The 126440-nt window shown below is 45.9% G+C and overlaps 9 protein-coding genes and 4 pseudogenes across 9 annotated transcripts in view; 11 read left to right on the top strand and 2 right to left on the bottom strand.

Moving 5' to 3' along the window:
- The first annotated feature begins 12381 nt into the window (after positions 1-12381).
- LOC111256732 lies at positions 12382-14076 on the top strand (annotated as a pseudogene).
- Positions 14077-18039: 3963 nt separating this feature from the next.
- Positions 18040-19217, top strand: LOC101764024. Its single transcript, XM_004961387.3, has 2 exons — positions 18040-18529; positions 18646-19217. The coding sequence occupies exons 1-2, from the start codon at positions 18285-18287 to the stop codon at positions 18887-18889; spliced, it is 489 nt and encodes a 162-aa protein (XP_004961444.1). The 5' UTR covers positions 18040-18284; the 3' UTR covers positions 18890-19217.
- A 197-nt stretch (positions 19218-19414) lies between these two features.
- Positions 19415-23238, bottom strand: LOC101763625 (putative dual specificity protein phosphatase DSP8). Its single transcript, XM_004961386.3, has 6 exons — positions 22775-23238; positions 21882-22004; positions 21370-21463; positions 20440-20522; positions 20268-20357; positions 19415-20159 (listed from the first exon to the last, which is right to left on the bottom strand). Exons 1-6 carry the CDS (start codon positions 22991-22993, stop codon positions 19659-19661), a joined length of 1110 nt encoding a protein of 369 aa, XP_004961443.1. The 5' UTR covers positions 22994-23238; the 3' UTR covers positions 19415-19658.
- A 3986-nt stretch (positions 23239-27224) lies between these two features.
- On the top strand, positions 27225-73024 carry LOC101756747 (annotated as a pseudogene).
- Positions 73025-74371: 1347 nt separating this feature from the next.
- On the top strand, positions 74372-79549 carry LOC101756337 (putative leucine-rich repeat receptor-like protein kinase At2g19210). The gene is made up of 13 exons (XM_004963587.2): positions 74372-74513; positions 74671-75223; positions 75330-75829; positions 75911-76049; positions 76778-76849; positions 76946-77017; positions 77101-77181; positions 77296-77456; positions 77547-77833; positions 77908-78034; positions 78184-78252; positions 78600-78792; positions 78885-79549. The coding sequence occupies exons 1-13, from the start codon at positions 74411-74413 to the stop codon at positions 79387-79389; spliced, it is 2862 nt and encodes a 953-aa protein (XP_004963644.2). The 5' UTR covers positions 74372-74410; the 3' UTR covers positions 79390-79549.
- Positions 79550-82785: 3236 nt separating this feature from the next.
- On the top strand, positions 82786-86632 carry LOC101755933 (annotated as a pseudogene).
- Positions 86633-87089: 457 nt separating this feature from the next.
- Positions 87090-88544, top strand: LOC111255681 (annotated as a pseudogene).
- A 4643-nt stretch (positions 88545-93187) lies between these two features.
- Positions 93188-99143, top strand: LOC101763217 (putative leucine-rich repeat receptor-like protein kinase At2g19210). Its single transcript, XM_004961385.4, has 13 exons — positions 93188-93318; positions 93479-94025; positions 94143-94642; positions 94745-94883; positions 95331-95402; positions 95510-95581; positions 95674-95754; positions 95837-95997; positions 96077-96324; positions 96399-96525; positions 97872-97940; positions 98030-98222; positions 98314-99143. The coding sequence occupies exons 1-13, from the start codon at positions 93198-93200 to the stop codon at positions 98819-98821; spliced, it is 2838 nt and encodes a 945-aa protein (XP_004961442.2). The 5' UTR covers positions 93188-93197; the 3' UTR covers positions 98822-99143.
- A 937-nt stretch (positions 99144-100080) lies between these two features.
- Positions 100081-103810, top strand: LOC101762810 (mitochondrial-processing peptidase subunit alpha). Its single transcript, XM_004961384.3, has 13 exons — positions 100081-100278; positions 100718-100939; positions 101037-101333; positions 101409-101576; positions 101662-101829; positions 101918-101998; positions 102183-102249; positions 102340-102437; positions 102546-102618; positions 102719-102789; positions 102881-102930; positions 103262-103374; positions 103450-103810. The coding sequence occupies exons 1-13, from the start codon at positions 100240-100242 to the stop codon at positions 103500-103502; spliced, it is 1500 nt and encodes a 499-aa protein (XP_004961441.1). The 5' UTR covers positions 100081-100239; the 3' UTR covers positions 103503-103810.
- A 1271-nt stretch (positions 103811-105081) lies between these two features.
- On the top strand, positions 105082-109991 carry LOC101762411 (ATP-dependent 6-phosphofructokinase 6). The gene is made up of 14 exons (XM_004961383.2): positions 105082-105622; positions 106040-106086; positions 106202-106241; positions 106329-106391; positions 106476-106613; positions 107242-107400; positions 107483-107536; positions 107798-107866; positions 107955-108084; positions 108377-108417; positions 108569-108793; positions 108935-108980; positions 109069-109220; positions 109447-109991. The coding sequence occupies exons 1-14, from the start codon at positions 105290-105292 to the stop codon at positions 109666-109668; spliced, it is 1719 nt and encodes a 572-aa protein (XP_004961440.1). The 5' UTR covers positions 105082-105289; the 3' UTR covers positions 109669-109991.
- A 913-nt stretch (positions 109992-110904) lies between these two features.
- On the top strand, positions 110905-114961 carry LOC101761993 (putative leucine-rich repeat receptor-like protein kinase At2g19210). The gene is made up of 12 exons (XM_004961382.2): positions 110905-111032; positions 111212-112261; positions 112367-112505; positions 112614-112685; positions 112773-112844; positions 112964-113044; positions 113160-113320; positions 113406-113674; positions 113756-113882; positions 114005-114073; positions 114159-114351; positions 114443-114961. Exons 1-12 carry the CDS (start codon positions 110918-110920, stop codon positions 114939-114941), a joined length of 2847 nt encoding a protein of 948 aa, XP_004961439.1. The 5' UTR covers positions 110905-110917; the 3' UTR covers positions 114942-114961.
- Positions 114962-117124: 2163 nt separating this feature from the next.
- On the bottom strand, positions 117125-121956 carry LOC101761583 (putative leucine-rich repeat receptor-like protein kinase At2g19210). The gene is made up of 13 exons (XM_012844726.2): positions 121832-121956; positions 121164-121716; positions 120549-121048; positions 120307-120445; positions 119619-119690; positions 119459-119530; positions 119299-119379; positions 119025-119185; positions 118664-118935; positions 118433-118559; positions 118270-118338; positions 117985-118174; positions 117125-117887 (listed from the first exon to the last, which is right to left on the bottom strand). The coding sequence occupies exons 1-13, from the start codon at positions 121953-121955 to the stop codon at positions 117374-117376; spliced, it is 2874 nt and encodes a 957-aa protein (XP_012700180.2). The 5' UTR covers position 121956; the 3' UTR covers positions 117125-117373.
- Positions 121957-126031: 4075 nt separating this feature from the next.
- Positions 126032-126440, top strand: part of LOC101761196 (receptor-like protein kinase At3g21340) — a 3850-nt gene continuing 3441 nt past the window's right edge. The window contains exons 1-2 of the mRNA XM_022825219.1: positions 126032-126125; positions 126230-126440. The exon at positions 126230-126440 is cut by the window's right edge and continues 549 nt beyond it. Of these exons, the coding sequence (XP_022680954.1) occupies positions 126032-126125; positions 126230-126440 (305 nt within the window). The remainder of the gene's footprint in view (positions 126126-126229) is intronic.

Below are 126440 nucleotides of genomic sequence, written 5' to 3'. Positions count from 1 at the left end.
GCAAGGCGTGCGCAGGGCGTGGCGCAGTATGGTCTGTGTACAGCCGGCTGACCTGGCGCTTCCTCGTATCTGTCCCACTGCTCCCTAGGCCCACACCGAGCGGGCGTCCCCGGTCGGTTTTCCCAGTCGGCCCCGACTGAGTCGGTCAGGGGGAGCGGTATGGGCACTACGATGCATCCCTAGTCGGGAGGACCCGGTTGGGAGAATTTTGTCGGGGTCGGACTGTGGCCCTACTCCCAACTGGCTCCTTTCGGTCAGGTGCTGACTAGGCTTCCTGGTCGGAGGAATTGGCTGGTGGCCGGATCGGGGCCTCGGCCTGGTTACGCGTAGCTAGGCCGGCCTAGGTGTATGTTGTTGTTGTGCCCTTCATTGGGCCAAGTGTTGTGGGAAGGTAGTCCCGTTGGGGACCTTGGGTCTATCGACCTGTCAGGAGCCCCCGAGCCCCTTTGGGGCTTTGTTGAAGCCGTGAAGAGGCTTTCAATCGGAATGTTCCATTAGGGGAAACACATGGGGGTGTTGTTTGTTTTTGTCTTGTTGGTGAAGTGGGCAGGTCGAGTAGGTTTAGGCGTTCTAGACCCCGAGTAGGTACAGGCCCCCAGCTCTCAATGGGACGACTGACAGAGGCCGCAGGGGTGCATCAGATAGATACTGATGCCCAGCTCCCAAGGAGATGACTGTCGTGGGCTGCAGGGGCGCGCTAAGTTGCAGAGGGTGTCCAGCTCCCAAGGAGGGGACTTGCTTGTTGTCCGCCTTCCGCCGGGTTCGCGCGAGCGGACCAGTGGGTCTAGCCCCGAGCCTGCGGCCGACTGAGGAGTTGGTCGGAAGCTGAGCACTTGGGTACCCCTTTGACTAGAAGTGAGTCAAGTGGACACTGGCGCCCTTCTCTCAAGGAGGGGATCCGTTGCCAGTCTGGCTTCCGCCAAGTGTGCGCGAGCGCACCCGATGGGTGTAGCCCCCGAGCCTACAGCCAACTGGAGAGTCAGTCGGAGGTTGAGCACTTTGGTACTCTTTTCTGAGGTCGTGGACTTTGGTGTGCTCATCAGTCAGGATGAGGTGGTCCTTAGTGTGAGTTGGGATGTCTGCTCGTGTGCGTTTCGACCGCGACCTGTGTCGTCGGTCATGTTCCCGAGTCAGGAACTGACGGCCCGAGCCCCCGAGCCCCATCAGGTTCAGTTGGCATCGGTCAAGTTTTCATGCATCACCCCGTTCGCGCTCTCCGCGACCGGAGGGGCTGAGCTAACACCGCTTGCCTCGATGGCTTGAGTGACGCGCTCGGTGAGCTCGCTAACGGGCATGTCCGAGTGGAATCTGGGTCCATCGTTCATAACGGGGTCGGCATAACCCTCATGTGGCATTCCACTGCTCCTTAACCCGCCTCCCGGCAGATGCCCGAGCCGTTGTAGCGACTAAGTCAGGTGGCCCACTGGCCTCCCCTCGATGGAGATTCTGTGGGCATGGCTCGAGGTCAGGATCGAACAAGAAGGTCGAGATGATCCCGTTCGCTTCTTAGCGGGTCGGGCAAAGGCCGCTGGGGCTTCATCTATGTTTTTCCCCTGCCTCTGTTTGATGTGAGGTGGCCTCGAGCCCTTTGCGGGCCGACCTTCAAACCCCGGTCAGTCACAGCTCATATCGAATGAACCGCTATTGCTTTGTGACGTGACGCAAAGCAATTGGAATGCAATGATTGCATGTATGAGATGAATGTATGATGCATGAATAAATGCATGCACGCATGAGATGGATGAATGAATGAGTACTTGCATGTAGAGCTAGTAAACCGGGGGGGGGTCGGTTATGTTACCTTGGTCGGACTTTCAGGCGTCACCCCATCCGTGGTTTCCACAATTGGAGGGGCTAAGCTAGCGTTGCTTATCTCGACGGTTCAAGTGACAGGCTCGAGGCACCCTTAGCGGGTACACCCAAGTGGAATCCGTATCCGTCATTCGTGACGGGGTCGGCATGTCCTGCATGTTAGTTTTCCACTATTTTTACCTATCTCCTGTCGGATGCCCGAACCGTCCGACCGACTCAGGTGGCCTGCTGGCCTCGGTTCGATGGAGGCTCTGACGGTGGGTCCCTTCACTCCGTCCAACCAACCTGAGTGCCTATTGGCCTTGGTTCGATGGAGGCTCTGATGGTGGGTCCCTCCGCTCCCCTGCCTTGAAAGGCGAAGGGGCGCTTGCGTGTGGTTGTGCCCTGTTTTTACGGTTTTGCTATAGAAGTATGTGGGTTCTGTGGCGGAACTGTTCAAATTAACATGGCTAAAGAACACTTAAGTCTCTTAACACACGATCATGTACTTTAAACAAGTCAACTTGGTCGTCCGTCCGATTCCTTCCGATAAAACCACTTGATGCAGGATCAAGAAAGCAAGACTTGCACGAAGGCGAGTGGTTACAGAGTTTACAACAATCCATCTCAATTAAACAAGTGCATCGAAAAATTATAACATCAAGTTCAAAATTCAAACAAGGTTTGCAGAGTTTTCAAATAAAAGCAACAAATAAGCGGAAGCTAGACGTCGTTGCATGATATCATGAAGAAGCCGATCATGATATCAATGATCCTTGTCCTCGCCGTCCGAGGAGGGATCCCACTCAACCGTCCAACCTGGAGGAAGTTGGGTAGGCCAAGTGCCACTTGCAGCGAGCTCAGGGGTAACAACAACACTTGAAAAGATGTGCCACAAGCAAAACTGAGCAACTATGCTCAACAAGACTTAACCGACCGGTGGTACTAATCCACCAACACCTATACATGCAAGCTTTGTGGCTCTGGGGTTCATTTTTGCCAAAGTGACTAGTGTAGGTCCTTGTTTTCAACATTTTAGCTACAAGTTCTATCGTTGTTTTACCATTCTAAGTTAGCAACTATACTAAACCAAGCATAATTTCCAAGCAATTAATACAAGTAACAATATTAGATCATCATCATCTTTCATTCTTACTCAGTGTATCACAGCGATCAAGTAACCCCAAACTGTGAGACACAGACGAATCGATTCGAATTTCTTAACCATGCATGGCGATCTAATCCCACGACATCCGCACACCATGAGTGGTCGCTTCATTTGTCAACCGTCCCCATCAATTCCCAGACCCATGTCGGGCCCACTTCCCTCGGTACAAGGCTCCATAGACTCGGCCTCTGCCATTCTATGACCGCACTTGTCATCACATGCGGCCGTAAGGGAACTCCGTTCCAGAGACAGTGGAACGATCCGCTCACATTCCGGTTCAATCAAGTACTAGGCTTCCCCATCCCATACTAGGTATGAGATTAGTACTTTAAAACACTTGATTACGAACACTATCACATCTCGACCTTAGTTCAATTTCATGTAGACAGATGGGGCAATCCACCGACCACCAAAAATAGTTCACAGAGCCCTGCCCCGCCCGTCGTCCTTAAAGTTGCAGCAAAAGAAAGGCATTCAACTCCTATAACTCGCGAGTGACAGACAATTACTCGACTTTTACCGAGTCCTATTAAGCATTGCAACTACTCGACTAACTATACTAGTGTTCATATCAAAGGTACTAAGTTCATGCATCTACGGTTTCAATCAACTCCTGAAATGTAAATGCACAATCAAGCAATCAATTGTATTGCAAATATTTAAAGATAGGAAATCATGCTCCGGGGTTTGTCTTCACACTAGGAGTTAGCGAACTGGTCCTCGGCTTGCTTCGGTACGGGCTCGGCTCCGGCATGGCGCAGATCCGCTACGGCTTCTTCTCCTGGCGCCGGGTGCAGCTCATACGTTCCGTAAGCAAGGTTCAACTCTACACAAAATGCAAATGCATCAAGTTCAAACTTCCATGCTTTCTCGTACAGGATGCAAAACAGGAATTAGTACTGAAGTGTAAATTACATTACGACCACATTCACCTAAACAAGGTTCTAAACTTTCTTTATCTTCATGAGGTAAGGTGTGTTGTGGTATAAAACCCGGGGTTGATTTGATGGTGATTGTGTACATATATACAACTTAACTTTATTAAACTTTAGAGCGGAAAGTTATCCTATTTCTGAATATTTTTTTACCTCTTCCGAAAAAGACCATTACTCTTACTTAATGTTTTTTTCTTCCATTTAATTAGGTCCATCTTCCAAATTTTATTTCAGTCTTCAAACAGTGAGGTATGATATTGCTAATTTAGCAGTAGGTTAGACATAACATTATGAGGTTACTGTAAAAAATTGGGGTGCATTGGATTAGTACAAAAATAATTAAAATTATTTCATCATCCCAAGGTGACAAGTACTTAATCATTTTTAACTCGAGTTACTCAGAGAGTCTTGCTGAAAATTTAAAAGAGTGTTACAAATAAGCAACATAGACCTTGGTGAATTTTTCAGAATTTTTAACGAAGGGCATCTGTATTCCATACATTCCTCTTATTTATCTTTCTCTAAAAAGGTAGGTGGGTTCCATTAACCTTCAGACAGGGTTTCACATTTTTCTTGTGAACTATGCGTCACCACTCATTTACTCAATGTGGTTTCACATTTTTCTCACCTCTGGATGAATGATTATGCAAAAAGACAAAAGACCCCTAGATTTCAATTATAAAACTAAAATAGTGACTTAAACATCTGTGCTAGGGTCCAAATTATTTTTATAAGCTTCCGTTCTCTAAAACAAACACTTGAGAGTTGGATTCATCATTTTAGCATTTTTCTTTAATTTGTTATGATTTAAAAGGCCTAGGCATGAAATAAATTCTAAATACAACATTTCCACCGTGACATGTGCAAAAATTTATTTTTAACAGAAACTAGACAGTACACTGAGTTCACCAAAATTAATTTGTCATTTTTCTGAATTTTCTACGAGTTTTGGTGATTTTTCAAAGTTAAACACATTTTCTGCCGATTTAAACATTAAACCGAAAGAGTTTTGCATCCGGGCCCTACTAAACTTTTTTAAAAAAATCACAACCATGCCCTCGCAAACTTACAACCAAGTCCTCGCGCTGCCTTTCTCGGTTAAACTTACAGTCGGGCACTCAGGTTTTCTAGTATTCACGCAAAGGTCCTACAAACTTGCACAGAGACCCCTAATTCACATTTTTCAACTGCATTTGGGTCCCCGAGCACACGTGCGGCGGCGGCCGACCGAAATTCCAGCGAAGTGCCAGCGGGCATAGTGCGGAAAGAGGCCGGGAAGGTGCGGGGGCTCAGCTGCGACCGATTTGAGGTGGTTGCGGGCGGCGGGGAGGTCCGGCGGGGGCGGAACACAGCGAGCAACAGTGATGGCGTTGGGCGTCGGTGGTTCAGCACGGCTAGGATCGGGCGGAGACGAGGGGCGGGCACCTAGGCTTCAAGGGACGGTGACAAGGCTGGTGGTGGCATCGGCGAGGGGCGGCACGCAGCGGAGGCGGCTCTCCGCGGAGAGCTTGGGCGGGCGTTCTGGCGGCATGAGTGGTACGGTTGCGGGGAGCGACGAAGGGGAGCACGGCTGTGCGGGCGGGGTTCTTATAGGTGGCGGACCACGCGGCTGGCCAATGGGCCTCAAGGGGGAGTGGAGCGCGCTGCCAGCGTGGATTGGCCATGGCGGCGGCCATTGGCGCCGACGGGTGGTGCGGCAGGCATGCAGGGCGAGGCTCGCGTGCACGGATGAAACGGGTCTGTCGGGGCGCTGTAGGCGAGGTTGGGCATTGCTGCGTCTTGTCCCGGGGTTCCTGTTGGCGACGGCAGTGATGGTGAAGGGTGTTCGCGGGGCGCGCGTGGAGCAGAGCAACGGCAGGGCGCGACTAGCAACCGGACGGGGCAGAGCGCCTGCAGGCGGGCAGAGGTGCAGGCTGGCCGCGGGACGCGTGCGGAGCTGCGTCCTGTCGCGGCCGGGGACGGGATGGTGGAGCGGCGATGAGGAGCGTGCTCCACGGGGCAGCCGACGAGGGTTGCGCGGCACACACGCGCTTTGCTCCACTCTGGGCGCGGGATACACGGATTTGGTGCAGGGCCGGGTTTTAGGGGACCAGTTTCTCCAAAATTTTGAACAGCACTACACCTACACCCTTTACAAAAGTTGCAGACCTATGATCCAAGTTCAAATCTTAGAAAAGGTCATTGTTCAATTTCTAAACGGATTTGGAGATAAAACGCTTCAAAGTTTGGCAAAAAACTAAATGTTTCAGACTTTGCGAAATTTCAGAATTGTGCCGGGTTGACCAAACTAGCTGTGTTTGACCTCAATTTTGAAAACCTTTTGTGCAGATTTTAGCCTAGCTCCAATAATCAGAGTTGTCAATGACCTGTAGCTCTAAAATTTTTGTATAGAGTTTAGCTTGAGTTTACTTAGGAAAATTGGAGATAAACTACTGCGAAGTTGGGACTTTATCTGTTTTTCTTAAATTGGCACAGATTTGAATTTCACGTTTTTCAAGGTTTTCTGCTTAGATTAAAAAAACACCAAAAATAAAAGTTGTTAGGAAAGATGATTTCTACAACTCTTAGTTGGACAGATTTTTAAGTTCTTAAGCAAAAATTTGAGTTATGGCATAAACAGGTGTTTAGCTTGTGAGGGCAAATGTGTCTTTTTACTTGTATTCAGAGCTACCAAATGTTCTCCTATTCTCTAATGACCTTACTTAAGATTAAACATGATTTAATTAGGCTAGGTTGTTACAGGTCCCTCGCGGGCCATGCCCCGTTGCGTAGGGTCGTGTCCCGTCGGTTGCGTCCTGTCCGCCAGGGCTCCGCGCCACCTTCCCTGTTAAATAAGGGGAGGGGCGGAGGTTTTCTAGCTCGTCCTTTCATCTCCCCTTGATCACTGCCGCTTCCTCTTCCGCCCTTCCGCCAAAACTTCCTTGCGCGCTGTGGTGAGTTCCGGGAGAGAGGAGGGTCAAGGGTGAGAGTGAAAGAAGCCTTATAGATCCGTTCGTCGCCTCCTGTTGCGCGGTGTCAAATAGGAGGCCAACCATCATGACTGCGACGTGGGTCATGGAAGCTCGCTGCTCGTGGATGGCCGCACGCGCAAGTCGGGAGGGCATCGCCAATCCAGATACAGTGGTGCAAGCTAGGACGGAGCCGGGTGTTGTCCTGACCGCGACTGACCCAAGCGTCAACCCGATGCTCAATGTTCCACGTGTTGGTGAGGATGTTGCCATCATTGTCCTTCAGTTAGTAGGCGCCTGGTCGGATCACGCCAGCTACTGTGTACGATCCTTCTTGTTCTTCTTGCCCTGCCGTGCGGAGGGGCCCTCGTCCTGATGCTCACGCTTGGCCATGCTCTTGTCCCGACCGTCGTCGAAGACCGCCCTAACCGCCTCCTCATCAGAGGTGTGGTTTGGGGCGATGTCGAGCAAGTCGCAAGTGGTCCAGAGCTTCACGCAGCGAGCTTGTGGATCAGGGACTTACAGGTCATCCCGGAGAGGAACGTGTTGATGACGTCTGCGTCGACAATGTCAAGGAGGGAGTTGCCTTGCCTTGAGAACCTACGGATGTAATACTGCAGGGAGTCGTTGGGCTCCTATTTGCAACTCTTGAGGTCTCATGAGTTCCCAGGGCGGACGTAGGTCCCCTGGAAGTTCCTGAGGAAGACCTTCTTGAGGCCTGCCTAGTCATGGATGTTGTTGGGCGGTAGAAATTCGAGCATGTCCGAACAAACTCCCCTACGCAGATGGGGAGGGACTGGATGATGAAGTAGTCATCATCCGCTCCACCAGCTTGGCAGGCAAGCCGGAAGTCTTCGAGCCATACATCAGGATTTGTCTCCCCAGTGTACTTGACAATGTTGGTAGGCGGTCAGAAGCGCTGTGGGAAAGGCGCTTTTTGGATACGGCGACCAAAGGCCTGTGGTCCCGGTCCGTCTGGGCTAGGGCTCCGGTCCCCGTTCCGATCGCTTGGTCGACTGCCTCGCCTAGGGTGCACTTCTTCGCGCTCCTCGTCGGACTGGTAGCGGGCCACATCGGCCACCCTCGCCACCATCTGTTCGATGTTGGCATCGTGCTATGCTAGGCATCACAGGCGGATGACACGTCGTGCGTCACGGTTTGGACCGATCCGCTCGCGCACGGGCTGACGCCGCGGCACTGGTGCCGGGTTGAGCTGCGGAGCTGCCGTAGCACTCGGCCCTACCCGACGTGCCTGTGGGGGCGAGTGGATGGAGCGGTTTGGCTGGTACAGCCCCAGCGCTTTGGTTGGGCAGGAGGCTGCGTGCCGCTGTCGCGACGCGGAGCTCTCCGCCTGCTGTCGGACAGCAGGCGGTTTCCACCAGCGCTCGAAGGTTCCGATGGATTGCCTGTCCCTAGGGTTTAGTTGACTCGTGGAGGCTGTACAGAAGCATTGCTGCGGTAGCGAGGTTCTGTCTGGCCTGCGTGAACTGCGGGAGGTCATCTCCTCTTGCCAGGATGTTGCGCTGGACCTAGCGGGCGCAGCCTCGAGCGCCGCTTGCCGGGTCGCGCGTGTGCGGCACAGAGTGATGCGCTGGGTGCGGTGGCAGAGGCGGCTGCTGGTCCTGCTACCGCTATCGTCGCTCCTCGCCGTGCGCCTGCGCTTGTGCTAGGGCCTCCGGGCGGTGGTTCAGTGGGCTGTGAGTCTCAATGGACTCTACCACCTCCGGGAGCTATTCCCAGGCGTCCGCCATGGCGCAATCCTGGGACAAAGGATGGTCAAGTGCCATCATGTCGCAATGCTGGAGCCGTCGCTCTCAAGTTCCTCGTCACAGAGGTCGTGGAAGGAGGTGGGAGCGTAGTCCACCATTCCCATGAACTCGCACAGGTGGAGAGATGATGTCACGACCCTCCAAAGCCCCCGTGTGTATGCGTCCACCGGGGATGCAAGGCCGAAGGGGAGCCAGGCACGCAGCGAATGCGGCGTGGACAGCAGAGCTCCTTAGGAGAGCTAACGGAAAGTGTTAGCTAGTGAATATATGATAGTATCCACGTCATTAACCATGGGGCTCATGCCCAACACAGACTCTATGTGGAGCGCAAACGCCTCCACATCGAGATCGTCGAGCGGCTTGCGGATGACGATGCGAACCACCTTTCCCGAGGATGCCGGGGAATCGTCTCCTCATGGAGGCGGAGTACGCCGAGCTGATCGGCGACGAAGTCCAGACTTCCGAAGTGGAAGGCCTGGAATTGGGTGAAGACGGGTGGAACCCACGTCCCATCGAAGGTGGGAGCGGGAAACTCCAATGAACCGAAGTGAATCGTATCGCTGGCACCCATCATGTTGAAGGTAGTGGTGAGGTAGGCCATCCGATGACCTGCAAAATGTGAATGCAACGGTGTCTTCCCTATGGATGGCGCCAACTGTCGGTGCAAAATCTGGCTGATAAGTAAATATTTATAGTTTTGCCTTGCATTAGATCGGATATGGCCTAGCACACAATGACACAGGATGTATACTGGTTCAGGCAACGCGCCCTACATCCAGTCGGGGTCAGTCGGTCGACTTTATTCTTAAGCCTGGTGCTCAAAGTTTGCAGTGAGGGTAGAAATGAAAGGAGGATGAGAGGGGGTGCCTGAGTCCTGGCCTTATTCTCATCTCAGTGGAAGAGAGTGGAAGGAGCTCAGATGTGCGCTAAGTGTCTAAGAGTGTCAAAGCGTAAGAGTGCGTAAGAGGGTGTGTGTGAACGTATGTTAACATAGAAGTGGAGGGTCCATCCCCTTTTATAGTACAAGGGAATGGCCTTACAAGTTGGAGAGGATAAGAGAATGAGTGTATGGGTGCTGCCTAGTCTTGTCGAGACCCATGTCATCGGGTACGGTATGGCCTCCATCCTGAGTCCCTATTCTCCTCGTCAGACCACTCCGTCGTAGCGAGTAGGTTTATGGTAGCATTGTGCAAGGCGTGCGCAGGGCGTGGCGCGATACGGTTCTGCGTACGGCCGGCTGACCCATGCGCTTCCTCGTTATCCGTCCCACCTGCTTCCTGGACCCACACTGAGCGGGCGTCCCCGATCAGTTGTCCAAGTCGGCCCCGACCGAGTCGGTCGGGGGGAGCGGCATGAGCGGTACGGTGCATCCCCAATTGGGAGGACTTGGTCGGGAGGACCCGGTCGGGAGAACTCAGTTGGGGTCGGACTGTGGCCCCACCCCCCGACTAGCTCCTTCCAGTCGGGGTGCCGACTAGGCTTCCTGGTCGAAGGAATCGGCCGGTGGCCGGATCGAGGCCTCGGCCTGGCTATGCATAGCTGGGCTGGCCCAGGTGTATGTTGTTGTTGTGCCCTTCATTGGGCCAAGTGTTGTGGGAAGGCAGTCCCGTTGGGGGACACCGGGTCTATGGAACCGTCAAGGATAGTGGTTACTCTTTGGGCCATCTAGTATGCTCGTAGGAAGGCGACCCACGAGAGCTCTTTTCAGAATCCTTTATCTACTCACTACTTTGTGCATAATTTTATAGCTGACCTGGAGATGATCAAGATAGTGCAGGCGGCGTCGGTGAGACGTACCCAAGGTGTCCCTCCTCGGTGGATTCCTCCACCATCGGGCCTTGTTAAAATCAATCTCGATGTAGCCACTTCGAAAAATTCAAGCAAGGCAGTGGCGGCTGCCATTGCTAGGGATGCTGAAGGAAACTTTCTAGGAGCGTCTGTGCTGGTGATTCGTGGACACTCACATGCAGAGATCGTCGAGGCCATTGCCTGCAGGGAAGGCCTGGCGTTGGTGAATGAACTCATAGTTCAACACTTCAGGCTAGCCTCGGACAATATTAATGTTATCAAAGGAATCAAGGAGGGAGAAATGGCTACTCATGGCCATATCATCAGGAAGATAAAGGCTACAGCAGTGCAGTTTTGCACTGCTGATTTTGTTCATGAAAACAGATGCTCCAATGTGGATGCTCACACCATCGCAAGAAGTGCGATTTATGCTGAGTTTGGCAGGCAAGTTTGGCTCTTAAATCTGCCTCAAGACGTTTGTAACTCTTATAACTCTGTTGATGAATAAAGACCTATACCCCTAAAAAAGGAAGAAAAAAATTGTGCGGAATTGTCTGTGCAAACGGTTCTGGTCGCCTTGATCTTCTACGCCACGAGGAGCATTCAACAACTAAATCACCATCAAGCACTGACCTGCCCTGCACCTAGGCCTGGTAAAGGGTACATGCCTAGCCTTAAAAGGCCTTCCCCAAGAATGGGCAGGATCAGATTGGGCCATGTCCCTAAAAGGGTTGATCTATGAACGTGGCCCATAATCGATCCTTGGGTCAATTGCAAGGGCTGAGCTCACGGATCATAGGAAAGGTGTTGACGCCAGATTTTCACACATATGAAATCAGCGTCAAGAAGGGAAGGAATCAGGTGATGCGGCGAAGCGCGGAGGACATGATTGGGAATCGGCCGATTGGTGCTACAGTTGAGGATCGGCCGATTGGTGCTGCAGTATTTCGGCGGATGGAGTTGGTGGAAATTGGCTGATTGGGAGGCTGGAGTCATTGGGCCAATATGGGCCTAAAATGAACTATGAAGATAAAGAGGAGATCGGCCCATAGGAGCGCGATGATCAACTCCGATACGAATCATACTTGTAAATATTTATTTTCGTTTAAAATTAGAGATAGAGTCCTAGTCGGTTGAGAGGTTGGTTGTAACAGGCTATAAATAGCCGCCTTCATAGATCTGTAATCATCATCAAATCAATACAACAACATACTATTTCCTCGTACTTTACTTTCGAGCAGGTGACTTCGCCAATACTTTTCTTCTTTTCACGAGTTCGTACGGGTTGGCGGGGCTGCATCAACTTGATCTCCGGCCGATTCTGTAAGTTCCGCTTATCGAGTAATATCTAAGATTTAACTTCGGGCGTATCGCTGTCGTTTCGTTTAGATTTATTCACTAGTTATCGATATTCACTAGAGTTCTAGGTTTTGCCTATTGTTCTAGTTTTATCACCAGTTATCCAGCTTGGAATTAGAACTTTTGGCTTTCTTGTATTTTGTTACTTAATTTACCGCTTTCCACATAGCCGATTCAGATCTATTCCTAGTGTTGCTACTGTAGCGTTGTTTAGATTACTCTAGCAGTTTTCTTTATCAACGTTGCCTGGTAATCGGTTGTGTTATAGCCGATTTCTTTATTACAGCAAATCGGCCGATTCGCTGATAAGCTTTCTCGAGATCGGAACCCTAGCCGATCGCAACCTCTGGGATTTGACACGTTTCTTTCCTTGCCAATCAACAGGTTAGATTGGCTGGCACGCCGCACGAACCGCACCAGGGCGATCACCTGAACAGGAGTTAAGCAGATTCTCCCGGGTCGTGTGTCCAACGCTAGCGACTCGATCAGCCGATCTCTAGCGCCAACAAAAGGGCTCTCCTCCACTGGTTGCTTTTTCACGACCTCTCCATGCTCGTGTGGCGGTGGAGCAAGAACTCCAGATCACGCCGTCTGGACTCGCCTCTCCGCTGCCGGAGGATCACATGCCTCTCCAGGCTCCGGAGGCTCGGCTGGGGTGGGTGGAGCCCACGCAGGATCCAGGCGGGTGGCGGGACGGGCGACCGGGGAGCCGCCGCGAGGTGCTCGCTTGGGGGTGGCGGCGGGGCTGGCCCCCGGCGGGCTCCGGCAGGGCGTGCGGCAAGGTGTTTTTCCGTAAAGTTGATGATCCTCATTGGACAAACTTGATAAACTATTGTCAACCATCTTTTAGAGTTGTTGGTCGTCAAAGTGTACACACAGATTGTGTTTTGTTTTATGAAGAGGAGAAGTTGTAGCTGATGGACAAGTTCAAAAAGGTGAAGTCCCATGTTAGTCTTACAGCCGATCTATGGTCTTCGAACGAGAACATAGGCTATCTAGGTGTTACAACATATTTCATCAATGAGGAGTTTGAACTGCATAAGAAAATTTTAGCATTCAAGAAGATTTTTTTTCCCACATACATCATATGCAGTACAGGATGGAATTACCTCATGCCTGATGGAGTGGGAGTTGATTGAACAGTTGTTTACCTTGACATTAGATAATGCCAGTGTGAATACTAGAGCATTAAAGGACATTCGTGATGCTTTAGGTGTTGGGATGTTCTTCAAAGGTGAACACCTTCATGTCAAGTGTGCTGCCCATGTGCTCAACATTATGGTTCAGGCTGGTGTGAAGGTAATTTCAAATGCAATTGGGAGAGGGGGGACACTATAAAAGTTGTTACATCCACACCATCCCGCATGCAAATTTTCAACACAATTGTACAGAATTCAGGACTGATTCTGGATGTTCCGCACCATTGGAATGCTACGTATGATATGTTGCATGATGCTTTGAAATATAAGGTGGCTCTAAACAGATATGTGGTAGAGCAACATCACCAAGTTACAAGTGAAGATGAATGGGCAAAAGCTGAAGCCCTTCATGGTTTTTTGCATCAGTTTAGTGAGGCAACCAAAGCATTCTCCGTAGACAGGCATCCTACAGCCCACATTTTCTTGAAGATGTTGCTAGCAATCTGAGATGTTTTGCTCGATGAGGCGTGGAATTCAAATGAGTTCCTTAATAAAATAGCTAATGCCATGCATGCAAAGTTTGAAAAGCATTGGACAAAGCCTAATATTGCTCTTCTAATAGCTGTTGTTCTTGATCCAAGTATGAAAACTAACTTCATCAAGTTCTATTTCTATACCATTGGTGAAAATGTTGAGGTGAAAATGAGGGAGCTAAATCGGTATTTGAAGACATATTACCTAGAGTATGAAAAGATTGTCAGGAGCAACATTGTGCTTGTGTTCAATATATCAAATAATGAGCAGAGCACAAGTGAGTCCGGCGAGTCTGGTAGCACTTCTTTAGGACAAGTTTCTGGTAAAAGACGGGTAGAGCTTGCATTCGCTCAGTTTGCATCACAAAGCTCGGCGGCCTGTCAAGAACGGTCAGAGATGGATATTTACCTGAAGGACCCTATAGTCCTTGTGAGGTCAGATGAGCACTTCAATGTTCTTTCATGGTGGAAGAAGAATGCTGATGCTTATCCAATCTTGTCCTTGATGGCTAGAGACTTTCTTTCTATTCCTGTTAGCACAGTATCCTCAGAATCAGCCTTTAGTGCAGCTGGAAGGATTCTTGGGAAAAATAGGATATCTCTCTCACCTGAAACGCTTGAAGCATTGATCTGTGCAAAAGATTGACTAATTGGATTTGATGAAGAAAAAGAAGGTAAACCAATGACCGGTTATAGAATGTTTGATTCAGACGAGGAAGATGAAGATCATGAATAAAGGTAAATGGGTCTTACACTTGGCTGTTGTATTTGGCTAATTGTATTTCAGTTTAATCAATTTATATAACGTTAGCATGTATTTGGCTGATTGTATTTTAGTTTACGATGGTTTAAAGTTTTAGTGATTGTAGTTTTTCTTCTGGTCAAGAACAGGATCAACATCCAACATGTCAAATAGTATAGGCTGTTGTGGTGAAATTTATTGATGGTCCACTTGAACATTTAGTGCAACATCTTTCTTAGGCCTGCAATATTTATTGTACCAGTTGACATGATAGATTACTAGTTGACATGATAGATTACCATATGAAATCTGAACTGTGATATGTTTCACCAGCGTTCAAAATCTGAATTTTTGTCTTTGAAGGTGAAGAATCTGAAGGAGGTGAAATGTGTGTGCCAAAAGGAGAAGAGGAAGGCGGAGCGCGTCAGGACAGGAAGGAGGTGGTTCACGGTCGGATGCTGAGAAATTTGCCGCCTCCTATTAGGAAGACGCAGGGATGAATTGATCTTCACTGATCCATAGTAGAAGCTACACTATATATATTTGTTCTTATTTTTTGTCCCGTGTAATTTTGTTTCAGGCTTTGTGTTTACACTTGCGTTCTTGTTCCATCTGCATTAGTACACCGGTTTGTGTGGATTCAGCAGCCTGTGTAGTTCTGCCTTTGTGACAACTGATGATAGCCTACAGTGTCAAGCATTAATTTCCAAACAATGCGAGAAGACAAAGATACAGAGAAGCCCACGGATACTAATTAGAGTCTCTTTGCTTGCTTGCTCTTTTTGCTTGCTTGTTTACGAATCGTTATGCTTCAGTGCAAATCCTATTGGCCCGTGAGCAAATATAGGATCATGGTTGGATCAATGTGCTGTTTCTTAAAATTGGATAAAGCACTAGTAATAAATATAAATATAAGTAATAAATATAAGAGTTGGATAAGAATTGACCTAACTATTTTGATTAGAGGGCTGAAGCAAGGTTGGAGCGGATTTCGAACCATTACCAGCCGTACCCGCACCCCAACCTAACATACGGGCAGAAGGACTAGATACAGAGGCGCCCGTCCCTCGGCCATGGAATGGAAACACCGAACCTGCCTGCAGTTCCCATCGTTTCTCGTAGCTCCGACCCGCGATCGCAGCCTTCTCCCACGTCGCGTCGACACGGAATGGAAACCTGAGCGCTCCCTAGCACATCTGATGTCAACCGTGAAACCTCCTCTTACCTTTTCCCTCCTGACGTCTCCGTTTTCGCTCGTTCCCATCCTCTGCGCTTTATTCCCATTCCCCGAGAGGCCAAAAGATGTGGAGGCACGAGGCATTATCGTCGAGCTAGCTGAATCCCGCGATGGCTACGTGCGCCGCACAAAGGTGGGGAGGGAGGATGGGCCGGCCGAGGCTTTGGAACCATTTGATGGCAGCCGTGTACGCTCGGCGCACCGGAACGTGGCGCGCCTAAGCCCGGACCAGTCTCGTCGCTGATTGGATCGGATCGGATCAGATCAGATGGTCCAAACCACGTGCTGCTCACGGTCGATCCGGCGGCCGTCGTATCCGTGCTAACATGCTACAGCAGTCTGTAGGACGACTCGTTTGAGAATTGAGAGGCGTGGAGTGCGTCACGTAGCAACCTTACTGAATCCGTTTCGGGATAGCCTGATAACGGGATAAGGATAAGGCGACATCCGGATCCGCGCGCACGTACGAATGAGATCGCCACGAGCGCCGCGCCGACCGATCCACACATACGCGACATGCCACATGGTGACAGGACGCATTCTGCCGCCATCCCCGGCCGTTCCCACGCACCCAGTCCCTGGCTCTCGGCGCTCGGCCGCCGCGGCTCGGAAACCTAACCCCGAGGACGCCAGGAAGCCACGGCCAGAGCCAGGTTGCCAAACGCGGCGAGCGCGGCCGCGGTCTTCGTCCGCAGTACCGCGATTAGTTTCGTTCGTTGGTCGTTTTCCAGCGGCGGTATTATGGAAGAGCCCGAAGTCGTTGCGTCCAGTATGCCTGACTGGGTGCTTTCTCGCTTCGCTCGTTCAGTTCGGTGTGAACCACGCGCGCCAGTCAGCAGGTGGAACCGTGTGGTCTCCGGTCTTTAACTATGGCTCGATCGCTCACTCCTACGACCTCGGCTACGTACCAGTAGTTGCCAGCGAACCGGTCGCAAGCCCTCCGACCCGTGCGTCCCCACGAGCCCAGGCGATCGATCGATCACGCCCTCGGCCTCAGCTAGTCCACGTCTCCTGCACCGACGGCTAAACCGGTGAAAACAACGGGACCCAGTTAGGAACCGACCGGCCGGCCGGACGGGCACAGGTCCAAATCCTAACGCATCCATCGCCATCACTGGCAGGATTTGAATTCCGAGTCTGCTCGATCCGGACCCGGTCGGTCACGTCACGTCACGCCGGCAAAAAGGGACTGAAACGACGCTCCCGACAGTACCAAGTACTCCGTACATGGTTTTCGTGCTGATCCACAACGCTTGGCTCGGAACCGCCGTGACGACATGGACAATGGCCAGGAGGATTTGGCGTCCTGGTGCCCGCCATAACCTCGATCAGACACGCAAAGCGCGGCGATTAATGCTGAGGATTAGGACACTCGCTCAACCGGATCGAGGCGAGGGAACAAGAGGCGAAAAAGGCCGAGGGAGCGATGATAGTTGATGAGGGTAGTAGTAGTCGTCGACAGGCACGTTTGGGCAGCGCCAGCGTGACATCGTGCTCGGCAACGACCAACGACCGCCGTGCCTGCGAGCACGGGGAAGAAAGCCTGTCCGTGGACTCGCTGGCCGTGGCCGCGGGCCGGACCTCGTGGCCGTGTCCCCGGAAACGGCGCTGTCGCAAGGCTCACGCGGCCGGGCTTTGATTATTCATTTCCCCTTTCTGGCCTCTCCGGCTCCCTGGCCTACGTGCCCGGCCGCGGCGCGGCGTGGCAGGCTCGCCGGGCTTCGCACGGGACACGCACTTGGCGCGTAGCTGCGCCCGGCGACGCGTGTCCGGTTTTCCAGAAGTGGAACATGCATGCCTCGTCGTCGTGCTTTCCCCCCGTCTATAATCCCTTTACTTATACATTCCTTTGGAGTATATATAAGGGGGAGTGGTGTACAGTAGGCGAGAATACTGTTCTGGTAATTTTCAACGAGAATACTGTTCTCTTTTGAGTAGGAGTGTAGCACTGGTACTGTATTCGCAAGACAGCGAAAATGTAGGTGGCCACGTCCCGTCCGAGCTCGCAGGGAATGTTACTTTGCGGGTACCACGCCGTCACCGCGCCGGACCCACGCGCCAGGGCCCAGATGCCACCTCTCTTCCCCAGTCAGTTCGATTCGAACCAAACCGGGACCCATGCCATGCTCCCGACCCCGCAAAGTCGCAAACTGAGATGAGGATAAGATCAAGCAAGGGAGATCAGACCGGGGCGCGGAACAGATTCCGGGGCCCAAAGCCATGTGTGGCAGCGCCGGAGTGGACAGCCAGGCTTTATTAGCGCAAACACCCATGGACCGTGGGGTCCCGCCCGGCTCGTGTCAGCGTCGATGGCATCGCCTCGCGCGCTGGACGACCCGATTCGTGCCGTGTAGCCGCGCCGCGCCGGCGGCGGCAACGGCCGAACGGCGGCGATGCGAGGGGACGACGGACAGAACGGCTGCAAACCGCGCGCGTTATCGTGCTTTTTTCTTTCCTTTTGTTTGCTTGCGTTTCCCCGCAGCGAATTGCGCACGTTACTTGTGGCAGCGTTGGTCAAAGGACCCCGTACCGCGTCTGAATTGTTGAAAGCGAGCGGGGAGCGGAGCGGGGCAGGCAGGGCGCGTTATCCCGTCGGGCGCGGCTCGGGTCGGGTCGGTGTGGCCGTGCCGGGGCGGGGAGGGCCTGTATATATACTCGCCACAGCACCGGCGCAGCGGAGGGCCGAGGCCAGTGGGCAAACCCCCCGGGAGAGATCAGCAGAGAGGTAAAGGGAAACGAAACGCAAACGGCTGAATCAGAGCAGCGTTTCTTCCGGCCGGGCCGTTTCCTTTGGGTTTGGGTGGGCAAGGGCAGCTAATAACTAGCGAGGTGAGAGCGTGGTCAGGTCAGGTGAGGTTTGCCGACAGCGAGCGACATGAGCTTCAGGCTTGGGGGCGCGGTGGGGCGCGAGGAGGGGGACGAGGAGCTGTTCGAGACGGCGTCGTACGTCTCCGGCGGCGAGGAGTCCGACGCCGACGAGGGGGACCACTTCCCTGACAGCGGCGCTGCTGGGCAGGGCGACCAGGACCACCAGCGCTTGTTCGTGCCGCAGCCGCTCCGGAGGATGAACTCGGACAGCATCTACGACATGGCGTCCATGATGTCGCAGCTCCCAGCCAAGTAAGTGACGCTACTAGCTCTCCCCCGGGCGGTGATGAACTCGGACTCGATTCCTCCTCGGAAGGGTTAATTAAGGATTTCTTGGGCTGACCGCGCATGAACTTGCTATGGTGCAGGAAGGGCCTGTCGCGGTACTACGAGGGCAAGTCCCAGTCGTTCGCGTGCATGTCGGAGGTGCGCTGCCTGGAGGACCTGCGCAAGAAGGACAACCCCTACCAGCAGAAGATCAAGTCCTGCAAGAGCTACGTCGCGCTGGGAGGGATGGCAAAGAAGCCCTCCTCAGGCTCCTGCGCCAACCTCAGCCTCGCGGCCGCCAGCGGGTTCAGGACGACGCCGATTCAGAACGGATACCATCAGTAGGCGGGGGCGCTGCAGACCGCACCCGCAGGAATGTTTTTGTTCTTGATGAGGGTCTCTGGAAGTTTTTCTTTTTTGTTTGTTTTCCCTTTCTTTTCTCCCTTCTCTTCCCGCTTCATCTGCGGGGATTTTTATTCACGGGCGCATTAGTCCGTCAGAGTTTTACGAGGTGTTCAACTGTTTCTTGCTCCGCTATCACTAGAGGAACCTTGACCGTTTCGTACTTGCTGTTCGGAAGGGAAAAACACTCTTCTATGTGTACTGTAAATACGGAGCACAACAGTGCCAGGGAGGGAATCATCGACCATTTTACTTCTTTAGTTCATGTGTATCTTGTTTTTCGAAAAGTTATGTGTGGATGTTTCAATCTAAGCATCTTTTAGAGGCCCACTTGATGGTGATATACCGAGCTTTTCGGCTCTATATTGTCACAGCAGAAGCCCCTGCTGGTGGATCCATCGACAAAATGGCAAAACATCAAACAAACTAAATTCAATTTGTACCTTAGTGGCGAACATGCGCCAGGCATTCCATCAAAACATGCAAACCTTTTTATTCCAGGAAAACACTAGGTACATTACAACCTACAATAAGGCAAGCACTCAAATATCTCGTTCGCCGCATAACAAAAACAGTTCTCTCCCGAAGAACAAAGCTCCCTCAACATACAGTTCTCTCCCGCCGCAGGCTTTGCAAACTCATGCCGCTAATTACACTCTGCCGATGTACAACGTGCAAAAAGGGATCGCAGAAACCATTGTAGAAAATCTACCTAGCAGGCCCGAACCTCAGTCAAACGACTCGGTGGTGGTTCGCAGTTGCTTGTAAGCTTCAAGGATCCAAGGAAGCAGGAGAGCTTCCTCATGATCGGCTTCTGGCGGACCACTACTTCCACTTCAACATCACCCTTGCCGGCACCGGTGAAGGTCTCGTAGCCCTCGAGATCTGCTTCAGTTACGAAGACCAAGTCATTGCACCCGGTGGGGCTTGCTGGCCTGGGCAGCAAACTTCGACACCGAGGTAAAACAAAATGCTCGCTGTCAAACTCGGTGGTGGCGTAGCCATAAACTTCCGGGTCTGCGACAGATGCTTCACAGGATTCTTCATCAGATGTTACTGAGAAATCTTCATCTGTGCTCCGTATGGAAAGGCACCTGCTGGTCAGCATGCTAGACTGTTCGCTGGATTCCTCATAAGAAAGTGCTGAGCAGGTTGGGTTCGAGCTCTGAATCGCAAGGCATCTGGCATTGAGTGTGCTAAACGTTTTAACAGCCTGCATTAAAAAAAGTACGACAATTCAGCAACCATGGGTGGGAAATCTGGAGACTGAGTAACCACTAGCATAGATGCAGTAGAAAATAGCTGAGGTCAGATTGCATACCTCCCATTGAGCTGGCGCTAAAAGCACTCTGGGCCTCACAGATCGTGCATGATCCAAAGCTGTTTCAGGAGTCATATTCCTGTACTTTATCTGCATGTAATACATATAGTAAGTTTTATATTAATGCACAGAAACAAGGCATCTAAAGCCTAAGCGGATCAGTTTGTCCTACCAAAAAGCACAAAACTATAGTGGTGCTTCGTCCCCTTCCGGCCTTACAGTGGACATAGGTGCTACCACCTTGCATTTCATTCCCTGGAAAAAAGAGTACATATCATTAGCCCTGGCTGCCAGACTTCCGCACAGATCTTCATAGAAGATTTACTACTATATTGTTGCTAAAGCCGTGGAGCATTAGCATTGTGGTACAATGTTTCTAAGTATCTATTCATATTGGACCTAGCATGCTCAATGACGCAGAATCTCAGAGATCCATTACTATTTCCTACTGTGAATCAGTATGGTTTTTTTGACTTCTTGTTATTTGATCAAGTCAAATGGATTTGCTTTTGAGGATTATCACCAGACATCAGTACTCGGACAGCAAGGAAAGTCAAATAGGAGTGTATTAATAGAAATATTTAGAACCACTGCCAACGATAATGATGGTCAGCACAATTTAATAAGCTATCTTTCCTGCTCCTTAACTGATTAAAGAACCACCATTTTCTAACTGCACCATACGGATTAGCTCACAACATATCACATCTGACATACACCATGACAAGCGATATCAGATATCCATACTCCCTCCATTCTTGAATGCTTGATGTTGGTTAGTTCGATTTTGAACTAACCAACATCAAACACATAAGAACAGAGATAGTATAATCTCAACCTAACAGATGTAATGATTTACTTTGAAGTTGACATAATGTAAAATTACATATAAAAATAATATGAAAGCATGCTTCCCCTAAATTCTAGCAAACCACTACCACCTACTTCCTGATCTGAATTGAGCACCACAAAATTAGCATCCTAAAGCTGAGTTGGCATCTAGCAAGACATGGCATCACATAAAAGTACTTAAAACCCTCAAAGGCAAATAGAAATTGAAATCATGTTTGGCATCATGGTTCAGAAAAGACATAATACTTACGATGGATAAAATCCACTGCTCGACAAATATGCTCAAGCGAGGGGGCGAACAGGTAGTCCCTTGTGGGAATTTCAAGATGATTGATACCGTGAGACTGAAAAACAGAATTATATAATTATCTAGATCAGAAGAAATTATTATAAAACTTGCGATATATGGTGATGTACAGAACAATATCTTGCTATCTCCCTACTTCATGTCTACCAGTGCCAATTTGTCCAGGTGATTTTGCTGATTGCACAATGCATAACAAGGCAATGAAATGACATATATCATTAGATAGTCTGGCACCTTATATTTTGCAGACACATAGATGATAATGAAATATCTGCTATTTCTACAATGAGTTCAGCTTGAGCTACATATTTCCAACATAAGTGTGGTATTATCAAGGCATAGATACTTAGGTTGGAATATAGACTATAGTTCTCTCAGTCAAGTGACAACAATTATAAGTTCAGATAGAATTTATTTATTTCTTCAGCTAGAAGATGAGGTAAAGGAACATTTACCTGGTATAGGGATGTTCGAACCAGAGTTTCATAGGGTTCATTCAGTGTGACAACTCCTCTAACTCCAAGTTGCTTCAGGCGTGGAACATCGCTAGGGAACGGAACAGCACCTAGCAAAACATACTGAAGATAGAAACGGTAAGAACACCAGGTTACGATATCTATTGCAAATTAAAAATGAATGGCTACTGTTTTTCCATCACCAATTGAACTGATCAGCTCCAACGGCTGGACATATATGATACATTATTGCATTTAAAAATTGTTGCCCAATAAAAGCATGACATTGCAATTGCGATGCAAAACAGAGAAATATAACCGTACAGATAACAAGAAGTGCTCCTCAAATTTCTCGTGATGGAGAAACTTGATTTACTATTGGTGGAATACTCGAATTCAGCCTATCTGAATTAAGCTCATAATCCCTACATGCATTCTATGAAAACAGCAACACATACATAGTGCCCAGCAATACCAATAACACAAAGGCATACTGCACAGATCGAACACTGAACCAGAGCAAGCCAGAAAAGCCTGCCCAGTGGGAGAATAGTGGCACAATTCAGATATATGTTTGTATGATTCTAGTATCGATCCTTATTAGAATAAGTGTTTACAATACTAATCAGATTCCGCATATGTTTGATGAATCAAGGCCTGGAAGCCTGCCCTGGAGGAGCAGCAACTGAAAAAAACAACAACAACACAGCAATATAGCTGTCCCCAATTTTTATCAAGCTCCTAATCGCGTCCAAAACACAAACGCAATTTTCCAGAACACGAGAACACTGACGCAATTTCCAGAACACGAGAACACTGACGCAATTTCCAGAACACGAGAACACTAACGCAATTCCAGAAGATGGAGATGGAGACGGGCGGAAGATGCGCACCTGGTCGACGCTATCCCACCAGCGGAACTCGGGCTCGAACCGGTTGCGGACGACGTTGTAGAGCAGCGTGGGGTAGAACAGGAACCTCGCGCCGGCGCCGACGAGCGCGCGCTTGGCCTTCAACCGCACAACCGCGACCACCTCGCCGCCGCCCCTCGCCTCCTCCTCCCGCTCGTCGTCCTCCACCTCCAGCCCATCACGGAGCTCCCGAATCCTCATGCCCGCCCGCCCGCCCGCACGGATCGGAGCCCCAACCCGACCGGCAAACCCTAGGAGCCGACGCGCTTCGCGGTGTCCTCCCGCGCTCCTCGATTTCAGGGGAGCGGAATGGAGAGGGAGGGAGGGATTTGTGGATCGGGAGGGGTGATTAACCTACTGGCTTCGAGACGCCAAAATGGGACGGGAAGGAAGCGGGGCGGCTCAACAAAACCCAGGACGGACGATGACGGCGACGGGGAACAGGTGGCGTGTTTGGTTGCGACAAATCTGCTTTCCCCTAGGTTTAGCGCTGATCAGCGGATGAGTCAGTAATTGGCTGAGGTGTATTTTGCGGATTGGTCCTTGGATGGTTGGATAATCACCAGGGTTCATATTTAGGTCCTCCACTGTATTATACTACGCATTTGGGAAATTGGGTGCTACATGAAATCAAATGCTTAGACACCTGAAGTGCTAAGCAAACTATCATTTAGTCGTACTTTGTTATGTTGGTATTTTCTCATTTTCTAGCGTGCCATGCTAAATAACATTCGAAAATATTCACAACACAAGATAGCATGTTGGGTTTCCTGGAAATTTGTTGCTAGTAAGTTTTTGTTAGCTTATTGTAGACAAGAACCAAAGCTATGGTAACGTATGAAGATCATTGTGCCCAGGCCCCCAGTCTTTGTGTCCAAATTATTGACGGCTATAGCGTGCTTTCGCAACATGATGGCCGGAAAAATGCGCGCACATAGAACAACATTAACGTCATAGACAAGGCTGCGAATGCAAAATCGACTAATGACCGAGCCAACCAAGCACGGACCTCTAGTTTTCTTTTGCTTTTATTCAGGCGGACGTCACCTCGATGGCAACCAGCCTAATCACCGAATGAGCAAATGCAGGTCGCTTTCCGCGCGCAGCTTCCACAGATCAGTCATCACAGCGATCCAGAATTCCAGATGCCAAGCCGGCAAGCCCCGCCACATATTCCGGTTCGCGAAGAGCGGCGCTACGCTCCCGAGCCGTTAGCCGGCGTCCGATCCTGACTCGGGACCTCCTCAGCCTCCGCACGGACCGGACCCACGTCGAGACCGCTTGTGGCTTTCAGAAACCGCGTCGCCGTGACCGCGCCCGCGGCGGCGTGGCCTCGTGAGCAACTCCCGTATCCGTAGGATGAGGGATGCTAAACTCGAAGGTTACGTCGGATTAAATATGAGCTAATTATAAAATTAATTGCACAGATGAAGTTTAATTCGTGAGACGAACTTTTTCTAGAAATATGAACGAATGGAAGTTTAATTTATTAAAGCTAATTAATCCATCATTAGTAAATGGTTACTGTATCACCACATTGTCAAATCATAGACTAATTAGATTTAATAGATTCGTCTCGCGAATTAGACTCCATTTGTACAATTAGTTTTGTAATTAGACTATATTTAATACTCCTAATTAGTATCCAAACATTCGATATGACATGTACTAAAGTTTAGCAACACCCCTTGACTCTCCATTTGACTCTTTTTGAAAAAAAATTCCTCTTTTATATTAAGTTGCTCCCTCCAACAGACTATCCATTCCCCACTCTCCAAATCCTAATAGTTAGTTTCCTCTCTAAAAATTTACACTCTCCATCCACTCAGCAGCCTCTCCATTTCACACTACAACAGACTCTTCATTTCGCACTCTCCATTTTGCATATTTGACAAGTCCAACCCGCTTACTAAGTTTGAAGAGTGTGAGAGAGTATTTAGTAAGTTGGATAGGATGACCATCTAAATAACAACTCCGTTGGATCGTGATTTTTCAGCACACTTTCCAAATTTCGAAGAAGATGGCAAGGCTGTTGCCCAGCTCCCCGCCGAATTGAGGGAACCACGCATGTGTGTGTGTCTGGACTCTGCCACTCGCGGGTGGGCGCCGCGCCGCGAGTTCGTGTCAGGCGTGTCGGCCGTTTGAATTTTGCTGTGGGCTGGGCCAAAATTCGTTTTAAGCTGAGAGAGCACCCCGAACGAACGATCTCTGCAGCAGCAGAGAGAGAGAGAGAGAGAGGAGCCCAGCAGGAGCGACACAAAACGCGGCCCTCTGGCGCCGTGATACGCAATTGTGAAGCCAGCGCTGCGGCGCTGCCTCATGAAACTTGAAAGCGAGAACCTACTGTAAAGCAACAAACTTGATTGCAAAATTATCGGGCACAGTGAAAACATGTAAAACACCCAGAGCGGCTTTGTCAATAAAGTACTCTCTCCGTTCCAAATTATAAGTCATTCCAACTTTCTTGGAGAGTCAAACATTTTTATGTTTGACCAAAATTATAGAGAAAATTATAAAAGTTTATGGCACCGAATAGATATACTATGAAAATATATTTAATGAAGAAACCAATGGTACCTATTTGATATCATGAATGTTAGCACTTTATTGTATAAATTTGGTCAAACTTGAGATGATTTGACTCTCCAAGAAAGTTGGAATGACTTATAATTTGGAACGGAGGGAGTATGATGCAACTCGATCCTCGCAACATAAAAAAAATTATCTGCTTCGAAGAAAGAATTTGCATTTTGACTGCTATAACTATGTGTTGTGCTCAGGAAATGGTGTTGAGTCTGTGGAACACCTCTTCTATGTCCTCTCTCTCTCGGAAACGTGGGTAAGTTCTGAATCTCGATGTCCAAGCAGACTTGCAGCCTGTTCAATTACTGAAATTGCTCAGGCAACGGATTAATAAGCTTTCTTTCATGGAACTTTTCATTCTACTATCCTGGGAGCATCAGTGCCACTCGAAATAATGCAATTTTCAAGGAAAGACCAATATTAGTTGATATATGCAAAGGTACCTTCAAATTTGAGTTTGCCACTTTGCCATGTCATCCATCGAGCAAAGAGAAAATATTTTGCTCAGAGTGGGTAGAAGCTCTTTTGTAACTTCGACACCCCCCCCCCCTCCCCCTTTTTTTTCTTTTGCTGTACCTCTTTTGTTTCTAATATTAATACATAATCAGTAGCAGTCATGACCCCTCCTGTTCCATAAAAAATCTGATCTGATTCCCCTATGAAATGATTTCATTTCTGCTCCTATTTGTCTTACGACTACTTGAACCAAACACTATCTTAATCTAATGACGTGTGTACGAAAAGTCCCATACACATGATACATAGCAGTCTTAGTCAATGCACACTTAGATATGATGTTGGATTATTTCTCCCCCACAAAAAGGAATTTCTGGCCTGCAATTTCCAGAGCGAAGAAGAGTCTGAAGTCAACTATCTGTGGGCCCACTGCCATCCAAATCAGCACTAATCACACACAGCTACTGACCTTATGCTGGTCCCTTCAAGAGTTAGCCAACGATCGGATGGCTATCGAAGGGCCCACTTACGAGGAACTGGTTTGTGTATGTTTTCCCAGGGGGCATCGACGACCTACGCTATGTCAATTGTCAATGGGCTTGCAGAATTGTAGCGGATAGAATGTGCTGACGTGGTTGATTTTCTTTTTGGCAGTGCTGATGCAATCAATGTGCTTGGCAATTTTTTTTTCTTTGATAACAGAAACCTACGGATAGGAAATAGGGATTCAGTATATATGTATAGATGTTGGGTACTTTGCTTGTGCAATGAAGCATTCGATCATTTCAATGGCAGCAACGCTGTGTTTGTTGCTGCTTATTTTCCTCCTGCTCATCGTCACTGTCGGCTGTCGCCACCGGGGTACTCCAAGCTCACGCAGCCCAACAGCATCAGTATGCTGAACAGCTCCATGATTTACAACATTTTCAGATCCTACTGCTTGCAAATTCTCCTACATATGGTACGTAACAACTTCTTCAATATCCAGTTTGTTTAGAAATTAGAATGATTTTTTTTAAAAAAAACTGAGAATCTATAGCAGTTTCCACTGATGTCATGCAGGGTTTAGGTGCCGGTGTTTATCCTCACACTATCACTACCATACAACCATTCTAAAAAAGCTGGTTGTCCACTAGGACAAGCTTTGTACTGACTACTGCATAAAAATGTGCTGAATAGATTAAATTTTCTGTAGTCCTGATGCGATTAATAATGTGCTAAACAACTGGTATATTTTCGGTCCTTATGATAGAGGTATCTGGGAGAAATGTTACTTGTTCACCATCTAGACTAGGATTTGCTATCTATAAAGGGTACCTGTACCTAGTAGTACATAGATTTCAAAGCACAGACAGCGTGTTTGGCTCCTTGCTTGTGAAATTGAACAGTCACAATGCCGAAAAGAATGGTGGCACCGTCGTGGTTGCTGCTTATCGGCCTCGCTGCCGCTGCCACCGCCGGGGTACTTCAAGCTCGCGCACAGCCCGACAGCATTGGTATGCTCAACATCCCTCGATGATTTCACAGTTAACGTTTCATATGGCATGCACAGATTGCATAGGAATCAGAACATAGCTCTATGTGCGCCCATCCATGCAAGATTGAAGGAGAGGTGTTTTTGCGGTTGCAGGTTTCATCAGCATAGACTGTGGCCTGCCGGGGACGGCGAACTCCGTGGACGACGACACCAAGCTGTCATACGCCCCGGACGCCGCCTTCACCGAGGCCGGCACGAACCACAACATCTCTGTCGAGTACATCAAGCCGACGCTCTCCAAGCGCTACCTCAACGTGCGAAGCTTCCCCGACGGGACGCGCAACTGCTACATGCTCCAGTCCCTCGTGGCCGGGCTCAAGTACAATCTCCGCGCTGAGTTCATGTACGGCAACTACGACGGCCTCAACAGGCCGCCCATCTTCGACCTCTACGCCGGCGTCAACTTCTGGAGCAGGGTGAACGTCTCGACCCTGGACGTGGTGGGGAGGCTGGAGGTCGTCGTCGTCGTGCCGGACGATTACGTGCACGTACGTTTGCCTGGTGAACACCGGTTCGGGAACGCCGTTCATCTCCGCGCTGGAGCTGAGGCCGCTCAAGAGCTCGCTCTACCTGCAAGTGAACGCGACGCAGGGTCTGGTCCTGCTCTCCCGGCGCAACTTCGGGGCGACGGATGATTCGAACATTGTCAGGTGAGCAAAAGATCCCAGTCCATCACCTGTTTTTTTTTAATTCATGCACGCTAATCAATCCGATAAAAAGGCGCGAAATTCTTGAGCTCGAAAATAATTGGTTGGCTAGGTACCCTGACGATCCACACGACAGGATATGGCTCCCTTTTGTCAACACCGCCAAGTGGGAGGAGATATCGACGAACAACAAAGTGAGGAACCTAGACGAAGACAAATTTGAGGTGCCACTGCTAGAGAAAGCCCCTTTACCTAACCCCCTTTAGTACCGGTTGTGCAACCAGTATTGCTACTTCGGTACTAAAGGGGGTGATCAAATAATCGAGGTATTAAAAAAATAAAAAAATGAAATCTCGCCGCCCCCACCCTCCCCGCCCCCTGCCGGCCCCCGCCAGCCCCCAGCCTCCCAGGCCCTCGCCCTGCCACCGGCCCCCACCGCCCCCGCCCTGCCACCGGCCCCCGCCAACTCCCGTCGCCCGTCGCCGCCTCACCTCGCCCCGTCGCTGCTCCTCACTGCCGGTGAGGGCGAGTGGAGGGGGAGGGGAGGCAGAGGAGGAGAGGAAGGGGGTGCTGAGAGAGAGAGTAGAGAGAGAGAGAGAGAGATAGGAGGGGGGAGGCGGATGGATAAGAAGCAGCCGGGAGCGGGTAGCGGAGGGGGGATGGATAAGGCAGCGGATGGGAGCTCTTTATTACAGGGTGGGAGCTCCACCCAGTACTAAAAGTCACCCATTAGTACCGGGTGGTGCCTTAGGGTCTTTAGTACCGGGTGGAGAGCCCCCAACTAGTACTAAGGCCTGTTCGTTTTCACTGGATTGGTCTGGAATGAGACCCAATCCGGGTGGATTGAAATGGCCGGGAATGGAGTCAGGCATGGTTTGTATTCGCTGTTCGGTTAGATTTGGCCTGGCCCAGTTTGGTTTTCCCCCTCCACTCATAGCCCGGAATCATTCCCCACCTCCTCCCCTCCGGAACGGATCCTGGCCACTCGCTCGACTCGGTCTACTCTCGATCCTCCCTCTTGTTCAGCCTCCCGTCCCCGCCGGATCCGCGCCGCCGTCCCCGCCGTCTCCGACCGCCTCCGCGGGGCCCAGGAGGCCTTCGTGGTCGCCGAGGTGGCCGGCACCGCTGACATGGAGGCGTTCCTGGAGGAGCTCAAGGGCGTCGCGCTCGAGGCCAACCGCCTCCGTCGGGGCGTTCTTTCGAAGCTCGTTGCCACCGCCGGGGGTTACCAGGCAACGCTCTACCTCGAGGCGCTATCGCGCTTCGTGCTATCCATGCACGACCCCGAGGTGCTCCGCCGCTTTGACCAGTGCCACCCCTTGCCCGGTAGCTAGTCCCCCGACTTGCTCCCAAGGTCCGTGCCGTTTCTTTCTCTGTTGCTTCATTTCTTTCGTTCGTGCAAATTCTTGGTTTCTGTATTGGACACACATGGCGTTCCTATTGGTTCTGATATTCTTGTTGGTGGTCAGATTAATCTATGTTACAAGTAACTAGAGAAACAGTAGGATCAGTACATCTGGAGTGATGCGTGAGTCTGATTTCAGAGTCAGAGTGCTATTGGCTATTTACTTACTGCTTGTGCCTGTTGATCATGCAGGCATCTTTGAGAAGCACGAGATGGGGTAGCAAGTGCTGGGCAACGAGGACCAAACCAAGAAGACAAAGTATAAAATTGTATGATACTCTTGTCCCAGTTAGATACAATTGGGTACAGATACAATGGCTGCTTCCCAACATGCAATTTTTCATATCTGATGCTCATGAGAGCTCATGTTCTTCTTCACTTGTGTTTTGGCAGTGGCCAGTTGGGTGGTAGGTGGTGGTGAGCGACTCGAAAACGTTTGCAGCAGCGTCCTGTGGGCAGCTGCGCCTCGTGGATCCGACTTGGACTCCAATTTCCCCCCAAGGAACCATGTCGCCAGCAGTGACGCCTCAGTATTAACCCTCCTGAGAATTGACTTGATACCAAATCTTTCATGACCTGTTTGTTATGACCTGTTCGTTTTGAGTGGATTGGTAGGATTAAATCCGGCCAGATTGAGCGACACAAGTGGAATCACTCAAACCGGGTCTGGAAGTAATCCTGGCCGGAAGCCAATCCGGCTGAAATGAACGAGGCCTAAAGGGGATCACGGGGGACTCCTGAGATACTATCTGTTAGATCCAGTATTAATGTGAGTATTAGTATCGGGTAAAAAACCAACCGATACTAAGGGTTAGGACCAATGCCTAGTTTTTCGTAGAACTCTTTTACGGTGCACAATACTACGCTATACTATTGTTCGAAAAGGACTCGTATGTAAGGATCCGACGGTTGAGATTAATTGTATACTACTAAAACCTTAAGCTGTAGTATAGGTAGTATGCATGAGTAGTATGGGTAGTATAAGGGTATTATTGGAAATATGTAAAATGACATTGTTGTAATAGATCAAATCAAATCTTTGTTAATTATAATCTTATTTCTTTTTATTCCTCCTCATTTCCAATTGGTCGCAGGTTGCGACTGGGGCTCCTCATTTCCAATCGGTCACAGGCTCCTCTAGGGCTGCAATGGGGCGGCGGCGCCAACTCCCTAGCGGCGGTCAATGGAGACTCTGGCGGTCGGTGACGACTATGCGGCGGGCGGCGGCGACTCCGCAGTTCAGGAGATGTGCGCCGCGCTGCTGCTCCACGGTACCTAGGGTTGAAATGGGGCGGCGGCGGTGACTCTGCGGTGGATATTCCAACGGTCAGCGGCGACTCCGCGGTTTAGGAGATGCGCGCCGCGTTGCTGCTCCACGGCGGCGCGGGCTTCGACGCCCGGAGGTCGGTCGGCGCCGCGGCGAAGCGCGCAGCCCGGCTCGAGGAGGCTGCCGGCGCGCAGTGTGCGCCACCCGTGGCAATTCCTTCGTTGGGTTTGCCGTCGGCGACCGGCTGGTCAACCACGGATTCAAATTCGTGAGGTATGTAAAAATTGGCCAGATAGATTGGGATGTTGCCAGAGAGGTTATTGTAGGAGAGATCCGGTGTTTCCATGCTCGCTAACTTGCCATAAGAATTTGGAATCAAATCTTGAATCGAGTTGTGTGATAAATTGAGGTGGGTTAGCATCTGTAGTTGTCCGAATGAATCTGGAAGGTCACCGAGTAGCTGGTTGGTAGAGAGATATATCTTGTTTATTGTGTTCAAGCTTCCTATATCATCTTTGAGAGTACCGATCAAGTGATTGTTTGAGATATCAAGTTCGATAAGGTTGTGAAGATTAAATAAACTCTGTGGTATGGTTGAAGACAACTGGTTATGGGACATAGAAATGCGTTGTTATTTAGGGAAAACAAAAGTTAAACTACCTTGAGGAATATGATATTGCCAATGAGTTCCTATTAACATCTAAACTAGTGATCTCCACGTAGAAATGAAATGAACTTGATTGGTTTGGAATACTCGATCATCATAGATAATGAAGTAAACACGGAAAAAATGGAATGTAATCTATTTTTCATTGTCTTCCATCGTGTATGTCTCCTCGGCATCGGTAGCTTTGTATCCTGGACTTCCTTTCACTTTGTTCCACGCATAGTTAACCAATGTGACAGCTAGCTTGAGCCTGAAATTAGTCATATCCTTCTGCACATAACAAATACAAATGCCTGTTAGCTGTAGTGTAAGATGGGCATATATTGGGTTGCTAAATTTGTGTTGTTCAACTTACCTGTGTGAATAAGGAAGATAATTTTTTTTCCGGTCCAAAGCTCCATGAATTTCACCGTGAATAGTCCACACGATGTACCGCGAGATTATTTGGTATTTACACAAGTTAGGAAGTACTAATTATGGGAACCCGAATATATTGACAAGTGTTGATGTGCTTGTACTTGTCAATCTGGATTGTCCTTTTGATGCATTCAATGACTGGCCATTCTTTGACTTGGGTGTCCTTCCACCTATGTTCTTTGATCAATTGTAGGTCTGCAAGGCGTTTCATACGGTTCTGCAACCCTTGCAACTGAGTTCAATACAATCATCAGTGGTTGAGGTAATCATGTATAATTTGTTATTAAGTAGTCGGTACCAGATTATTAGTGTCTCACCAGTTGATGTAGTTGTGGCCGGCGAGTGGCAGTCCCCTTGGAGTCAAGTACCTGAATGACACCCTTACGACCATTGATGACCACCAAATACCAATGACAATCTTTAATGTTGATTGGAAAGAAGACCTGAAAAACTTGTTTTGTTAGATGTTTGCCTGCGCCAAATCAACCTTATATAGTTGTAATAGGATGCAAGCTGTACCATGTCATTGTTGAGATAAGTTAATGTCTGATATAAATGGAAGTTGCCTTCTTCTTTATTTCGTAATGAAGCGATGGTATCCCCACATATCATGTTGGCATTGTAAGTTGTCTCTAGATAGGCATATCCATCTTCCCTTTTGTTGATACTAGGTTGTGCTTTTAGTAATCGGATGTAAGCATTCATAACCTTTACTTGCAAGTTAAACATCTTTAGATTGTAATGTTGAAATAGAATATTTTTATGTAGAGATATACTAACCGAATCATTCAGGAACATTTCACTATTGAGAAGGCACTCTAGATCCTTCCTTGTTGCTGTGTAAATACCAATATCAACCAAAACTTTATCCTGTGATGTTGAATTGATGTACTGGACAGTGGACAACTCATCTGCATTGATCAAATACTCTGCGGATAATAGTTAGATGACTAATATTATCTATGTATTGTTAAAGAAATTCGCATGGAGTAGTACCATTTGACGTGCTATCAGTTGATAGTGGTTCATCAGGCATCACAACATCTGGGATCTCTTCTTTTTCCTTGTTCTTGTTGGGTCAATGATGTTTTGTGCCAATACTGTACTCATATTGGATGTTTGTTTGTTGGATGGGTTTTTTTTTGATGATTCGATGGATTCCTCGCTGTAGCTTTGTGCTTTGGTTGTGCCTTATCCTCCTTTATGTTGATTTCAGGCTTGCCTATATGTGTGCCCGTCGCCTCTAGCACGACATTTGTAGGTTGTCCCACTTCCCTTTTCAAGAAATGTGTAGGGCTTGTTGGGTTCTCTGAAATGCTAAACACGGCTCTGATACCAGCTGTGGCGGAACCATCTCGGATTAGCTTGATTAAGCAGGGTTAAGCCACCTAACATGCGACACTCCTGCCTAAACCGAGTTAATACGAAGTGCCGTCGGATTTCCTCCGATTTAACCATTTAAACAGGATCGAGTTTAGCAAACCCACACGAAGGTGAGTGGTTACAGAGAAAACAACAAGTCCACTGAGTTGAACAAGTTTTACCCAAATAATTTGGCCACAAAATCCAACATCAGAGTTTTACAAGATTCCGAGAAAACAGCCGAGAAAACTAGCGGAAGACTTCGTCGGGGTCGGATGTCCGGGTGAGGCCAGCCAGAACATCACTGAGTCCTCTCCTCGCCGTCCGAGGAGGTGTCCCACTCGACCGTCCAGCCTGGCGGGAGCTGGGGCGGCCAAGCACCAACCAGAGAGGGGTCGGAAGCAGCAACCTCACCTGAAAACAGAAGCTACAACAAGGCTGAGCTACTAAGCTCAACAAGACTTAACCGATAGGAGTGAGGGCTACTACTCCTTCTAGACATGCAAGCTGTTTGGCTGAGGGGTTTGTTTGCCAAAAGCACTAAGTAAAAACCCTATTTCCAGGTTTTAGCTCAGGTTCTAAGTTCCATTACCAGTCTAGGTTGTGCAACCTATTCTAAGCAATCATAGAACCAAACAAGATGTATAGATATATCAACAAACATGTCATCCTTAGGTTCCTCATTTACTCAGGGTGACATAGCGATCAAGCAATCTCAAGCTGTGAGAGGCAGACGAATCGATTCGAGTTCTTTAACCATGCATGGTGAACCTAGCCTCACGACATCCGCGCACCCGGAGGTCGCTTCCTGTGTCGGCCTTCCCCATCAATCCCCTAAACCGTGTCGGGCCCATTTCCTTTGGTGCAAGGCTCCACAGACCCAGCCTTTGCCATTCTGTGACCACGCTTGCCACCACGTGCGACAACCAGCAGGGGAAACTCCGTTTCAAGAACAATGGGGCGACCGCTCACGTCTAGGTTCAATCCGGTACTAGGCTTCCTCATCCCATACTAAGTATGAGACTAGTACTTGCAAACACTTGATCACGAACACCACCACTGTGGGGCCTTAGCAAGATTTCATAGACAGACGGGGCGACCATCCAACCACCAAAGAGTTACCCAAACCTGCCCCGTCCATCGTCCTTATAGTTATAACAGGAGAGTAAACATGTAACTCCTATAACTCGCGAGTGACAGGAAATCACTCGACTTTTACCGTCTCCTAATTTAAGCAGTGCAACTACTCGGTCCAACAGCTAGTGCTCAGATCATTGGGATAACTAAGTCATGCATCTAGGGTTTCACACAACTCCTATACGTAAATGCACAAGCATGTTACAGAAGGCATGTGCAAGTCTGGTAAAACACATAGGACTTTCATGCAACCGGGGCTTGCCTTCAAGCAAGGAGGACGGGAACTGCTCGACTTCGGGGGCGACTTTGGCTTCGGAGGACAGGAGCTCGGCTACAGCTTCTTCTTCTGGCGCCGGGTGAAGCTCGTAGAAACCGTCGGCGAGGTGCAGCTCTACACGAATGCAATGCAAGGGTTAGCTTAGACAGTTATTTCACAGCAACATTGGCTCGCCTGAGCCCAGAAACTTGCAACAAAGAGCAGGAGGTTATGGTGGTTCGAGAGCTGATGATGATCAAGAGGTAAGGGTAGGAAAGGAATTAGTGATCTGATCCTTGAACTAGAGGATGTGATAACTGGGGTCCTTGGACGCAAGCGCTGAAGGGTTCCCAAGTTTTATACATACACCCTCGAGTTGAAGAAAAAGATCACAGCCAAGCCCTCGGGCAAGGCGGATAAGGGTCGGCGGAACAGACAGGGTCGGACGAGGCGGAACTGGGGTCGGGCGGATAGGAGGGGTCGGGCGAGGCGGACTGGGGTCAGCAACTCACCTTCTTCCTGAAAGGAAAGCGTGGGGTCGGGAAGAAGCGAACTTGGGCGGAGGGACTAAGGCTTCGAGCAATGGCTAAGACTGGCAATGCTCCGGCGGCGGTGCTGCTTATTGCGGATCACAAGAGAGCTTGTATGCAGCACCGAGGAGCAAGCTGTTGGTGACTTGGAGCAAACTGAGGGAGAACTGAGAGAAGAACTCCTCAAGAACTGGGCGGGCGGCGCTAGGAGCTTGAGCAGGGAGCTAGAGGAGGCTGAAGGCAACAAGAGCGGAGGGAAACTCCGGCGACGAGGGCATTCCTTTTATAGCTGCTGGAGCAGAAGAAAGGAAACGGCGCGGAGAGAGAGAAGGTAAGCGGCGCGAAGGCCGGGGAGAGGCAATGGAGTGCTCTGCCGGGGCGGCGATTGAGCAAAGAGGGCGGTGGTGCAGAACTCCGGGGGTGACGCAAGCGATCATTGCGTTCTGCCATCAGGGCGGCGTAGAGGCGGGTAGACTGGTGGTTGAGATTTGGCGGAAAGCGGGCGTCGCCGTGCGGGAGGTTTGATAGAAGCGACCGGCTTAACGGCGCTGGAATCGAGGGCGCACAGGTGAGAAGACAGACGGACGCGGCGCGGGGGAGAGCGCGGAACAACAGATTGTCGGGCGGCTTCTGACGGAGCGGGGAAAGGAACTATCGCGGCCGCGGTCGGGATTGGCGGTGGAGGAATCGTCGTGTAGCGGCGACCGGGCGGCGCAACTGTGGCTGAAGGGACGGAAAAGACGGGCGACATCGGGCTCTGGGGCCGGGATCTGGTGGCGTGATGATGGGCGCGGGAGGCGAGGTTCTGCAGAAAGGGGTGCAGAGGGCTTCCGCTGCTATTGGGGAAAAGGGGCGGGTGAAACCACTCGGTTGCTTGCCAGAGACAAACTGAGCGGCAGGCGTCGGAGAAGACGAGCCACGCGGCAGGAAGACTCTGAGGTGGCCATGCAACTCGAGTGCGGCTGTCGCGGGGGATCTGGTAAAGATCTCGCGGGTCCATCGGTGGATAGATCGGACGGGTGAGGAAGATCAGCAGAATCCGACGGTGGGCTGAGCTCGCCGGGGTCGGGAGAGGAACGAAGCGGGAAGGGGTCGGATCTCAGGGGTCGGGACCAGGCGGAAAACTGAGCATTTAGGTGCGGGCAAGCGAGACAGCTGACTAAAGCTAAGGGCTGCGATCACGACTAACTGGAAGGCTTAGGGATCGGTCGTTACAGGTATGCCAAATAATATGGTAACAGACTTACACGTTGTTCTTGTATTACATCATCGAACCGCTTATTAAGTGCATTGAACTTGTCATCAATTTGATTTGATAGTAACCTGTTGCTGATGCCTGATTTTGACACGTGTTTGGAATCAGCGTCAAAGGAGGAGAAAGGGGGGCCGATGCAGCGAATAGAAGCTACAGTATTTCGGCCGACTGGCAAAAAGGAGTCGGTAGAGGTTGGCCGATTGGGGGCCAGAGCGGCTTGGCCAGTATGGGCCTAAGGTGGGTCAGGAAGAAGATCAGTTGAAGAAATAGATTGGCCTTTTGGAAGATAATAACCAACTCCGATACAAGTTGTGTTTGTAAATATTTGTTATCGTTTAAAATTAGAGATAGATCCTAATCGGTTAAGAAATTAGTTATAATAGGGTATAAATAGCTGCCTTGAGAGGCTTGTAAACAACAACATCAATCAATACAACAAATCTACTTTTTCCTTGTACTTTACTTTTCAAGTCGGCGACTTCGTCAAAACCTTTTTCTTTTCACGAGTTCGTACGGGTTGGTAGGGCTGCATCGACACGATCTCCGGTCGATTTGTAAGTTCCGCTTATCGAGTAATATCTAAGCTTTAACTTCGGGCGCATCGCTGTTGTTTCATTTAAATTTATTCACCAATTATTGATATTAACTAGAATTATAGGTTTTATCTATTGTTCTAGTTTTATCATCAGTTATCTAGCTTGAAATTCGAACTGTCGGCTTCATTATTATCATTCTTATTTATTATCATATAGCCGATTAGATCTGTTTCAAGTATTGTTTCGTAGCGTTGTTTAAGTTGCTCTAGTAGTTTCTTTACAATTGCTACACAATCATCGACTGCTCTATAGCCGGTCATTTACACACTAAATTGGCCGATTCGTTGATACGCTTTTCAAGACATATCGGAACCTTAGCCGATCGGAACCCCTGGAATTTAATACTTTTCTTTCCTTGTCAATCAACAGGTCAGATTGATTGGCACGCCGCACGAACTGCACCAGGGCAATAACCCGAACAGGAGTTAAGCAGATTCTCCCGGGTCGTGTGTCCGACGCTGAGGATCGTCGGGCGATTTTCAGTGCCAACACCTGTACTGATTGGTAATGGGCACTTGAAGTTCCTGCATAATTTTGTGATTGCTATAAGCTTGTCCCTTGTCCGATTGTTCTGATGTTGTGTGGCATTGGGGGATTGAGCATGAGTTGTTATGCTTACATCTTCTAATGTCATTGACAATCTGATATAAAATAGAAAGAAGGATTTTGTTAGTAGTTGCTGGGGTTTCTATAAAGTAATGAGATGGTTACTGATGTCCGATATACTTTTACCTTTCCTTCCCCAAAATGATGGTTGCGTGCTAGTTTGCATCGTGCTTTGGCTCTCTTTTTCGTCCCAATATTGCATAAGTGGTTTGTCCCCTCCAGGCTGTTCTAATGTAGAGTACATATGAGACATAGACACCTTCTCCCAGTACCAGACCTGTAGTTAAAAAAATTGTAGTTGTGTTTGCTGTGAATATAAACATAGTGTCATGAATCTTTGTTCAATATATGCAATGTACATGCCTGCAAAAGAACTAGATTCCCTTTAAGATTAGCTGGCTTTACCTCCCTGTATTCCCGTAGGCTTCTAATCAAGAAATTAAGAACCAAGCTACTCGAGTTCATGGCCTGTACCCCATTGTTTTCCTGGGATGAATGAATCTGATTAAAAAATTTGGACAAATATAAATTTTTCCATGTCACGTCGTATTGATAAACTGATCACAAACTGTATTGTTGCAGGCAAGATTGAACTTAATGGATAGGATGACGTAGGTGTAATTGGATCAAGTCGCGCAGGTGGGGCATGCTCCTTGTGTTGTGCGTCAGGTGTATGGTTCTGCTCCATGTTGAGGAGATGGAGGCGTGAGACAAATTCCCAGATAGGGGGTATTTATTCATATAGGAATTTGTACTGTATGGATATCTGGATATCCCCTACCAATTTGAATATGTTATCTTTACGTGTGAATTCTGTCTTGGAGATGATGGATAGAGTTAGTATTCAAATTGAATATTTTATTGCACGTATGAATTCTCTATCTGTTACCTGTACGTGTGAATTCTGCATGTTCGGCCGGGCCAAGCCCAACGTCGTCGTCCCGCTCGTCTTTGTCGTCGTCGTCGTCACTGGATCTTTCCTTCTAGTTTCCAATGTTTCAGTTGCACAAATAATCCAGACATATGTCATCAGAATTCAGGACACCAAAGCCATAAAAAGAAACAGAATGAATCTTCCTGGCAAACACAAATCTGAACTTCAAACCAAAACTGAACTGCACATATATTGGACGAATATTAACAAGAGCACACATGTTGATCTTTGTCACAACAGAATAATCTCAATGATACAGGTGCAAACACTGTGGAAGCGGCTACTCTCACGATTCTTGCTTGTTTCAGGAGTATGTCGTGCCGGAGGAGTACGTGCAGACGATGAGAGAATCGATGCTGAAGAAGTGCCTGGTCTCGTCATCCTCTTTGTGTTCGAGCAAGTGCTTCTCTTGCACAAGTCCATGCTGTACGAACCCACGATGGACAAAAAGTTGCTGTTAAGGTTGAGTTTAAAGAGGCATTGCAGTCTGTCCTGAATAAATTATACCAGTAGAAGTTGAACTAACCTTGTTTTCTTTCTCACAATGTATCTTTTTAAACTTGATCTCCAGGTTCAGCACGATCACCTGACAGATACCAGTGTTGTAGATATAGCTACTGTGGATTTGTTAGTGAATGCTCTGCACTATATTTTCCCTACAATGTATCTTTTGCTTTTTCTTGTTTGATTTTTAGCAATGACAGTGTGCTTCAATCAGTCGAAAGATACATTTGTTCAGACAGCCAACTTCGAATTCAGTCAAATTTTCATCCCTCCTGCTCTCTTCTTCCTGCAAAAGTGGTTTTCATACAACAAAATGGGGATTATAGTGCATGTCATACTTTCTTTTTGATGAAAAACTGCAGGGTAGTTCCCAAACATTTCTTCATTTGCAAAAGCAACAGTTTGTTCAAAACTGGTAAATGGGATACATGATCATCTAATCAGTAATAAATATATGTTTTCCCACTTCCAGTCTGAAAACAGTTGAAAAATTCAAGAGCTGGAAAGCATCCCATTGGCACCAAATAAATTACAAATGAATTTGATAAAGACCAGTCCATAGGCAAAAACGCAGCGGTTGTATCCAGCCATTCAGTTTTCAACCATAGGTAAACCAGCAACTCGGAAGAGCACTTCCTGCAAATGCAAACTCAGCAGTTAACCACAGTGCAACAACAATGCCTGGATCACAAGTCAAATTGGATTCAAGCTAACCTGGTCCACTGTTTCACAAGCAAACTGGTCCACTGGTGCATGTGTTTGAAACTGAAAGCTCTCACAGAAGCAAAAGAAAGGAAAACACAATAAATTTATCTGTAGCTGTGCGCGCAACCTGAATGAGACACAGTGATCAGAAGCAGATGCAGGAAAATCTATAACAAACATGGTTAGTTATACAATAATAAAGACATCCCTGTCATGACTCATGTGCTACTTATAACTATATTCGTGGCATAAATACAAAATTTAACTATCTAACCTGCACATTTTCAAACAGTTCCCCAGAATTCATGGCTTGCCTTCCACCTCTTGTTGGATCGCGGAGCACCTTTTGAAACAATCTTCACCGGATCGAGTACTTTGGTGCCACCAGGCTGGTTGGCTGCTGAGAAATGAGCCGGCAATGGCCCAAATGGCGTCTCCTCTTCCATCCCTTGCTCATGCGTGTCTTCTTTCAAAATATCATCAAGTAACTTCATTACCCTCTCCGTCTCACCTTGGCTCCTAGAAACTTTGAATAAAGCACGATTGCCCTTTGAGCGAAAGAAATGGTAACGATCCATTTGTTCTGTCCAAACATGCATGTTGGTACGCATCTCCGTTGGGAAAGCACTCTTCGCATTCATAGTCCACCTCAGGTAAACACAACAAGGAGGGATGCTCTCTATACGAGAATACTTCATGACGCAGAAAGTATGCGCACATGGAATTCCTTCCCGCTCTAGCTTCCGGCAATGGCATCTAGCATCAATCAACGATGACCCAAAGGTACAAGTCACGTGAAAACAACGCTTGTTGTTGCCTTGAAATGAAACCTCATACCTCAAACACCCATTCTGCAATGTCACCTCTGTCACCGACCAATTACTTGATTTTTTAATCTGGAAGCTCACTTTCTAGAAAATATTTGGTGTGAAGATCTGCGCAGCACTTTTCTCAAGAACATCAACAGAAATCTTAGTGAACGGGATAGAACATAGCGCCTTTGCATCAAGCTCAATCTCATTCTGACAAATGCGTGATAGGCAGAACTCGTAATGCTCCATTAAATCAACCAAGGACATCTTTTGGTCTAAATGGTTGTGAAGAGTTTAGACTCTTGCTCCTCTGATTGCTTTGCAGGCTCAAGAAATGTCTCCCTCTTGTGAATGTGGCAGCCCACTTCCTTCTAAGTTCATACATCCTATTTACCCATAGGTTATCTTCTTTGATATTATGGGTACCTCTAAACTCTCTCCAAAGCCTATCAAATTCACCCTCCATTGCATGGTATATGAACTTCTTGAAATCCTTGAGCTTCGAACCACGGAACTGTTTCATCATGTTCTGCTCTATGTGCCAACTACACAATCTGTGATCTGCATCAGGCATGACAATCTCAATAGCTCTCATCATCACTGCGTCCCCATCAGTGATTAAGGATTTTGGATGCTTCTGGTGCATCGCTTCCAGTAAAGCCTCGAGGAGCCACACATATGACAAGATAGTTTCATTCGATAAAATACCGCAGCCAAAGACAACTGTGCTTCAATGATGGTTAACTCCTATAAAAGGGACAAATGGAAGATTGTACCGGTTCACTCGGTAAGTGCTGTTGAATACAATGATGTCTCCAAAAACACCATAGTCTATCTGCGACTGTGCATCCGACCAAAATAGGTTCTTCAACCTGCCTTGTGTATCCACACTAAATGTGAAAAAGAACTCTGGATCTTTCTCTTGCATCTGACACATATGATTCAACACAAATTCTGCGTCGCTTCCTTCAACCTTTCCCTTCTTTTACCTTGAAAAAAAATTGTACAAGTCCTGCGAAAGAAATCCAGTCTCGCCTGGACCACTGTGGCTGGCCTCCATTACATCCCTGATCTAAAATGGACGCAGCCCACCTAGTCCCATCTCGATTGCCTCCGCTTTCTGAGGATCATTAAGCCCTCGATGAGACCGCAAAACAAAAACATGCTCTGGTTTTGCAAGGGCATGTTTATGGACATCCATAAAGTCCTTCACATACCAGATGGCAATACTTTCAATCCACTCCACATCAAGCCTAGCTGTGCATCCATAATGGGTGAGGGCACGCGGCTGTCTTTTTTGATCCATCCTTTCAAAGTACTTAACAGATCTATATCCTTCACAGGAGCACATGAGTCTTCTCCATATCACCTCTTTGGTGCCTGTCTTGTACCTAACTCTATCCTTTCTGATACTAAATCCTTTATGGTATGCATAATCATTGTAAAACTCATAGAAATCTTCCTCCCTCGTAAAAATCTGATCTACAATACACTTATATTCTTTAGTTTCCTCCAGGCTAACATACCCTTCTGCCTCCATTACGGTAACCTGCAACAAAAAATATTACACGTATCACAACCATTTCAAAGAAAACCTTCGTATCAACATAGGACGGAACTGAAGTTCTTCATCCCAACCTAACTAACAAAGCTTACCACATCTGCAATTGCAGGTTAATATTAAAATAATCAGCAGCAATTAGCTAAGCAATACACCGCGTGACCTAACCAATGCTGGAAATGATGGCCTTTGTGGTGGTAACCCTCAACTGAAATTGCCACCCTACTCTAACCACTCCAGGAATAAGCCATTGCAAAAACTTGCCATAATAGTTGCCATATGCAGTGGTTGTGTTTTTGTTGCATTAGAATTTGCACTGTCTTCATTATACAGAAAGAATAAAAAATAAAAGCAAACCAACAGAGCTCAGTCATTGGTGAACAACACATGAGGGTATCATGCTGAATTGGCCCACGCAACTAATGGTTTTTCATCTGATAACCTCATTGGGGCTGGGAGCTTTAGTCCAGTTGTGGTTCCATTTGCTACAGCTCTCTATTCTCTTCTAATAAAAGTTTACAGTGCTAGGTTTTATGTAAGTTAAAACTTTGTTACTATTTCTCTCGCTTAAATAAGTACAAGTTCAATGAAACTCAATTTTCTAGAGTAGGTCAGAAAATAGCTGAAACTTGTAAATTCCTAATAAGGGAAAAATAAATAAGCTATTTCACACTTATTTGTAAATAAATATAACAAAGAGTTTTATAGTTGCATAAATGAATACTGCAAGAAACATGTTATTACATACTCAAATTCTTGGAAAGGTCACTTTCTTACAAAATAAGGGGGTGTTTGGATACGAGGTGCTAAACTTTAACAGTGTCACATCGGATATTCGGATGATAATTAGAAGAACTAAACATAAGCTAATTATAAAATTAATTGCAGAACCCTGTGCTAATTCGCGAGACGATTCCATTAAGCCTAATTAATCCAACATTAGCAAATGGTTACTGTAGCACCACATTGTCAAATCATGGACTAATTAGGCTTAATAGATTCGTTTCGCGAATTACACTCCAACTGTGCAATTAGTTTTGTAATTAGTCTATATTTAATACTTCTAATTAGCATCCAAACATCCGATGTGACGGGTGTTAAACTTTAACACGTTGGAGCCAAACAGACCCTAAGACCTCCTGGAACTGTAGATGTGGGATTGGGCAAGGAGGTCTCCACCCAGGGTGATGTCTATAGCTACGGCATACTGTTACTGGAGATGTGGGAGGTGGGGGAGTGGCGGCGCGTGGGGAGAAGGGCGTGGCAGCGTGCGGGCGGTGCTGGCGAGGCGGCGGTGGCGGTGGCTGAGTGGTGGCGGCGCGGCGTGCGGGCGGGGGCGGGGCGGCGTGCCGGCGGTGGGAAACTGGCGGCGCGTGGGGAAAGGGTGCGGGTGGTGGCGGCGCGGCGTGCGGGCGGGGGCGGGGCGGTGTGCCAGTGGCGGGAGACTGGCAGCGCATAGGGAATGGGCTCGCGGGGGACTGGCGTGTGAGGAAAATGACTAGCAGAAAAAAAATTCTCCAAATAATATATGCCGCGCTAATTACAATTTTACCCATGCTAAAAAAGGACTTATACTCTATACTACCACCTGCTAGTATTGTGCATCGTAAAAAACCTCTTCCCGTAATGGCGCCGTCCGAGGTGATGCAGACGGCGATCACTCCGCGCAACGGATCCAACAGCATCGAGTTCTACTGGTTCTCCGAGCCGCAGCCCGGGGACCCGACGGTGGGGTACATCGCCATCTTCCACTTCTCCGAGCAGTGCGACAGCAACACATCACCCTCAACGAGGACATGTGGTTTTGGCACAATTACAGGCCACCGTACCTCCTCTCGGACTGCATCTACAACACCGAGCCCTTGGGCCGCTTCGCGCGGTACAACTTCTCCATCGACGCCACTGCCAACTCGACGCTACCGCCGATCATCAACGCCGGCGAGGTTTTTTTCGTCATCTCCACCAGCAATGTCGGCACGGACTCCTCGGACGGTACGTACATGTAGACAAACATATATGATGAGCATGCATATGAGCTTATGACTAAGCAAACAATGGGTATGTGTTAATGAAAACTGCGGTGCAATTAACAGTTTCTGCAATCGCGGCGATCAAGGCCAAGTATCAGGTGCAGAAGAAACTGGGCGGGTGACCCCTGCGTTCCCAAAAATCTTACGTGGGATGGGTTGACATGCAGCTACGCCAGTTCCAATAATCCTTCGAGAATCACCAGCATGTAAGTACCGAATCACAAATCACAAATAATTGACATCTTATATTAGACACCAATAGACGAAGCTACTTTTTCCATAATAAATTCATAATTTATTTTCTTTATGAAACTACTTTTAATTTCAAAATAAAATATGCTAGGATTAATTTTTATATAAGAAAAAGTCTACTTTGCTCTCTCAAATAATTTAGTTTGTGCATCTATCCCTCAAACAAAATTGAGGAAAACTGAATTGTTTATAAGAGAGTAAACGGACTTGTTGCAATGTTCATCCATACCACCAAGCTAGTCAATGATATGTAGGATCTGGACCTATATGTTATTACCATGAATTAATGGTATTGTTGAAAATGCCTCAGATGGCGTTTCTTTATACGATGAAAATATTCCAAAATAAAAGTTACCCTATTTGGTGTTTATCTTTAACAACTAATTCTTTTCTATCCATTTATTCTTTATAAATCTAATAAACTTACGATATTATGAAATTACCTTCTAGGATGTATCCACATATATAGTTATCATTTGTTCAAACTAAATATAAAGGTACTCTCTCCATTTGAAATTATAATGCATATTTCATTTTGTTAGGACACGACTTTAACTAGTAATTACTCTATTAATATTACACTTGATATGAAAGTGTAATCATAAGAGAGTAGTTTTGAATGTTAATCTAAATGATTAGCTGAGTGTCACAAAAAATATATATTAATAGAGAATAGTTGGTCAAAGGCTTGTGTTAACAAAACAAAATATGCCTTATAATTTTCAAATTGAGGGAGTACATATAGTAAAAAAGAAGTCTGAAAATATTATTTTGACTGGATCCTCTTTGAGACTTCATGTATTGGCGCCAGGAAGGAGTAGTTAGTATCTTAAAAAAAAAGGGATAAAGAAAAGTATAGTCAAACTGATTTTTCAGGACATTTTGCAGAAACACGTCCTTTAGTGGTCTTCATGGCGATATGTAGTCTTCTTTCGCAAAGCTCAAGGCCATCCAATATTTGTAAGTATAGAGTTCTTGATCATTTTCAACCTTGAAATAGCTTATGAAACAAAATCAGTAAAAAAAATATTTACATTGCCATATTTATATATGATGCAGGGACCTATCATACAACAATCTGTCCGGCTCCATTCCTGATGCCCTTTCACAATTGTCATCACTATTAGTTCTGTAAGTTGCTAAAAATATTTTTCGCCTGACCCACCCCCATGTCGACTGACACCAGTAGCATTTCGTTTCTTCCAGAGATTTAACAAGCAACCAGCTGAGTGGATCAATTCCCGCTGGACTTGTCAAAAGAATTCAAGATGGCTCCCTAACTCTACGGTGGATTATTATATGAATCTATTTTTGTTTTGCGAAGTATATTGACACTTTGATTCAAACAGTTTTAATATCAACACTTTATTGAAACAGTTTTCATTTTATTCATGTTTGTAGATATGGCAATAACCCAAACCTTTGCACCAACGCCGATTCATGTAAGCCGCAAAAGGGGAAGAGCAAACTTGCCATCTACATTGCTGTCCCTCTAGTTCTGGTTGTGGTGATGGTATCAGTGGTAGCACTGCTCTTTCTCTTCATGAGACGCAAAAAGCAAGGTGACATGCATCAAACTGTCTACGCCCTTGCAATTTCGCCACATCATGAACAAATACTAATGTTTGTTGTTGTTGCATATCCCATTCAGGATCAACGTCGATGAACAATACCGTGAGGCCTCAAAACAAGCCGCCGATGAGCTATGCACCAGCGCCACTGCCACCAGGTGCACGCAGAGCCCGTTGCACCTCGAGAACCGTAGATTCTCGTACAAGAGCTGGAGATTATCACAAATAACTTCCAGCGCGTGCTCGGCCGAGGAGGGTTCGGGAAAGTCTATGATGGTTCTTGGAGGATGGCACTCGGGTGGCTGTTAAGCTGCGGTCTCAGTCTTCCGAACAGGGTGTCAAAGAGTTTCTGTAGAATTCTTCAGAATTTGAATCAAGATTTTTTTTTTTGCAAAGATACTGCGGAATTTGATCACTCAGGCCGATGATTTGTTCAGGCTCAGATCTTAACACGGATTCATCACAAGAATCTTGTTTCCATGATCGGTTAAGGTAAGGATGGGCAATACATGGCACTTGTCTATGAGTACATGTCAGAAGGCACCCTACGAGAGCAGATTGCAGGTATGTCATATGCGAGCTGTTAAGAGTTCAGCTTGCACAGTACACCCTGATACTTCAAACTGACAAGTTTTTAGTGTTGTTCATCTATATGGTGATAGGGTCATTTATGAAGTGCCTATGTAGATATGAGTATCTCGTTTTATCTATTCGTTTGCAGGAAATGGCCGCAGCGGAAAGCGCTTAACCTGGAGGCAGAGGCTTCGAATTGCTTTGGACTCAGCTCAAGGTATTATGTCCCCCAACTATTAATTTTTAGTTTTATGTCTTTAACTCACTAAGCGGCTCACCTCAGGTCGTCGTCCAAATATTTTCCAAGTGGCATCCATGTCTTGATTTTGCCACTTTATTGTTCCTATCACTACCAGGCCTCACATTTGAAACTCATGTTCATGGTCTTTTCTCAATTGTTTTATTGCCCGTGTGAATGAACAAACAAAAAATTAGTAATACAATTTACAACTCTACTATGCCTCACATGCCATCCAATGAATGAAAAAAATAAAAAAATTAGGGGACACACATAGCATCTCCTAACATCATCTTTCATCATTCTCTCTCTAGCAGTGACGAGCCAGTAGGGGGCTGGCACGGCCATGGCCTCCTCATGGTTCTGTTTTTTACCTGAAAAACCTTGTAGATCAAGAAGAATTTAACCCTATGTTCTAGTGTTTGCTCCCTGATTTAAATTAGGTGCCCCCCCTCCCCCGATGCTTCTCTGTAGTCCATTAGCGTTCACATCAACAACCAAAACGATTTGATCTCAGTTTTTTGATATCGGGTGAACCACCTTAGCAAGTTCAGAGACATGGTAGTGTAAATCAATAGTTTGAAAATCTATATGACATATGGTTTACATTACTCTTCATTGATTTAATTTGTAGGGCAATTGATAGTGGAGTTTTAGTTTTTGCCTAAAATATGAACATTAATATACTTGTAGGGTTGGAGTATCTACACAAGGGGTGCAACCCACCTCTCATTCATAGGGATGTGAAGGCAACTAACATCCTTCTAAACGCGGAACTGGAGGCCAAGATTGATGACTTCAGCTTGTCCAAGGTTTTCAATCATGATGACGAAACTCAGTTATCCATGAATACTCTTGTTGGTGCACCCGGATGCGTCGATCCAGAGTACGTCAATCATGTGCCCATTGCCAAATTTTTCATTGCGCTCTACATCTGAGCTATACATGCATGCAACCTAAACTCAGTTACGCGCGAAGCCCTACTGACCTCACAAGTTTTAAACCGAGAAGCAAAACTTAGTTATCCTCGAACGTCGTTAGCAGGGCTCGAAATTAACCTCGCAAGTTTTAAACCGAGAAGCAAAACTCAGTTACCCTCGAACGTCGTTAGCAGGGCTCGAAATTAACCTCGCAAGTTACATGTTGGCAGTAAAGAAAACGGAACTCCTTTAACCTTGCACGTTCTATAGAGACACCTCTAATAGTAAAACTCATACTCTTGCATCACTTTTGCTACTAGAAGGACCCGAGGCTAGTGATTGACAACAGTAATGGCTAAACTCCAACTGAGCCAACCCTTGAGTGTTAGGAGTCGGTTCCGGGCACCAAGCTTTTACCTTTTTACTTTTTACTTAGGAACATGCTTGGAGAAGAACTATGCGAGGTTATGAACTCTCAACAAGGCTCAACGAAGCAGGTGCCTCGAGGCTGGACGTTCATCTCGGATGGCGGATGGAGCCTCGAAGCTAGATGATCAACTTAAAGTAAAGACGAAGTCCCGAGGTTAGAGGGCGGAAGGCGTGAGAAACGTGACCACGTGGAAGAGTTCAATTTGTATATGTTTCCTCCAATGACCTTTCTGTACGACATATCCTAGGAATGTAGTGGTTGAGAAAGGACATTTTCAGAATGCAAAGTAGCTCATGGGTCACTATAAAAGGGAAGCCCTACCCATTGTAAAGGGAGATTAGGTTTTTCCAATTTCAAGTATTATTCTCATTATAGCTTAAATCTGTTTGGTGTCAAATTCCTTTGAGACCAATATGAGCTATACATGCATGTAACCTAAACTTTCAGGTATCAAGCAACTATGCAACCAACAACCAAGAGTGATGTTTACATCTTTGGTGTCGTGCTGTTGGAGCTGGTCACGGGGAGGCAGGCCACCCAATCCGACCCGGAGCCCACCAGCATCATTCAATGGGTGCGGCGGCGCTTGGCTCAAGGCAACATTGAGGATGTTGTTGACACGCGAATGCGTGGAGAGTATGATGTCAACAGTGTGTGGAAGGTCGCGGATTTCGCACTTAAGTGTACCATGCAGGCGCCAATGCAACAACCTACAATGACCGATGTAGTGGCACAGTTGCAAGAATGCCTCGAGCTCGGGGAGGGGTACCACACTAGAGGTGGTAGAAGGGGAAGCTTCTACAGCATAGTAGCAGCGACCTCGACTTGAGCTATAATGTGTACGCTGCTGATAGCCAGTCAACTCACATGAGCCAGATCAGCACCGCATTTAAGATGGGTCATAATTTTGGAAAGATGTCAAGAATGGGCGGAGGTCCTATTGCGCGATAAGGCTCTTTTTGGATGTTACAGTGATGTTATTACACCCAAATTAAAGCAAGTTTGAGTGTATACAAAGGTCAACATTATAAGTGTGTGCAAATTTGCCTTTAGAAAGGATTGTATGCTGTTATTATTTATTTATTATGAGAATGTCTATTTATCTATTGACAGATTTTTACGCTAAAATCTGTTGAATTTCATAGTATTGCAGATGTTCTGGAATGTTGCCGGTGTTATTCTCCCATGTTTCATATGACTGGAATATTAACTATTGTGCAACATGAGAGACAATAATGTTTGAAACATCACAAAATAGTACATGTAACATCAAAAAACCTTTTTATATTTCTTTCCCTAAAATTATGAAACATCTTGAAACATCACATAATGATGTTTGCATTATCAGAGGACCATTTGCAATATAAAATATTTTGATATATTTTCTCATCGATAGATAAATAGCAAATGTCTTACTTTTGTTGCAAGACCTAGGAATCATGATCATTCAGCTGAGCTTCTTTCGAGAACCTTAAAGGGCATACAAAATTAAGGTAATGCTTTATAAGAGGCTCACGGGAACTGCGTCTAATTTCGACAACTCCAACTGCTTTTTTTAAGATCAAAAGACTCTAATTGTTGTAGGCATTGTTGAAAGCATAGAATGATTTGATCTAGCCTGCAATTTCCAGAGTGGAGAAATCAGAAGTCAACTATCCGTGGGCCCACTACCATCCAATCAGAGTATTGTCGTAAACAACCATTGGCCTCATGCTAGCTGGTCCCATCAACAGTTAGCCAACGATGCCTGCCACTTACCAGGAACTGGTTCGTGTATGTTTTGCCAGGGGCATCGACGACCTAGGCGCTATGTCAATGGGCAAAACTTTGTAGCCGACGCAGTGGCGGATGCAGCTCCTGAGCTTAGGAGGGCCTCCCTCTTCTTCCTCCTCCTTCGTCGCTAGATCCACCCCTGAGCGGACGTGTTTCTTTTTGACAGTGCTGATGCAATTCTCGAGCAATTATATTCTTTTTTTCGTTTCAAAAAAAATTATATTCTTTTTTTCCTTTGATAGCATAAACCTGTGGGAGCATTTGACAATTGTTCATCGTCTAATGGAGTCAATATATATGCATAGAGGTTGGCTACCTTGCTTGTGCAATGAAGCATTCGATCATTTAAATGCCGAGAACAATGGCAGCAACGCTGTGGTTGCTGCTGCTTTGTACTGTATAAAAATGTGCTGACCTGATTAATTTTTCTGTAATGCTGATGCGATTAGTGTGCTAAGCAACTGGTATTAGTTTTCCACCCCTTATGATAGAGGCTCCTGGGAGAATTGGTACGTACTTGTTCACCATCTAGATCGACTAGACTAGGATTTGCTAAGAATATAAGGGTACCTACTGGTAGTTAGAAGCACAAAACAAATAGCTTGTTTGGCTGCTATCTTGAGAAATTGAACAATCACAATGACGGAAAGAATGGTGGCAACGTCGTGGCTGCTACTTATCGGTCTCGCTGCCGCTGCCATCGCTGGGGTATTCAAGCTCGAGCACAGCCCGACAATATTGGCCTTAGGCTTGCAAACAGCTTCATGGTCTCCAACCTACAAAACAGTTTCACTAGTAAAGTTTAATGGGCAAAATGATCCTCGTCAGTTCCTCATGAGCTATGAAACTGCAGTAGCATCAACTGAAGGAGACAATGTTGTATTAGCCAAGTCCCTAATCATAGCCTGCGAGGGAGCAACACTGAACTGATACACACTACTCCCATCACAATCAATATACAGTAGAATGGATCTCAAAACAAAACTAATACAAAACTTCCAAAGCTTCCATCATGCAACAATAGACTCGGGTGACTTGTTCCACTGCATCCAAAGAGACAAAGAACCCCTGGCCAATTATGTTAGAAGATTTGTACACTTAAAGTCACAAACTCTAGATGTGGACAAAAGCGTAGTCATAGCAGCCTGCATCAAAGGGCTAACACCAGGCTCAACAGCTTCGCACCTAACAAGAGAAAAGTCCAAAATCATGGAAACCTTGTTCGCTGAGTTGGACAAATACTACAGGTCAGATGAGGACCACAGAAAAAGAGTAATGGAGAGAAATCGTCAAAGGCAAGCTAAAAAAGATCAGAATTGGCAAACCCCAAAATACAATTTCGCACAACATCAACAGCCATATCCAGCTCAGCATGTGCTACTAATCGAGGGTACTCAATCCTCACAGCAGCAAAGCCAAAATCACAGTAGACAACCCCGACAGCAACAACAAACAAGTTATAGCAATGGGCAAAGAGGCGGCCATTCTGGAAGAAGGGGAGGCCGAGGTAGAGGACCTCTGAGGCCGCACAATCAGAACAACCAACCTCGAATGTTCTATTACACATTTCATAGCAAGCAACTAGATCACGTGACCGACTTCTACCCAAAAATAAAAAAAACTTTTGAAAGAATAGCTGAAGAAAAAAGAGCAGCTGCAGCGTCAAAAACCATCCACCACACCTCTTTTTGGCTGCAACAGCCATACTATCGAGCTTATCCACAAACAAACCTCAATACCACCTATACACCTAGCCTCGCAAACTCATTTACCAATCCTTCCTTCAACTACCAACCCACCATGATGTGGCAACCATCGCCACAGTTTCAATCTTAAACTCAGCAAGCCTCGCAAACTGCAAGCTTCGCACCATCTCAGCCTCTACAAGAGATACCACTACCTCCACCAAATCTACCCAATCAAATACCCAAAGTCGAGCCTAACAATGCCCAAAACTGCAACCCCAAAGCCCTACCTACCTACAGCATGATAATACCAATATCAGGGGATCCTCGCAAGAACTCAAAAATCCTAAAACTAATTCAAACGCCTTGCCCACCTACGGCATGATTATGCCAATAGCAGGTGGATCCTCACTAGAGTTTGAGAACAAAAGATAAAGGCAAAATTACTTCAGACAAATCCATGGATCATCCCTGACAGAACACCAGCCAAGCTAGAATGGGCACACATGCCAATCTCCTTCACGGAAGAAGATTTTAAACTCAAAACAACCTCGCATAATGATGCGATGGTGATTGAGGCTCTCGTTGCAGGATGGAAAATCGAAAAAGTCCTAGTTGATAATGGAAGCTCAACAGATATTATTTTCGCAAGCACATTTAGAGAAATGAAAATTGATCCTCATCTGCTACAGCCAGCAGAAGTGCCACTACTTGGCTTCGGTGGAAAGCCAGTACGAGCCTTGGGGAAAATCACACTATTGGTATCATTTGGAAACTTAGACAACGCCAGAATAGAACACATAATGTTTGATGTTGTGGAGATGTACTATTCATACTTTGCTATCTTTGGTAGAGGATTCATTTACAAGTTCGACGCAGTGATAAGGTAGTTGTTCTTGTGTATGAAGATCCCAGCCATGAAAGGAGTCATCACAGTATACGACGATCAGCAAACAACCAGGAACATTGAAAAAGGTGCAACCCCGGGCTAGAAAAATGTGCACCACCTAGCAAGCCCCAACGAGGCTAAGCTGTCAGAAAAGAAAAAGCCATACATCGAGCCTAAAAGAGATAAAGAAAAGGTGAAAATTATGGCGGAATCACCCAAATTAACTTGGCTAAAGCACACTTAAATCGCCTAACACGCGATAATGTACCTTAAGCAAGTCAACTTGGTTGTCCGTCGATTTTATCCGATAAACCACTTAACTCAGGATCGAGAAAGCAAGAATCACACGATGGCGAGTGGTTACAGAGATTACAACAGTCCATCCAGATTAAACAAGGGCATCAATTTATTACAACATCAAGTTCGAAATTCAAACATAGTTTGCAGAGTTTCAAGCAGCGGAAATAAATAAGCGGAAGCTAGACGTCATTGCATGATATCATGAAGAAGCTGATCATGACATCAATGATCCCTGTCCTTGCCGTCCGAAGAGGGATCCCACTCGACCGTCCAATCTGGAGGAAGTTGGGTAGGCCAAGTACCACTTGCAGCGAACTCAGAGGTATCAACTTCACCTGAAAAGATGTGCCACAAGCAAGGCTAAGCAACTATGCTCAATAAGACTTAACCAACGGGTGGTAACTACTTCCACCAACACCTAGACATGCAAACTTTTTGGCTCTGGGGTTTGTTTTTCCCAAAAGCGACTAGAGTAGGTCCTTACTTTCAATATTTTAGCCCAAGTTTTACTGTTGTTTACCAGTCTAAGTTAGAAGCTATACTAAACAAGCATAGTTTTCCAAGAAATTAATAATAAGTAATAACATTAAATCATCATCATATTCCATTCTTACTCAGTGTAGCATAGCGATCAGGCAATCCCAAACTGTGAGAGGCAGACGATTCGAATCGAATTTCTTAACCATGCATGGCGAACCTAATCCCACGATATCTGCATGCCACGAAGGGCGGCTTCACTTGTCAGCCATCCCCATCGATTCCCAGATCCGTGTTGAGCCCACTTCCCTTGGTACAAGGCTCCAGAGACCCGGACTACGCCGTACTATGACCGCACTTGTCACCACATGATGCACCAAGGGAAAACTCAGTTTCCAGAGATAGTGGGGCGATCCGCTCACATCCTAGTTCAATCAGGTACTAGGCTTCCCTATCCCATACTAGGTATGAGATTAGTACTTTCAAACACTTGATCACGAACACTATCACATCTCGACCTTAGTCCAATTTCATGTAGACAGATGGGACAAACCATCAAGTACCAAACATAAGCCCGGCCTCGTCCATCGTCCTTATAGTTGCAACATAAGTAAAGCAATCAAATCCTATAACTCGCGAGTGACAGCCAATCACTCGACTTTTACCGAGTCCTATTAAGCATTTCAACTACTCAACTTAATATACTAGTGTTCATATCAAGGGTACTAAGTTCATGCATCTACGGTTTCAATCAACTCCTGGAACGTAAATGCGCAATCAAAGCAATTAAATATATTGCATGTAGTTAAAGATAGGAATCATGCTCCGGGGCTTGCCTTCACACTTGGAGTTAGCGAACTAGTCCTTGGCTTGCTCTGGCACGGGCTCAACTCCGGCGTGGTGCAGATCCGCTATGGCTTCTTCTTCCGATGCCGGGTGCAGCTCGTACGTGCCGTCAGCAAGGTTCACTTCTACACGAAATGCAAATGCAACAAGTTCAATCTTCCATGCTTTCTTATGCAGGATGCAAAACATGAATTATTGCTGGAGTGTAAATTACATTACGCCCATATTCACCTAAACATGATTCTACACTTTCATTATCATCATGAGGTAAGGTGTGTTGTGATATAAAACTCGGGGTTGACTTTGATGGTGATTGTGTACACATATAAGGTTTTACAACTTAGACTTCATGAAGAAAGGTGGGGTCATTCTAGGGTTGCTCAAGGTTCATCGGGAAAGTTATCCTATTTCTAAGTGTTTTTCTGTACCTCTTCCGAAAATTACCATTATTATTACTTAATGTTTCTTTCTTCCATTTAATTAGGTCCATCTTCCAAATTTTATTTCATTAACCAACAGCAAGCTATGAAGCTACACATTTAACAGCAACTTAACTTTGTCATTAATAAGCTACTGCATAACTTTGAGATCCATATGAGGTGTACAAAAATAATTAAAACGGTGTCACTACCCTAAGGTAGCATGTACTTAACTATTTTTAAATCACAAATCATAATGAATCTGGGTATGAAATTTTAACAGTGAGTTATATGGGTGATACAGAGCCTTTGGTGGATTTCTCATAATTTTTGGCGAAGGGTCTCTATTTCACATATATTACTCCTATTTATCTTTCTCTAAAAAGGAGAGAGTGGGGTTTATTTACTTTCAGATAAGGTTTCATACTTTCCTTGTGAACTACACTTCATCACTGATCCACTCCATTTGGTTTCAAATTTTTCTCCTCTTTGGATTAAATATTATGCAAAAGATAATTTAAACTTTAGATTGCAGTTATAAAACTAAAACAGAGACTTAAACATCTGAGCTAGGCTCCAAATAATTTTTCCAAGATTCTATTCTCTGAGACAAGTACTTGAGAGTTGGATTTACCTTTTTAGCATTTTTTTGTGATTTGCTATGATTTAAATACTTAAAAAAGGATTAAATCATATAATATTAATTCTAACAGAGACATGTGCAAACTTATTTTTATATGAAACTACACATAATACCGAGTCTAACAAAATTCATCTTGCATCTTTAGCATTTTTCTACACTTTTCTATGCCTTTTCAAAGCTTCAGCCTTTTCAGATCTAGGAAATAAAGAAAACCGAGGCAATCTTGCAATCTAGCCCTCAAGTCTACTAATTAATCGTGCAAAGGTCCTTGGTTTTTGCACCTACACCCCTGGACAGATTTCCACCTTAAACATAACTCCTGAACTTTATCCCATGACCCCCTAGACTTCTATTCTTCTCACAACTCACTCCTATCTTCTTCCTCGGAACAAATCGCAAAGGCACAGGATTGTCACGCATGGGGGCACACTGCCGGCCGGGGAGGGGGGAAGAAGGTGCGGTAGCGCTAAGGGAGAGGGTGGTGCCATGCCCAGGCCAAGGGGTCTCCATGGCGCGGCGAAGGTAGGGGAACAGGGGGCAGTGCACAGGGGCTCGGGGTGGCGGCGCCCGGCCGGTGACACGCTAGGGAACGAGCGAGGAAACTCGATGAAAATGGAAAACGGATGCGAGCATCACGGTCAGGACCTCACCTAGGTTCCATTTGAGGCGTTGGTTGGCGGCGAGGGAGGCCAGGAGTAGAGGCACCACGTTGGGGTTGAATCGGTGGTTGAAAAGTTCCTGGAACTTTGGGGGAACTTCGATTCCCGTCTATTCCGTGGATGGCGAGCAGCAAGGAGTTGTCGAGAGTGGAGCCAAGGGAGTGTAGAAGCGTAGGGCGTGAGCTATTAAAGCGAGATGGCTAGAGCTGGGTGGATTTTGCCGGGGAGTAGAGACTTGTTGTGGAGCTCAATGTTATGGGGCAATGGAGGTTTGGGAGCAAAGAGACTTAGCAGAGGGCTGTTTTGTGGCCGGGCGAGGAGATAAGGATGCCACGGCGTCGAGGATAAGGTAGACGTAGCACCGGGCATGGTCAGGCGCGACTAGGCAAAGCTGTAGGGCACGCCATTGGTGCCGGAGGCGGCAGCATCACAGAGGTGTGAGCTCGGAGCAGAGCAGCGGGCAGGGCGCGCCCTCGGGCGAGGCGAAGTGGCGCACGGCGAGCGGCGTGTGGAGCGCTGGCGCGCGCGTGCTCTGGTGCGGGGAGTTCACGAGGTGCAATGAACTGGTCAGGATTTTGGGGCTGGTTTGCTCAAAATTTTTGAATTGCACGCCCAAATCTTCCTTTACAAAACTTGTAGTCCTCATATCCAAGTTCAAAACTTTTAAATGAAATTTGTTCAAAAATGAAATAGATTTGGACTTATAGGGGTTCAAAGTTGGCCTAAACACACGTTTTTAAGACTTACAGCAATTTCAGTAGACTCGACAGAGTTGACCAATGTGGCTGAGTTTGACCTCATTTTTGAAAACCTTTTGTGAAGATTTTGGCCTAACTCCAATAATCAAAGTTGTTAAGGTCTTGTAGTACTAAAACTTTTATATAAGGTTTGTCTTGAGATTATATTAGAAATTTTGAGAAAAAGGCTCCAAAGTTAGGACTTTTCCTGTTTTGCTTACTTTACCACTGATTTGGATTTTGAGTTTTTGAAGGCCTTCTACTCAAATTCAAACAAAACACCAAAAACAAAAGTTGTTAGGGAAGATGAGTTCTACAACTATTAGTTGGATAAAGTTTTAAGTTCTTATATAAAAATTTGAATTACTACATAAACACTCTTTAAGCTCTTGAGGGGCAAAACCAACATTTTACTTGACCAAAAAGCTATTAATTGCTCTCTTACGCTCTAATGGCTTCACTTAGGGTTAAACACAGTTTAATTAGGCCAGGTTGTTACAAAAATGAGTGCTGACGGTGAAACCAAAAGAGTGTTGCTAGATGAATATATTCTAGATAGAGCCGTAATAATTGGGGCCAACCTTGAGCCCGATGAAGAAAAATAGCTAATTGAATTCTTGAACAAAAACAAAGATGTCTTCGCATGGTCCACAAGTGACCTACAAGGAATCGATTGGGATATAATAGAACACAAGATTGAAATAAATAAAGGCGTGAGACCTAAAAAGCAAAAGCTTCGAAAAATGTCAGAAGACAAGATACAAGCTATTAAAGTAGAGGTTCAAAGGCTAGCTAATGCCAATGTAATACGTGTGGTCATGTATCCTGAATGGCTGGCAAATACAGTTCCAGTCAAGAAGAAAAACGACAAAAGGAGAATGTCTATAGATTTTACTAACCTTAACAAGGCATTCCCAAAAGATGACTTACCGCTAGAAAGGGTTGCCAAGATAGTAGATAACGCTGCAAATAGTGAAATGTTGTCACTACTAAATATGTTCTCAGGCTATCACCAAGTACAAATGAAAAGAGAGGATGAGGAAAAGATGAGTTTCATCACTCCATTCGAGACATACTGCTTTGTGAGAATGCCCGAGGGTCTCAAGAATGCAGGGTCAACTTTCTCAAAAATGATAGCAATAGTCCTAAGCACACAACTTCGAAGAAACATCCTAGCTTACGTGGATGATATCGTAGTAAAAAGTGACAAATGTAAAGATCATATTCATGACCTCGCAAAAACCTTTGCCAATCTGAGAGCAGCAAACTTAAAGATGAATCCAGAAAATTGTGTATTTGAAATTCAACGAGGCAAGGTCCTGGGATGCCTAGTCTCAACCAAGGGCATCGAGGCTAATCCAGACAAAATCCAGGCCCTAATCGACATGAAAGAACCAGTTTCGATAAAAGATGTGCAAAAACTAACAGGAAGAATAGCAGCCCTCAACAGATTCATCCCAAGAGTTGCTGAAAGAAGCCTCCCCTTTTTCCAAGTATTGAGAAACTCCAAAAAATTCGAATGGGGAGAACAACAGAGCAAAGCCTTCATAGAACTAAAGGATTACCTAACAAACATGACGAAATTGTGCCCTCCCGAGCCAAAGTCCCCCTTGCTGGTGTATTTGTCAGCCTTGAGCTTTGCAGTCAGTGCTGCCTTAGTCCAAGAAAAAGAAATCGAGGACAAACCAAGACAAACGCCAGTGTATTTTGCATCAGAAGCACTATTAGGGTCAAAGCTGTTCTACTCAGAGTTAGAAAAAATTGTCTATGCCGTAATCATGGCAGCATACAAGCTAAGACATTACTTCGAGGCCCATAGAATAGTAGTAGTCACCAACCAGCCGTTTCACAACCTATTTACAAATAGAGAAGCCTCGAGAAGAATAACAAAATGGGTATCAGAATTGTCCGAGTACATGATGGATTTCGAAAAAAAGAAGCGCAATCAAATCACAGGTTCTAGCTGATTTCATAGTAAACTGGACATCTCCATGCAATAGCCAAACTGAGATCATGGTCCCATGGATCATACACTGTGATGGGGCTTGGTGTGATAAGGGGGTTGGAGTGTTGACTATCATCACTTCACCCTCGGGTGTGAAAATAAGATACGCTGCGAGGCTTGATTTCAAAGACAAAGCAAGGTCTACCAACAACACTATAGAATACGAGGCATTGCTTCTGGGGCTAAGGAAAGTGAAGGCTTTGGGCCAACAAGTATTCATTGTGAAAACATATTCAAAAGTAATACAAGAGCACATCGAGAAAGAGAGCAAGTCTAGAGAGCCAGAGCTCGTGAAGTACCTAGCCCCAGTGAGATCAATGGAAAAATATTTCAAGGGATTTACAATCCAACACATCCCAAGGGCAGAAAATGATGAAGCAGACAGATTAGCAAAAGCAGCAGCGCAACATCAAACCATGCCACCAGACGTGTTTTACGAAGTTATTTATTCACCATCGACAAAGGAGCAAGCCTCGAAGGTTGTAGATGCAATCACTAGATTTGACTGAAGGGCTCCAATTATGGCCTATCTCAAAGGACATTATGAGCCTTACGATGAGGCTGAACTAAGCAGGATGAAACAAAGGGTTAGGGGCTATGCCATAGTTGATGGAGAATTATACAAGTTTGGAATATCGGTTCCTTGGCTATGATGTATAACCTCGAAAAGTGGCAAAGAATTGCTAGCTGAAATCCACAGTGGATTTTGCGGTTCTCGCATCAGAACCAAAGCTCTAGTGGGCAAAGCTATAAGGCAAGGTTTTTTTTGGCCAACCGCGATCCTTGATGCTCGAAGCCTAGTAAAAACTTGCGAGGCCTGTCAAAAGACAGCTAATCAGCAAAAAGCATCTTCACTACCTATACAACTGATACTGCCAACTTGGTTGCTGCAGAGATGGGTTATGGGCTTGGTGGGACCCCTGCTAACTGTTCAAGGCAACTGCAAGTTCGCAGTAGTGGCGGTCGACTACTTCACCAAATGGATCGAGGCTAAGCCGTTGGCAAACATAACCTCGAGCTCTGTACAAAAGTTCTTTTGGTAGAATATCATCTGCAGATTCGGGGTCCCTAGAGAGCTAATAGTGGACAACGGAAAATAGTTTGATTGTAATGACTTTAAGGAATTCTGTGCAAGCATGGGAACCAAGGTAAAATTTGCCTCAGTATATCACCCCCAGTCCAATAGAGCTGTAGAAAGAGCAAACATCATAATCTTTTCGAGCATCAAAATATGGCAGTATGACCAAAAGAAAGGGAAATGGATAGATGAACTCCCAAGGGTCATATGGTCTCACAACACCACAACCTCAAGAGCAACGGGCTTCACACCTTTCCGGCTTTTGTATGGCTCTGAGGCAATGACACCTAAAGAAATTAAGAACGAAAGCTTAAGAGTGCTCAAAATCGAGGCTTCCACAGACAATGAGAAGATCGATAAAGACATGATAGAGGTTGACATACTCCAAGCAGCAGAAAACCTTGACAAGTATCAACAAGAAACAAGAAAATGGAGGGATAGGAAGGTAATGAAAAAAGAAACCAAGGTAGGAGATCTAGTTATCAGAAAGAGAAAAAACTGGGAGAACCTCGGGAAGTTATAAGAAACTTGGAAAGGGCCATATGTTGTTACTCGAAGCGGATCCTTTTACCTCGCAGATCAGCTTGGAGCAGAGTTGCCACAGTCTTGGAATATGGACAACTTGCACAAATATTACCCCTAGTCTCCACACTTACAGAAGCCTTCGACTTGTAAATCTATAAACAACGTCGAGGGCACAAAATTTACTTTGTCACATTTACTTTCCTACAAACGAACCATACTCTTTTCCTTGCTAGGGGGGCTCCACACTGGAGGCAAGATTTTTAACAAGGCGGATCCATGTAAACCTTTTACATTCTACTGAAGTACATTTCCCCCTTACCTCATGTTTGTCAAGCCTCGAAGAGGCTATTAACTTGCATTTCTGCGCAAAGCTCCAGCCAAAAGCAACAATAAGTTGCGGCGAAACATCGCATTTTCGTGCGACGAAAAACTTGCGTTTTTGCGCAAGCATTGGGGAAAAAGCAACAACAAGTTGCAGCACCAATTTTACTTTTTTGAATGCCTCAAAAACTTGTGTTCCTGCGCAAACAAGCTTCGCATTCATGTGTGAGAAAAATACTTGCATTTCTACGCAAGCTTTAGCTAAAAGCAACAGCAAGTTGCAGCATCATCTTTACATAATCAGCATTTATCCAAAATTTTATCTAACCTCACAGGTCTATAAGCTTTATGGTCGAAGCAACCAAGAGTTGCCATTTCGACCCAACTTTTCGTTGAATTTTTTAAGTCCGCAAAACAAGAAAACAAGTTTTTGTCAACTTATCATTAGAATACTTGAACACAAAAACTTTAGTTAAAATTACTTCAAAAGATAAAGGTTCCAAGGACGACACAATCTCTGATAAAAAAGGCATCGACCAACACAATTCACACAGAGGAATGAGGGAGGGGGTTGACGTTTTTTTTTAAAAAAAGCTTTTCATCCCTTTGTGTGAAAAATACGCTAAAGCAACAAATCAATAACCCCCTCGAGGCTAATCAGAATTTTGCACTCCAAAAACAATGCGAAGGATTGAAAGGATCGTCATCCTCACCTAACCCGGGCACATGGACAACCAGTAACTTTTCCTTAAGATCCGTCCCGTAAGCCTTGTTGTAGTCCAGCATAGACTGGGGCGGAGCAAAACCCTTGGGCACAGGATCAATCCATAGAAGCAATGAGGGTTTGCTATATGGCTCTCCAGCTGCGCCAACAGTATTTTGCAATTCCATCAAAAATTTAGTGGAAGCAACGCTTGTTGGGATACGAGGTAGGCTACACTAGCGCAATTCAAAAAATCTACCGCGTATAACCAGGAAGAACTGCCGTATAAGGATCACGGGATTACCACTCGACGCACTACTGGTGCGGAAGATGTAGATATGCGTCGATGCAGTGAAGACGATCACGTAGTCGTACGTAGTCGATCAACGTAGTCGTACATAGTCGATCACGTCCAGCAGCTCCTCAGCAGCTCGTCCACGTGCAGCAAGATCGCCTCCGGTGCCGCGGCTCGTCGTCGGCTCGTCGCGGCTCGTCGGTGGCTCGTCGGCGGCTCGTCCAAGTGCTGCAGGCGCAACACCTCCAAGGTATCCACACGTGCAGGGAGGAAGCGTCGCAAGCCGGACTGCTAGATCCGCGAGTTGCAACAGGCGAGGGCGTGGGAGGCGCGGCAGGTGTGTTTCGCCAAAAAGTGTAAACCCTAGGGCGCCCCCACCCCTCTATTTATAGAGGTTCCTGACGGGCCTCTGGATCCGAGGCCCATTAGCACTTCTAAACCTAATCCAACTCGGATCAGATCCGAATTGGGCTTCCAGCCCCTTAAGTGTGTGACCCTATGGGTTCGGATACGTATAGACATGGCCCGAGTACTCCTACTCGGCCCAATAGTCGGTAGCGGCCTCTAGCAAGACGTGCCAACTCCTATACGCACACGAAGATCATATCAGACGAACCATCACAACATAATATACATGCTATTCCCTTTGCCTCACGATATTTGGTCTAGCTACAAGCCGACCGCTCTTTCTCGATCCTGTGATCTGGAATCCCTTTGTAGGTTAACTCTTAACCGTACGTAGCATGCCCATGCATTTTTGGATCCGATCACTCGAGGGGCCCAGAGATATCACTCTCAATCAGAGAGGGGCAAATCCCATCTTGATTGACCATGTCTCATAGCATGCTTCTTGACAAACCCGAAAGCTACCTTTATAACTACCCTGTTACGGCGTAGCGTTTGATAGCCCCTAAGTAGGTCGATCCACATCTAGAATACATGCGACAATCTCAGGTCTAAGGACAAAGCGTATATGTTGATTAAAGAGAGAACTACTTCTCGTGTTGGGTCAGTCCTAACACATGTCTCCACATGTGTCCACATTATTAGTTCAACGTCTCCATGTCCATGACTTGTGAAACATAGTCATCAACTAATACATGTGCTAGTCTAATATTCATGTGTGTCCTCACATGAACTCCGACTAGGGACAACTTTAGAATAACCATACAAGTAAAGAGTTTCACATACAATTCACATAATTGCAAATCAATTCAAGTAGCCTTCAATGGATATTCAATGAACACAACATACAAATCATGGATACAAATGGAATATCATCATCTCTATGATTGCCTCTAGAGCATACCTCCAACAGTCTCCCACTTGCACTAGAGTCAATCTAGAAGGTACCTAATACCCATAGCTCTTACATGCGCATCATGCTTAGCCTGCGGGAGTGGTTTTGTCAACGGATCAGAAATGTTCAGATCCGTGTGTATTTTGCATATCTTGATCTCACCCCGGTTAACGAAGTCTCGAATGAGATGAAATCGCCGCATTACGTGTTTGTTCTTCTGGTGGTTCCTTGGCTCCTTTGCTTGCGCAATTGCCCCATTATTATCACAGTAGAGATTCAATGGGCTGGACGCATTCGGGAACACACCAAGCTCAATGAGGAAATTCCTTATCCAAACACCTTCCTTCGCGGCTTCCGAAGCCGCGATGTACTCGGCTTCTGTCGTAGAATCGGCCACCGTCTCCTGCTTGGAACTCTTCCAACTAACAGCACCACCATTCAGTGTGAACACAAATCCTGATTGTGACTTTGAATCATCTCTGTCGGTTTGGAAACTAGCATCGGTGTAACCTGTTACAACGAGCTCCTCCTCACCTCCATAGACGAGGAATATATCTTTAGTCCTTCTCAAGTACTTAAGAATGTTTTTCACCGCTGTCCAGTGACTCTCACCTGGATCAGATTGGTGTCTGCTTGTCATACTTAGCGCATATGAAACATCTGGGCGAGTACTTATCATTGCATACATGATAGATCCAATAGCCGAGGCATATGGCACTCTACTCATGCGATCCCGCTCATCAGCAGTCGAAGGACACTGAGTCTTGCTGAGATGTATGCCATGTGACATAGGCAAGAACCCTTTCTTTGCCTCTTCCATGCTGAACCGCTTCAACACTTTGTCAATGTAAGTATCTTGGCTTAAACCTATAAGCCTTCTCGATCTATCTCTATAGATCTTAATGCCCAGAATATATGCCGCTTCCCCTAAGTCCCTCATCGAAAAACTATTTTTCAGTGAAGTCTTTACGGACTCAAGCATAGGAATGTTATTTCCAATCAGTAATATGTCATCCACATATAAGATTAGAAATACTACAGAGCTCCCACTAATCTTCTTGTAAACACAAGACTCTTCTTCGTTCTTGGTGAAGTCAAACCCTTTGACCACTTCATCAAAACGAATGTTCCAACTCCTAGATGCTTGCTTCAATCCATAAATGGATCTCTGAAGCTTGCATACCTTTCCAGCATTTTTCGGATCGACAAAACCCTCGGGCTGTATCATATACACGTCCTCAGCTAGGTTTCCATTCAGGAAAGCTGTCTTGACATCCATCTGCCATATCTCATAATCGAAATATGCAGCTATAGCTAGAATAATCCGAATGGACTTAAGCATCACTACGGGTGAGAAGGTCTCGTCGTAGTCAACTCCTTGAACTTGTCGAAACCTTTTGCGACAAGTCATGCTTTATAGATGTGAACATTTCCATCCATATCCTTTTTCTTTTTATAGATCCACTTGCACTCTATGGCTTTAACACCATCAGGCGGGTCAACCAAGTTCCAAACTTGATTGTCTCCCATGGACTCTATTTCGGATTGCATGGCACTCTGCCATTTTTCGGAGTCTGGGTCCATCATTGCTTCTGCATATGTCGCAGGCTCATCATTGTCCAACAATAATATTTCCCGCATTTCGCGGAGCCTTGCCGACCTTCGTGGTTGTGGCGGTGCTTCTCTTGCCATGAGTATCTCAACTTGTTCTGCTACGTTAGCATCACTCATTGATTCTTGCCCGATCGGCTCATCTTGAACTTCTTCAAGATGCACTGTCTTTCCACTCTTTTCTCCTTTGAGAAACTCTTTCTCTAGGAAAACCCCGTTCCGAGCGACAAACACTTTGCCTTCTGATCGGTTGTAGAAATAATATCCCAAAGTTTCCTTTGGATATCCCACGAAAATGCACTTATCCGACTTGGGTGTGATCTTGTCCGATTGAAGTCGCTTGACAAACACTTCACATCCCCAGATCTTTAGAAAAGACAAACTAGGAACCTTTCCAGTCCATATCTCATATGGTGTCTTAACTACGGATTTAGATGGTACCCTATTAAGTGTGAAAGCTGCTGTTTCTAGAGCGTATCCCCAAAATGACAACGGTAGGTCCGACTGGCTCATCATTGATCGAACCATGTCTAACAAAGTTCGATTACGTCGCTCGGACACACCGTTTCTCTGAGGTGTTCTAGGCGGCGTAAGTTGTGGAACAATTCCGCAACTCTTTAGATGATTGCTAAACTCGTGGCTCAAATACTCGCCTCCACGATCAGATCGTAAGGCCTTAGCCACGCTGATTTTCAACTTCATTCTGAAATTCCTTGAACTTTTCAAAGGTTTCAGACTTGTGCCTCATCAAGTAGACATATCCATATCTACTAAAATCATCAGTGAAAGTTATGAAGTATTGGAATCCTCCTCTAGCCGTCGTGCTCATTGGTCCGCATACATCACTATGTACGAGTTCCAACAAGTCTACTGCTCTCTCAGGAAATCCTGTGAAAGGCGTCTTGGTCATTTTGCCTAGCAAGCAATCCTCACATGTCTCGTATGATTCAAAATCAAACGAAGTTAGAAGTCCATCAGAATGGAGCTTCTTCATGCGCTTTTCACTTATATGACCTAAACGACAATGCCACAAGTAGGTAGGACTCAAATCATTAGGCCGAGGCCTTTTAGCACTTACATTACAGACAGGTGAACCATCAAGATTTAAAACAAATAATCCATTCACAATGGGTGCAAAAGCCATAAACATATTATTCTTAGAGATCACACAACCATTGTTTTCACTCACAAATGAATAACCATCCTTCATCAAGCATGAAGGAGATAAAATGTTTCGACTTAAACTAGGAACAAAATAACAATTATTCAACTCCATAATAAATCCTGACGGGAGGTGGAGTTGCATCGTCCCGACGGTCAAAGCAGCAACTCTTGCATTATTGCCCACGCGGAAATCAACTTCTCCTCTTTCCACGCTTCTACTTCTTATCATTCCCTACATCGAATTGCAAATATGAGCAACCGATCCGGTATCAAATACCCAAGAATTAATAATTGTATCAGCGAGAAATATGTTGTCTATAACATTAACAACAAGCGTACCTGAGGTAGAAGTACTCTTACTTCCGCCATTCTTCAAGGAAGCTAGGTACTGCTTGCAGTTTCTCTTCCAGTGACCAAGTTCATGACAGTAAAAGCACTCTTTGTCTGGAGCAGGTCCAGGTCCAGGTCCAGGTCCAGCTTTAACCTTGGGCGGTGGGTTTGGCTTGGACATTCCAGCCTTGCCCTTCTTCTTCCAAGAATTGCCCTTCTTCTTAAAGCTAGGCTTGTTCTGTATCGCCATCACATGGCTGGTACTAACGCTTTTCTTGATGTCTACCTCTGCTGTCTTGAGCATACCACACAGTTCATTCAAACCCTTCTCCGTCCCATGCATATGGTAGTTCGAGATGAAGTTCCCATAGCTAGGCGGAAGAGATGAAAGAATGAAGTCAGTGGCCAACTCTTTGCCCATTGGGAAGCCCAGCTTCTCCAATCGCTGAGTGTAACCAACCATCTTGATTACATGTGGTCCTACTGCTGCGCCTTCTGCTAACTTGCACTCCAGAAAGGCTTTGGACACATTGAACCTTTCGGTCCTAGCCTGTGTCTGGAACATGTCCTTGAGCGCCACGATCATATCGTGTGCCTCATGATTTGTTTCGAACTGCATCTGCAGCTCGGGTTCCATGCAAGCAAGCATAAGGCAGCTTACCTCAAGATTAGCATCAAATGCCTTCTTGTAAGCAGCCTTAACGGCAGCAGATGCATCATCAGCAGGTACTGGTGGTAGTGGGGTGTCTAGAACATCTTCCTTTTTATCGGCTCTGAGAACAATTCTCAGGTTACGGATCCAATCCGAGTAGTTTGTTCCATTCAACTTGTCCTTCTCAAGGACCGAACGCAAAGCAAATGGTGTGGTGGTGTTGCTAGGTGCCATTTAATCTACAACACAAGTAATGCAAGATACACTAAGACAAACGTATCCATGATAGAGAAAATTACATTAAACTATTTTAACAGAATCTACTCCCACTAAAATCAATATCCCTCTATTGAAACTTAGTGATTCAGGATCCACAACTAACAAGTCTACTAGTGAGCTTTAGCATCACCGCTAGCAAACGAGGTAGATCGGTAAGCAACTTTTGCTAATCATATCACATATGACTCCTGTTGTTGGGTGACATCTCTATGTCTCGGCGTCCAACCTTTATGCCCCAAGGTCCTTAACCGTTAAGATGACCTTGTTAAGCAAACCAACCCTTATGCGTGTAAGTGTCCGACACAAACCCGTCTAGTCAAGGAAAACTAGTGGCACCCTAATTTCATAGACCCACCACCAATTGTACAAGACATGGGACGGTGCAAGTTTTAGTTGGGAGGGCATACTAACTTAAACTTTGTGAGGGATCGTTCTACTTCTAACATCACAGCATGCAGAAAGTAAAACATAAACAGAATAGCATTCACACAGCTGTGACACAGTATGGCCCGTTTTCATATGGTGATCTCCATCTCCATAGAACCTGTTCACCATGGTGATCTCCATCTCCATGTTCCATGTGCGCCATCCTCCTGGTGATGAGTCCTCCAAGAACTAGAGCATGCTATTACTCCTAATAGCTAGTAAAGAATCTAGTAATGAAGATTACATAGTTGCTTGGATCATCACAGATTGGTACGCAGACCATTAAATACAATAAAGTGACAACACATATGGCTCCTGCCGTGTTGCCGTACGCGCGACACGCAGGTCACGAATGAGTTACACACATGCATCACATACACAAGGGGGCCATACTGATCAAAAGATACATACATACATCCTGCAAAACAGAGTTAGGCGTCCTAACGTTCCAAACTTCGGAGGCCCGAAACTCCATCTTCCAAGCCAAATTTGGGAAATCTAATTTCGCCGAAAATGGCAAAGCGTTGAATTTCATGTGTAACTTTTTCTGTAGATCAATTTTCATATAAAATTCGCCCCGATCCGAGATCGTACCGAAAAGTTACGGCTGATTTACCGAAGCATACGCATACGGCAAAAATCCCGACCTCGGCAGTAGATCTCATCTACCATTACACATCTAATGCGCCTGGCGTATGACCCTGGGTTTCAATTCGACCAATCATATTGATCTTTGCTCACTGCAACTGGATTTACGTGTATCACTTAACTCCGATGGCGGAAATCGACCGGTAGGAGTATGTCGTTACACTACCATTGCAGCAAGGGCACGAAACCAGGACATAGATCAAACAGAAAACTCGCATATCTCCATATGCACACATCCCGAATCCAAAACTAAGCAGCTACGGCTCTGATACTACTGTTGGGATACGAGGTAGGCTACACTAGTGCAATTCAAAAAATCTACCGCGTATAACCAGGAAGAACTGCCGTATAAGGATCACGGGATTACCACTCGACGCACTACTGGTGCGGAAGATGTAGATATGCGTCGATGCAGTGAAGACGATCACGTAGTCGTACGTAGTCGATCAACGTAGTCGTACGTAGTCGATCACGTCCAGCAGCTCCTCAGCAGCTCGTCCACGTGCAGCAAGATCGCCTCCGGTGCCGCGGCTCGTCGTCGGCTCGTCGCGGCTCGTCGGTGGCTCGTCGGCGGCTCGTCCAAGTGCTGCAGGCGCAACACCTCCAAGGTATCCACACGTGCAGGGAGGAAGCGTCGCAAGCCGGACTGCTAGATCCGCGAGTTGCAACAGGCGAGGGCGTGGGAGGCGCGGCAGGTGTGTTTCGCCAAAAAGTGTAAACCCTAGGGCGCCCCCACCCCTCTATTTATAGAGGTTCCTGACGGGCCTCTGGATCCGAGGCCCATTAGCACTTCTAAACCTAATCCAACTCGGATCAGATCTGAATTGGGCTTCCAGCCCCTTAAGTGTGTGACCCTATGGGTTCGGATACGTATAGACATGGCCCGAGTACTCCTACTCGGCCCAATAGTCGGTAGCGGCCTCTAGCAAGACGTGCCAACTCCTATACGCACACGAAGATCATATCAGACGAACCATCACAACATAATATACATGCTATTCCCTTTGCCTCACGATATTTGGTCTAGCTACAAGCCGACCGCTCTTTCTCGATCCTGTGATCTGGAATCCCTTTGTAGGTTAACTCTTAACCGTACGTAGCATGCCCATGCATTTTTGGATCCGATCACTCGAGGGGCCCAGAGATATCACTCTCAATCAGAGAGGGGCAAATCCCATCTTGATTGACCATGTCTCATAGCATGCTTCTTGACAAACCCGAAAGCTACCTTTATAACTACCCTGTTACGGCGTAGCGTTTGATAGCCCCTAAGTAGGTCGATCCACATCTAGAATACATGCGACAATCTCAGGTCTAAGGACAAAGCGTATATGTTGATTAAAGAGAGAACTACTTCTCGTGTTGGGTCAGTCCTAACACATGTCTCCACATGTGTCCACATTATTAGTTCAACGTCTCCATGTCCATGACTTGTGAAACATAGTCATCAACTAATACATGTGCTAGTCTAATATTCATGTGTGTCCTCACATGAACTCCGACTAGGGACAACTTTAGAATAACCATACAAGTAAAGAGTTTCACATACAATTCACATAATTGCAAATCAATTCAAGTAGCCTTCAATGGATATTCAATGAACACAACATACAAATCATGGATACAAATGGAATATCATCATCTCTATGATTGCCTCTAGGGCATACCTCCAACAACGCTAGCATCCACGAAGCTTAATTTAGGTGGGGATTCGATGACAATTTTACCTGGCTGAATAGGCACCGGGTTAGGATTAGCCTTCTTGGTAGCGACAACAGCTTTGGGGTGCAGCTCTTTTCGGTGAGACTCCTTTGAGCTTCGGGGTGCAGAGGTGAAGCCAAAGATGAACCCTCATCCAAAAACCGTTCATCGTCATTAGCATCATCTAAGACATTCACAATTCTTATTCCGGTTTTCTTGCCAGCTTTCTTCAATTTCATCCCGGCTAAAGCCCCAGCAGCTTCAAGCTCCAACCTCGAGGCAACTGACTTAACCTCGGGCTCCCATATCATAGGTTCAGAACTTTTGATAACCTCAAGCCTTTTGCTAGAAGAGCTTAATTGCTGATCGCTAGAAGATCCCTGACCAAGTAAGCTCTTTTTCTTAAGAGCCTCGAGGCCTGGAGTCTTTGATTTTTTTTGCAACCTCGACCATGCGCAAAGAACATGAATCTTCAATCTTCTTCTTCTTCTACCCCTTCCCTCCATTTCCACCAATATCAATAGAACCAGTCACAATAGCCTCGTGCATCCGCTTTGAGGGTTTGCGAGGTTTGACTCAAGGCTCCACCTCTATTTCCATCTCAGACAACACACGGTTCACTTGGACACCATGTGTAACAATCTTACGAGCTGAAAAATATTCACTCTTGTGACAGGGCCCTAAGATATCAACAATGTGCCTCTCAATCTCATCAACAAAAATACCAGCATTCGCCCCCTTCGGCAAGCTCAAACCAAACAGAGGAAAAGGAACCGGTTTGTGGTACCACGTCACAGTCTTCATCACAATTGCCTTAGGTGTCCACCCATGAGAAAGAGGCCAAATGTCCGCACCCAGAAATTCTTCAACCAAGTCCCGCCCGGCAACAGCTGAACAAGCAACAACAAAGGCATCCTTGCAAGCCTGGAAAGCCTTCGGTCTCAAGAAAGTGGGAACCGATGTAATGTTTAGAGGAGACATCGAACTGAAGAACGGGTAAAATGGCTGACCATAACCAAAAGCCTCGGACATGTCTACCTTGATGTAAAACCAGTAACCAAGCCAATCATCATCCCATCTGTTCTTCTGAGCCATAGGGAGCTCAACTCTAGAAATTTTCTTACTTTCATTTTTCCTCTGAGTCGTGAACGTACAACAACCAAATTGAGTCTTGAAAGCCTCTTTCTCATCGTCAAACTAAACTCTCTTTTTTTTAATATGAAGCTTGAAGAGCCTCGCAAAACCATCAACATCAACATGCCACCAAAACTGCGCTCGACCCAGTAAACTTAGAAAGTGTCACAAAGGCATTAGGCGTAAGCTGGTGAAGTTTAGCCCCACACCTGTCCAGAATCTAAGACAACATCTTGTCGCATGGAAAGTGTAGGCCGGCAGTGAAAAAATCCCTGAAGACTGTAGCCTCGCCAAGATTGGGTTTCAGCACAAGCTCTTCACCAAGAGGCCTTGCAAAGTCCTTGGGAAAATAGCCTTTGCTGACATAAAAGTCTATGGTATTCTGGGAAACCAACGAACAGCCAAAGTGGAGAGTTGGTGCGAAAGTGTCCTTGCCGGCCATGAGCTCTGAAGGATCAGCCTCGATGTTAGTCAGATCCTTTCCACTATTAGTATCGGAAGAGATCTCCAGAGGATGAGAACCCTCGTGGACCTCCTGTTGCTCGGGAGCGTCCCCACGCAACCTCGCTTGCTCTACCAGCTCTTCAAAAGTTATTAATCTCACAGTTTGCATAATTCAAGCTAGCTGGACAACATATAAAAAAGTAAATCAAAACAGCAAGCAAGAGAGCAAAAGGTAAAAAAGAACGAAAGAAAAGGATAAAAATAATACCTTCGAAGCTAGAGAGATCGATGCAAGGAGCCAAGAAAGCGTGAATCTCAAAGTGCTAAGCAACAACGGGCAATCTCTCAGCAAAACGCGATTGGTTCGTGACCTTTTATAGGGGAGTTAATGGGTACGAATAGATGCCTCGACCCTCGAACCAAAGTTGAAGCAGAACCCAATTAAAAAATGTCACGATAGGTATCAAAAGTTACCGTTGGTTCATTTCTCCTCCAACACTCGAGGGTGACGTTTTTGATAGAAGTGATCCTTAGTCGCGGGTTTGGCCCATCAGAGTCAACCCTCGCCGATGAGGGTCTACTGTTGGGGATCACCAAAAGTATAAACACCCTCGAGCGCCGTCTATGGGGTAAGAACCCTTTTGACCTCGCAAGGTTTACATCAAGTATAATGAAGTGTGAAGCCCTACTGACCTCACAAGTTTTAAACCGAGAAGCAAAACTCAGTTACCCTTGAATGTCGTTAGCAGGGCTCAAGATTAACCTTGCAAGTTACGCGGGCAGTAAATAAAATAGAACTTCTTTAACCTTGCACGTTCTATAGAGGCACCTCTAATAGTAAAACTCGTACCCTTGCATCACTTCTATTACTAGAAGGACCCGAGGCTAGTGATTGACAACAGTAATGGCTAAACTCCAACTGAGCCAACCCTCGAGTGTTCGGAGTTGGTTCCGAGCACCAAGCTTTTACCTTTTTACTTTTTACTCAGGAACAATGCTCGGAGAAGAACTATGCGAGGTTATGAACTCTCAACAAGGCTCAATGAAGCAGGTGCCTCGAGGCTGGACGTTCATCTTGAATCGCGGATGGAGCCTCGAAGCTAGATGATCAACTTAAAGTAAAGATGAAGTCCTGAGGTTAGAGAGCAGAAGGCATGAGAAACCTGACCATGTGGAAGAGTTCAATTTGTACACGTTTCCTCCAATGACCTTTATGTACGATATATCCTAGGAATGTAGTGGTTGAGAAAGAATATTTGCGGAATGTAAAGTGGCTCATGGGTCACTACAAAAGGGGAGCCCTACCCCGTTGTAAAGGGAGATCAGTTTTTTCTAATTTCAAGTATTATTCTCATTACAGCTTAAATCTGTTTGGTGTCAAATTCCTTTGAGACCAACATGAGCTATACATGCATGTAACCTAAACTTTCAGGTACCAAGCAGCTGTGCAACCAACAACCAAGAGTGATGTTTACATCTTTGGTGTCGTGCTGTTGGAGCTGGTCACGGGGAGGCAGGCTACCCAATCCGACCCGGAGCCCACCAGCATCATTCAATGGGTGCGGCGACACTTGGCTCGAGGCAACATTGAGGATGTTGTTGACACGCGAATGCGTGGATAGTATGATGTCAACACTGTGTGGAAGGTCACGGATTTCGCACTTAAGTGTACCATGCAAACGCCAATGCAACAACCTATAATGACCGACGTAGTGGCACAGTTGCAAGAATGCCTTGAGCTCGGGGAGGGGTACCACACCAGAGGTGGTAGAAGGGGAAGCTTCTACAGTGGCAGTAGCAGCGACCTCGACTTGGGCTATAATGCGTACGCTGCTGATAGCCAGTCAACTGACATGAGCCAGACCAGCACCGCATTGGAGATGGGTCATAATTTTGGAAAGATGTTGAGAATGGGCGGAGGTCCTGTTGCACGATAAGGCTCTTTTTGGATGTTATAGTGATGTTATTACACCCAAATTAAAGCAAGTTTGAGTGTATACAAAGGTCAACATTATAAGTGCGTACAACTTTGCCTTTAAAAAGGATTGTATGCGGTTATTATTTATTTATTATGAGAATGTCTATTTATCTATTGATAGATTTTTACGGTAAAATCTGTTGAATTTCATAGTATTGCAGATGTTCTGGAATGTTGCCGGTGTTATTCTCCCGTATTTCATATGGCTGGAATATTAAGTATTGTGCAACACGAGAGACAATAACGTTTGAAACATCACAAAATAGCACATGTAACATCAAAAAACTTTTTTATATTTCTTTCCCTAAAATTATGAAACATCTTGAAACATCACATAATGACGTTTGCATTATCAGAGGACCATTTGCAACATAAAACGTTTTGATAGATTTTCTCATCGATAGATAAATAGCAAATGTCTTATTTTTGTTGCAAGACCTAGGAATCATGATCATTCAGCTGAGCTTCTTTCGAGAACCTTAAAGAGGCATACAAAATTAAGGTAATGCTTTATAAGAGGCTCAGGGGAACTGCGTATAATTTCGACAACTCCAACTGCTTTTTTTAAGATCAAAACTCTAATTGTTGTAAGCATTGTTGAAAGCATAAAATGATTTGATCTGGCCTGCAATTTCCAGAGTGGAGAAATCAGAAGTCAACTATCCGGGGGCCCACTGCTATCCAATCAGAGTATTATCATACACAACCATTGACCTCATGCTAGCTGGTCCCATCTACAGTTAGCCAACGATGCCTGCCACTTACGAGGAACTGGTTTGTGTATGTTTTGCCAGGGGCATCGACGACCTAGGCGCTATGTCAATGGGCAAAGCTTTGTAGCGGACGTGTTTCTTTTTTACAGTGCTGATGCAATCAATTAATGTTCTCGAGCAATTATATTCTTTTTTTCGTTTCAAAAAAAATTATATTCTTTTTTTCCTTTGATAGCATAAACCTGTGGGAGCATTTGACAATTGTTCATCGTCTAATGGAGTCAATATATATGCATAGAGGTTGGCTACCTTGCTTGTGCAATGAAGCATTCGATCATTTAAATGCCGAGAACAATGGCAGCAACGCTGTGGTTGCTGCTGCTTTGTACTGTATAAAAATGTGCTGACCTGATTAATTTTTCTGTAATGCTGATGCGATTAGTGTGCTAAGCAACTGGTATTAGTTTTCCACCCCTTATGATAGAGGCTTCTGGGAGAATTGGTACGTACTTGTTCACCATCTAGATCGACTAGACTAGGATTTGCTACGAATATAAGGGGTACCTACTGGTAGTTAGAAGCACAAACAAATAGCTTGTTTGGCTGCTATCTTGAGAAATTGAACAATCACAATGACGGAAAGAATGGTGGCAACGTCGTGGCTGCTGCTTATCGGTCTCGCTGCCGCTGCCATCGCTGGGGTACTTCAAGCTCGAGCACAGCCCGACAACATTGGTATGCTACTATGCTCGACATCCCTTCGATATGTTTCCACAACGTTTCAGATCCTATGCACTGCATGTATATGATAATATGAACTACACAACACATCTCCATGTGCGCCCATCCATGCACGATTGAATCGAATAGCGAGAGGTATCGTGCGTTGCAGGTTTCATCAGCATAGACTGTGGCCTGCCGGGGACGGCGAACTCCGTGGACGACGCCACCAAGCTGTCGTACGCCCCGGACGCCGCCTTCACCGACGCTGGTTCGAACCAGAACATCTCGGTCGAGTACGTCACGTCGACTCTCGCCAAGCGCTACCTCAACGTGCGCAGCTTCCCCGACGGCGCGCGCAACTGCTACACGCTCCGCTCCCTCGTGGCGGGGCTCAAGTACCTCCTCCGCGCCGAGTTCAGGTACGGCAACTACGACGGCCTCAACAGGCCGCCCATCTTCGACCTCTACGCCGGCGTCAACTTCTGGAGCAGGGTGAACGTCTCGAGCCCGGAAACCGTGCACAGGCTGGAGGCCATCGTCGTCGTGCCGGACGAGTACGTGCACGTTTGCCTGGTGAACACCGGTTCAGGAACGCCGTTCATCTCCGTGCTGGAGCTGAGGCCGCTCAAGAGCTCGCTCTACCCGCAAGCGAACGCGACGCAGGGCCTGGTCTTGTTCGCGAGGATCAACTTCGGGCACACCAATGCTACTGACATTGTCAGGTGAGCAAAAAAGATACCAGCACCAGCACATCACTCCTGGTCCAATCAATCCACGATCGAAGTACGTACACGGAATTCTTGACATCGAAGGCAATCGATTTGCTAGGTATCCTGATGATCCGCGGGACAGGTTATGGCTCCCTTTGTTCGACGCCACCCTCTGGGACGTGATGTCGACGACGGACAGGGTGCAGAACCTGAACAACGACAAATTCGAGGCGCCGTCCAAGGTGATGCAGACAGCGATCATCCCGCGCAACGCATCCAACAACATCACGTTCTTCTGGGGCTCCACGCCGCAGCCCAGGGACCCGACGCCGGGGTACATCGTCATCATGCACTTCTCCGAGCTCCATCTCCTGACCGGGAACGCCGTGCGCGAGTTCTTCCTCGAGACCAACGACGTGGTCTGGAGGTCCTCGCTTGGTTTCAGGCCAGACTACCTTTTGTCTGACGCCTTCTACACCACAGCTCCCTTGCCAGCCGCCGCTCGGTACACCGTCAACATCAACGCCACCGCCAACTCGACGCTCCCGCCTTTCATCAACGCCGTCGAGGTTTACTCCGTCATCTCCACCGCCAACGCCGCAACGGACTCCTCGGACGGTAGGTACATGTAGACTGTCACATACTCCAGTAGTTGGGCATGCATGGTACTAGCAAGTAACCTGTGGGTGCACTTAACAGTATCTGCCATCACGGCCATCAAGGCCAAGTATCGGGTGAAGAAGAACTGGGCGGGTGACCCGTGTGGTCCGAAGACTTTCGCCTGGGATGGGTTGACTTGCAGTTATGGCATATCCAGTCATTCGAGAATCACCGGCGTGTAAGTACTCACTCACAATAAGTGATGGTTTGGATGATGTTTCATACTAGACACTAAAACATAATAACTTTGACTATGCCTCTTCGTTGCAATACATGAAGAAAACATAAGAAATGCATACTGACAGTTTGAGGGTTGTACTTTTTCTGAAACTATCTTTCGAGATAAATCCCTCTTCAGTTATAAATAATAAAAATTATATTTTACTCCATCTTTATTTTGTCCACATCAAGACCCCGGGTTCTAACCAACAAACTGACTATTTGAGGGAGTCAAGGAGGGGACTTTTTCTTTTTTTTCCCAGTATCCAAATCCAATACATAAAAGTTAATTTGTAACAAAAAATTCAAATGTTTGTTTCTGAACGGAGGGTTTTGTGTATAGAACATTAACGTGTACCCAAGACTCATGACAATTGACAATGCAGGAACCAAATCATCGGTCTGTTTATGACCTTTCTTCTATTGAAAAATTAAGAGAAGGAAGAAAGAGTCCTGCGTTTAACTCCTATTCAAATATATTTATAAAATGCAAAACATTAAGAAGTTATCAATTACTTTTCAAGACAACTCCACATAATAACTATCATGTTTCTAAATTAAATATACAAAAGTTACCTAGAGTCAAATAAGTTCGAAAACTTTGATGGGATAAGGACTGGTTATTAGTATCTTAGAAAACCGGATGGGAGAAGCTATGATTAAGCAGAATTGTCGGATATTTTGCAGAAATATATCCTTTAGCGGCCTGGATGGCGATATATCATCTTCTTTCGCAAATCTCAAGGCCGTCCAATATTTGTATGTGTTAAGTTCTTGATATATTTCAACCTCATAATGGATCCATACAAGTAACAAAATATGTTAAATACCATGGTCCATATATTTATGTTGCAGGGATCTGTCACATAACAACTTGACCGGCTCAATTCCGGACGCGCTTTCACAATTACCATCACTAACAGTTCTGTAAGTTGCTGACTTCGAATGTTTTTCACCTGATCCTCCGGCCCTCACGTTGACTCACACCAGTAGCATTTCGTTTCTTTCAGAGATTTCACAAGCAACCAGCTGAGTGGATCAATTCCCATTGGACTTCTCAAAAGAATTCAAGATGGCTCCCTAACTCTACGGTGGATTATTATCTGAATCTATTTTGGTTTTGTGAAGTATATTGACACTTTGATTGAAACAGTTTTAATATTGACACTTTATTGAAACAGTTTTCATTTTATTCATGTTTGTAGATATGGCAATAACCCAAACCTTTGCACCAACGCCGATTCATGTAAGCCGCCAAAGGGGAAGAGCAAACTTTCCATCTACATTGCTGTCCCTGTAGTTCTGGTTCTGGTGATAGTATCAGGGGTAGCACTATTCTTTCTCTTCATGAGACGAAAAAAGCAAGGTAACACGCATCAGTATGTCTATGCCCCTTGCAATTTTGCCACATCCTGAACAAATATTGATGTCTGTTGTTGTTGTATGTGCCGTTCAGGATCTACGTCGACGAAAAACACCGTGAGGCCTCAAAACGAACCACCGATGAGCTATGCACCAGCACCACTGCCACCAGGTGATGTGCACGAGCAGAGCTCGTTGCACCTTGAGAACCGCAGGTTCACGTACAAGGAGCTGGAGATGATCACAAATAACTTCCAGCACGTGCTTGGTCGAGGAGGGTTCGGGAAAGTTTATAATGGCTTCTTGGAGGATGGCACTCAAGTGGCCGTCAAGCTGCGTTCTCAGTCTTCTAACCAGGGTGTCAAAGAGTTTCTCTCGGAGGTAGAATTTGAATCAAGATTCTTTTTTGGAACGTCACTGCGGAATTTGATCACTCAGGCCGATCATTTGTTCAGGCTCAGATCTTAACACGGATTCATCACAAGAACCTCGTTTCCATGATCGGTTACTGCAAGGATGGGCAGTACATGGCACTTGTATACGAGTACATGTCAGAAGGCACCCTACGACAGCAGATTGCAGGTATGTCATACGCGAGATGTTAAGAGTTCAGCTTGCACGGCGCACCTTAATACATCAAACTGCCGAGATTTTAGTGTTATTCATCTATAGGGTCATTTCTGAAGTGCCTCTGTTGCTACGAGTTTCTCATTACATCGATTCGTTTGCAGGAAATGGCCGCCACGGAAAACGCTTAACCTGGAGGCAGAGGCTTCGAATTTCACTGGACTCAGCTCAAGGTATTGTAAAATACACTAAGAAACATGCCATCCACATGTCATAAGTTTGCCACTTTATTGTTTGTATCACTACCATGCTCACATGCCATCCAATGAATGAACAAAAAAAAGGGAATACACATAGCATCTGTGATCTTTCCCCATTGTCTCTGTAGTCCATTAGCGTTCACATCAACAACCTATAGGGTTTGCTGTGAGTGTTTATATATCGGGTGAACCACTTAATTAGCAAGTTTAGTGACATGGTACTGTATATTAATAGTTTGGGTTTATGAATTTAATTTGTAGGCCAATTGATAATGAAGTTATGTTTTTTACTTCAAGCATGAACAATAATGTACTTGTAGGGTTGGAGTATCTTCACAAGGGGTGCAACCCACCTCTCATTCATAGGGACGTGAAGGCAACTAACATTCTATTGAATGCGAAACTGGAGGCCAAGATTGCTGACTTCGGCTTGTCCAAGGTTTTCAATCATGACGATGAAACTCGGATATCCATGAACACTCTCGTTGGTACACCCGGATACGTCGATCCAGAGTATGATAATCAAGTGCCCCATTGCCATCTCTCTCAAACTTTCCATTGCACTCTAATGGTGAGCTATACGTGCATGTAACCTAAACTTTCAGGTACCAGGCAACTGTGCAACCAACAACCAAGAGTGATGTTTACAGCTTTGGTGTTGTGCTGTTGGAGCTGGTCACAGGCAGGCAGGCCATCTTGTCCGACCCGGATCCTACCAGCATCATCCAATGGGTGCGGCGTCGCTTGGCACGAGGCAACATTGAGGACGTTGTTGACACGCGAATGCATGGAGAGTATGATGTCAATAGTGTGTGGAAGGTCGCTGATATTGCACTCAAGTGCACCATGCAAGCACCAGTGCAACGACCTACAATGACCGACGTGGTGGCGCAATTGCAGGAATGCCTCGAGCTCGAGGAGGGGCACCGCACTGGAGGTGGTAGAAGGGGCAGCTTCTATACCGGCAGCAACAGTGACTTCGACTTGGGCTATAATGCGTACACTACTGATAGCCAGTCAACTGACGTGAGCCAGACCAGCATCGCATTTGAGATGGATCATAACTTTGGGAAGACGTCAAGAATGGGTGGAGGTCCTGTTGCACGATAAGGCTCTTCTTGGGTGTTTCAGTGGTGTTATTACACCAAGCTAAAGCAAGTTTGAGTATGTACAAAGATTCAACATTATAAGTGTGTGCAGTTTTGCCTTTACAAAGGATTGTATGCAGCAATTATTATTATTATTATTATTATTATTATTATTATTATTATTATTATTATTATTATTATTTGTTGCAAGACCTTGGAATCATGATCATTCAGCTGAGCCTATTTCCAGAACCTTAGAGGGGCATACAAAATTATGGTAATGCTACATAAGAGGCCCACGGGAACTGCATTTAATTTTGACAACTATAATTCCTTTTTAAAAAAAAAATCAAAAGACTAACCGTTGTAGGTATTATTTTTTACTGAAGTCAGCAGGGGAAGCTCCTACCTATTTTTTGTTAATTTCAGACCCGTTTAATTCGCTCCCACGGGAAGTCAAACACGGAATTGCTAGGTGCTACTCAGGTGCTCTAACCACTAGGCTACATGCCCTTTCGCTGTTGTAGGTATGGTTGAAAGCAGAGAATGATTTGATCTGTTGGCTGATGGTATTTCTTCAGTAATATACGGAGATGTGTTGGCATATCAAATGTACAAAGGTTCAGACATTATAAGTGTCCCTGTGTGCAGTTTTGCCCTAAAAGGAGTATATCCCATGTTATTTCCCCAAAACACGTTATTTCAGTTGTGCCTGTTAATCAGCAAGTGCAAATGCAAACAAATATCTGTATATGTATCAATGTATGTCCTTCTAAATTCTAATTTTGTATAGTCAATCGGTTTTGCACAAGAAAAGATTAACATAATGTAAGGCGTCCCATGTTCAAACTTAGAAACAAAAGGGGACCATGTAGCTTACGGTTGAGAAAAACTGAACAAAGAGCAGGGAAGCGGCAGCAACGGCGTAGCGGTGCTGCTGGGCATGGCCGTGGGCATGGAGCAGCTAATGCCGAGGAGAAGCAGCCAATTAGCGTCAGAGTGGGCAAGGGCAAGGCAAACCCAATTGCCCCTGTCTTCCGATTGGCAAGAACATGGTCACATATGAGGTAGAATCAAGTAATCAGCTCATTTCAATCGGAAATAATAGCTATTCTTCAGGAACTCGGATGTGAAGTTCTTGCTAGAGCACCAAGAGGACCTTGAAATGATTGGTTCTTTGGTAGTAGACCCATGTGTTAATGAATTATGTTATGATGTCAAAAAAAGACTACTAACTTGTATTGAGATGTACCATCTTAATTAAACCTTTAAACCGTCGTTTATAGACGTTTGTGTTTTTATTGCTGTAATTTCAATATAAACATGACATGTGAATGATATTTGTTGTCACGAGTCCAACCCACCTAAAATTTTGAGCGAGCTCCGCCAATGAAGCAGAGGCCCGCCGGTCAGCGTTCCCGTAGCTTACAACGTTTCAGGAAAAAATATTGATAGGAATTCATTTTCTCGTGTAAAACGCCATATCAAATGGTTTGATGTATGCTCCGTGAAAGCAAGTACCACCTACTGTTACAGGGCTACAAAACGTGCTTGCAAAATTATCGACGACAGTGAAAACGGAGAGTAGCTTTGTCAATCAAGTATAATGCAATGTTGGGAAGTTTTGAATCTTAATGTCTAAGCAGGCTTGCAGCTTCTCCAAGTGCTGGAGTCGCTCAGGCAACAGATTAATGAGGGTTTTTTAATGGAAGTTACAGTACCATTTTACTGTCCTGGAGCATATGGACCACTCGAAATAATACAATTTTCAAGCAAAGACGACCAACAATTGATATATGCAAAGATATCTTCAAATTTGAGTTTGCTATGGTCATCCATCGAGTAATAAAGAGAAAAATATTCCCTCAGGATGGCTAGAAGCGCTTTTGTAGCTTTCATTTTTTTCCTTTTCTATGATGTAACTCTCTTTTTTTCCCAATATTAATATATAATTAGTAGGGATCCCTCCTGTTTCGTAAAAAACATTTTAAAAATATTATTTGGTTCCCCTTTGACTTGATTTCATCCAATTTGTGTTACGACTCCTTGAACAAAACACTATCTTAATCTGATGACGTGTAAAGAAAAATCTCATATACATGGTACATAGCAACCTTGGTCATTGCACACATAGATTCTTTTCCCCCAGAAAGAAATTTTTGGCCTGCGATTTCCAGAGCGGAGAAGAAGTCACAAGTCAGCTACCCGTAGGCCCACTGCCATCCAATCAGTTAATCTCTTGTATTGTCATTACATAGCAACTGACCTCATACCGGTCCCACCAAGAGTTAGCCAACGATCAATGGCTATTGAAAGGCCCACTTACCAGGAACTGGTTTGTGTATGTTTTCCCAGGGGCATCGACGACCTACGCTATGTCAATGGGCAAGCGTTGTAGCGGATAGGAATGTGCTGGTATTGCCTTTCTTTTTTGTGTGTGGGGCAGTACTGATGATGCAATCAATGTTCTTAGCAATCTTTCTTAACAGAAACCTTTGGGACAGTGAGAGCATTGACAATTTTTCATGGTTGCAATATACTGAACATAAGCATTGCCAAGCTTTTTCAATATCCACTTTATTTAGAATGATTTAAGAAAACAAACTGAGAATCTCTGGCAATTTCCAATGATGTCATGCCGGTTACAGAAGGGCTCACTTCTAAGAGACTTAATTACTCCCTCCGTTCCAAATTGCAGGTCGTTTTGTTATGCATCTAGATATAAATTATGCACCTAAAAATACCAAAACGACCTACAATTTAGGACGGGGGAGTATTATAGTACTCCATCTGTTTTTTAAATATATAATATTTATGACAAGTTAATTGATTCATTAGTTGAACTAATTTTCTTTTCGATCATAAGGATATCGAACGCGTACAATCATAAGAAGTACTCCCTCCGTCTCAAATTACTATTCGTTTTAGCTTTTCTAGATGCATATAGCCTTTGACATGAACCTAGATATATATTATTTTTATTATTTTTAGATACATATTAAAAGTTATGTATTTAGAAAATCCAAAACGAGTAGTAATTTAGAATGGAGGGAGTATATATCACAAATAAATCGCTATATACAAAGTATCCGCATGTATAAATCGTTTGACACCAGGATTGAGGCGCTGGTTGATATACAAAAGTTGTATCCTCACACTTCCACTTACAGATAACCGCACTAAAAAGTTGGTTCTCCACTAGGGCAAGCTTCTCTGTACTGGAACAAAAATGTGCTGACCTGATTTTTTTTTTTAATGCTGATGCGATCAATGTGCTAAGCAATCGGTACTTGTTCAGCATCTAGGCTAGACTAGGATAATTTGCTACGTATATAAGGGGTACCTAGTAGGCTAGCACATCGAGTTAAAAGCACAAACAGCTTGTTTGGCTGCATGCTTGAGAAATTGAGCGATCACAATGCCGGAAAGAATGGTGGCAACGTCGTGGTTGCTGCTTATCGGCCTCGCCGCCGCTGCCACCGCCGTGGTACTTCAAGCTCGTGCACAGCCCGACAGCATCGGTATGCTTAACATCTCGAGGTTTTCAGAACATTCAGATCTTACCACTAGTTGAGAATTGGCCTTTAGTCCCGGTTGGCAGGGTGCAAATCTCCCAAAAATCCATCCGGGATAAACCTATCGGGACAAAAGGGGGGTCCTCCCATGTTCCCAGGAGGCCCCCCCACACGCGCAAGTCACGAGTCACATGAAATATGCGCGTGCGCGGTTCGTGGGATTCGAACCCACAACCTCCAGCCTCGCGTGTAGCTTCCTTACCATCACACCTACACACCACATCTAACTATGTAGGGGATGCTATCCTTTTGTATTAACTCGTGGGGACCCTTTTATCCCGGTTGGTGTTTCAAACCGGGATAAAAGGTCTCCCAGGGTCTTTTTTTCCCACTAGCCTTTGCAACCGGAATAAAAGGTCCCGCTTGGTGAGCCCCCACCAGTGACCGAGCTTTAGTCCCGGTTGGTGAACCTTTTATCCCGAGCCAACTTTAAACCGGAACAAAAGGGACGCATCGAAAGCCAATTCTCTACTAGTGTACGTACTGCATGTTTATTGTTTAGATGGCATGACAACACAGCTCGCTGTGCGTCCATGCACGATTGAACAACGAGGGATATTTCGCGGTTTCAGGTTTCATCAGCATAGACTGTGGCCTGCCGGGGACGGCGAACTCCGTGGACGACGCCACCAAGCTGTCGTACGCCCCGGACGCCGCCTTCACCGACGCCGGCTCGAACGAGAACATCTCGGTGGAGTACGTCACGCCGACTCTCGCCAAGCGCTACCTCAACGTGCGCAGCTTCCCGGACGGCGAGCGCAACTGCTACACGCTCCGGTCCCTCGTGGCGGGGCTCAAGTACCTCCTCCGCGCCGAGTTCAGGTACGGCAACTACGACGGCCTCAACAGGCCGCCCATCTTCGACCTCTACGCCGGCGTCAACTTCTGGAGCAGGGTGAACGTCTCGAGCCCGGACGGCCTGGAGAGCCTGGAGGCCATCGTCGTGGTGCCGGACGACTACGTGCAGGTTTGCCTGGTGAACACCGGTTCCGGGACGCCATTCATCTCCGCGCTGGAGCTCAGGCCGCTCAAGAGCTCGCTCTACGAGCAAGCGAACGCGACGCAGGGCCTGGTCCTGTTCGCCCGGCGAAACTTCGGGCCAACCGATGCTACGGACATTATTAGGTGAGTAAGTAAAAACCTGTGTTTATCCATGTATATACAGCAATCAAATCCGATAAACGGCGCGAGATTCTTGACCTCGAAAACAATTGGTTGCTGGCTAGGTACCCTGACGATCCACGCGACAGGGTATGGCTCCCTTTGGTCAATACCGCCATGTGGGATGTGATATCGACGACGAACAAGGTGCAGAACCTAGACAAGGACCCGTTCGAGGCGCCGTCCAAGGTGATGCAGACAGCGATCACCCCGCGGAACGGATCCGACAACATCACGCTGTTCTGGGACTCGGAGCCGCAGCCCAGGTTTCCGACGCCGGGGTACATCCTCATCTTGCACTTCTCCGAGCTCCGGCTCCTGCCCAGCAACGCCGTGCGCGAGTTCCTCATCGAGGTCAACGAGGTGCTGTGGCGGACCTCGCTTGGTTCCACTAGTATCAGGCCAGACTACCTGTACTCCGACTCCTTCTACAGAACTGCTCCCTTACTGGCCGCCGCTCGGTACACCGTCCACATCAACGCCACCGTCAACTCGACGCTGCCGCCTTTCATCAACGCCATCGAGGTTTACTCCGTCATCCCCACCACCAACGCCGCAACGGACTCCTCGGATGGTACGTGTACATATACACAGTTACACACAAAGCATGTGTGGGTGTTCATGGAAACTATAGCTAATTGGACGCAATTAACAGTATCTGCCATCATGGCCATCAAGGCGAAGTATGGGGTGCAGAAGAACTGGGCCGGTGACCCTTGTGGTCCAAAGACATTTGCCTGGGACGGGTTGACTTGCAGTTATGCCATATCCAGTCGTTCGAGAATCACCGCCATGTAAGTACTCACTAACACTCAGGGATGGTTTGGGTATTTGATACTACTAGCCACGCTAAAATTAACCTTGACAATGATTTTTTATTCTAACACATAGTACAAAAAAAGAATAAATGCATATTTTTGTGAAACTACCTTTCGAGATAAATATCATTTTAAAATAATAAAACGTATATTTTACTCCATCTTTATTTCTGTGACAATCTGAATGTTTGAGTGAGTCAAAGGGACCTTTTCTTTTTCCAATATCCAATTCCAATACATAAAAGATAGTTTTAATAAAAATTTCAAACAGTTGACTAGAAGCGGTCTAAAACAATATTTATTTGTGGATGCAGGGTGTTTGTATACAACATTAACTTGTGCTCAAGACTCATGACAATTGCAAGATAGGAACCAAATTATTAGTCTACTTATGACCTTTATTCTATTATAAAAACTTCAAAGAAGGAACAAGAAAGTTAGTATTTTTAACTTTGAAAAGTAACTTAAGTTATTATAACTCCCTTTCGCATTTAACGCCTATTCAAATATATTTTAAAATACAATAATTTTTTGAGATTATGAAATTACTTTTCAAGACAAATCCACATTTTTGAAAACTTTGATGGGATCTAGTCGAAGGCATCATGTATTTGGGACAAGAGGGAGCTGTTATTAGTATCTAAGAAAAGCAGGATGGGAGAAGCCATGGTTAAGCTGAATTATAATATTGTCGGATATTTTGCAGAAATATATCCTTTAGTGGACTGGATGGTGATATATCGTCTTCTTTCGCAAATCTCAAGGCTGTCCAATATTTGTATGTGTGAAGATTTTGATTTATTTCAACCTTGTAATGGATCAATGTAACAAAATATGTGAAATATACCATGGTCAATATATTTATGTTGCAGGGATCTGTCACATAACAACTTGACTGGCTCAATTCCAGACGCCCTTTCACAATTACCATCACTAACAGTTCTGTAAGTTGCTCACTACAAACATTTTTCACCTGATTCGCCGCCCGCGTTGACTCACACCAATAGCATTTTGTTTCTTTCAGAGATTTGACAAGCAACCGGCTGAGCGGATCAATTACCCCTGGACTTCTCAAAAAAATTCAAGATGGTTGACTAGATCTACGGTCGATTATATGATTCTATTTTGATTTCGCGTGTCAAATTAATATAAACACTTTTATCGAAATAGTTGTTAATATTGATGATTGTATTCAATTAGTTTCTATCTTATTCATGTTTGTAGATATGGCAATAACCCAAACCTTTGCACTAACGCCGATTCATGTAAGCCGCCAAAGAGGAAGAGCAAGCTTGCCATCTACATTGCTATCCCTGTAGTTCTGGTTGTGCTGATAATATTAGTGATCGCACTACTGTTTCTCTTCCTGAGACGGAAAAAGCAAGGTGACATGCATCAAACTGTATGCTGATCTAGCAATTTCCCCACCCTGAATGTAGCTGATGTGTGTTGTATGTGCCACTCAGGATCAACCTCGACGAACCATAATACCGTGAAGCCTCAAAGCGAGATGCCGATGAGCTATGCATCAGCGCCACTGCCACAAGGTGATACGTACACGCAGAGCTCGTTGCACCTCGAGAACCGTAGGTTCACGTACAAGGAGCTGGAGATGATCACGAATAACTTCCAGGATGATGATAGAGGCAACCAGATTGATGGCTAGATGCTTCTGATTTTTGTGAGAATTTTTATAATTCTACCCTTTTTTCTAGTGTGTATTAACGTGGATATTTTATAAGGAGTTTTCAATTAGTAATAGTAAGATTTATTATTGTCACTTATATCCTCAAATTATTAGTTTACAGTTTTGTGTCTTTAACTTATTAAGTAGTTCATCTTAATGGCTTAGTCCAAACTATTACAATCAATATTAATACGACTACATGGCATCTAAGTGTCATCCATGTCCTAATTATGAAACTTCATCATTAATATTACTTCCATGTCTCATGTGTCATCTAATGAACAAACAAATTTATGGAATCCAAATAGCATCTCCTATGATCATCTCTGCAGCTCACGTCTTATTAGCACCCAAATCAGTAGAACATGTCTTGTTAGTGTTCGCATCAACAACCAAAAGTATTTACAATGGGCTTTTGAATCTTGGGTGGACCACTTTGCATATCAAGAGACATGAGAGTGTAAATTAGTTTGGAGCCTAAATGACAAACATCAAACAATTTAGGGGTTGATGTTGATGGTACATTTTACTATTTACATCTTTATATTAATCTGCATGGCAATTGATATTTGAGTTTTGATTTTGCTGGAAGCGTGAACACTAATATACTTGTAGGGTTGGAGTATCTGCACAAGGGGTGCAACCCACCTCTTATTCATAGGGATGTGAAGGCAACTAATATCTTATTGAACACAAAACTGGAGGCCAAGATTGCTGACTTTGGCTTGTCCAACCGCTTTCAACCTTGATAACGAAGCTGGTGTATCAACGAATACTCTCGTTGGTACACCTGGATATGTTGATCCAGAGTATGTCAATTAAGTGCCCACTATCAAATCTCTTAAAATTTTCATTGCCCTCTAATTGTAATCTATCTGCGCACACAACCAAACTTTTAGGTACCAGGCAACTATGCAGCCAACAACAAAGAATGATATTTATAGCTTTGGTATTGTGCTACTGGAGCTGGTCACAGGGAGGCAGCCCATCCTATCTGACCCGGAGCCCACAAGCATCATCTAATGGGTGCGCCGGCGCTTGGCACGAGGCAACATTGAGGACATTGTTGACAAGTGAATGCGTGGCGAGTATGATGTTAACAGTGTGTGGAAGGTCACAGATATCGCACTAAAGTGCACCATGCAAGCGCCGGTGCAACGATCTACAATGACCGATGTGGTGGCGCAGTTGCAGGAATGCCTCGAGCTCGAGGAGGGGCGTCGAACTGGAGGTGGTAGAATGGGCAGTTTCTACACCCGCAGCAGCAGTGACCTTGACTTGGGCTATAATGCATATGCGGTTGAAAGCCAGTCGACTGACGTGAGCCAGACCAGCACTGCATTTGAGATGGAGCATAATTTTGGGAAGGTGCCAAGAATGGGCACAGGTCCTGTTGCACGATAATGCTCTTCTTGGGGTTTTCAATAACGTTATTACACTAAATAACGTTAAAGCAAGTTCGAGCCTACAAAGGCCCAAAGGTTGTGTGCAGTTGGGCTCTAAAAAAGGATTGCATGCAGTTTTTTTTTGTAAGACCTTGGAATCATGATCTTTCATCCGAGTTTATTTTCTGAACCTTAGAAGGGCATGCAAAATTAAGGTAAATGCACGTAATGTGTTTGCGTGGTCCGCGACAATGTGAAATAGAGGCGGCCCTCTAGCCAACATTCCCGCAGTCTGACGTAATGTGTTTGCAGGAAGCCAGAGGAACAAAAGTCTGACGGCGGGATCGTTGTTCCTGTGCAAAAATCCCAATCAAATCAAGCAGTTTGACGTAAGCTTTGTGGAAGAAAGTACGGAAGTACGTACACATAGCTTTGCGAAGTTATCCGCGATAGTGAAGATTGTAAAGGTTATTCGGTACAATGACCAGAGCAGCTTCGTCAATCATGTATAATGCAACTCGCTCCTCGCAAAAATGGTAGAAGAATGCAACTTGGGCGCTTCAAGTCAAACTGACGACTTGCAAATACAAATTCTACTTACATGATACGTAACACCTCGGTCAATGTTCATTTCTTTTTAAGGAAGGATGGTGATATTATTTGGAGTAAACAAATGGAGATGCTTGCAAGATTATCTTATTGAGACAATGACATTGAAAATGGATATATTATTTAGTAAATTACCCAAATGGCCCTTACCGTGAATCAAGTAAGAGTATAATGCAACTTGCCTGAATCCTCCGAAGGCAAAAAAATGCTTCATCTGTTCTCTAAAATATAGGTTGTTGAAGTTTTGTCCTAAGTTAAAATTCTCTAACTTCGACTAAATTTATATTAAAATAATTAACATCTATATATACTACCAAATAAACGCACCATGAAGATGTTGTAGATGCTGCTGTGCTTTTTCTATGAACTCTGTCAAAGTTAAGAAGAATGACTTAGGAGTTAGGATAGAACTAAAATGACCTAAGGTGAGTAGACTGGAAACATATTCTAAATTAATATTCTAAATTAATGTGGTAATTTCTAGAGTCATCCTTTGCGGGATGACCCAACGACTCTGATCAATATCCACTTTTTTCTTTTCTACTAGGAAGAATAGTAAATTCTTCTTTTCTGAAAAAAGGGGGAAAAAAGTGAAATGTTTCAGCGGGCTTTAAACTTGTCATGGAGTTCTAGCTAGGTCCATGAATTTTAAAATTACATATTATGAGCCTTTAGACTTGTGTTACGTTGGTATGCTAATATGGCATTGTCATCGGTCATCACCATGGACCTTGAGATTTGTTTTTAAACAAGTTAGAATTGATCGATTTTTTAAAGAAAGGATTTTCTTTAGGGTTTTTCTTTCTTATTTTTTTATTCTTTGATTTGTTTGGTGCTTGCATAGGATCCAACTTGTACTTTCCTTTTTTATTTTCTTCTTTAATTTTAATTCATCAGTAAGTAATCTCTCCACATTGGTAATGCCACATCAGCAACAATAGGAGTGTTTGGGAACTTTGAACATGCATTACATTTAACAAGTAAATGTAACAAGTTTATGGATCTCAATCTGCAGTTTCAAAATTTATAGACCTAGATGACACTCCGTCACAAGTTTAAACATAGTGTTTAAACATAGAGTGTTTCACTCGAAAAATAATTTCCAGCTTGTAATTTGGCAATTTCGGACGAAGTCACCAGTACTCATAGGTCCACTGCCACCTAATGATCGAGTTATATAGTTGCCTGTCGTACACAAATACACAATTGCTGAGATATGCTTGCTGGCCCCATCATCAAGAGTTAGTTGGCTAGCACTTAGAAAGGAGTCTCTAAAAGACGAAACCTGACCCTGCATCGGGCCAAAATCGAACCCACATTTTGCCACGTCTATAATAAACATCATCTGTTCCATCCCTGCCTTGTTTCAATCGGGCAGCCAGAAGATGAGCGCAGGTGTTCTTCCAGCACATTCCTGAACACGCGCTGCGTTGCTCGAGCTGTTGTCACGCGGTTCCATAAATCTCAGGATAATACTGACTTTCATACAGGTGCTGCATGGCTGTCGTCAGCTCGTGTCGTGAGATGTTTGGTCAAGTCCTATAACGAGCGAAACCCTCGTTTTGTGTTGCTGCGACATGCGCCTAAGGAGAAATAGCCGAGGAGAGGAGCCGAGTGACGTGCCAGCGCTACTACTTGATTGAGTGCCAGCACGTAGCTGTGCTTTCAGCAAGAATTTCACCATTGGGAGCCGGTGCCTTTCGAAGCACTTTCACGTGTGAACCGAAGTCGTCTTGCCGAACTCAAGACCCACGGAGACCTACCTATAGTGACGTCAAAGTACCAGTGAGCATGGAGGTTTGGTTAGGCTAAGGATCTATCTATAGAAAGATCTAGATCTCTATCATCATCTATCTCTATATCTAAATACTATAGAAATCGAAGCCTGTCCCCGACGACGATGCCCCCTGGGCGAAAGGAAAGGAGCCACCATTCTCTGTTTATCACCAGCTCCCATTGCCAACTCTAAATTACATGAATTTCACTAGTCCGCCAATCCAATTAGGATTCCCGTCGGTTGCATCGCTCCACATTAAGTATAATGTCCCGGAAATGGATGGAATGTTTAGTTAATATTCGTACATTTCACTCTAGAGATGATATAACATTTATTTATGGAAATATCTTTCTTCACGAAATATTCTTATTATGTCAATGCCAATTGAATCAATGTTATTAGCTGTCAATTTGAACTTTTTGGTATTTTCCGTTTCTTTGGATGATATGATGGGTCAATCATTTGCTTCATTAGTTCCAACAGTGGCAGCTGCGGAATCTGCTATTGGATTAGCCATTTTCGTTATTACTTTTCGAGTCCGAGGGACTATCGCTGTCGAATTTATAAATTGCATTCAAGGTTAAGTGCAATCTCTTGCATCGAGAATCATCCTACTGGAGAACCTTCTTGCTTTGTCTTTCCCTTATCTTGCTAGCTCTATACCAGTGCTTGAAATAGGCATTTCCGTATCTAGTTTGTGTCTAGGTTTATTATTCAACTATGGAGATGAGGAATCAAATCAACGAGAAATACTATACTAGAACTATACTAGACTAGAAATTTCATCAATGGGAAATAAATGACTATACTATACTAGACTAGACTAGAAATTTCTAGTAGCGAAGGAAAAGCGTGAAACAATGTCATGTCGCGAGAGAGAGTGAATTGATCATGGTACGAAGCTAGGCCCACTGCTAGATTCTTGGTGGTTGACCACATGCTCCCCTTTTAGAGTGTTCTCTGGAGCCCTCTATTGGGATGGTGACGGTCTTTGCTATACCAAATCCTCTGTTTTTGTCCAGAGTCCGCCAGGAAATAATATTTCATCTGCAACATAAGTTTCTTTGTTTTGTCTGGATCGATCTAGTCTCGTTTAGTTACTACTCGACCAACCATGCTGTTCCTAGTGGTGCTATGTATGCTGCTGTTACTAGCGGGTGCTAGCTCTGTTTTCAGCATTTGCCTGAACAGGCGCATTTGCTGCTTCAGTTAATTCCTTTTAAAGGTGGATATTCCGGTTCATTCCTTTGGGACTGCTCATTTCTTTGCGTTGTGTCAATGGATTGGTTTGATCAAAAACTTGAGATAAGGGATATGTGCCAAAAAAAGGTCTCATAAGTAGTTATTAATAAAATCGAAGTTGAAGTTGGAGTTACCAAAGTTTGTGGAGTCGGTTTCGATTGACGTATGAATACTCTACGGATAGTTTTTTGAACGAGGGCGCGTTATCGATGTGAAATGGATCCAGAGGGACCCCCTTGACATAATGGTTCGTGTATATATTTTACAGAAACGTGAAATCAAAGTTGGGGATAAAGTAGCCGGAAGACACGGGAATAAGGGGATGAAGTCGTCTTCTACCCGTAAAAGAGATAATTTCATGAGTTAGCTTTACAAATACATACATGTTTAGAACAATATCTGTAATTTTTAAAATAACAACCGTCAAGATCGCAGTTCACAAAGCACACCAACTATATGTGACCCCCAGCAGTTTTCCGATTCTGGAAGGTTTAACCATCGTACCTTTACCATGACGGTTGATGCGTGCCCCTTCTGTACCAACTTCCTTTCAAGAATTTCAGCCGGTACCTTTTGTTTGCACGAGGCGATTCCCACTTTGATTTGGCAGTTCTACACTCACCTCCAACTCATTTCCCACCTTCTTCTTAGTTGTGAAACATGAATCACCCGTGCGTTACTACTTGACCAAGGATAATAATGTTACCAAGTGCGTTACTCTAGCTGTGGCACGGCTCTAGCATGTCCTTTCTCCCGCAACGATCACAGCTCCCACCGTCGCACACTCGCACAAACAAACAAAGTCCCTTCCTCTTAGGAAACCTCGATCTATCTGCCAGGGCAAGAAATAAGAATTCGTTTGAGCAGGCCTCTCGATCTGGTCTGCAAGCTGATGAGGAAAAAAAAGGGAATTTCCGTCAACAGACAAATAAGCATCTCCAAAACCTTTGTCCTTTCAGATTAAGAGTAAAATACCGGACCATTTGGCAAGGTATGTTTTTTGTAAAATGTTGTTGCTTCTGTTCACCCAAATATGTGTTCCGAATGTTATCTGTACCAAACAGTGAAAGGTCTCTACAATGCTATGTGGCTACAGATAAATTCATAAATTCATAATGCATGGTGTTAGACATTTACATTTCAATTATGCTAAAAACAAACATAACGGTTCTAAACCCAACAAGACTAGCCGTAGCCTAAAGGGGCACCGAACGGCGCTGGGCAAGCTGTACGGGATAAAGATGTGCCGAACTTTTTTCCCCCCCTGAAATACGCATGAGGTGGAGTGTATCAAGAGAAGAAAAAAGCGTCACAAGCGATTTTACACGGCGTGGAGTGTCACGCAAGCTTTATATACCACCAACTGTTTCCCCCGATAGAGTAAAACATTATGGCAGTGTTGCTGACGTGGTCAATGTCCCCTAGCAACTGGGACTTCTTTTTTCTCCCCCTGTACAGAGGACCTTTGGGAGCGTTGACGCTTGTTTATCTGCTACAAGGACTCGCTACTACGTATAGGGTGCACCGTACACAGAGTTGAACATATATTATGCTCCTTTGGCTGCTTGCTTGTGGTATGAAGAAGAAGCATTCAAAGCCAGGAACAATGGTAGCAAAACCGTGGCTGCTGCTTACCTGTCTCGCCGCCGCTGCCACCGCCGGAGTACTCCAAGCTCGAGCGCAGCCCGACAGCATAGGTATGCTGCTCAACATCTCAGTGGTTTCACAACATTTTCAGATACCTCTGCACGAATAGGTGGCCGGCATGACTACATAGCTTCATGTACATGAATGCGTCCAGCATATATACACGGCTGGAAACGAATAAAAACGATACTGTGCGTGCGGTTATTGCAGGTTTCATCAGCATAGACTGTGGCCTCCCGGGGACGGCGGGCTACGTGGACGACACCACCAAGCTGTCGACCGTCCCGGACGCCGGCTTCACGGACACCGGCTCCAACCACAACATCTCCGCCGAGTACATCACGCAGGTGCCCTCCAGGCGCTACCACAACGTGCGCAGCTTCCCCGACGGGGCTCGGAACTGCTACACGCTCCGCTCCCTCGTCGCCGGGTTCAAGTACCTCGTCCGCGCCGCGTTCATATACGGCAACTACGACGGCCTCGGCCAGCTGCCCATCTTCGACCTCTACATCGGCGTCAACTTCTGGGGCATGGTGAACGTCTCGAGCCCAGATGGTTATGAGGTCATGGAGGCCATCGTCGTCGTGCCCGACGACTTCGTTCAGGTTTGCTTGGTGAACACCGGCACCGGGACGCCGTTCATCTCGTTGCTGGACCTGAGGCCTCTCAAGAACTCGCTCTACCCTCAAGCAAACGCGATGCAGGGCTTGGTTCTTCTCGGCAGGACCAACTTTGGCCCTGGTACAGACGGCGTCAGGTGAGCAAAAATTAAAAGATCCCAGTCTCTATATCATCACCAGCATTTATCCACGCCCATTAACATGTCTGACAGAGGCACAAAATCTTGACATCGGAAATAACAATGATCGATTAGGTACCCCGACGATCCACACGACAGAGTATGGTACCCTTGGATCGACGCCGCCACCTACGACGTGATATCAACGACGGAGAAGGTGCGAAACATAGACAACGATCTCTTCGAGGCGCCGTCGAAGGTGATGCAGACGGCGATCACGCCTCGCAACGCCACCAGGGGCATCTACTTCTACTGGGACAGCAAGCCGCAGCCCAAGGACCCGACGCCACAATACACCGCCGTCATGCACTTCTCCGAGCTGCAGCTCCTCCCCAACAACTCCGTGCGCGAGTTCTCCATCCACATCAACGGCGAGCTGTGGTCCCCGGGCGGCATCACGCCGGACTACCTCCGCAGCAACGCCGCCTACAGTGATGTTCCCTTGCCGGCGGGCTCCGCCCGGTACAACGTCACCATCAACGCCACGGCCAACTCAACGCTGCCGCCTTTCATCAACGGCGTCGAGGTTTTCTCCATCATCTCGACCACCAACGCTGGCACATACTCCCAGGACGGTACGTATGTGCGTGTAGAAACACATCATGAGTTGAGCATCCTGCATCCAGATGAGCTCATGGCTAAATAAGCCAGCAACGCGTCTGGTCTTAAACTGACAGTATCTGCCATCACGGCGATCAAGACGAAGTACCGCGTTCAGAAGAACTGGAGGGGTGACCCGTGTGGTCCCAAGTCTTTTGCGTGGGACGGATTGACTTGCAGCTATGGTGTATCCATTCCTCCAAAAATCACCGGCGTGTAAGTACTGGAGTACATAACACTAACTTGTGCTCAAGACTCTGACAGTCTGACGTTTAAGACACAAACGAAACAATTAGTCTATTTTAGAACATTTAGCATCCTCTGCCAACATTTTTTTTTAAAAAAAGGGAAAAGCTACTCCTCCAGTAAAGAAAAATAGATCCAACGTTTGACATGATCCCAATAAAAACAGATAAATAATGAAATTAGTTATGAGAATTCCTCGCAAAAAATAAAATTACTTATAAGAAGAAATATGGACATATAATCCAATGCCTTCACACTAAGCATTCCAAAAGTTATTGAGAGTAAAAGTTCCAAAACTTTGACTGGGTTTTGTCCATGATGTTTGATGTCATGTATTTGTGACGAAGGAGTAATTAGTATCTTAATTGGGTTAAGAGAGAAGGCTAGGCTTAGACTGTTTTTTCAAATATTTTGCAGGAACATATCATTCAGTGGTTTGGACGGTGATATATCGTCTTCATTCGCAAATTTCAAGGCCATTCGATATTTGTATGTGTACATCAGTTCTTGATGTATTTCAGTGTCATCGCAAAATGATTTCTTGATCTCTGTAACAAATTAAATAAATCAAGACTCATCATGATCCATATTTGCAGGAATCTATCATATAACAACTTGACAGGCTCAATTCCTGATGTCATTTCACAGCTACCTTCACTAACAGTTCTGTAAGTTGCTAACCTATAAAATTTTGCTTTATCTGGCCCCAATGCGGCAATGCATCACGTTAACTCACATAAGAAGCATTCGGTTCTTTCAGAGATTTGACAGGCAACCAGCTCAGCGGATCAATCCCTTCTGGACTTCTCAAAAGAGTTGAAGAAGGCTCCCTAAATCTACAGTACATTTCGTGATTCTTGTTAAACAACCTATTGCAGAAGCATATTTTGTTTTATCATTTCGTGATTCTCATTTGTTTGTAGATATGGTAATAACCCAAACCTTTGCACCGACGCCGAGTCATGTAAGCCGCCAAAGGGGAAGAGCAAGCATGCCGTCTACATTGCAGTCCCTGTAGTTCTGATTGTGGTTATAGGACTACTGGCGGCATTATTCTTTTGCTTCATGAGACGGAAAAGGCAAGGTGAATAGGTTACCAAAACTGTCTGATTTAGCAATTTACCCACCCTAATCTAGCAATTTGGGTTTATTTGCCCATTCAGGATCAACTACCAACACTGTGAAGCCTCAGAACGAGACGCCGGCGACGCACCCGCAGAGCTCGCTGCAGCTTGAGAACCGTCAATTCACGTACAGGGAATTAGAGGTCATAACGAACAAGTTCGAGCGTGTGCTCGGACAAGGAGGGTTCGGAAAAGTCTACAGTGGCTCTTTGGCGGATGGTACTCCGGTGGCGGTCAAGCTGCGGTCTCAGACTTCTAATCAGGGTGTCAAGGAGTTCCTCGCAGAGGTAGAATTTCTTCAGAATTTGCACCAAGAATTTCCACGTTGGCATTTGCTGATTAGCCATGATTACTTTTTCAGGCACAGATCTTAACACGGATTCATCACAAGAATCTCGTGTCCATGATTGGCTACTGCAAGGACGGGCACCACATGGGACTTGTCTACGAGTACATGTCAGAGGGCACCCTGCATGAGCAGATTGCAGGTATGTCCTGTGACCATAGCCGTGCTAATTGGATTGGGTTTAATGGTTTTAAGGTATTGGATTTCTTTGGAAAGTTGTTTAGATTGGTTATTAATAGACTGATTCATCAAATGGTTTGGTTTAGTTTGGATTCCTCCTAAGAGAAAATAGTTTGGGAGTGGTTTAGAGTGGGTTGTATTGGTTTGATTCACAGAACAATTTAACGATCCAATTCTTAATGTGGGCCCACATATAAGTCCAACTATAATTTTTCGCATGAAGTAGCTAATTATTAAACAAAATCATCTCCAACAAATTTCAATCAATTTCGTTAAAATTTTAAAGTGTGAAAGGGAGGTTTTAGTTCGAGGGTCCGACTCTTGACGTGGGGCCCATATATATGTCCAGCTATACTATTTTGCACAAAGTAGCGGACACTTAAATTGAGTCATCTCCAACAAAATTCGATCAATTTCATTAAAATTTTAAAGTGTGAAAGGGAGGTTTAGTTCGAGGGTCCGACTCTTGACATGGGGCCCTAACATATGTCCAGCTATACTATTTTACACAAAGTAGTGGGCAGTCAAATTGAGTCATCTCCAACAAATTTTGATGGATTTCATTAAAATTTTAAGGTGTGAACGCAAGATTTTAATTCTAGAGTCCGGCTCTTGACGCGAGACCCACATGTATGTTTAGCCATACTATTTTACACAAAGTAGTGGGCAATCAAATTGAGTCATCTCCAACAAATTTTGATGAATTTCGCTAAAATTTTAAGGTGTGAATGCGAGGTTTTAATTCCAGAGTCTGGCTCTTAATGCGGGGCCCAAATGTATATTTAGCCATTCTATTTAGCACAAAGTAACGGGCAGTCAAACTCTGTCATCTTCAACAAATTTCGATCAATTTTGCTAAAATTTTAAGGTGTGAAACACGACGTTTTAGTGTTAGAGTCCGGTTCTTGACGTAGGATCCACATGTCGGACTCACATTTATTTCAAATATATACGAGTTTTTATATGAGCCCATAGGTTTATATAGCAAACCACATTTTTTTATATCAAACCCATGGGTTCGTTGATAGTAGGGTGAATTGGCTTGGGTTTAGATAATAAATATAGGGTGAGTTGGGTTAAAAAATAAATTAACTTGATGTGGATTGGTGTGGGTTAGAGTTGGATTACAATCCAATTAGCAGGCCTACCTATGACCATGAGAGTTGAAATTTGAAAAGCAGTCCAATTTGCATGGCACCCCTCTGTAACACTTCAAACTTCCAAGATCTAAAATGTTACCGATCCATATGATCATCTGTGCCTCCTTTTGATATGATGAATTGCTCCTTCCACCAATCTTGTTTGTAGGAAACGGCAGTAGTAGAAGATGCTTAACCTGGACGCAGAGGCTTCGAATCGCACTCGAATCAGCACAAGGTATTTTTGAATTTGAAATCAATAGTCCAATAAATATTGTTTTTGTTTTGATATAATAAGCGTGGACAACATTAATGTACGTGTCAAAGGGCTGGAGTATTTGCACAGGGGGTGCAATCCACCTCTCATTCACAGGGATGTGAAGGCGACCAACATCCTGCTAAATGAAAAACTAGAGGCCAAAATTGCTGACTTTGGATTGTCGAAAACTTTTAATCACGACAGTGGCATGCAAGTCTCCACATACTCACTTGTCGGTACACACGGATACCTTGATCCAGAGTATGCATGTCAATCCCAAATCCCTTTACTCAATCACATATGTTCCCTTTTCTTCTCTCCAACGATTTGCTGATGCAATCAAAATGTGCAGATACTATGCAACACAAAAGCCGACAACAAAGAGCGACGTATACAGCTTTGGCGTTGTGCTTCTAGAGCTGGTCACAGGAAAACCGGCCATCGTGCGTGACCCAGAGCCCACCAACATAATCGATTGGGCGCGCCGGCGCCTGGCACGCGGCAACATTGAGGGCGTCGTGGACGCACGCATGCATGGCAACTACGACGTCAATAGCGTGTGGAAGGTCACGGACATCGCGCTCAAGTGCACCATGCAGGCGTCCTCGCAGCGGCCTTCCATGACCGAAGTGGTAGGGCAGCTGCATGAGTGCCTTCAGCTGGAGGAGGTGCACACCGGCGATGCCGCAACCGGAAGCTTCTACACCGGCACCAGCCGCGACCCGAACTCAGGTTACAACGCGTACGCCGCTGACGGCGCCCAGTCCATTGGCGCGCACCAGAGCAGCACCACCGCATTTGAGATGGAACATGATATTGGGAGGGAGCTAAGAATGGACACAGGTCCTGTCGCACGATGATGTTCTTGCGGTTTTCAATGGTGTCGTTTACCAAAAAGCTGCTTCGAATACACAATGGTTCAGACGTTATAGTTTTGCTCTAAAGAAAGAAGAAGCGTATGCAGCTTAATTTCTTGTCTTTTTTTTCTCTTCTCTGCACAAGACCTTGAAATACTGGATATCCATATACCCTTTTTGTAAGTTTGTATGTGTTCTTCCCACAGCAGGACACAGACAATCCAGTTTGTATTGTTAAAAAGAAATTATGAGTACTCTTCATGAAAAAGAGATTGGTCATGCTACTTTTTATTACTCTTCACGAAAATAAGACTTCTAGACGATCTTTTACTGGTGAACTCTATTTTTTAGCATGCTTTCTAGTCTGTTGCTATGTAGTGCACTGAAGGTGATTTTGCAAGAATGTTCAGATCTAGTAAGATGTTGGGTTAGCAGTTGCAAGCTAGCTTTCGGAACTGTAATTTCCAAGTTGTGTGAAAAATGTTGTGCTGTAAAAGCAGGTAAGAGTGTCCTTTACTTTTCTTAAAAAGGCTAGAGTGCCTAATACATTCACATTCAAATGAAGGGAGCTATTATACATCACATGCGCGATTTTTTTGTCACTCGTCACGAATGGTCTCCTCCGTGCTGCTTGCATGTGTGAATAAATAAAATTTATTAGCACATGCAACAAAATTTAAAACTTAAAAGTCCATAATTTCTAAATTAAGCATTCAAATTAAATTTCATCTTTCACCATTACATTTCTTATGATAAAATTTTAAAATAATGCCACACTTCATCATGATTCTCAAAAAAAAAATTTTACAAAGTTGGAACTTCTTAATGATTTGGAAAAAAGTTTAGGAAAAAAATATTTCTCATGAGAAAATTGTTCCAGATTTAAAGCAAAAGTTGTTAGTTAGCTCCATTAGAAAATTGTTTCAGATTGAGTAGAAAATATTTCAATTTTATTTAAAATATATTAACATTAAAATTTATTTTATTAATTCTAAATAACACAAAGGCTCAAAATGACTAAAACTGGCTCTACATTTTTAGTGAAAAATAATTTAGAGTTTTGAAGTGAAAAGAATATTGGTACCCATCACCTCACCGGCTCACCCGATGCAAGTCTTAACAGAGCCCAAATTAAGCGGCCTAGTAGATATATAAATCCATCATCGGCCTAACAGAGCCCACAAATCCATCAGCGGCCTAGCGGAGCCCACAAATCCCCGCCCGGGCTACCAAGAAGAGGCCTGCAGATCCAGCGGCCCAGCGTGCGAGGCGGAGGAACCCTGGCCTTTTCTCTCCGCCGCACCAGTTCTCCTCAGCTTCTGCACGCGCGCACCATCCCTCGCCGGCGGCTTCTCCTCCTCTGCCCCTCGCCTCCGCCGCCGCCGACGCCGCAGTTCCAGGGGCTCGCCTCGACGGCAACCATGTATCGGGCTGCGGGGAGCCACCTCCGCTCCCTCAAGGTTGGGCTCTCCCCTTTCTCCTCCCGTTCCCCGCTGCATGCACATCTCGAGTTCTCGATCCACTAGGTATGAGCCGATGGGCGCAGTTAGATTGGATCCAAACGGATCGCGTGGTTCCATATACTCGAGTGGCGATGAGTCTGAAGCGGGGTTCTTTAGTCCTGTTTTCATGTAGCGACACAGATGAATGGAATTCCGATTCATGGTATTTGTTTCTTTAGTTACGAATCTATACCTATGGGATTCGGCGTTCAACCATTATGGTTGTTAATTCTTGGCCAGGGTTGTTAATTCTCACATTTATTTGGCTGTGTTAAATAAATTCCATCCACGTCACATGCCCTTTGAATTGTGGTTCTCACTTGCTCGATGTTATTATTGTTGAAACATTCTGTAACATGAAGACATATTTCACACCTGTATTGTTTTCAATTTTCAGCATCACGGTGCTACCAGGCTTGCTAGTACAAGTGTTGTGAAGCAGTCCCAAGGTGGCCTGTTTGGCTGGCTTCTTGGGGGAAAATCAAGCCAACTTCCCCCCCTTGATGTTCCGCTCCCAGGCATTACTATTCCCCCACCTCTACCGGACTTTGTAGAGCCATCTAAGACAAAAATCACTACTCTTCCAAATGGTGTCAAGATTGCCTCGGAGACGTCAGCGGTATGGCTCATCACTGACTCACTGACTTATGTTATACCCCCCCCCCCCCCCCCCCCCCCCCCCTGACAATAATGTTTTCTTGTGAACTTAACTTCAGAGTCCAGCAGTATCAGTGGGTCTGTACATTGACTGTGGCTCCATTTATGAAACACCTGCTTCATCTGGAGTGTCGCATCTATTGGAGAGAATGGCCTTCAAGAGCACAGTGAATCGGAGTCACTTGCGGCTAGTTCGTGAGGTAGAAGCCATTGGAGGAAATGTCTCCGCTTCGGCTTCCCGTGAACAAATGAGCTATACCTATGATGCATTGAAGAGCTATACACCAGAAATGGTTGAAGTTCTCATTGACAGTGTGAGGAATCCAGCGTTTTTGGATTGGGAGGTCAAAGAGCAGGTACTTGATCAACTAAGTAAACTTAAGTTTTTTTTCCCTAGCTATGTACTAATGGTGTGCCATTGGTTTCTATAGCTCCAGAAGATAAAATCTGAAATAGCTGAAGTGTCTGCTAATCCTCAAGGCCTACTACTGGAGGCGCTTCATTCAGCTGGATATTCTGGGGCGCTAGCAAAACCTTTGATGGCTTCTGAATCCGCTGTGAACCGATTGGATGTTAGCATCTTGGAGGAATTTGTTGCTGTAAGACTCGATGGTTTATTTCCCAAGTTAATTTTTAGTCACGAAGGCATCTCTCTGACATTTTTTATTGTGCTGGTAAATGTAGGAACATTACACGGCACCCAGGATGGTTCTTGCAGCATCAGGAGTTGAGCATGATACTTTGGTTTCAGTTGTAGAACCACTTCTATCTGACCTTCCCAGTGTGAAACGTCCTGAAGAGCCAAAATCAGTGTACGTGGGAGGGGACTATCGTTGCCAAGCAGATTCTCCAGTGAGTTGTTGGCATTGCAACATTATTCTTTAGTTGTTATGAATTATTTACTTCCATGTTGCTTAAAATTTTGATTTCACGTGAGCAGAGCACACACATTGCACTTGCTTTTGAGGTGCCAGGTGGCTGGAATCAAGAGAAAACTGCAATGGTTGTGACAGTGCTTCAGGTATGCCTAACAACTGTTGAAGTGATCTAAATATTTATGGATGGTAGAGGTTATGCCTGTTTTGTATAAGGGTTATTGCTTTTAATGTTTTTATAACTTGTTTTTTTATGTTATCGCATGTGATAGATGCATATTTAAATCTATAATGCCTCAAAGATAGGTTAATCAATTTGTTAACTTGCAGATGCTCATGGGAGGAGGAGGGTCCTTCTCTGCTGGTGGGCCTGGAAAGGGAATGCATTCTCGATTGTGTATGCCTCTTTTCAAATCATTATTGTCTTAGAGCTACAAGCAAACCTTTGTGAAGTATCTTAACACAACCCTTGATGCTGTACCTACAGATCTCCGTATCTTGACCAACTACCAACAGATCGAATCATTCTCTGCTTTCAACAGTGTCTACAACAATTCGGGTCTTTTTGGAATTTATGCAGTCACTGTAAGCATCTCATGGAGCATAGTCTAACCTGTGTATGCCCTTGCATTCAAGCAATAAATGCGGCTGACTGATTGTTTTTTTCAAAAAAAATATATTATCATTCAACAGAGCCCAGACTTCTCATCAAAGGCTGTGGATTTGGCAGCCGGGGAACTCCTTGAGATTGCAACTCCTGGAAAAGGTTTCCTTCTTGTCTATCATCTCAAATTAGAATATATTTCCACATTGGGTTGACCATCATCAGTCACATTCCTTTGTCTTCTGTCTTTTGCCTCTTTTAGTTTCACAAGAACAGCTTGATCGTGCTAAAGAGGCAACCAAATCTGCAGTACTGATGAACTTGGAATCAAGGGTACACTGTTCTTTCTCCTGATCAAATCCCAACTATGTGACTTGTTTTCTTAAAGTGTTCTTCACACTACATATTTTTTCCCCTTTCGCAGTCTATAGCATCTGAAGATATTGGAAGACAGGTTCTGACTTATGGGGAAAGGTATGAGGAGTATTGCTATGCTGGTACATAAATCAAGTCTATTTTCCTGCTATATTTATGTGCTGTGTCCTCACCAAAATACTAGTGTAGCCATGTTAGATGTTTTTTTATGATATTACTTCAGAATAAATTGGGTCCCCAACAAGTCCAAGCCTACTGAGGACATAGGAGTAGTTACTTAGCATACTGTAATGCATGCAGTTGTTCTGCGTAAGATAACATTTCTTCAGAGTCCACAAGAGTAGGACATTAATTAAAAATGTAACCATTATTCACTTCTGCCAGTACAGCTGTTATCATCTAAATTTTTTCTCTGTCTCTAAAATTGCAGGAAACCCATTGAATATTTCCTGAAAACTGTTGAGGAGATCACTTTGAACGACATCTCGTCAACTGCAAAGAAGATAATGTCCTCACCGCTTACAATGGCATCATGGGGCGATGGTATGTTCAGTAACTTGAAGTTAAGTCATGGTGCACGATTAGGTATAATGACTGGCTGAAATGCTCATGTTGCAGTTATTCATGTTCCAAGCTACGAGTCTGTCAGCCGAAAGTTTCACTCAAAGTGAGCACTCGCATTTGGACTTGCATGACCTGTTCCAACAATTGAAGGTGAAGCCTGCAATGGCCCTCAGCTGGAATAACTTGCCTATCAAATGTTTGATGGATAGTTACTCAGGTAGAATAATAATCATTTGGTTTCTAGCGCCCATTCCCTGCATTCACATGCTCATCATGTTTTTGATGAAAATATGCAAGTTACTTCACAACTCTTTCCCGAGTATACCGCATGTAATAGATTTGATATGGACAAATGAGCTTTCTGGCCAGAAAGACGCATCTTTTGCAATTTTGACTTAACATTTTCCATCGGTTATTGTGTTTTTGTGAAACCACATGCCGTACCATAGGATTATCCCTCTATGTATTCTGTGTACGACTATCCATGGCTGGCACGGGTTTGGAATGAAATTTAAGTGCTGGTTTATTTCTTGTGGAATTCAAGTTTCCACGGTCTCCCGTTCAAAACCAGGGGATGATGGAGAGCAGCAGAGATAAGTTTTGTGAAACTGCACATTCGTATCAGCACTCACCAAAAACAAAATTGGCATGCCTTGTTTCCATATTCAAAGCTTTAAACCATTACAAATTGACAATCATGATGCCTGAAGAATAGCAACGGATTACAGTAAACGTGGAAAGGATGGTCGTGGAATGCCCAAATGTGTAAGAACTAAGAACTTCATCGTGCAACAGGACCTGAGCCCACTGTTGGCACCTTGCCACAGTTACGCTCCATCTCGAATGAGGCGTTGCTCAGGCTCACGTCGATGGACTGGCCACCAGCGGCGTACAGTAAGCATTATAGCCCGAGCTGTACTATTTATGACTACAGAGCTCAATGACTGGTACTAGGGATGCAAGTGGTGTCACTAAATCTAAGATTACGAGTAGATTAGTTCAAATGTATTAGCTTTGGGCCGACCAAATGACCCAAAACAAACAAGACTCGCTAGCCGGCACACAGACCCGGTGGATGTTATTTATCATCAGGTCATCGTCACGTTCCGAATAAAATTATGCACACGGATGACGGACCTGCCTGGTACGCCGTTTCTCCATAACCCGCGCCCGGGCCGCGCGTACGAGCCCCGATTCCGCTGCGCCCTTTCCTGCGGCGCAAGGAATGATGCGATCGCGATGGCGACGCCGGGAATTGACCCGCGCGCAGCGTTGCGGCGGCGCGGCATACGGTTTGCTTGCCCGATCTCTCATGTGGCTGGGCCGCTGGGGCCGGCCGACCATGTCACGGACCCTCCTGAAACCAGCCGACCGCACGGCGGCGTTGGGCGAGGCCACCGCTGGTATCTGATTCCCGAGTTCGCGACGAGTTGCCATTTGCCTCCCCCCCACCGGCGGCAAAGCGCAGGCTCATACTCTGGCGAAAAGCACACGACCCCACCGCGCACCGCCCCGAACTCCCGAAGCCGATCCATCCCCCCCGCTACGGGCGCCGACCGCCCAGCCGAGGCCATCGCCGCATGGCCACCGTCTCGCTCTCGCCAAAACCGCGACGCGACTCCACGTATCCGCCCGCACCAAACTGCTGGCGAAACAGCAAAACCACACGCAGTCACGCACGCGCACCCCTTCCGCTGCCTCAAAACCAGCCGCATGGAGACGACTCCGCTGACCCCTCCTCCTCCCTCTTCTTTCCCCGCCGAGCCCGTTTATTATTAAAAACCGCTGGAACCGCGACCGCCTCGCCCGCTTCTGGCAGCAGAGCAATTCGAGCTAAACCTCGGAACATCCCCCACCCGCGAGCGCGACACGCCCAAGGCCGCGCCCCCGCACCATGGCGTCGCACATCATCCTGCCGCCGGACGACGCCGACGAGAACCACCACCACCCCCAGGAGGATGGGGAGGAGCGGGAGGAGGAGCTGGGGCGCGACGACGGGGACGAGGAGCGGGAGCACGCGTCCCCCGAGCGGCCGCCCAAGGCGGCGCTGCCGTTCTCGGCCACGTGCGTGCGGATCTCCCGCGACTCCTACCCCAACCTCCGCGCACTGCGCAACGCTTCCTCCGTCAGCCTCGCCGACGCCGCGTACGTCAAGATCTCCGAGGGCGACTTCGGGTACGTGCTCGACGACGTGCCGCACCTCACCGACTACGTCCCCGACATCCCGGTGAGCGCCGACGACCGATCCATCCCCTCCCCGCCTCCCCTCCCACCGATGTATAGAGATGAGTTTTTGGGAGTGCCGCGCGTTGGTACGGTCGCGTGTTCTTGTATGCCGATGGTCTCACTGCTGTCGGCTTCTGGGCGCTGAGGTGCGACTTTAGCTAAGTATGGATTGCGGAGTGGTTTTGGTGGCGGGTGACTGTTTTTTTGGGCGCTGAGGTGACGGGCTAAGTAGGAAGCAAGATATTACTATTGGCTGGTTCATGCTCCCTGCCAAATGCAGTTACAGTCTATTTGTAGTAAAGGGCCACTACTATACCAGTGATATTTGTCTATTTTAGATTCAAGCATGCTGAATTTAATTCACTTAAGAGGTAAAACTCCCATGCTGATAGTTTGTTTTTTTTGTTCTTGTTGGCAGACCTATCCTAATCCATTACAAGATCATCCTGCCTATTCAACTGTCAAGTATGGACTGTCTTGCCTATCCTAAACTGTTTGAAATGCTTTCAGTTATTCGGCCAATTCCTATGCATTTGTTTCTGCGAAATATGTTAAGATGGAACTTTTCTTCTTATACCAGGCAGTATTTTGTCAATGAAGATGATACTGTACCTCAAAAGGTAACACAAGAGAAATATAAACTTTATTTGTTGGGATATTGTGGTTGACGGTGAATTTACTAGCAGTTATATCTGCTGTTGTTACAGGTGGTTGTACAGAAGAACAGCCGGCGTGGTGTTCACTTCCGTCGTGCCGGGCCTCGTCAGAGGGTATCCGCTAGTCACCTCATAGTTTATGGGAACACATCACTTGTTTCTAGGCTGACAGAATCCTTTATACTTGAGCCTTTGTAGGTCTATTTTGGCCCCGATGAAGTAAAAGCCTGCATTGTAACTTGTGGAGGCCTCTGCCCTGGGCTTAACACTGTTATCAGAGAACTGGTGTGTGGCTTGTCACACATGTACAATGTCAATAACATCTATGGAATACAGGTGTGTGTCCTTTTGTTAATTGCTATATATCACTCCAATGAATAGTTAAACTCTAATCATGCATCTGACACATGCTTTATTAAAACACGCACCCCACTGTAGCTTGCTGTTGTTCAATAATGGAATGGCCAGTTTACTTAGATTCTTATCACAGCCTATTGTATCATGTTTTAGTGTGTTGTGTACAAAAATTTAGATCGTATTTAAATGAATCATTTCCATTCCATGTAAGCTATTCATTTGGGCTGACAGGAGGGACCCTGATACATCAATTAAGGGAGCTATAAAAAAGGCTTTGCTCTCCTTTTTTAAGTGATTCATTTGGGCTGACAGGAGGGACCCTGATACATCAATTAAGAGAGCTATAAAAAAAGGCTTTGCTCTCCTTCTTTAAGTGAAGAAAGAAAGGTTGATGTATAGACCAATGTTGATGTTTTAGTCAAATGTCCATTTCGAGTAAGGTTATATGCCAGCAACCAATATGTATGCTGACTGGTAGGTTTAATATGGTAATCCTCTCATACAGTAGGATGCAGCCAGTCTAGGGTAATCAGTTTTGATCATCGTATATTTAAAAAACTGACTATGGTTCAAAGTCTACTGTCTTAACATGTTATACTAATTACAGAATGGATATAAAGGTTTTTATTCTAGCAACTACCTTCCCCTGACACCAAAGAGTGTCAATGACATCCACAAAAGGGGTGGTACAGTTCTAGGGACATCACGAGGTGGTCATGATACAAAAAAGATTGTTGATAACATTCAAGATCGTGGTATTAATCAGGTAAGCATGATTTTACAATTGCACCCATCGACATAGCTCTTCTGATTGGATGTTGACTGATATACTAGCACATTTTAACCAGGTGTATATCATTGGAGGAGATGGAACTCAGAAGGGAGCATATGAGATATTCAAGGTAATTATCACTGGGCATGTGGTACTCGTGACATATCCCTTTCCTTCATGATTGTAGAAGATATATTAATAAGCAGCCTCTAAAAAATAGCATTGTAGTAATAGGTACAAAATAGAAGATGTGCTGATTTTGTTAGCATATACTACTATAGAAAGAATATTGTCCACCTATATGCTTTGTACTGCAGGAAATACTGTGGAAATTAAACAATGGGTTTTACTGAAGATATTTACTTTACCCTAATATGTCACTTATTGGCAGGAAATCCGAAAACGTGGCTTGAAAGTTTCTGTGGCTGGAGTCCCCAAGACAATAGATAATGACATTGCGGTAAGGTTTCGCAAATGCAAAAATCCTTTGCGACATAGCTAATAAAGTGATCATATGAGGATGTGACTCCAAATCTCTTGATTCTTAGATTATCGACAAGTCCTTTGGTTTTGATACGGCTGTGGAAGAGGCCCAGCGAGCCATTGATTCAGCTCATGTTGAAGCTTGCAGTGCTGAGAATGGAATAGGCTTAGTAAAACTGATGGGTCGTTATAGTGGTTAGTTTCCTAACATATTCCATACAGATGGCTGCTATCTCTTTGCTTAGTAATCTCAATGATATCTAGGCAATTAAGTTATTGAAAGCACTTAGCATACTTGCAATGAAATGAAGAAAAACCAATAATTATCGTATTCTTTTACCAGGCACTCTTATTCACATAGCACATTTGCACTTTGAATTCAGTGCGAAGAGCACTCTCCTTTTCAAGCATCATGACTTTACCAACTTATAACAGTTTTCATTCATGTTCTGATCATTGAGTTCCGAGTCTTGCCCTACTATTGCAGGGTTCATTGCGATGTATGCTACTCTTGCTAGTCGAGATGTGGTAAGTTAATGCCTTCTTTACCTGCAGGATGTTATGTTCTGCACTGCATTCTTTTTTTGGTTCTTGGAGTGTCTTTATTCAAACAGTGGCATTGAAATAATTATTAAATTTTATAGTTTTCTGATTTATTACCTCACTTCCAATTTCCTAGGACTGCTGTTTGATTCCAGAGTCTCCATTTTATATGGATGGAGAAGGTGGATTGCTTCAATATATAGAAAGGAGGCTGAAAGAGAACAGGCACATGGTTATCGTTGTTGCTGAGGGAGCAGGGCAGGATCTTATTGCACAAAGTATAGCCAAATCAGATCAACAAGATGCATCAGGAAATAAGCTGCTTCTTGATATTGGTCTTTGGTTGACTCACAAGATAAAGGTAGATAGCCAAAATCTTTCTTACAGGACTCAAGTCAATTCTCTGTGTTGTATTTGGTCTCCACTGTCTCTGAGACTATAGTACTGCCATATGCTTCGCTTGAAAGTTTCAGTTCATAACACGTGTGTTAATTCCTTGTAGGATTACTTCAAGAGCAAAAAGATGGAGATGACGATTAAATACATAGGTAGCCACTTAACTAATCATGTTAGCTACGTATATGGTTGTAAAACAACCTACATCTGTTTTTAACAATATTCCATCTAAATTGGCAGATCCTACATACATGATCCGTGCCATTCCAAGCAATGCATCAGACAATGTTTACTGCACACTTCTGGCTCATAGTGCTATCCATGGTGCAATGGCAGGGTATAGCTTCACCGTTGGAATGGTCAACGGTAGACATACCTTTATACCTTTCTATGTGAGTAATAAGTAATAACCCTTCATTTACAAAGGCACCACAATATTTCTGTGCTAGTTTAATGCACGTTTGTTGTAACGTCTGCTGTATAGTTTTGTTAAACCCTGCCTAGACCCAGCAAGAGCTTTGGGGTGTGCATTTGCAATTTGCAGACGAAATGAAAGAGTTTGCACATTGCAATTTACATACTAATGATAACCACTGAACTTCTCTTTTTTTATGGCAGAGGGTGACATCTACAAGGAACAAGGTTAGGATCACCGACAGGATGTGGGCGAGGCTGCTCTCATCAACCAACCAGCCAAGCTTCTTGAGTCAGAAGGACATCGATGAAGCGAGCGAGGCCGATAGGCTTGCCAACAGGCCACCATTGCCAACGGGCGCCAGCCATCGCGTGGCGAGCTCTTTTGAGCAGTCTGCATCTACTTCTTCCAACGGAGAGATCTAAGTGATTGCTGGTGCACCCTGAATGTGTACAGGAGCTGTTGAGCTTTGCCACGCTACCAATTTTGCTTTTGATAAGCAGATGCCTGTGGAGGAGGCACTATCCTGATAACCCGAGCAATAAAACGAAAACCGGTGATGAAGCTGTACATGACCTATCTTGAATTTGCTGCAGAGTATTCAGTGTAATGCCATCAGTCGATGATTATGTCTGCTCTTGAGTCTTACCTCCTGCACTGTTGTGTGTTGTCCGCTAAGGCCTCTGTATTTATTCACCATGGGCCATCGTCTACTATGGCCCATTTGATGGTAAGTTCATTACAGCCCATTAGACCTACTTGGTTACCAGCAGCAGAACTGAGCAAAAGGGGTATAGGCATGTAATGTAAGCTACATGACGTGACCATGTCCTCTCGATATTTCAAATTTTCATCCGTAAGATGGTGCAACCGTGCAAGTGGAACTCAAAGTACGCGTTTTGTCACGACATTCTGTAACGCGTTGCACGAACCCAAGTCTTGTGCTTTCTTGTGCAAAACGCCAGTATCAGTTTCAGCACTTGCAGGTTGTATGCGGCTTCGTCAATGGCGTCGAATGCGATTTGCGCCATGGAAATGTAGGACTTCCGGCTGTGCTACTTCCGGCTGCCCACAGCAACTTCTATCCTCTATACGCGTACAAACTCCCTCCAGAATTCTGTTCGCAGTTTCCGGCGCCGCTAAAAAGTCAGCAGTCCGCTGGCGCTCGTAGGCCCCTCAAGTTGGGCTCCAAAGTCGTACTCCCAGCAAGGCCGTTGACCAGCCCCCCAGGGCAAGTCAACGCTCCTCCCATTCCCATGTGCGTACAGATCATCTCTTCCTCTGTTCGCTGCCAGTATCATACACGGTCGCTGACATGCCGGTCCCCCGACGAGGTGGCCGGAGATTAGACCAGGGCCCATTCGCCAGTGACTCGTTTCTGCACGTCTTGTCCTATCCTAAGCCAGGCTCGACGACTTGCAGCGGCTACGTCGTTGTGGCGTTTGGCCGGATATCGGTGCTGATGTGGCTGATTATGGTGGTGTCGATGTAATCATGTAAGCAAATGTGCTTAGCTAGAGTCCTAGAGCGATACTCCAGCTTGTGAAGGATCGAGCCTCTCTGACTCTCTGCCCTGTCCTGGTCTCAGAATATGTGCCCGCTGCATAAAAGGAGCGCCGCTAGTTGAACTGAACATATTCATATACTATGCTCCGGTGGCTGCTTGCATGTGCAATGGAGCAATCCACGGCGAGAACAATGGCGGCAAGATCGTGGCTGCTGCTTCTCTGCCTCGCCGCCGTCGCCACTGCCGGCGTGCTCCAAGCTCGCGCCCAGCCCGACAGCATCGGTATGTTCAACACTTCCCTTCTTCCCAGCTGCATGGATTGGATGGAGTGGATGGTATGGAGAATGTGGTGATCAATCACAAATTCACAATTCACCACTCTGTAGGGTAGTGTAGTACCATACCATGCACTAGCTACGATTTTGACGAACAAGGGATCGTGCGCGGTTACGTTACTGCAGGTTTCATCAGCATCGACTGCGGGCTCTCGGGCACGGCGAGCTACGTGGACGACACCAACACGCTGTCGTACGCCCCGGACGCCGCCTTCGTCGACGCCGGCTCCAACCACAACATCTCGGCCGAGTACATCACGCCCAAGCTCGGCAAGAGCTACCTCAACGTGCGCAGCTTCCCCGACGGTGCGCGCAACTGCTACACGCTCCGGTCCCTCGTCGCGGGGCTCAAGTACCTCGTCCGCGCCACCTTCAAGTACGGCAACTACGACGGCCTCGGCCGGCCGCCCATCTTCGACGTCTACATCGGCGTCAACTTCTGGAGCATGGCGAACATCACGGACGCCGACACCCCTCTGCTCCTCGAGGCCATCGTCGTCGTGCCGGACGATTTCGTGCAGGTCTGCCTGGTGAACACCGGCACCGGCACGCCGTTCATCTCCGGGCTGGACCTGAGGCCGCTCAAGAGCACGCTCTACCCGCAGGCGAACGCAACTCAGGGCCTGGTCCTGCTCGGCAGGATCAACTTCGGCCCCACCGATGCCACGGACATCGTCAGGTACCCTGATGATCCGCACGACCGATTCTGGTTGCCCTTGGTGGACGCTACGAGCTGGAACTCGATATCGACGACCCAGAGGGTGCAGAACATAGACAACGACCTGTTCGAGGCGCCGTCCAAGGTGATGCAGACGGCGATCACGCCGCGGAACGCCTCCAAGAACATCGAGTTCTCCTGGGACCCGGAGCCGCAGCCCAAGAACCCGACGCCGGGGTACGTCGCCAACATGCACTTCACCGAGCTGCAGCTCCTGCCGAGCAACGCCACGCGCCAGTTCTACATCAACCTCGACGGCAAGCCGTGGTACCCGAAGCCCTTCACGCCGCCGTACCTCACCACCGACGCCACCTACAACAGCAACCCCTATAGGGGGCTCGCGCACTACAACATCTCCATCAACGCCACCGCCAACTCGACACTGCCGCCGATCATCAACGCCATCGAGGTGTTCTCCGTCATCTCCACCACCAACGTCGCCACGGACTCCCAGGACGGTATGTACTCGTGGACAGACATATACATAAGCACAGCAGATGAGCTGATGATTTAGCAAAGAACCATGAAATCAGCCGAAAAATTAACCTGTGTGCAATTGACAGTATCTGCCATCACGGCGATCAAGGCGAAGTATCATGTGCAGAAGAACTGGATGGGTGACCCATGCGTTCCAAAGACTCTTGCGTGGGAAGGGTTGACGTGCAGCTACGCCGTTTCCACTCCTCCAAGAATTACAGGCGTGTAAGGGTTCGAGTTTTTACTGAACAGTGACTCATTATGCTCGTGAAAAAATGGAAACGAAAAGCTAATTCACTTTAGTTAGAAAGTGACTCACTGGAAATTCTGCAGAAATCTATCCTTCAGCGGTCTGAACGGTGATATATCATCTTCTTTTGCAAATCTCAAGGCCGTCCAATACATGTACGAGTCGAGTTCTTGGTCTATTTTAATTTTTGTAGTGTATCTGAAACGAAAACGTTGATATATTGTGTGGTCCGCGTCTTGCAGGGATTTGTCACACAACAACTTGACAGGTTCGATCCCTGATTCCCTTTCGCAATTATCTTCACTGACAGTTCTGTAAGTCTGCCAACCTGCCAAAATTTTGAATGTTTTCCCACTTACAGAAAGAATGGGAAGGAATTGAACGTTCTTATGCATCATTTTGACTCACATGGATAACATTTGGTTTGTTTTAGAGATTTTACTGCCAACCAGCTCAACGGATCGATCCCTTCTGGACTTCTCAAAAAAATCCAAGAAGGATCCCTGAATCTAAGGTCCATTCCTTGGTTTTCTTTTGGATATAGTAGCAAAATGATACTGCATTACTGCTTGACAGTTTGATTAAAGTAGTATTACTATCTTCAGTTCTTCACATCATCTTTTTTGCAGATACGGCAATAATTCAAACCTCTGCAGCAACGGCAACTCGTGTCAGACGACGAAAGGGAAGAGCAAGCTAGCCATCTACATAGCCGTTCCTGTAGTTCTAGTTGTGGCAATAGTATCAGTGGTAGTACTACTCTGCTGCATCCTAAGACGACAAAAACGAGGTGACACATCAACTGCTTTCTCCATCAATCTCCCCAATCCTGAACATAGAACTGACGCCTCCTGCGTTGTGTCACTGCCATTCAGGAACGACGATTAACTCTGTGAAGCCTCAAAACGAGACGCCGAGGAGCCATGTGCCAACAGGCGACGCGTATCCGCAGAGCTCGCTGCAGCTTGAGAACCGCCGGTTCACGTACAAGGAGCTGGAGGTGATCACGAATAACTTCCAGCGCGTACTCGGCCGAGGAGGGTTCGGGAAAGTCTACGATGGCTTCTTGGAGGATGGTACCCAGGTGGCAGTCAAGCTGCGGTCGGATTCTTCCAATCAGGGTGTTAAGGAGTTCCTAGCAGAGGTAGGATTATTTCTTTTTTGCAGATATAGATTGCATGTAAAACTTGCAGTGAAATTTGACTAGTCTTAATCACTCGTGCAGGCCCAGACCTTGACCCGGATTCACCACAAGAATCTCGTGTCTATGATCGGGTACTGCAAGGATGGGGAGTACATGGCACTTGTCTACGAGTACATGTCAGAAGGAACCCTGCAAGAGCACATTTCAGGTATGTAAAGTTATGTAGCAGTTCTGCAAACTGGACGAGATGCAGCTGTTTCTCATCTAAAGTACCGTTTTGAAGTGCATTTGTGAATAAATATGAACGTCTGTTTGACCAATCCGTTTCAGGAAATGGCCGCAATGGAGGATTCTTAAGCTGGGCACAGAGGCTCAGAATTGCACTGGAATCAGCGCAAGGTACACATTTATGAACTCCATTTGCAGTCAGTTTGTTGCTGAAGGTTTGATTATGCTCTAATCGTGAACGCTGCTGTGCATGCAGGTCTGGAGTACCTACATAGAGGGTGCAACCCACCTCTCATTCACAGGGATGTGAAGGGGGCCAACATCCTACTGAATTCCAAACTGGAGGCCAAGATCGCCGATTTCGGCTTGACCAAGGCCTTCAGTCGCGAGAATGGCACGCAAGTATCCACGAATACCCTTGTCGGTACACAAGGATATGTAGACCCAGAGTATGTCAATCCCCCACCCCATTTTTTTGTCAAACCACTCACTTTCTCCCTTATTTCTCGGACGATCCATTCATGCAACAAAAACATGCAGGTACCACGCAACAGGTAAGCCGACGACAAAGAGCGACGTCTACAGCTTCGGCGTCGTGCTGCTGGAGCTGGTCACGGGAAGGCCGGCCATTTTCCGAGACCCCGAGCCAACCAGCATCATCCTGTGGGCGCGGCAGCGCCTCGCGCGGGGCAACATTGAGGGCGTCGTGGACCCGCGCATGCGCGGCGACCACGACGTGAACACTCTGTGGAAAGCCGCGGACATCGCGCTCAAGTGCACGGCGCAGTCGTCGGCGCAGCGGCCGACCATGACCGATGTTGTGGCGCAGCTGCAGGAGTGCCTCGAGCTCGAGCAGGCTCGCGCCGGTGGCGCGAATGGCAGCTTCTACACCGGCAGCAGCAGTGACCCGTACTCGGGATACAACGGCTCCACTGCTGACGGCCAGTCCACTGACGTGAGCCGGAGCAGCACTGCGTTTGAGATGGATCACAATTTTGGGAGGGCGCCAACGATGCCCACGGGTCCTGCTGCACGATAAAGACTTCGCTGCCCGTCTGGTCCAAATAGGAGGTGTCTGATACCAATGTTATGCCCTAGCCTAGGATCACTAGAGCACATCTAGTCGGGTTCGAGAGAGAGACATGAGAGACTAGGAGTTCCTGGTGAGTGCCTAGTGTGAGAGAGGGGGAATTGGGGTACCTTCACCCCTAGGGGTGGGAGCAGCGGAGCTGCTGGCCATCGCGGGTTCGGTTGGTGTAGTTCTGCGCAAGGCAGCGATGCGCAGTGTAGTCCGGTCACCGGTGAAGTGGCAGTGGCGCTTCCCGCCGCTGCTGCGCAACCTAGATCGGTAGGTGTGTTGGTGGGGGCGGCTGGCTGCGGCGAACCTCGTGAGCCGAGCCGGGTCCCCCCACCCTGTTTATATAGCGCAGCGCGACAGGGGCCCACTACCCATTGATAGGGTAAGCGCCCCCGATCAGGGCGCAGATCAAGGTCCTGATTGGCCTTTGGGCCAATCGGGAAAGAGATCAATCTAACATAATTATTTCCCTGTGGTAATCTTGGCTAGTAAATGTAAATGGTCAAACATTTGAAAAATATTCAAATTTTCCCGCGCTCCTCAACTCCCCTTCCCCCATCCGCACCACCACATGGCCCCGCACGGTAATTGCTCCGGGTCCTTTTACAAATTAATTTGTATAGAATATTTTGCTACATAAAGTTTGTTATATATTTGTTTGCATAAATTTATTATATATTTTTTATCACATAAAGTTATTATTATATATTTTTATATAAATTGTAATATAAATTCAGTACATAATTTTGGAGGGAGGGGATCTGTGGTGCGGTGGCCATGAGCCGTAGGAGGAAGGTGACACAGTCTCGTGGGGCATCCTGGATAGTGGGTGCGATGTCTGGGGTGCGAGTGTGGTACCAAGGTCTAGATGCTGAGCTAGAAACTAGCGAGCTGGCTCGGCTCATTCGTAGCTCGGTTTAGCTCTACTTGGCTCTATGGATTTTTTAACTGTTTTTGCTCGTTTTGTCAACGAGCTAGCTCGAGCCAGCGAGCAGCTCTCGCGAGCCAGCAAAGCTAGAAGGCTAAAGGCAGGGGCAGAGCTAAGGTCATTTACTAGTGTCCTAGGAGACCAGTAACATTTGCTAAGTGCTATAGAAAATGAGTGATTGTTAGTGTGAATTATGGAGATGACACAATAATTATATAGATGACACCAATGGTTTTTCTGTTTGGATCCATCCCTCGCTATTTCATGCATGGTGGATTTTGGAGTTTAGAAGTTTATAATTTCTATTTTTTATATTTCATATATGCTAAGATGGTAATCTTAAATTTACATCTGGCTCGCGAGCTTAAATTTTTTTTTGACTGATTTTCATTGACCAAGCCCGGTCCTATAGCATGTGCGGGCAGGTCAAAACCCACAACAGGCTCGGATCATATCATCAGACTGGGCTCGAAATGCTCAGGTCTACTCACCAAGATATAGCATGGTCTCGGCCGCTATATCTACCAGTACCCACAACCAACTAAAGATGTTAGGCCTAAATTTTCTGAAAAGACTAATCTAATGGTTGAAAATTACTCTATCTTATATGATATGGCAGTGCTCCTGCCCCTTTACGTTTCAAAAAAAAATACTCTATCTTATATGCTTCATATCATTATTTTTCAACGTGAGATTAAACCTAACAATACATACTATTGCACAAAATCCGTGCAATCTTAGCTCATCATATATAATTGTGAGCTGCCATCCCACCATGTGGAATTAGGTCCACGGGAGCCCACAACTTACCAAGTTGTTCAGACTAACTTAATCTAAAAAGCTTAGTTTGATGAACAGCTTGTGGCCGCCACTTTATATTTCGTGTTCCTCATCATTAATTTTCAACGTTGAGGATTGATGATGAGCTGTGGAAAAATGAATTTTGTGATATACTAGTATAAATCGATTGTGAAATTCAAAGGACCTATTAGTTTTTTTTTCGCGACCGTGCCTGAGCATATTTTTCATTAAGAGCAGGAAGAAAGGTACAACCTAAAGCACTACGCCATCAAGAAGAACCTATTAGTTCCATGGGGTTATACCGTTATCGGCAGGCATACATCCGAAGTTCAAACTAAGCATCGCCATCAACGCTTGATCAGTTGGTGATACATAATTTTAGGTTCCCCATTACATTCCAAGTTGCAAAAATATATGCAAATGCAGCATATACACTGACTGAAGAATAGCATGAATGTCCTATTGTGGAAAGAATAGACGAGTACTAGTGCACCAATTCTGAGGTGTCGAAAGGAGACGAAAAATTGACACACACTTCAAATGTCGAACATTTTACGTATATATGCACTTACTGAACGGCTTCATTGAGAATGTCGAGAAGATCTCCTGAAGCAAAAAACCCAAAGACGACAGCGGCATTCGGACCAGACCGGCAACAAAATCTTCAACGTGCAGCAGGACCCGTCGGCATTGTTGGCACCCTTCCAAAGTGGTGCTCCACCTCAAACCCGGTGCTGGTCTGGCTCACGTCGTCGGTGGAATGGCCATCAGCGGCGTGCGCATTGTAACCCGAGTAGGGGTCGCTGCTGCTGCCGGTGTAGTCGTAGCCGCCGTTCGCGTCACCACCACCGCCGGCGCGAGCCTCCTCGAGCTCGAGGCACTCCTGCAGCTGCGCCACGACGTCGGCCATGGTGGGCCGCTGCGCCGACGACTGCGCGGTGCACTTGAGAGCGATGTCCGCGGCCTTCCACACGCTGTTGACGTCGTGGTCGCCGCGCATCCGTGGGTCCGCGACGCCCTCGATGTTGCCCCGCGCGAGGCGCTGCCGCGCCCACTGGATGATGGTCGTCGGCTCCGGGTCCCGCAGGATGGCCGGCCTCCCCGTGACCAGCTCCAGCAGCACGACGCCGAAGCTGTACACGTCGCTTTTGGTCGTTGGCTGCATCGTCGTATGGTACCTGCATAATTGAGTTGCATGAGTTGTCAGTAATGAAAACTGGGAGTGGATGTTGTTGTGTGAAGAGTTTTTGGTAACGAGCAGTGGAGTTGGCATACTCTGGATCAACGTATCCGAGTGTACCAACAAGTGTGTTTGTAGATACATGGGTATCGTTGTCATGATAAGCCTTTGTCAAGCCAAAATCGGCGATCTTGGCCTCCAGTTTTGCATTCAGTAGGATGTTGGCCGCCTTCACATCCCTGTGAATGAGAGGCGGGTTGCACCCCTTGTGTAGATACTCCAGCCCTGCATAAGCACATCAGTGTTCACAACTCTAGTAGAATCAAAACTTCAATAACAAACTGTCTCCAAAAGAAATACGTAACTGGGTTAGGAGTTACCTTGGGCTGACTCCAGTGCAATCTTGAGCCTCTGTCTCCAGCTTAAGAACCCAGTGTTGCGGCCATTTCCTGCAAGTGGGTCAGCAATGGGCAGTTTGAATTTTGAAGTGTTGCAGTGGACCATGCAGGGTGAAGTCCAGAAATGCTAAACAACTTCATATACCTGAAATGTGCTCTTGCAGGGTTCCTTCGGACATGTACTCGTAGACAAGTGCCATGTAGTCCCCGTCCTTGCAGTAACCGATCATCGAAACCAGATTCTTGTGATGAATCCTTGTCAAGGTCTGGGCCTGAAAAGGCGATCACGACTAGTGGTCAAATCTGACGCAAAGTTTCTTGTTGCAAATCTCTATCTGGAAACATGGATTGGTACGTCAAGGAATACATCCTATACCTCAGCGAGGAACTCCTTGACGCCCTGGTTGGAAGAATCTGACCGCAGCTTCACAGCCACCTGCGTGCCATCCTCCAAGAAGCCGTCGTAGACGTAGCCGAAGCCTCCCCGGCCGAGCACGCGCTGGAAGTTGTTCGTGATCATCTCCAGCTCCTTGTACGTGAAGCGGCGGTTCTCAAGCTGCAACGTGCTCTGCGGGTATGAGCCGCCACCTGCTGGCGCGTGGCTCATCGGCGTCTCATTCTGAGGCTTCACAGAGTTGCTTGTGGATCCTGAAAATCATATACAGCATCAGGTTCGTGTTAAGGATGGGATCATGGGGAGATAGCTAGATCAGTCAGCAGTACAGTTGACGTGTCACCTTGCTTTTTACGTCTACAGAAGCAGAGGAGCAGCACTACCACTGATACTGTCACCACAACCAGAACTACAGGAACAGCAATGTAGATGGCAAGCTTGGTCTTCCTTTTTGTCGTCTGACATGAGTTGCCATTGGTGCAGAGGTTTGGATTATCGCCATATCTACAAACAGATGAGATGGTTAAAAACTATACTAATTTAATCAAACTGTCAAGTAGTAATGCGATATCATGTTTGCTAAATTGCTAGAACCGAAAGAGGATCAGAGTGTGGACCTTAGATTTAGGGAGCCGTCTTGAATTCTTTTGAGAAGTCCCGAGGGAATTGATCCACTGAGCTTGTTGCCTGTCAAATCTCTGAGAGGAACCAAATGCTACTGAATTGAGTCAACGTGATGCATAGGAAAAGTTAATATTTGGCAAGTTTCATACTTACAGAAATGTCAGTGAAGATAATTGTGAAAGGGAGTCAGGAACTGAGCCTGCCAAGTTGTTGTGTGACAGATCCCTGCAACACACATGGAACAAGATATGTCAAGTTATTTTTTTTCAGAGATCCACTACGAGATAAGTTCGATCAAGAGCTCCACGCGTACATGTATTGGACGGCCTTGAGATTTGCGAAAGAAGACGATATATCACCGTCCAAGCCGCTGAAGGACAGGTTTCTGCAAAATATGAAATATCGAGTTGACAACAATGCATATTACTCCTCCTTCCGTTCAAAATTATAAGTCATTCCAACTTTCTTGAAGAATCAAATAAATTGACCAAAATTATAGAGATGATCACAAAGATTTATAGCACCGAATAGATATACTATGAAAATATATTTAATGAAGAAACTAATGGTACTTATTTAGTATCATGAATGTTAGTACGTTATGATATAAATTTGATCAAACTTGAGATGCTTTGACTTTCCAAGAAAGTTGGAATGACCTGTAATTTGGAACAGATGGAGTATAAGATATATTTGTGACACCAAATATGTTCTAATGATACTTATATGATATAATAGATGTTTGTACTTTTTTTATGAATTTGATTAAGCATAAGAAAGTTCGACTTAAACAAAACTAGAATGACCTTTTTAGGGCAAAGGGACTTCTATTTTTTTTTTGTTCTCGAGCTTTTTTACTGTCTGTGAAGAGATACAGAGAGGCATCATGCTACCAGCTGGGCGTTTATTTTTACACCTCTGACCGTTAAAAAAAACTTCTTTCACATCTTTTTCATTAGCATATTTTAAGTCAATGTTGTACACAGATTTAAGATACTTACACGCTGGTGATCCTTGGAGGACTGGAAATGGCATAGCTGCATGCCAACCCATCCCACGCGAGAGTCTTGGGTACGCACGGGTCACCCATCCAGTTCTTCTTCACCCCATACTTGGCCCTGATCGCCGTGATGGCAGATACTGTTTATTGCAGCCATGTTAGTGTTCAGCTCATGTACGAGCAGTATGTGTCTATGAGTCTCCATGCTCGTACTATCCTTTTTTGGCAAAAAAATGCACTTACCGTCTTGGGAGTCCGTGCCAACGTTGGTGGTGGAGATGACAGAGAAGACCTCGACGGCGTTGATCATCGGCGGCAACGTGGAGTTGGCGGTGGAGTTGATGGAGATGTTGTAGTGGGGGAAGCCCCGGGCGGGGTTGTGGTTGTAGATGGCATCGGAGATGAGGTATATTGGCTTGTAGGCCTTTGGGTACCACGGCTTGCCATTGAGGTTGATGTAGAACTGGCGCCCGGCGTTGGCGGGCAGGCGCTGCAGCTCGGAGAAGTGCATGTTGGCGACGTAGCCCGGCGTCGGATCCTTGGGCTGCGGGTCCGGGTCCCAGGAGAACTCGATGTTCTGGGACACGTTCCGCGGCGTGATCGCCGTCTGCATCACCTTGGTCGGCACCTCGAAAATGTCGCCGTCTTCTAGGTCCTCCACCCTCAGTGTCGTCGACACAGAGTTCCAGATGGCGGTGTTGACCCAAGGTATCCAAACACGGTCGTGTGGATCATCAGGGTACCTGATCAATTGATAGAGGCCGATTAGTACAAGGATTTCCCGGTGTTCGGAGCTTCGGATTGATTACCGCCGCAAGAACATGTGATCATCCCGTGGGATCATTTTAGTAGTCTCACCTGATGATTGCCGTGCTATTGGTCGGGCCGAAGTTCAACCTGTTGTAGAGGACGAGGCCCTGCGTCGCGTTCACCTGCGGGTAGAGCGTGGTCTTGAGCGGCCTCAGGTCCAGCCCGGAGATGAACGGCGTCCCTGAGCCGGTGTTCACCAGGCAGACCTGCACGAAATCGTCCGGCACGAGGACAATGGCCTCGAGGGGCACAGGGCTGTCGGCGTCCGTGATGTTCACCATGGTCCAGAAGTTGACGCCGATGTAGAGGTCGAAGATGGGCGGCCGGCCGAGCTTGTCGTAGTTTCCGTACTTGAAGGTGGCGCGGAGGAGGTACTTGAGCCCCGCCACGATGGAGCGGAGCGTGTAGCAGTTGCGCACGCCGTCGGGGAAGCTGCGCACGTTGTGGTAGCGCTTGGCGAGCGTCGGCGTGATGTACTCGGCCGAGATGTTCTGGTTCGAGCCGGTGTCGACGAAGGCGGCGTCCGGGACGTACGCCAGCTTGGTGGTGTCGTCCACGTAGCTCGCCGTCCCCGGCAGGCCACAGTCGATGCTGATGAAACCTGATCACGGCACCAGTTCGTCAACCGTGCATAGCGTGCGTCGCATTGTGCTGTGATGCTGTTCAGAGACAGTAGGATCTGCGAAAGAGGAAGGCCGAGATGAGGTTAAGCATACCGATGCTGTCAGGCTGCGCACGAGCTTGGAGGACGCCGGCGGTGGCGGCGACGGCGAGGTAGAGAAGCAGCAGCCGCGACCTTGCCGCTGCTGGTGCCATTGCTCTCGGCGTGGATCGCTCCATATTCAAGCAGCTACTGGAGCATGATATATCCTCAGCTGTAGGCACTGGTTCTAGACATTAAACAAAGGCTGTTTTAGAAATTCTCTCTTAGGTTTCAAAAAAAAATCTCTCTGGCAGAGCACACTGATTACATCAAGGCCACTATGATTAACCACGTCAGCACAGCAATCCGGCCCAACGCCGTGGCATACGACAAAACTTCTCCAGACGAGTCCCTGGCAGGCGGGACCTTCTCTGGCAATAGCTGTTCAGCTCATTGCGGGACCTGCATGTCAGTGACTGTTTGTTATTGCAGCAGTGGCTAACGGAGGCAGCTATAAGTGGAGCAAGTTGCCTTTTTTGTGGGGTGGTCAACGGCCTTGCTGGCTGGGGGCACGAACTTGGGAGCCCGACTACGGTGGCCGTGGACCCATTGCCAGTGGACTTCTGACTTTTTTGCTCCGCCACAAATTGCGATCAGAATTTTGGAGGGGAGTGTCGTGCAGAAGGTGGTTGTGGGCATTTCGTGCAGTCGTGCCAGAAAGAATCCATCGAGGCATTGACCATGAAGATTATATTGCAGCGTACCATAAACCTCCTTGGAGTACGAAGATGTTAGATTGTGCAAATGGCTTGATTGTCGAAGCTTCACAGTGTATTATTTTGACAACATGTCCATGCATAGCTACGAAGTGTATACATTCTGGCGTTATCCTGCCAAAGATGGGTTCATGGAACGCATTACGGAATGCTATTGTGTAATTAAGTGAATAAGGACCACATACATTGAGCATATTGGCCTACATGCATCTTTACACAAACCTGTTGAGCGATGCTGGCTCCTCTTAATAAAAACATGCTAAGGCATGTTCGTGAAAAAGAAGCAGAAGCAGATCTAATTAGCTGAATCTATATTCTTTCAGCTACCAAGGTGATTAGGAAAATACTTATGGCTAGTTAGTTGTGGTTGCTCGTAGATGGGAGAGAACTCCTACATATCTCGATTTGCGGTGGTCACGTGGTGTCTCGAACATGTGGAGCTTTCGGTGGGACGTGGCACTACCAACAAGATGTAGCACGGAAGGGGTGCCATGACAAACAAGCGCGTGCAAAGCACATGGTGGTGCGGCTAGGACACGGCACCGTTGGAAAGTGGGAGGAGGTGGCGGCACCAAATCTACCAAGTGTTACGAGCGAATGGAAATGCATGAGCTAGCTTGGGTGTTTCTATGGGTGGATGAGGACTCAAGTGGAAGCTCCTACATGTGAGAGAGCTTGATGTTAAGGAATGTTAGGGGTTAGTAATTTCTGAAAAACCCCTTATGGCATGGAAATGCCTAAGTTAGCTTGGGCGTTTCTATGGGTGGATGAGACCTCAGGTGGAAGCTTCTACATGTGAGAGAGCTTGATGTCACATGCCTGAGTTAGCTTGGGCATTTCTATGGGTAGATGAGGGCTCAGGTGTAAGCTCCTATATGTGAGAAAGCTTGATGTCAAGGAATGTTAGGGGGTTAGTAATTTCTGAAAAACCCCTTATGGCAGGGTCCCTTCATCCTCCACCCTTCCTTTTTTCGTCATTTACTAAGCTATCGAGATACATCACACGTTCACCACCCTTTCTCTAACAACCCACCTCTGCCCTCATCAGACGCGGACACCGCTCCTCTTGCCTGATGAAGAAAAATCCATATATGGATCCGTGAAAAGGAAGGAGGAGAACAGAGGGAGGAGGTAGGGGAAGGAGAGTGGAGGAGAATGGAGGGGGAGGGGAAGAGCCATCGCCGCACCAGATCAGGCGAGAGGATCAACAATGCATCACTAAATCACTAATCCATCCATCCTAAAAAAATAAGTCATTCTGCGATTCAAAATTTGTCAAAAAAAACAAGTCAATGTATTTGATTTGGCATGTTTCCATGTACATGTGGGCATGCAACAGTTAATTAGCGTCAAATATGGCTAATAAATAAAGGTAATTGAGGTCATTTTTACTTCATTGTTAATTTATCCTAAAATTCCTAAGATGACTTGTTTTTTTAGGACGGAGGAAGTACTACATAGAGTCATGTCCTACGTTTCTAAGTCCAATTTACCATGGTTTCACAATGATGAGAGCGTGTCACATATGAGAACATTTTTTGTCATGGATCTAAATCTATGATAGAAAATACTTGTCGCATTTGTATAACTTATCAGATACAGATACAGGAAACTTCTTAAAAGTAACTAATTAAGGATTAAAAAGACTAAAAACCTCTTCACCAAAGTTTTATGGGGAAAAAATTTAGAAAGTTTTCTAGAATAGTTATCCTAATTTTTTTGGAAAGCTTTTTCAGAAACACAAATGAAAAGTGTTAGATATTAGGAAGAGTAGCCTTTGAGTAGGCAAGATGTTTTGATGTGTAAATGAAAATAAAACAAAGAGATAAGGGAAGGAATGAGGGCGGGCACACACACAAAAAGAGAAAGGACCGTGTGGCCACGCTCCTAATGGAGTTTTCGCAAATTGGACTCTTTGTGTTAAATATTATTATTATTCTAGCTTTTCGGTTATTAGCTCAACCGCACAAAGACTTAACTAATAATTTCAAATAATCTAGTAAGCGTGTAAAGTCTAATTGTAAATTAGGATAGGAGAGCATCTCCAACAGTTCCCCAATTCCCAATCCAACTACCGTATTGTAAGGGTTAGTAGAAAATAGTGCTCCAGTAGATTCCCTTTACTTTTCCCTTTTCCTAATAATTTAATAATTATTGAGACAATCCAATAATTCACCCTAAGAGCATCTCCAGCAGTCTTCATTCCCTAATCCAACTACCATATTGGGAGAGTTGATAAGAATATAGTGCTCCAGCAGTCTCCCTCTACCTTTCCCTTTTTCAATAATTATTGGGACAATCTAATAATTCACCCAAACTCTCTCTAAGTAAAGGAGGAGTTGTGACTCTCCCAATACGATAGTTAGATTGGGATGAGATTATTGGGAGACTGCAAAAGTAACTCTCTCAATAACAATGAAATGGATATTGGGACATCACGTTAACTAGTTATTGGGGAATATTTATTGAGAGACTGCCGGAAATGCTCTAATTCTCCCTAAATAAAGGATGAGTTGTGACTCTCCCAATACGGTAGTTGGATTGGGATGAGATTATTGGGAGACTGCAAAAGTAACTCTCCTAATAAAAATGAAATGCATATTGAGATATCCCCATAAATTAGTAATTGGGAAATATTATTGGGAGACTGCTAGAGATGCTCCCACAATTTCCTACCTTATCCTTTCAAAAAATAATAAACTAAAAGGAAAGAAACTCTCCTGTCATGTCAATTCCACATTAAAAGTTAGAAGTTTAGAAAAGTCGAACTGTCCCCTGTTTCCAATTGTTGGTCAGGTTGATTTTATTCTAACTCACAATTTTCTAATTTTAACTGAATTCATAGAAAATATAATAATATCTATAATACCAAACAAATGCAGTATCAAAGTATTTTCATGGTGTATTTAATGAAGCAGTTTGATATTGTTGATATTATTATATTTTCTATAAACTTGTTCGAAACTAAAAAGTTTGATTTGGGATAAATCTAAATTTAACAATAACTTAGAAGCATGCACTGTGCCATTAGCATGGCCGTTGACCAACTGTAGTCAAGTCAACTCCATGGCTAATCCATGTGAACAGCTTGTTTCATTCTTTCTTTCATTTATTTATTGGAAGCGGTAGGATTCACATTCCTATCTGCAGTGGAAAGTGGAACCAAACATTACAGAAGTGCCAATCAATTGTCCAAGTTGTGTTTCGTTTAAAAAAAAATATTCGTTTCAGAAAAATTGTCCAAGTTGTGTTGGGGTTCATAACGTTGATTGTGGCTGCGGCTCGAGTGTCCCTAACCATTTCTCACACCGTTTGACTTTGACCGGTGCATGTGATTAAATAAGTTAGTGTGTCCAGCAATTTAGCTTGTCTTTTTTTCGTTGTCTATGACCATAGGTTAGCTGAATGCATATTATGTGCAAGTCCTAGCTAGTTGCTGGATGCTGAGTGGTTGCATGTGCGCAGTAGTGCAAGTTGCACTATCAACGCGGAGAGCAATGGCGGCTTGGTCGTGGTTGCCCCTGCTCGTCGCCGTCGCCGCCGCCGCCGCCGCACTTCGCGTTCATGGCCAGGTCGCGCCTGACAGCACAGGTGAGCTCACGATCATGCACTACTCTCTCAGTAACAGGGTGAGCTCACCTTGCAAGTACGATGCCGTGAAAACCGTCTCCGTGTGCATGCATTGCGCGGCGCAGGGTTCATAAGCATAGACTGCGGCATCCCGGAGAAGAGCAGCTACGTGGACGGCGCCACCAAGCTGCCCTACGTCTCGGACGCCGGCTTCACCGACGCCGGCGCCAACCACAACGTCTCGGCCGAGTACATCAACCCGTCCTTCTCCAGGCGCTACCTCAACGTGCGCAGCTTCCCCGGCGCGCCGCGCAGCTGCTACACCCTCGGCTCCCT

The sequence above is a fragment of the Setaria italica genome, chromosome III (genome assembly GCF_000263155.2).
Source record: "Setaria italica strain Yugu1 chromosome III, Setaria_italica_v2.0, whole genome shotgun sequence".
Classification (NCBI taxonomy): Eukaryota; Viridiplantae; Streptophyta; class Magnoliopsida; order Poales; family Poaceae; genus Setaria; species Setaria italica.
This window is presented reverse-complemented; position numbering and strand designations above follow the sequence as displayed.

Coding starts and splice junctions, on each gene's coding strand:
- LOC101763625 (XM_004961386.3), bottom strand. CDS start 22,993: ATGAGGATTCGGGAGCTCCGTGATGGGCTGGAGGTGGAGGACGACGAG. Junction 20,358..20,439: donor CTATAGTTTTGTGCTTTTTG/GTAGGACAAACT, acceptor TATTACATGCAG/ATAAAGTACAGGAATATGAC. Junction 20,160..20,267: donor TAGCGCCAGCTCAATGGGAG/GTATGCAATCTG, acceptor TTTTTAATGCAG/GCTGTTAAAACGTTTAGCAC.
- LOC101761583 (XM_012844726.2), bottom strand. CDS start 121,955: ATGGAGCGATCCACGCCGAGAGCAATGGCACCAGCAGCGGCAAGGTCG. Junction 120,446..120,548: donor TGGCACGGACTCCCAAGACG/GTAAGTGCATTT, acceptor TGCAATAAACAG/TATCTGCCATCACGGCGATC. Junction 119,380..119,458: donor TTATCTTCACTGACATTTCT/GTAAGTATGAAA, acceptor GGTTCCTCTCAG/AGATTTGACAGGCAACAAGC.
- LOC101762810 (XM_004961384.3), top strand. CDS start 100,240: ATGTATCGGGCTGCGGGGAGCCACCTCCGCTCCCTCAAG. Junction 102,619..102,718: donor GATTGCAACTCCTGGAAAAG/GTTTCCTTCTTG, acceptor TGCCTCTTTTAG/TTTCACAAGAACAGCTTGAT. Junction 102,790..102,880: donor TGATGAACTTGGAATCAAGG/GTACACTGTTCT, acceptor CCCCTTTCGCAG/TCTATAGCATCTGAAGATAT.
- LOC101756337 (XM_004963587.2), top strand. CDS start 74,411: ATGACGGAAAGAATGGTGGCAACGTCGTGGCTGCTGCTTATCGGTCTC. Junction 76,850..76,945: donor CTCAAGGCCGTCCAATATTT/GTATGTGTTAAG, acceptor TTTATGTTGCAG/GGATCTGTCACATAACAACT. Junction 77,182..77,295: donor GATGGCTCCCTAACTCTACG/GTGGATTATTAT, acceptor TCATGTTTGTAG/ATATGGCAATAACCCAAACC.
- LOC101763217 (XM_004961385.4), top strand. CDS start 93,198: ATGAAGAAGAAGCATTCAAAGCCAGGAACAATGGTAGCAAAACCGTGG. Junction 94,643..94,744: donor TGGCACATACTCCCAGGACG/GTACGTATGTGC, acceptor TTAAACTGACAG/TATCTGCCATCACGGCGATC. Junction 95,403..95,509: donor TTCAAGGCCATTCGATATTT/GTATGTGTACAT, acceptor CCATATTTGCAG/GAATCTATCATATAACAACT.
- LOC101761993 (XM_004961382.2), top strand. CDS start 110,918: ATGGAGCAATCCACGGCGAGAACAATGGCGGCAAGATCGTGGCTGCTG. Junction 112,262..112,366: donor CGCCACGGACTCCCAGGACG/GTATGTACTCGT, acceptor TGCAATTGACAG/TATCTGCCATCACGGCGATC. Junction 113,321..113,405: donor CCTAAGACGACAAAAACGAG/GTGACACATCAA, acceptor ACTGCCATTCAG/GAACGACGATTAACTCTGTG.
- LOC101764024 (XM_004961387.3), top strand. CDS start 18,285: ATGAGCTTCAGGCTTGGGGGCGCGGTGGGGCGCGAGGAGGGGGACGAG. Junction 18,530..18,645: donor ATGTCGCAGCTCCCAGCCAA/GTAAGTGACGCT, acceptor GCTATGGTGCAG/GAAGGGCCTGTCGCGGTACT.
- LOC101762411 (XM_004961383.2), top strand. CDS start 105,290: ATGGCGTCGCACATCATCCTGCCGCCGGACGACGCCGACGAGAACCAC. Junction 106,614..107,241: donor ATAACATCTATGGAATACAG/GTGTGTGTCCTT, acceptor TACTAATTACAG/AATGGATATAAAGGTTTTTA. Junction 108,418..108,568: donor CTCTTGCTAGTCGAGATGTG/GTAAGTTAATGC, acceptor CCAATTTCCTAG/GACTGCTGTTTGATTCCAGA.